The 142,707-nt window shown below is 46.6% G+C and overlaps 6 protein-coding genes across 9 annotated transcripts; 2 read left to right on the top strand and 4 right to left on the bottom strand.

The window, feature by feature from the left end:
• Positions 1-7,509: 7,509 nt before the first annotated feature.
• LOC105729200 (olfactory receptor 10H3) lies at positions 7,510-11,521 on the bottom strand. Its single transcript, XM_064380710.1, has 2 exons — positions 11,455-11,521; positions 7,510-8,471 (listed from the first exon to the last, which is right to left on the bottom strand). Exons 1-2 carry the CDS (start codon positions 11,489-11,491, stop codon positions 7,510-7,512), a joined length of 999 nt encoding a protein of 332 aa, XP_064236780.1. The 5' UTR covers positions 11,492-11,521.
• Positions 11,522-23,398: 11,877 nt separating this feature from the next.
• On the top strand, positions 23,399-45,756 carry LOC135276778 (cytochrome P450 4F11-like). 3 transcript variants are annotated; one of them, XM_064381704.1, is made up of 14 exons: positions 23,399-23,434; positions 23,802-24,000; positions 27,093-27,237; positions 29,204-29,257; positions 29,349-29,476; positions 36,509-36,630; positions 37,380-37,650; positions 38,705-38,771; positions 38,970-39,099; positions 42,825-42,958; positions 43,054-43,118; positions 43,305-43,387; positions 43,785-43,896; positions 43,992-45,756. In XM_064381704.1, exons 2-14 carry the CDS (start codon positions 23,803-23,805, stop codon positions 44,037-44,039), a joined length of 1,557 nt encoding a protein of 518 aa, XP_064237774.1. In that variant the 5' UTR covers positions 23,399-23,434; position 23,802; the 3' UTR covers positions 44,040-45,756. The 3 variants fall into 3 exon arrangements, with proteins under 3 accessions (XP_064237774.1, XP_064237773.1, XP_064237775.1); XM_064381703.1 differs by having other exon boundaries at positions 43,785-44,075; XM_064381705.1 differs by lacking the exons at positions 23,399-23,434; positions 23,802-24,000 and adding an exon at positions 25,818-25,878 and having other exon boundaries at positions 43,785-44,075.
• Positions 45,757-61,683: 15,927 nt separating this feature from the next.
• LOC105729199 (olfactory receptor 10H5) lies at positions 61,684-62,651 on the top strand. Its single transcript, XM_012469862.3, has one exon. The coding sequence runs from the start codon at positions 61,704-61,706 to the stop codon at positions 62,649-62,651; it is 948 nt and encodes a 315-aa protein (XP_012325285.3). The 5' UTR covers positions 61,684-61,703.
• A 6,825-nt stretch (positions 62,652-69,476) lies between these two features.
• Positions 69,477-70,424, bottom strand: LOC135276663 (olfactory receptor 10H1). The gene has a single exon (XM_064380709.1). It carries the CDS (start codon positions 70,422-70,424, stop codon positions 69,477-69,479), a length of 948 nt encoding a protein of 315 aa, XP_064236779.1.
• Positions 70,425-93,435: 23,011 nt separating this feature from the next.
• Positions 93,436-109,669, bottom strand: LOC105729221 (cytochrome P450 4F2). 2 transcript variants are annotated; one of them, XM_064381701.1, is made up of 13 exons: positions 109,621-109,669; positions 109,020-109,218; positions 107,098-107,242; positions 104,897-104,950; positions 104,677-104,804; positions 102,220-102,341; positions 101,332-101,602; positions 99,220-99,286; positions 98,903-99,032; positions 95,336-95,469; positions 95,176-95,240; positions 94,919-95,001; positions 93,436-94,518 (listed from the first exon to the last, which is right to left on the bottom strand). In XM_064381701.1, exons 2-13 carry the CDS (start codon positions 109,215-109,217, stop codon positions 94,353-94,355), a joined length of 1,563 nt encoding a protein of 520 aa, XP_064237771.1. In that variant the 5' UTR covers position 109,218; positions 109,621-109,669; the 3' UTR covers positions 93,436-94,352. The 2 variants fall into 2 exon arrangements, with proteins under 2 accessions (XP_064237771.1, XP_064237772.1); XM_064381702.1 differs by lacking the exons at positions 107,098-107,242; positions 109,020-109,218; positions 109,621-109,669 and adding an exon at positions 106,119-107,087.
• A 12,489-nt stretch (positions 109,670-122,158) lies between these two features.
• LOC105729203 (cytochrome P450 4F11) lies at positions 122,159-142,430 on the bottom strand. Its single transcript, XM_064381699.1, has 12 exons — positions 142,233-142,430; positions 139,186-139,330; positions 137,219-137,272; positions 137,000-137,127; positions 129,998-130,119; positions 128,981-129,251; positions 127,858-127,924; positions 127,530-127,659; positions 123,984-124,117; positions 123,824-123,888; positions 123,555-123,637; positions 122,159-123,157 (listed from the first exon to the last, which is right to left on the bottom strand). The coding sequence occupies exons 1-12, from the start codon at positions 142,428-142,430 to the stop codon at positions 122,980-122,982; spliced, it is 1,575 nt and encodes a 524-aa protein (XP_064237769.1). The 3' UTR covers positions 122,159-122,979.
• Positions 142,431-142,707: the final 277 nt, after the last annotated feature.

Below are 142,707 nucleotides of genomic sequence, written 5' to 3'. Positions count from 1 at the left end.
TAGCTTAAAAAAATAAAATAACAGATAAAGAATTAAATAAGCTAATTATTAAGTTACTCAAGGAAATAAAAGAGGTAGTAAAAACCAACATAAATTTAAAAGTTAATTCAGGATATACATAAAAATATTCTAAAGAGATAGACATTTTGAAGAAAAATCAATCAGAACTTCTAGAAATGAAAGATACATTTAGAGACTTACCAAATGCAGGGGAAAGTTTTGAAAGTAGGCTAGACCAAGTAGAAGAAAGAATTTCAGAGCTCAAAGACAAGGCTTTCAAGTTAACCCAATTGGACAAAAATAAAGAAAAAACTAAAAAAAAAAAAAAAAAAAAAAATGGCCAGGCGTGGTGGCTCACACCTGTAATCCAAGCACTTTGGAGGCCAAGGCGGGCGGATCACCTGAGGTCGGGAGTTCAAGACCAGCTTGATCAACATGGTGAAACCTCCGTCTTAAAAAAAAAAAAGAGGCGGCCGGGCGCAGTGATTCACGCCTGTAATCCCAGCACTTTGGGAGGCCGAGGCGGGTGGATCACAAGGTCAAGAGATCGAGACCATCCTGGTCAACATGGTGAAACCCCGTCTCTACTAAAAATACAAAAAAATTAGCTGGGCATGGTGGCGCATGCCTGTAATCCCAGCTACTTAAGAGGCTGAGGCAGGAGAATTGCCTGAACCCAGGAGGCGGAGGTTGCAGTGAGCTGAGATCGCGCCATTGCACTCCAGCCTGGGTAACAAGAGCGAAACTCTGTCTCAAAAAGAGAAAAAACTAACCTTTTTCTTTCTTTCTTTCTTTCTTTTTTAAAGATAGGAAATGGGAAGGGTACCCAAGAAATATAAGGTATGTATAATGTCCAAATATGAGAATCATTGACATTCTTGAGGGAGAAGAGAAAGCTAAAGCAGTCCTGAGCAAAAAGAACACATCTGAAGGCACCACATTACCTGATTTTATATTATATTACAAGGCGATAGTAACCAAAACAGCATAGTACCATGATAAAGGCAGATACATAGACCAAGGGAACAAAGTAGAGACTCCAGAAATAAAGCCAAATACTTACAACCAAATGATCTTCGACGAAGCATACAAAAACGGAGAAAGAATACCCTATTTAATAAATCATCGTGCTGGGAAAACTGGATAACCACAAATAGAAGAATGAAACTAGCCATTAATGTTTTCCGTGGCTGCACCCTGTGAGACTCAGTCTGATCCTGCACTGCACCTCCTGGAGTCACTGAACATCTTGGCAATCTTAGGCACCAGAGAACGTCCCTTAAAGAAGACACAAAAGAATGTGGGTACCCAGAGACTCAGGGCCAAGGTAAGTCCCAGGCCAGGCAGCATTCACCACAAGCTGAACAAGGAGCCACTGGACCTTAAGGGACCATCAGCAGAAGCTTAGCAGTATTCTCCATGGGCCTGTGGTGAAGGCCACGGGGTGAGGCTCCTCTGCCTGTGTGAAGGGGAGGGAAGAGTAGGAAGGACCACATCTCATGGGTTGAGTGCCAGCTCAGCCACAATAAATACAACACCAGGTAGATTTCCTGTTTTTGGTGCCAGTCCATGGCACTCAGTACTAGTATCAGTTGTTGGCAACTCTGGACCCATCCAGGGCTTGGGAAACTCTCTGCCCTGAAGGGAAGGGCAAAAGCCCAGCTGGCTTCACCACCTGCTGACTACTTGTGGAGCCCCAGGGCCTTGAGTGAACTTAGGCAGTAGCCAGGAAGTGGGCATAGGAGGCCTTGAGTGGGATCCAGTGCTCTGCTGGTTTTAGGTCTAAGCCAGTATAGTTCCATTGGTGGTGGCCACGAGGTGCTTGTGTCAGTCCATCCCCAGCTCCTGGAGGCTTATAACACAGAGAGAGCAACTATGTTTGTTTATGAGAAAGTAAGGGGGGAAAAATAAGTGTTTCTGCCTGGTTATCCAGAGAATTCTCTCAAATGTTATCTAAGACCATCAAGGCGGTACCTTTATGAGTCTACAAGAACCACAGTGTTATTGGGCTTGGAATGCCCCTTAATTCAAATACAGCATATATGACAACATCTAAGTCTTTTTGAATACCTGGAAGTTTTCCTTAAAAGATGGGTACGAACAAGCCCAGACTGAGAGGATTATAATAAATACCTAACGCTTCAATGATGAGACACAGATGAATATCCAGAAGCATCAAGACCATCCAGGAAAACATGACCTCACCAAAGGAACTAAGTAAGTCACCAGAGACCAATCCTGGAGATACAGAGATATATGACCTTTCAGCAGAGAAATCAAAATTGCTGTTTTGAGGAAACTCAAAAAAATTCAAGATAATACAGAAAAAAAATTTGGATTTCTATTAGATGAATTTAACAAAGAGATAATTTAAAAGAATCAAGTGGAAATTCTGGCATTGAAAAATGCAGTTGACACAGTGAAGAATGCATGAGTCTTTTAATAGAAGAATTGATCAAGGACAAGAAAGAATGAGTGAGCTTGAAGAAAGGCTATTTCAAAATGCACAGTGAGAGGAGACAAAAGAAAAAAAATTTTTTTTAATGGAGCATGCCTACAGGATCTAGAAAATAGTCTCAAAATGGTGAATCCAAGAGTTACTGGTCTTAAAAAGAAGGTAGAGAGAGCGAGAGATTGGGGTAGAATGTTTATTCAAAGGGATAATAACAGAGGACTTCCCAAACCTAAAGAAAGATATTGACAGTGGAGTTTTAAAGTCTCCCACTATTATTGTGCAGGAGTCTAAGTCTCTTTGCAGATCATTAAGAACTTGCTTTATGTATCTGGGTGCTCCTGTATTAGGTACATATATATTTAGGATCATTAGATCTTCTTGTTGCATTGATCCTTTTACCATTATGTAATGCCCTTCTTTGTCTCTTTTGATCTTTGTTGGTTTAAAGTCCATTTTATCAGAGACTACAATCGCAACCCCTGCTTTTTTATTTTTGCTCTCCATTTCCTTGGTAAATCTTCTTCCATCCCTTTATTTTGAGTCTATATGTGTCTTTGTACGTGAGATGGATCTCCTGAATACAGCACACCAATGGGTCTTGACTTTTTATCCAGTTTGCCAGTCTGTATCTTTTGATTGGGGTATTTAGGCCATTTACATTTAACGTTAATATTGTTATGTTTGAATTTGATCCTGCCATTTTGTTACTGGTTGGTTGTTTTGCCCATTGGTCTTTACCATTTGGTACATTTTTGTAGTGGCTGGCACTGGTTGCCCTTTCCATGTTTAGTGCTTCCTTCAGGAGCTCTTGTAAGGCAGATCTGGTGGTGATGAAATCTCTCAGCAATTGTTTGTCCATAAAGGATTTTATTTCTCCTTCACTTATGAAGCTTAGTTTGGCTGGATGTTTACATGTACCCAAGAGCTTAAAGTACAATTAAAAAAAAGAAAGATATCAATATCCAAGTACAAGAAGGTTACAGAACAGCCAGCAGATTGAACCCAAAGTAGACTATCACAAAACATTTAATAATCAAACTCCCAAGGTTTAAGGATAAAGAAACAATCCTAAAAGCAGCAAGAGAAAAGAAACAACATAAAGCAGAGCTCCAACACATCTGGCAGCAGACTTTTCAGTAGAAAGCTTACAGGCCAGGAGAAAGTGACATGACATATTTAAAGTGCTGAAGGAAAAATCTTTTACCCTAGAATAGTAAACTCGGTAAAAATATTCTTCAAAGATGAAGGAGAAATAAAGACTTTCCAAGTCAGTTCTTACTTATCAATCATAACATGGAATGCAAATAAATGAAACTCTTCAATCAAGAGACAGAGTGGCTGCATGGATTAAAAAAAAAAAAGACCCAATGATTTGTTACCTTTAAGAAGCACACTTCATCTGTAAAAAATGCATAGTCTGGCTGGGTGCAGTGGCTCATGCCTGTAATCCCAGCACTTTGGGAGGCTGAGGTGGACAGACCATGAGGTCAAAATATCAAGAGCACCCTGGCCAACATGGTGAAACCCTGTCTCTACTAAAAATACAAAAATTAGCTGGGTGTGGTGGCAGGTGCCTATAGTCCCAGCTACTCGGGAGGCTGAGGCAGGAGAATCACTTGAACCCAGGAGGTGGAGGTTGCAGTGATCTGAGATCGCACCACTGCACTCCAGCCTGGTGACAGAGTGGGACTCCATCTCAAAAACAAAAAACAGAAAACAAAAACCCATAGTCATAAAATGATAGGATAGAAAAAAACACTCCATGTCAATAGAAGTTTAAAAAGCACAGGAGTAGCTCTATTTATATCATACAATATAGATGTCAAGACAAAAACTATAGAAAGAGACAAGAAGGTTGTCATCTCCTGGACCTAATTGATATTTACAGAATATTTCCTCCAATGACTGCAGAATACAAGTCCTTTTCCTCAGCACATAGATCATTCTCAAGGATACACCAGATGTTTGAACCCAAAACAAGTCTGAAAACATTCAAAAACTGAAATAATATCAAGCAGCTTGTCTGATCACAGTGGCCTAAAACTAGAAAGCAATAATAAGATAAAATTTGGAAACTATACAAACACATGGACATTAAACAAAACGCTCCAGAACGACCAGCTTGTCCACAAAAATATTGAGAAGGAAATTGAAAATTTTCATTAAGCAAATGATAACGGAACCCCAATATACCAAAACCTATGGGATACAGTGAGAGCCATAAACTTTCCTCTTATTGCTGCACTCACTGTATCCCATAGGTTTCGGTAAGCCAGGCACAGAAAAACAAACATCGCATGTTCTCAAATATTTGTGGAATCTAAAAATCAAACACTTGAACTTATGAAGTTGCCATAGGCTGGGAAGGATAGTGATGGGTGGTTGGGGGGAGCAAGGGGAATGGTTAATGAGTACAAAAAATAGAATGTATAAAATTTAGTATTTGATAGCACAACAAGGTGACTATAGTCAATAATAATTTAACTGTACATTTAAAAATAGCTAAAAGAGTAAACAAGATTGTTTTTAACACAAAGGATACATACTGGAAGGGGTGGATACCCCATTTTGCATGGTATGATTATTTTTTATTGCATTCCTGTATCAAGACATCTCAAGTGTCTCATAAATACATACACCTACTATACATACACACAAAATACATTTTTTAAGTGGAAAAAGTTATGAATAGACATTACTCAGAAGAAGACATAGAAAAGGCAAAAGGTATATTAAAAGATTCTGAAGGGCCAGGTGTGGTGGCTCACGCCTGTAATCCCAGCATTTTTGGAGGCTGAAGGGGGCAGATCACCTGAGGTCAGGAGTTCAAGACCAGGCTGACCAAAATAGAGAAACCCTGTCTCAAAAAAAAAAAAAAAAAAAAATTAAAAAAAAAAACCCTGAAGGTAATTCATTTAGCAGAGAAATGGAAATCAAAACTATAATAAGAAATTATCTCACCCCAGTAAAAATTGTCTCTATCCAAAAGATAGGAAATAACAAATACTGGTGAGGATGTGGAGAAAAGGGAACCCTTGTATGCTGTTGTTGGGAATGTAAGTTAGTACCACCACTATGGAGAACAGTTGGGAGGTTCCTCAAAAAACTAAAAATACAGCCACCATACCATCCAGTAATCCCACTGCTGGTATATACCCCAAAGAAAGGAAATCAATATATCAAAGAGATACCTGCTGTCCTATGTTTATTCTAGCACTATTCAAAATAGCCAAGATTTGGAGGCAATCAGAGTGTCCATCAATAGTTGAATGGATAAAGAAAATGTGGTACATATACATGATGGAGTACTATTCAGTGATAAAAAGAATGAGATTCTGTCATTTGTAACCACATGGATGGAACTTGAGGACAATATGTTATGTAAAATAAGCTAGACAGAGAAAGTCAAACTTCAGTGTTCTCACTTATTTGTGGAAGCTAAAAAATAAAAAAATTGAACTTACAAGGATAGAAAGTAGAAGAATGGTTACCAGAGGCTTTTAAGGGTGGTTGGTGCTTCCGGCAGGGAGTGGGAATGGTTAATGTGTACTAAAAAAATAGTAGGAATGAATGTATAAGACTTAGTAGTTGCTGGCATAACAGAGTGACTGTAGTAAGAAATTATTTAGTTAATTATTAATTAAAATGCATCAATTAAAATACAGAGATTGTCAGAGCGGATAAAAAAATAAGACTCAGCTGTAAGCATTTTTTTTAAACAAGAAAACCACTGTAAATATAAAGGCATATATAAAGTAAAAAGTAAATGAATGGAGAAAGACATACGATACTAACACTAATCAAAAGAAAGTAGAAGGAAAAAGGTAATGAAGTAGTAATACAACACCTTGGCTATTGTGAAAATTTTCTATTTATTTGTATAGAAAGTTCTGCCTCTGCAACACTTTCATAGGACATATTTAATGCCATTTCCATCATCAAGTATGTCTATTCATTGTCTGTGACCATATTCCTAGGGGCTCTCTCACTGGTTGCTGTGGTGCTTCACTGATGATAAGCACACATGCAAGTCTTCCCCAGAGTATGCTGGATAATGCAAAGGATAGTTTGTTTTTGTTTGGAATTTTATAGCATAAACATAGGATAAAACTTCTTCCAACCATGTCACCTTTTGACCTTGTAAAGCCATGATCGCAAGGGAGAACATATCCTAGAATGACTCAATGAGATTGCAGAGCAACTGTGTCAAAAAAGCTTGGAGGAGAGACGTGGCTATCTTATTAGGACATATTACAGCCCTATTATTAAGACATATTAAAGCCCTATTACCAACCTCCTTTTTTTCCATCTTCCTCCCTTTGCCAGATTTTGCCCCAAATTCTTAGTTATTACGTTTCCTGTACAGACCAAAAATTCTACAGAACTCCCTTTTTACTTGATACCTGCTTTTTCTCTCTCTTTCTTCTGTCTCTGGCTCTGTATCTCTCTCTCTCCTTCTTGCTCTCTCTCCACTTTTGTATTCTGACTTCCTTCACTCAACTCAACATATTAACATCCACACACACACTTAGGCTATATCTCTCCCAAACACAGTGAGGAACTTTAAATAAGAAACCAGTTTCTCTGAGACAAGTAGTTTATTTTCCTTTTTACATTTCTTCTGATTAAAAGGATAATATTTATAAAACACTGGACACAGTACTGGATACATAGAAAAAATTCAATGCTTGGTGGCATTTATGACTATCATGTTATTCTTGCTTTTTCTTACACTAGAGGAAAATAAAACCTTTTTTGCCTGTTCATTCAAGAAGAACCATGTTCATAAGTGCCCCCACACATCCACGTGATGATCCCCACCTGCCCATAGACGGAAAACACATTTCTAGGCACAGATAACGGGATAAAGTTCATCACAATGGTTCATAAACAAGAGATTATAATCTCTTGAGTCTAAGCAAAAAGGGAGTGGAAATAATAGCTAGTATGTATCAAACATGTATTTTCACATACCTGAACCCTTACAACAGTCCTATGGAGACAGACATTATCCTCAGCGCTTCTATTATATTTTATCACCAACAAACTGGCACTCAGGAGCTTAGAGGACAGAATTTTCTGCAAAAGTTTTTATGTATGGCATTCTTCAGCTCCTTGTTCCTTAGGCTGAAAATGATTGGGCTAAGGAAGGGGGTGAAGACAGTATAGGTGGTGGCCATCAAGGTGTCACTGTACATAGAATGGAGGCCCTTGGGCTTGAGGTAGATAATGGAGGCAAAACTATAGTGCACGACCACCACAGTGAGGTGGGATGCACACGTGGAGAAAGTCTTGTGCCGGCCCTCAGCAGAGGAAATCCTCAAGATGGCAGCCACAATGAAGATATAGGAGAGGATGAGGAGGAACAAACAGCCTACCAGGGCTGTGACACACACCAGCATCACACCCATGATGACAGATGATGTGTTGTTCCCACAGGCCAACTTCAAGAGGGAAAGCACATGGCAGGCAAAATGTTGGATCACAGTAGACCCACAGAAAGTGAGGTGAAAAACTATCATTGTCACCATCATCCCCATGACTGAGCCACCAGCCCAGGTCCAGGCCACAAGACGGGCACAGCCACGGGGGCTCATGAACATGTTGTAATGCAGTGGGTGGCAGATGGCCACATAGCGATCATAGCCCATGACCATAAGAAGGAAGGAGTGAGTGAAGCCAAACGTGAAGGAGAAGAACATCTGGCTGGCACAAGCCAGAAAGGTGATGGAATGATGGGTGGAGAGCAGATCAGCGAGCATACGAGGGGTGATGGCAACAGTGAACAGAATCTCAGAGATGGAGAGGGCACACAAGAAGAGGTACATGGGTGTGTGGAGTCTGTATTCAATCCAGACTGTAGCCATGATGAGAAGGTTCCCCAGCAATGTGAACAGGTACATCAGGAGGTACAGCAGGAACAAGATGGGGAGGAGCTGCTGGGGGAAGGCTGAGAAGCCAAAGAGGATAAATTCAGACATGGTGCTGTAGTTCTGACCAAGTGTGGATACTGTATCTGGTGAGATCAGAAACAAAATTAAGTGACAGTGGTTAAAACATAGACTCTAGCACAGACCAAATGGCAACTCAACAGCTCTGTGCTATTCAACAATTGGCAGAACTCTTCTAGGCCTCACCTTCCTCATGTGTAAAATGGAGTAAATAATAATAGTTCTTAACATTCAGCAATGTGACAATCATCAAATGAGATCAATATTTTAGATGATCAAGTCAGATTTTGGCTACTAATTGGGTTTCTATTAACACTAACTAGTATGAAGAAAAGATTCAATACTTGGAGACATTAGAGACAGGCATTAGACAGGGTTAGATTCTCTTGAAAATATGCCAGTTCTAGAAAACATATTTTGATCTTGGGGCTTAAAATTTTTTTCCCTGAGAGTCTTTGTTTTTTAATTGCTTATTTAACCCATTTACATTTATTTTAATACTGTTTTATTGGCATCGTTGATGCCATCTTATTTCAAATTGTACATTTACTATTCTAAAAAAACTGAATAGAAAATTTGAAAATAAAAAGATGGGTAAATATATGTCAGACAAATATGCACCAAATGAAAGCTGAGGCTGCAATCTTGATAATAATAAAAAGTGGGATTTAAGGAAACAGTGGTCACAATGTCTCTAATACCATATGCCATTCCAGGGAGCTAGAGCTCCTTGAGACATGGCTAATCTGTGGTCTGGACATGGAAGAAAGCCTTGGATATCTTGTACCAGTGTGAAATGAAACTTTCACTAAGTAATGGGATAATATTAAAAGTCTGCAGGTACTAGATTGAAAAGATGCCCACTAGCCAAAATGGATAATCATTATACAGAAGATGGAGGAACAATCTAAATGACACCATGAGGAAGCTTTCAGAAAAATTCAGAAGGTGGATAATTCCACAGAAAAATTGGTCTGGTCTCATTGATAAAGGCTTATTCAAGGGATAAGAGAGATTTAAGGACATAACAACTGGATACAACATAGAGGACTAGTTGAACCTTGATTTACATAACCAGCTGTAAGTATTTTTAAGGCACTAGAGAACATTTTGACTATAGTATGAATGAGTGATTGGGTATGAGTAAAATTAACTGATCTAATTACTAATTTTTTAGAGTCCAGTCTCGCTCTGTCCCCCAGGTTAGAGTAGGATCATGACTCAGTGTGTCCTAACCCCTGGGCTCAAGTAATCCTCCACCTCAGCCTCCTAAATAGCTGGGACTACAGATGTGTGCCTCCTCACCTGTCTAATTAAAAAAATTTTTTTTCCATAGAGACAGGGCCTCACATTGTTGCCCAAACTAGTCTCGAACTCCTAGCCTCAAGTGATCTTTCTATCTGAGCCTCCTAAGGTGCTGGAATTATAGACATGAGCCATTATGCCCAGCTTATTATTTTTTTAAGTGTGATCTGATTATTTTGGCAATGAAGAAAAATGGTTAGTTTCTTGATGCATGCTGAAATTTTTGAATCACACACACATATGCACACACACTTAAGGACAGAGAATAATGTTTATATCATTTAAAAGAACATTATAGCAACTGGTATAAATATAATAAATCTACATTACTATATATCCTGGAATATTAAGTAATAAATAATAAAAACAACTTCAGTGAGATACATATAAATAACTAAATCAATGACAGATAGATATTATAGTTAGAAATTTTAACAGAGTTCAGAAATGTAATTTATTAATTATTAATTACAATGCAATTAATATTATATATTATATATTATTATTATGTATTAGACTCTTCACCAAACAGAGAATAACTATTTTTTCAAGCACACATATACTTTTACAAAAATTGACATTTCATTAAGATATAAAAAACTCTTTAATTCTAGATTATAAATGTTATATAGGTTATAATGCATTAACATTAAACATTAATAGAGAAGAAATAGCTTTTCAAATCTAACATGTTTGGAAGCTAACTATATAATTAAATCATCTTCAGGTTCAAGAGTAAATCATAAAAATTAAGAAATCTTTAAAAGTAAACGAGAATTCAAATATTGAGTGTCAACATTTCAACCTAAAATAGTACTTTGAGGGAAATATACAGCACTAAATAGATTTATCAAAGTTCATGCTTATTAAAACCAAGATCAAGTATTAGAAAAGCTTGAGAAGATAGAGGGAAACAAGGAGAAGGTGCCAACAACAAAGCACAAAATTAAAAATGGTAAATAATTACAGAGACAATGGATATTTGTGAATTAATAGAAAGTTTTAAAAAATAATAAATTTATATTGTAGATGAAATGACCAAACACTTAGAAAAATATAAAATTCTAAAACAAGTTCAAGAAAAAAGAGGATCCTGTATGCTCAAATAAGCTTTAAAGAAATAGAAATGGTAGTCAAAGATTGTCTCTCTCTAAGATGGTGAGTTTGCCCCAGAGGGCTTTATTAAAGTGTAATAATTATTATTAAACTGTTAAGAAACAGTTGGTTAATATCTTATATATGAGCTTCAAAAACATAGAAAGTGTTAGGAAATCTGACCAACACATCTCATCAGGTTAATGCAATCTAAAATCAGGTAAGAATATTTGCCAAAAAAAGAGACAATTATAGGCCTACTTCACCTATCCATGCAGATTTTAAATTCCAGAATAAAACCATAACCTAGTCAAAATTAATCGTGTATTAAAAATGGTTTACCATAATAAAGTGGCATTGGTTTATTTCATAAATGACAAGGATGGCTAACATATGAAAACTTAGATGATTTATCACAGCAATTGCTTAAAAAGAAAAATCGTGATTATTTCAATCAAGGCAAAAATACATTTTTCTTAAACTCTACTTCTATATATGATTTTTAAGGAACACTTCACAACACAAAATTCAAGGAGACTTTTTTAGCTAGATGTAGAATGTATAGCACAAAATTAGCAAATACTACACTAAATGAAGAAACTTTTCGATGCATTATTTTAGGATCAAGAACAAGCCGAGGATACTCACTAAATCTGCTGTTCTTTAACGTGGAACTGAAAGTCATGAGTGATGGTATCACGCAAGAAAAAGAAACAAGGTATCTAAGGACTGAAAGGGAAGAAACGTGATCATCTACCTGGAAAAGATAAAAGAATGATGATGTCATCTATTAGAACAATGACAGAGCCCAGTGATGCAGAAGGCAAGGTCATTGGGCAAATATCACGGTGTCCCTCCTAGTATTGCACCAGTAACAAGCATTCAAGAAATAGAAGTTGAATACAGAGAAAGATAACATTCCCAACAGCAACACAAACTATTAGGTTGGTGCAAAAGTAATTGTGGTCTCTGTCATTATCTTTAAATTTAATAGAAGAAAGTGTAGGGTAATAACTTGGTAATCTAGGCAGGAGGAAGGACTTCCTAAGCAAAATTTCAAATGTACAAAATATAAAGAAAAATATAAAGAAATACGTCTCAGGATTCCATTACACCCTCAAATTACCAAGCATTCTAAAGGGCTTTTGTTTATGTGGTTTAGAACTGTCCATTTTTACCATATTGGAATGAAAATTGAAAATTATTTAAGTATTAGTTATTAGTACATTTAAAAGAGCAATAGTAAACCTATTGCGTGCTAATATTGACAGAGCAGGAGCATTGCCAACTTGGACGAGTTCCTTATTCTAAAGTTCATCTTAATAAAAAACCACCTAAACCCAAAAAGCCTCAGGCTAATGGCTAAGGTCAGCACAACCATAAACCACAGATAACATCTCCAGCCAGAGATATTCCAAACTCCTCCTCAACCAGAGACATGCTAACCCTGAGATAAGCCTCTTCCAGCTGGGAAGATGCCAGCCTCAAGATAACACGTTGGCGGAAAGATGTCTGCCCCAAGATAAACTCCCCTCCTCCCAGAGACATTCCACTCCCACCATAAAACTTCTCTCTCACGCAGAAACATTCTAAGCTTGTAATAAGCCCCTGATCCTAAAACCAATATATACTCTTAGTCTGTAAGAGAAAGTGCTCCCGACTGAAATCAGCCAGAAGTTCCTCTTGGGTTTTATCTAAAGTAAATCTGTCTTTAACTGCCAAGCCGTGTTTCATGTTTCTTTCCTCTTTCTTTAACTCTTACAAATATAACCACAATAAGAAAAAGCATTTCATGAGAAGAGTGGCCTTGTTTGACGTTTTAGCAAATACATCATATGTTCTGGCTTGGTGGGAAACAGCTTCCTCACTCAGTCTGTGGCAATATGCTGTCTTAGTTGAAGCATATGATGAAAATATATTCTCACATATAATTGGAAAAATAAGGACTTCAGGGACCACCCTGCAGAGGTCCTTATATCACACTTTGAAAAATTCTGCTGTAAAATATCTAGGAATTAACCCAAAACATGCCACACCTCCAAAGAAAAAAATTTTAAATACATACTAATAAAAATGTAGAAGATAATCTAAACACGTGGAGTTTACAGTCTTGGGTGGGATGGCTTGTGTGCTGATGATGTCAATTCATACTTAAATTATAACCTCAATAAAATCGTGTTTATAGTTCCAGTGAATTGACCATACATTTGACAAATGTACAGTTTGACAAATTTGATAAAAAACTATTTGAAAATTGCTTCAGAAAAATAAATGTCAGGCCAGCACGGTGGCTTACGCTGTAATCCCAGCACTTTTGGGAGGCTGAGGTGGATGGATTGCTTGTGGCCAGGAGTTTGAGACCAGTCTGGCCAACGTGACGAAATCAAGACTAAATCAAATCATAATCAACATGACTAAATCAAAACAAATCAAGAGGAAAAGGTTTCTCTACTGAAAACACAGAAATTAGCCGGGTGTGGTGGCGGGGCCTGTAATCCCAGCTACTCAGGAGGCTGAGGCAGGAGAATCACTTGGAACTGAGAAGCAGAGGTTGCAGTCAGTGGAGATGGGGCCACTGCACTCCAGCCTGGGTGACAGAGTGAGACTCTGTCTCAACTAAAGAAATACATACATACATTCATAAATGTCGACACAAAACCATACTAACATTATAAAAATGGAGTTAAGAGCTGTTCCTTCTCAGGTACTGAGGTACACAATACAGTTGTAGTCATTTTGAAAATTATGAAACATGAAACAGACAGATCTGAGCAAGTTGACTGGAAATCTCAGAAAATATCCCTGCATTATTCAAAACCTAGCATAGTACATGATAAATGTGGTGGCACAAATCAAGAGGAAAAGGTAGATTGTTCTCCAGTTGTAGTGAGAAAACTGCTCATTTTATGAAGCAAAGTAAATCTGCATTTCTGCCTAACACCACACACAAAGGAGGAATCCAGATGGATTCAAGAAATAAATACCAAATATCAAAGTATAAATTTAATAGAAGAAAGCACAGGAGAATAACTTCGTGATCTAGGCTCGAGGTAACACTTCCTAAACAAAACTTCAAAAGCACAATCATTAAGATGAGTTTTAAAACATGAAAAATATTCAACATTGAGGATTTCTGTTCAAAAAGGGATTTACGGGATGAAGTTAACAGGCAGATGGGAAATGATAGTCGAATTGTCTAAAACCGACAGGAGCACGTGCATGGAGTGTGGGAAATTTCTTTAAAAACTGACAGGGGAATAGTATCTAGAACAAACAAGAAACCAGTTAAATCAAGAAGTAGGCACCTTAGTCCAAGAATGAGCAAAGGCTGTGAGAAGATGAGTTACTCAGGCAAATGAAAGAATGCTCAAAAAAAAGGAAGAAAAAAATGGAGGGAAGGGGAAAATGAAAGACAGCTGTGGAATTTCACTGTATACCTATGCAGTTCCCAAAATTATAAAATGTCCAGTGTTGGTTGGGCTCTGAGGAGAAAGGAACATTTACACACTATGGGCTGGGCATGGTGGCTCACGCCTGTAATCAAAGCACTTTGGGAGGTGGAGGCAGGAGGATCACAGGAGGCCAGGAGTTTGAGACCAGCCTGGCCAACATGGCAAAACCCTCTCTCTACTAAAAATACAAAAATTAGCCGGGTGTGGTGGTGCACGTCTGTAATCCCAGCTACTCTAGAGGCTGAGGCATGAGAATTGCTTGAACCTGGGAGGTGGAGGCTTCAGTGAGTCGAGAAAGCACCACAGCACTCCAGCCTGCTGGTGACAGAGGGAGACTCTGTCTCAAATAATAATAATAAAGGAAATATTTACACACTATTAGTGGGAATGTAGAATGGTGGAAATAAAAAGTTTTAATGGGATTCATGCTCTGTGTACCAGCAAACTTGCTGCTGTGTATCTATCCTGACTTCTGAAACCTGTTTACAGGGGGATGTGTAAGAGAATGTTCCCTGCAGCAGTTATTTTAGTGGGGAGGTTGGATAAGCCTGCTTGTCCCTAACTGGAGAGAAGGCAGGTGAAAGGATACAGAGGCAAACAACGGATATAGAGGCAAAAGGATGCAGAGCTTTTGGCAGGAGTTAGATGCACACATAGTAATGTAAGTGAATCTTTAAAATACTATTGAGTGAAAAAACAAAAACCAGAATGAACTCTCTAGCAGAATTCCATGTGGTCACATTAACAATATACGTACATGAAACTATTCTGAATGGTATAGTGATAATGAACCCATGTCATTTGTCAAAACCCATACACACAATGCAAAGAGTATAACCCAATGTAAACTATGGAATTTAGTTAATAATAATGCGTCAGTATTGGTTCATCAATTGGAACAATTGCACCACAGGAATGCAAGATGTCAACAACAGGAGAGACTACTGGAGAACTTGGTTAATAATGATGCGTCAATATTGGTTCATCGATTGTAACATAGGTGCTACAGGAATGCAAGATGTCACTAATAGGAGAGACGACCCCACATGCAGGAGTGAGGGGTATGTGAGAACTCTCTATACTTTCTGACCAATATTTCTACAAACTTAAAACTTCTCTAATAAAGTTAAGTCCATTAATTTACAATTTTAAAATAGTCACATAAAAATATGTGCAGACAGAAACATGAGTCTCTTAAAAAGAACATACACAAATTGAAAAGTGCGTATTAAGTATGTGAAATTGCCTGTCAGAAAAAGAATGGAAACAAAGTGAAAGAAAGGGGATAAACAAATAAAATAAGAGAAGGATCTTGCACAAACCAATGTTAATCAAAAGCCACAAACTGGAAATATCATGGACTCAAACCTCTGCACCTGAATTCTACCATAAAAGAAAACAAGAATATTTTCATGAATATTGTGAGCCACATTGCTACAAGAGTGTCTGAAATCCTTGGTTCTGGATGGTGCCCACCCATCATTACACCCCCTAGTAGTCTCACTAGGACACTGTCCCCAAGTATCCCCCAACCCACGCAGGAGGAGTCAGCCCAGCTCTTGGAGAACACAGAATCACCTGGACAGTGAGGAACTTGACTGGAGTGAGGATGACATATCCCACATGAAAAGACCACACTTATGACATGGAAGGAAAGTCTTCTGAGCACGCAGCTGCCCTGCCCAGAAACCATGCCCCAGCATCAGCCACCTTCCTTCCGCATCCCTCCCATTGCTGGGCGACCTCTCTCCTACTAAACACTTCTCCACCTGCTCTGCTCCTCTCCATCCCCTCTCCTGGACTGCTGCCCCATCCTCCTCCTCATCTCCTCTCCTCTGTACCCACTCCACTCTGGCTTCCAGAGGGAATTTTCTGAAATGTCCACAAGCTGTGGAGGCATCAGACCCACGGTGGAAACCCAAGATCTCACTGTGTGTCTTTGGAGAAAGCACTCTGCAACTCTGAGCCTCCTCTCCCCAAGTGAAAAACAGGAGTAACCAGAGAACTGTGAGAGTCCACCTTGTAAAAGTCATTGTGATTGACTGACAATGATTTTGGTCTTCTGAACTGGTTTGTTTTTAATGTTCTGTACCAGAGGTCACTCGCTGATCCCATTTTAGACTCATGCTCTCCAACCCTAGCAGGGACCTTAGTACTCTTGGCAGTGACACAACAGTGTCTGATCCAATCAAGAGTCTGATCCAACCTTCCTCCTGTCCTCAAGCCCCTGCCTCACACCTAGAGTCCACCATCTCGCCTCCTGCTTGCTGGAGCAGCCACAGCTCTTGAGGCCAGGCTCCCTCATCTCCTCTGACAGGTGGACAGAATTCTGCCTACTCTGGTATCACTGCAGATGGCTCACACACAAGTGCAGAGCAAACATCTCACAGCAATGGGATGCACCCAGCTCCATTCTACCTCTTGCAACCAGGGACACAAAATACAGGTTACCTGGGACACAAAATACACCTACAGAGACAAAAATACACCTACAACACGGTTTCTCAATCTCAGCACTTTGTGACATTTGGGACCAGATCATTCTTTGTGGTGGGAGCTGTCCTGTGTATTGTCTGACATTTAGCGGCATCCTTCACCTCAATCCCTTAGATGTTAGTAGGAAAATCCCTCCCCTCGATTCACCATCAGAAGTCGGACATGACCAAATGTCTCCTGGGGGCCAGAATCACATTCAGTTGAGGACCGCTGACCTATAAGCTGCAGTGGGCACCTGGGCTGGCTGAACAGCCAGGCACTTTGCATGGGAAAAAAAGATCCCATGCAGCCACCTAAGGCTGAGGTCACTTTTTCCCCATCTCCCCAGTTCTGCACCCCAACTCTAGGCTGGGCAGCTCCATCCACAACTCTCTGACTCTGCCCTTGCACCCACATCCTCTTGGTCCCCCTCCACCTGGGGCTGCTTCAATCAAGTGGCCATGAGGAAAAGGCAGAAAAAGCATCCTTTTAAGGTGTTTTCAGGGTGCACCTGCAGGCAAGTGTCGGAGCCAGATCAAGGGCATCCCTGAACTGGTGCTGTGAGCTTTACTCCTGCGGTGGCCTTCCCGCAGGTCACTCCCATGGGCTCTCCAGGAAACCACCCTGGAAGGGCTGTTCTCTGGGTCTGTAGAGGCCAGGAGGAGCCTCAGGGGGCGTTCAGGAACCTGCAGCCTCCACCTCTTCCTCCAGCACACAAGGGATCACTGCTAACCTCTCTGCCCAGGGAGGGGGCCAGTCACATTCAGTTGAGGACCGCTGACCTATAAGCTGCAGTGGGCATCTCTTCTTGTGTCAGTTTGCTGAGAATGATAGTTTCCAGTTTCATCATTATTTGTAAAATAAACACCATGCTCATTAACAGTGCCTCCCCATTGCCCGCTTCCCCCAGACTTAGACAACCACGAATCTGCTTTCTCTTTCTGTCTTCACGGATTTGCCTGTTCTAAACATTTTATATAAACAGAACTATACACTATATGGCCTTTTGTGACTGGCTTCTTTCACTCAGTATCATGTTTTCAAAGTTCATCTATGTTACGGTATCAGTGCTGCACGCCTTTTTACCGTCAAACAATATTCCATTGTATAAATACACCACATTTTGTTTATCCATCCATCCATTGATAGACATTTGGATTGTTTCCACCCTTTACTTATTATGAACAGTGCCGCTACGAGCATTGATGTATAATGTAAAAAGAAACTAAAATCCTGGGACCCCAATTCACTCCCCCAAGGAGTAAAAATTAAGCTGAAAGCTGAGTCATGCAAGAAGCTTTAGTAGAAATTGATAAGCTGAGGCCGGGTGTGGTGGCTCAGGCCTGTAATCCCAGGACTTTGGGAGGCTGAGGTGGGCAGATCACCTGAGGTCGGGAGTTGGAGACCAACCTGACTAACATGGAGAAACCCTGTCTGTACTAAAAATACAAAATTAGCAGGTGTGGTGGTGGGCGCCTGTAATCCCAGCTACTCAGGAGGCTGAGGCAGGAGAATCGCTTGAACCTGGGGGCGGAGGTTGCCGTGAGTGGAGATCACACCGTTGCACTCCAGCCTGGGCAACAAAAATGAAACTCCATCTCAAAAAAAAAAAAAAAAAAGCTGATTCTAACATTTATATGAAAATGTAAATGACCTAGAATAGAAAAAGTTAATTTGACAAAGGAGAACAAAGTTGGAATACTCATACTGTCTGGCTTCAAGACTTCTGTAAGAGTGAAATCACTTCTGTAAGGTGGGATACGAGGTCCCCCAACTGGATTCCCTTAAAACAACAATAATTTCACAGCCATTCATGGGAAAAAGTGCCTTTTTGAGTATCTTGGGATTCAGGCAGGCATTTGTGAAACCCAAAGGAACCCAGAAGCTAGAAAGGTTGTTTTGAGAAGGCAGACCCACACCCAGGTGACAGACCTGCTGATCTGGTCCCAGCTCCCTATTCTGGTAGAGGCCGTATTCCATAAAGGGCTTAGGACCAGAGACAGCAGCCATGCAGGGACTCCTTGGCTTCTGGAGCTGCAGGGAGCTCTGGCACAGGTGCATCCAAAACACTCCCAGAGTACAGAGTCCAGGAAGCGGGAGCTTTGCAGGGTCCTACAGAGTGGAGACCTGGGAGGATTGCACATTGTACACACAGAGGGAAAAACAAACCCCACAAGTGAAATATATAAGCATATAAATATTTATATTACATAAACATTTATATTCTAAGCTTAAAGATGATTCATGCTAGAGTTTATTTATACAACTATGACAAATAGAACTGTGTGCATTTATGCACTGTCCACCTTGTTTCTGTAAAAATGCTGCAGACACACCTGCTGTTCTGTACCTCACCCTCTTAGCCCCATATCTTGCCTCCCTTGACATGTGTGCACACAGAGGAAGACGCATTTTAAACGATCCCTTTGTCATTGATTCAGAACTGGTTGAACCTGAGGCTCATTTCCGTAATGAGCCTCAAATATTCTGTTTATATATAGCCTCTAACAGTCTGGGGTTTTTTGTTTTTTTCAGATGGAATCTTGCTCTTGTAGCCCAGGCCGCTGGAGTCTAATGGCACAATCTCAGCTCACTGCAACCTCCACCTCCCGGGTTCAAGTTTTTCTCCTGCCTCAGCCTCCTGAGTTGCTGGGACTACAGGCACCGGCCACCATGCCTGGCTAATTTTTGTATGGTTATTAGAGACGGGGTTTCGCCATATTGGCCAGGCTGGTCTCGAACTCCTGACCTCGTGATCTGCCCACCTCGGCCTCCCAAAGTGCTGGGATTACAGGCATGAGCCACCTCACCCGGCCCCCTCTAATATTCTGTAAAGCAGGGGCCCCCAACCTCCAGGCAGCAGACGGGTACTGGTCTGTGGCCTGCTAGGGACTGGACCACACAGCAGGAGGTGAGAGTGGGCGAGTGAGCAAAACTTCATCTGTATTTACAGCTGCTCATCATCACTCACATTACTGCCTGAGCTCCACCTCCTGTCAGATCAGAGGCAGCATTAGGTTCCCATAGGCGCATAAACCCTATTGTGAACTGCGCATGCGAGGGATCTAGGTTGCACATTCCTTAAGAGAATCTAATGCCTGATGATCTGTCACTGTCTCCCATCACCCCCAGATGGAACCCTCTAGTCTCAGAAAAACAAGCACAGGGCTCCCACTGATTCTACATTACGATGAGTTGTATAATTACCTCATTATATATTACAGTGTAATGATAATAGAAATGAAGTGCACAATAAATGAAAAGCACTTGAATCATCCTGAAACCTTGCCTCCCCTCCCCCTGACACAGTCTGTGAAAAAATTGTCTTCCATGAAGCTGGTTCCTAGTGCCAAAAAGGCTGGGGACCACTGCTGTAAAGGCATAGGCGTGTGTGTGTGAGCTGAGGTCTCCATGCTTGGGGGAGGGGGGCATTCAAGCAGAGACTATCAGGGACACAGTAGCTGGGCTGTGCAGAGCTCACCTCTTCATTGGATAGGAAGCTGGGCTCCATGGGTTTTCAATTCCCAGCCGCAGAACAGCTGACGTCTCCTCCCCAAGAGTCCACATATGAGTCCGTCTTAACACCCGACAGGTGTTCAAATTTTCTGTTGCTACCTGACCACGATAACTCTTCCACCCAAGCCTCCTGTGTCAAGGAGGTTGCTCCCTGAGCCATTATCCACCGCCAAAGAGATCAGGTGGTGTGGACAGGCTGGACCTTTAGGGCCCTTCTCCCAGACAGTGCAAGGCCATGCCTCTGCCCCCTGCGGGATCCAGGTCAGACTCCATATCCGGCTTTCACAGCAACCGCAGCAACAGCAGGAGCAGGGAGTTGCCCTTGCTGAGCTTTTGGTCTGTTTGCTGCATTTTGCATGCATTGTCTGTTTTAAGTATTATGACAACCACGTGAGACGGGTGCTGCTGAAATGCCCATTTACAGACGTGAAGGTGCACAGCCCGGTGGTGAGGGGCACAATGTGAGGCTGGCTGGGTGGTCTGGGTAACCAGCCTGGCTCCACCAGCTGTGCGACTGTGAATGGTCACTTAAATATTTTCCAGTCTTAATATTTCATTTGTAAAATGATAAACAAGGCGGTTAATATATTTAAAGGACTTAAAATAGGCTGTGTGAGTTATGTTGGTACATGGTGGTGGCCACCATTCCTGCTCTAGGCTGCCTGCCCATCCCAGGCACACAGGAGGTCTGCAGTGAGCCAAGCCCCTCTAGCCACTGGGGACACTTTCTTCCATGTCCCTAGGACCCTGCCTGTTCATCAAACTCCAGCTTTGCTCTCTGAGCCTAACAGAGGGAGCTTCCAGCAGGTGAGGTCTGTCCTTGCAGAGGGGTGGGGACTCTGGGGGATGCACCCACCCCGCTGAGGCTGTAGGACCAGCTGCCTGAATCTCCTAGATGATTGAATTGGCAATGGCGGTGAGTGGGAGAGGCTTGAAGTCTCCCCAACATCCAGCCAGTGTCAGGAGCATGGTCTTCCCCACCGTCCTGCTCAGCAGCTCTGCTAGGAGCCCCATCCTTCAAGACCCCTCCCTCCCAAGTCCATCCCACAGGGCAATTCTGGACAGGATCCAGGGAGGGCCAGGAGGGGAGCCCTGGATCTGTTGGGAGGAGCACCCTGGGTGTGGAAGGAGGAGCCAGGTGCTGATCCAATGACCTCCAGATATTTCCCCTCTGGGCCACCACGTTCCCTGAGATTCCTCCATTGTAAATGTCCCTGTGTCAATATGGCATTGACCCTAATGAATGGGTGCCGAACAGCATGGCAGAGGAAAAAGGTCTGGGCTTGAGGGTCTCACAAACCTGGCTTCCTGTGAGCTCTGCAACATGGGCTAGAGGCCTGCCCTCCCTGACTCAGTTTGCTCTTGTGTTCAATGGACGCCTTCCCTCCTCTGGACGCCGTCACTTGGGTCTCCCCAGCAATCCCACGGCTCTGGCCTAGAGAACTAAGGGGAGGCTGGTGGGAAGGCTTTGGGCATGGTGAGGCAGGTGAGCATCTGACATGAGCAGATGCACTTGACTTAGAGCAGGGGACACAGTGGGCATGCCTTTATCTAGAGCCCCCACCACACAGTAGGAGTGCTTTGTGGAGAGTGCCTTGCACACAGTAGGCATTCTTTATGTCAAGAACTTTGCACAGAGTAAGTTTATGTAGAGCACTCGACACACAGAAAGAACGCTTTATGTAGAGCATCTGGCACACAGTAGGTGCCTTATGTAGAGTACTGCACACACGGAGTCACAGTTTATGAAGAGTACCCAGCACCCACAGTAGGCACGCTTTGTGTGGAGCCCTTGGCACACAGTAGGTGCACTTTACATAGATCACCAGGCACACAGTAAACATGCTCTGTGTAGAGCATCTGACACACAGTAGGTGTGCTTGTAGAGCAGCAGGCGCAGAGTAGGTACACTTTACATAAGTTGCTCTGCACAAATTTCACTTTATGTAGAGGACGGAGAACACAGAAGCAAGACTTTCTGTAGAGTGTCCAGCACACAGTGGGCACACTTTACATGGAGCACCTGGCACACGGTACACAACATGTACACAGGGTACCTGGCACATGGTACGTGTGCTTTATGTGGAGCCCAGTACACAGTAAAAGTACTCTGCATATGGTCTTTTGCAAAGAGCAGAGACTGACACACAGCAGCTAAGGTGCTGGCTGCCAGCCCCTTCCCCTCACTCCGTTTTTCAGGCTCCCTCCTCAAATTCTTCATCTGTCCCCATCTAAGTCTCATTCTCCTGCGATCCCTCCTGTGTCCCCCTCTAAGGCCTCATCTGACATCCCATTTCCCAGATGGGAAGCCTGAGTCCAGGAGGGGCTCAATGCCCACAGTCAGAGCAAGGACAGGGCAGAACAAGGACTCCACACAGGGCCTCTGGCCCTGCCCTCCCCTCCCTGGCCCCATCGGTCATGGCCCCTCTCAGCCTTACCTCCCACCCCCGTCTCTGTTCTTGTATGCTGAGCCCAGCCTCCAGGATTTCCCCTCCAGTGGGGCTCTTTCTGTCCTGGTCTAAAATCTGTCCTGGTCTCTCCCAGCACAGTTAGATACTTCGTTTCTGCCCGTCATTCATGTCTTGATCCAGGCCCTGGGTTGCCTGCGGGCAGGACTTGAACTCCTGCTAGCCCATGAAGGCAGAGGCCAGAAGCTTCTGTCTCTGAATCTCCCAAGTCTGCAGTGAGAAACGGGGCATGGTGAACTCCTGGCCCACAAGTGAAGGGGAGCTCAGGAGACGATCTGGGACAAGGGTTGGCCTGGCCCAGCTCACCTGCCACCTGAACTCTCAAGTTCAGGTGCTGGCCTTGGAAGGGCAGGGTGGCTGTACCCTTTGGGGCTCAGAGTCACCTTTGACTGCACCTCAAGATCCCTCCTGCCCAGGTGTGAGGTGCTGAGACCTGAGGATCTGGAGCCCGGGCTGTGTCCCCCTGAACTGGTTCCTTTGCATCCAGCTGGCCCGATGCCATGTTTTGGCTGGCTGCCCAGGCACAAAAGATGCACCCGTGCCAGGTTTTGGCTGGTTACCCAGGCACGGAACACATACCCAGGATGTGGGGATTGGCTGGCCCAGCCCAGCTCAGCTCGGCCTACCACAGCCTTCCCTAAATCAGGGACCAGGGGCAAAGACCTCCCAGCAGTGGGGGAGAGGAGGTTGTGCAGGACAAGCTGCTCCTGACAGCAGGTGCCAGGCTGGGGGTGGCAGGGCTGGAGGGTCCTGGCCTGGGATGGGGAGGGGCACTGCCCAAGGCTGGGGAGCCTGGGAGACTGGTGATTTCCTGGTAAACTGACCCCTGGCAACCTCCCAGTGATTCAGGCTGGGCCTTTCTGGATTCTAATCAGCCTCTCTCCTTCTTTCCCTTTCTGTGTAACTGGAGGCCACTGGCTGCTGGTTTCTGGACTTCAGATCTCAGCTCTTGTTTACCCATCTCAGAGCCCTCCCTGCTCCACCACCAGCACTGCCCCTCCCTGCCCCTCTCCACTGTCCCCTGAGCTCCCCCGGCTCTTCCCTGGGCCTCAGGACCTCACCCTCCATCCTGTCCGCCCTGAAGGATGTCACTGCTGAGTCTGTCCTGGCTGGGCCTCGGGCCGGTGGCAGCGTCCCTGTGGCTGCTCCTGCTGCTGGTCGGGGTCTCCTGGTTGCTGGCCCGCGTCCTGGCCTGGACCTACACCTTCTATGACAACTGCCGCCGGCTCCAGTGTTTCCCGCAGCCTCCGAAACTGAACTGGTTTTGGGGACACCAGGGACTGGTGAGTGTGGCAGCGGGACGGTCTGGGATCTCAGGGTGAATGCGTTTCCTGAGGGGCAGGAATGGGGCTGAGGGAGGTGGGTTATGAGGGTGGCTGGGGTCTGGGAACAGAGAGAAGAGAGGGAGGCAGCTCACTCATTCCTCTCCTCACTCACTCATTCCTCTCCCCACTCACTCATTCCTCTCCCACTCACTCATTCCCCTCCCCACTCACTCATTCTCCTCCCCCTCCCCACTCACTCATTCTCCTCCCCACTCATTCTCCTCCCCACACACTCATTCTCCTCCCCACTCACTCATTCTCCTCCCCACTCATTCTCCTCCCCACTCACTCATTCCCCTCCTCACTCACTCATTCCTCTCCCACTCACTCATTCCCCTCCCCACTCACTCACTCATTCCTCTCCCACTCACTCATTCCTCTCCCCACTCACTCATTCCTCTCCTCACTCATTCATTCTCCTCCCCACTCACTCATTCTCCTCCCCACTCATTCTCCTCCCCACTCACTCATTCCCCTCTTCACTCACTCATTCCACTCCTCACTCACTCATTCCTCTCCCCACTCACTCATTCCTCTCCTCACTCACTCATTCCTCTCCCACTCACTCATTCCCCTCCCCACTCACTCATTCCCTTCCCCACTCACTCATTCCCCTCCCCACTCACTCATTCCCCTCTCCACTCACTCATTCCCCTCTCCACTCACTCATTCCCCTCCCCACTCACTCATTCCCCTCCCCACTCACTCATTCCCCTCTCCACTCACTCATTCCCCTCTTCACTCACTCATTCCCCTCCTCACTCACTCATTCCCCTCCTCACTCACTCGTTCCTCTCCCCACTCACTCACTCGTTCCTCTCCCACTCACTCATTCCCCTCCCCACTCACTCGTTCCCCTCCCCACTCACTCGTTCCCCTCCCCACTCACTCGTTCCCCTCCCCACTCACTCGTTCCCCTCCCCACTCACTCGTTCCCCTCCCCACTCACTCGTTCCTCTCCCCACTCACTCACTCGTTCCTCTCCCCACTCACTCACTCATTCCTCTCCCACTCACTCATTCTCCTCCCCACTCACTGATTCCCCTCCTCACTCACTCATTCCTCTCCTCACTCACTCATTCCTCTCCCCACTCACTCATTCCCCTTCTCACTCACTCATTCCTCTGTTGTGCCATCCCAAGTCTTTCTTACCTCCTTCACCTGGCACTCCAGCCTGTGTGAACGTTTTTCCTGCCTGTCTTCCCTGCATGTCGGCACCTCTGAGGGGCTCCCGTGGGAGGGGTTTTGGGTGCACAGAGCAAACATCGCTTGGCATTTGCACCTTCTCCACTGCTGGACTCGAGGCCTCCTGAACCTACTGTCCAGGGTCTGCTCCCATTTGCTTGTGTCTGCCCGTCTCTGGGCTGCTGCTTTCCCACAGGAGTTAGCTCTGAGCACCTTCCCCTATGCAGGGACACAGCTGGGCCAGAAGAGAAGTGTGGGCGTCTCCCGCTGCCTCCTCTTCCTGAGGCACCTTCCTCCTATCTTGCTCTTCCTCACTGACATGTCCCAGTCGGCCTTGTTGCCAGCCTGAATGAAAGCTGGCCACTCCCTTCTCTTTTCAGAAGCTGTCCTTGACTCCCCAGACCTGAACTCGGACTTAGACCTGCTCTCCCCTTTGGGGGACGTGGCCTTGGTCTGCTCATGTGTAAATGGCGTGATTGATGGGCGTGTCCACGGTGCAGTGGAGGGTGCACAGGTCATGATGGGACGGGCCTGGCGTGCAGGAGGTGCTCACTGAGGACAGTTAGAGTCACTTCTGTACCCCTCGGGGTTGCTGAGAATGGAAGGTCCCCAGTGTGGGAGGAACAGCAGCCCCTGAGGACCAGCCAGGAGGTGAGAGGATGTGGGAACCAGCCATAGGGACGCATCCTGAGGTCACACTGCTGCCCACAATCCTCCTCCCAGGGGGACTTTTTCGTGTGGCCATCCCCAGATTGAAACCATTTCCAAGATGAAAAAACACTCTTGAGCAGACAACTTGCCGTCTCCCTCTGTATTGGTATTTACCCTTCCTTTCTTCCTTCTTTCTTTCCTTCTTTCTTTTGACAGAGTCTCTCTCTGTTTCCCAGGCTGGAGTGCAGTGGCATGATCTCAGCTTACTGCAACTTCCACCTCCCAGGTTCAAGTGATTCTTGTGCCTCAGCCTTCTGAGTATCTACTGGGAAGCTGGGATTACAGGCATGCCCCACCACGCCCAGCTAGTTTTCGTATTTTCAGTAGAGACAGGGTTTCACCGTGTTGGCCAGGCTGGTCTCAAACCCCTGAGCTCAAGTGATCCACCCACCGTGGCCTCCCAAAGTGTTGGGATTACAGGCATGAGCCACCATGCCTGGCCATTATCTTTGGATCTTGGAGGGAGCCCCAAGAGAGGAGCAAGGGTGAGCCGAGATTCCCCACAGTTGTTCTGAATCCAGATGTGCTGCTCAGGGCAGGGGCCGCACCACATCTGGAGGCTGCGGGGGAACTTGCCGTGGCTCCTCTGGGACGGTGCATTAGGTGAGGTTCTCCCTGGAAACCGAATGACAGGATATCCTCTCTGTTACCTCTCAAGCATATATGAGAGAGAGACAGCGAGAGGGAGGGAGTTAGTTTATTATGGGAGTTGGAAAATGTGATGATAGAGGGTAAAAATTCCCATGATATACCATCTGCAAGCCAGAAACCAGGGACTCTGGTGGTGTAAATTCAGCCTGAGTCCAAAAAGGCCTAGAACCTGGAGTTCTCATGTCCAAGGATGGAGCGGATGGATGAGCCAGCTCTGGAAGAGAGCACAAATTCACCCTTTCCTCTGCCTCTTTGTTGTATCTGCACCATCGAAGGATTGGAGGACACCCACCCCCCTTGGGGAGGCAGAGCTTCCTTCCTCAGTTTACCTATTCGAATGCTAATCTCTTCTGGAAATACACTGACGGATGCATCCAGAAATAACATTTTGCCAGCATGTTTTATCTGGGCATCCCTTAGCTCAGTCATGTGGAATTCATGGTTAATTCAGGACACCTAGAATTAACCATCACAAGGGCTGACGGCCTCTGCCTTGCTTTCAGGCCACTCCCACAGAAGAGGGCGTGAAGAAGTTCATCCAGCTGGTGACCACCTATCCCCAGGGCTTTAAGTTGTGGCTGGGTCCTACCTTCCCCCTCCTCATTTTATGCCACCCTGACACCGTCCGGGCTATCACCAGTGCCTCAGGTACCCATGCAGAGCTTGTGGTGGGTGCTGGGAAACATCGGAGGCCTTCTAGCCTCTCCCACTCCAAGCTTCAGTGTGGCCCCTGTGGGACCCAGGCCCCTCTTCCTGCTTCTCTCTCAGCCATGTTCCTCTTTCTTTCATGTATTCACCAACCCCCATCTCAACATCTCCTCCCTCCACTGCCATCTATCCCTGCCTTTGTGTTCTGGGTACCACTGGAGGCCCAAGAAGCCTGAGTTTAGGGCTCTGTCCTCGATGAAACCCCATGCTTGAGGAAATGGATCTGGACAGAGACATCTCAAACTTCGTGGAGTCAGGAGTCGAGAGAAGGAGATGGGTGTGGCAACCCAGAGAGCAAGGTCTTTGCTGGGGCAGGCTGGAAGGCTTCCTGGAGGAGGAGTTGCTGAGAAAATGAGTAAAAGGTTTTAAAGCAAGGGGAACTGTGATGCAATGGACATCATTAGTATCCAGGCCCCCCTGTCAGGCCTGGCACCAACCTCGTCTGTCCCTAAGCCTACAGCACGAGGGGGATTTCAGGCTGGTGGAGAATCTGGGCTGCTATTTATGTGATGTCCACCTCTGGTGAGTTTATTCCTTCTACCTCATCCTGTCACTCATCCACCCTATTCATTGCTCTCCTGCTCCAGGCCCCAGGAACCTCCAAGGGGAGATCCCACCCCAGTCCAAGGCCTTTTCTTTCCCTCTGCTGCTCTTGTCCCTGGACAGGCCAAGCTAAGCAGGGGCAGGGGCAGCATCCCACAGAAACTATGGCTGTAACCTCAAAACGCTGAGTAACTCTGAGCAGATCCTCAGATCTCTCTGGCTGCTGAAGTCTCTTTCAGTTGTGAGTGATGGAAACTCAAACCCATGTGGTCTAAGCAAATGAAGCGAATCAGTGGGCTCTAAAGTCCAGGTAGAGTGGTCTTCAGGCATAGTTGCATCCAGGTGTCCATCAATCCACATCACTGGGAATCTGTCTGTTTCTCTCGGTTTTACCATTCTCTATGTCACTTTGCCTTTTCTTATGGTGTCAACGATGAGTCTCAGAAGCCCAGTTCCAAACAGAAAGCCCACCTTTCCCCCAAGGGTCCCAGAGCCTATGCTTTCTACATTATACTTGATTGTATCTGGTATATGCTTCCACCTGGGATCATATGGAGAAGTCAGCATGTGTGGGCCTCAGCTGTGGCTGAGGACATTTGGGGCCTGTCAGAGCCTTTTTGGTTCTTGTCTGAGATGTATTGTGACATTGTCTTTCTATCCTGCTTCCCATGTCTTGGTCACGTTTGGTGCTCGTCCAAGGTGTAGGACCCAGGGTCTGTTTGAGAACTGTCTGAGATATTATTTGTGTCTTAATAGAGTTAGGTCTTAGGGTAGATGTGAATTATGCCTGAACATTGGTCTTGGTTACACCTGGGCGATGTTTAGGATATTAATGTCATCATATTTAAATGTTATCTGGGACCCATCATAGGCGTACACAGAGGTCATATCAGATCATCTCGGGTCCATGGCAGAGCACGTTGTGTCTTCTAGGGTTTGTCTCGTGTGTTTTGGCCACATCAGGGAACGTTAACAAATGTCAGGGCGACATCCCAGGTCCCAGATCCATTTCAGAAGAGAGCAGAGCGTGCTGGGGGCAGACAGGGTGTCCTGGGTCCCAGTAAAGGCATTCAGTAGAGCGCTGAACTTCGCTCTGGTGTTGGAGAACACACTGGAGCATGAAGGAGAGTCCTGTTGTGGTGTGCTGGGGCATGCTGGGTTATTGCTCTACTTTGCCACTGCAGCCTGGTCCAGTCTCTCCTTCCCTCCGCCATCCTCCCTTCCTTCTGTGCCCTTGGCCTTCTTCCTGCTGTGCTGGATGGGGAGAGTGGAAGTTCACACCCATGGCTTGGAGCATTCCTCCATGCTCAAAGTCCTTCTCTCACCCCTCTCCATGGCCCCTGATGGTCCTCAATCATGTCAGCTGCTGTTGCACCGAAGGATATGCTTTTCTATGGCTTCCTGAAACCCTGGCTGGGTGAGTAATTGCAGGTGAATGGGACCGGGTATATCCTTTAGGGATAGGGGAGGGTGCTGCCCTTGACCACTGTCCTTGGCTGCCCTGCTAGGGGACGGGCTCCTGCTGAGTGCTGGTGACAAGTGGAGCCACCACCGCCGCATGCTGACACCTGCCTTCCACTTCAACATCCTCAAACCCTACGTGGCGATTTTCAACAAGAGCGTGAACATCATGCACGTGAGTCCCTTCAACTCTGGGTCCAGCTGGAGCCTCAGGGCAGAGGGACAACAGGCGTATCTGGTCTGGAATTTTTGTTGTGTTTTGGGGCCAATGCTTTTCCTCTCTGGGGCTTGGTTTCCCATCTGTAAAATGGGAATAATAATCTCTACTTAAAGGTGGTAAGATCATGTAATGGAGTCATGTCTCTGGCACATAGTAGGTCTCAAAAGGTGTGAGTTTCCATGTTTCTCTCACAGAAACCCTTCAAACTCAAGAGAGTAAAAATGAAGATTGCATAGTAGCAATTGCTGAGTACGAACCACCTCAAAATCCATTGGTTTAGAGCAATAAGCGTTTATGATACCTAGCATGTCTGTGAGACAGTTGGCTGGTTCTTCTGCATGGGGATGGGATCACTCTTGGTACATGAGCAGCTGTGGGTCAGGCGGGCAGCTTTGCTGATCCTGGCTCAGCTTACTCACTTGTTTGTTTGGGGCTTCAGCAGCTTCAGGTTGATCTAGGATGGCCTCAGCTGTGACACCTGGACTTTTCTCCATGTGTTTCTCTGCCTTCAGGAGGCACCCTGCTGTTCACACGGCATAGACTTGGTTCTGAGAGACTCAGAGGAGACTGCAATGGCTCTGGACATTCTCTCTGTAGTGTTTCAAAGTTCAACCAGGCTGACATCAGTGCAGACTCAAATGGGCGTAAAATAGGCCCCATCTCTTAATAGAAGTTGCTGGAAAATCACAGTGCAAAGTGTGTGAATACAGGGAGAAGTGAAGAATTGGGAGTTGGGATTTTGTGTAGTGCTTAGGATGTTTTTCTTACTTGCAAGCTGATGAGCTAGCTTTGTTAATACTTCATGGATTCTGCCAGGAGTTATGAGAGTCCCGGGTCAGAGACAAAGGGTGATTTATTACTCATGGCATAGCAAGCAGCATGTTCTTGGTTTGCCTCATTTCTCCATCTGAATCCACAGGGTGCCACAGAGAGGTTTCAATAGTTGACTGCTCATGCAGTACCTTGCATGGGAGGAAAAGAGCACTAGGCTCAGGGAACTGCTTTTATAGCAAGCAGAAGCAGGCCGGATATTGGTCCAGGGGAAGTCATTGTCTTATCTCTCAATGTTGTCTGCAAACACAACTGTGAGAAACAGCCCCAGTAAGAACAACAGGGGCTTGAATTCTTGGCATATCCAGCTAGATGCTCAGGTCTGATGGACGAGTAGCTCTCTCACAACAGGGATATATATATATAATCTACATGGATATAAAATATATATAAAGTATAAAATATATTTTATTTTAAATAAATATATTTTATAAAAGTGTATATATATAAGTTCTGGGATACATGTGTAGAACATGCACGTTTGTTACATATGTATACATGTGCCATGGTGCTTTGCCCCACCCACCAGCCTGTCATCCAGGTTTTAAGCCCCTCGTGCATTAGGTATTTGTCCTATTCCTCTCCCTCCCCTTGCCCCCCACCCCTGACAGACCCCAGTGTGTAATGTTCCCCTCCCACAACAGGGATATATTTGAAATGAATTTATAGCAAAGGAGATGAGTGAAACCAACATTTACTGAGCACTCATCATACGCCAGAAACAGTGCCATTTGCCAACTCCATGATACATGTTTTCTAATTTAATTTTAATAAATCTGTGAGGTTATGGTTGGTTTTGCCCTATTGCAGATGATGAAACTGAGGGCCAGAGAGATTAGAGACCTCACCAAATTTCAACCGATAGTAAGTGAGCAAGAAGTGGTGTAGCAGTGATTGTACCCTGGTTTATCTGTCCCCAGAGCAGGTTATCCTAACTGTTACTGAAGATTTGATAGATGGAACCTACGGGAGTGCAGGAGGTTGACAAAGCACAAAGACTACAGGAGTGTAACATTGGGGTTCAGGGTGCCCTCAGCCCCCCTAGAGGATGTTTCTCCAGGTTCTTGGCCTCCTGCCCTCTCAAGAATGAGAGAGGGGACCATGGCACAGTGCACAGTAAATGCCAGATTCAAAAGTGTTTGTAGAAAGTGATTTACTTAGAGAGAGAGAGGGAGAAACAGGAGGAGAGAGAAAGAAACAGCTAACTCTCACTCTGAGTGAGAGAATCCAGAAAGATGGAATCCAGAAGAGGAAAGCAGCTTCCACACTGAGTGGAAAGGAATAGAGAGAGATGGAGTTTAGGAGGAGAAGACAGGCTTCCACGGGAGAGTGTGGAAGGGGACCCCAGAGGGGAAATCCAGGAAAGAGAAAGATGGCTTCCAGGAGAATGTTCACAGAAGGGGACCAAAACATGGAGTCCAAAGGGGTGTGGAAGAAGGGGACTTTTAACCTGGGAGGAACCCCCACCTTCTCCAAGACCCCTGGCCAATGAAAGGAGTTCCTTAGAACTTCCATTGGAGTGACTGACTCTTAGTTTCTTCCTGCGCCCTCAAAATTCAAACATAAACCATTAAATCTCCCGGATGGAGAGAGATGAGAGGGGGGCATGGCGCTACGAAATTCTTGCTCTTAAAACTACGCCCCCTTGTGGACCCTGGAAAGAGAACACCTTCCCTCATTCTTTCCCTCTGAACAGGAAAGCCCAACTTCTGTTGGAACACAGGCATCGGTCCTCTTTAACTACTTTCTGCTGAAATGGGGCGTAGAAGGGACCCTACAGTTGAGATTTCCTCCAGAGGGGAGACTTTCAGGGGTGCAGGTTGATCTAGAGGTCCACAATAGAGCTCATGAGCCAAGGACATCCAGGGTTCCAGCGGCAAGATTATTTGTGACCTTATGGTTTGGTTTACAAAATAGCAGCATTTTTCCTAGAAACAGGCAAGTTTCCTTCCCACTATGAAAAGGATACTCGCAGTTCGAGAGATAGCAAAGTTGAGGGTTACAGTACTGTTAATGCCAGGATATAACTTAGACATGAGTGGTTACTTCCCTAAGGATCTGGAAAAGCAGATGTAGATTTTCTCATGGCTCGCAGGGATATGAAGGGTTGTCTCCTGGAACTTCAGGCTGTGGAGTGGAGGGTCTGTGACTTTCCTCAGGGGGTATCCAAGGTTTCAGCACAGTGTGATGAATCCATCAGTCTATTTCCACTAACTTAACTGCCATTGGAGTGGACAGAATGACCAAAAATGGCCTTCCCAGGATGGACCTAGAGAGGGATGGTCTGAGGGGAGAGAATTAACAAGCACCAAGTCTCCAGGGCAGGAGAGAAACACTGAGAAGGCCATGCAGTGTCCAGGAGAAGATTGACTTCCTGGACCTCTATGGTCAGCTTTACCTGGGGCTCTGTGACAGTGACGACTTATGCTGGTACTTGCTCCAGGAACCCTCAGTCCTGCCACGGGTCATCTGGTCAGATACCTCAGGCCCTGGGAACCTTCGTCCCCTGGGACAGTGTGCTTTCCAGTGATTCCCATGGCACAGCGGGCATGGATGAGATGGTGGTCCATTCCTCTGGGGACAATTTCTTACAAAATGTCCCTTCAGGCTGCACTGGTAACAAGTTCTGCCAGACTAGTGGCTAACCCAAGTCTTTCCCTCATTTGAGCCCCTAGGGTCTACTTGCCTGAAAGCCATGACTAAGGCTGATCTCTTGTATTTCTTTCAGTCTATTCCTCCTGGTCTCTATTATAAAACACCGAGGCTGCCTGGTTCAGTAATGATTCTAAGCTCTGCTCTGGTCCCAAAGCCAGCTACTGGAGCGTCCTCCTGATATTTGCTGCTGAACAAGTAATAAACTTGTCCTTTAGTATTTATTTTTATTTTTATTTTTTATTTTTAAGATGAGGTTTCACCATGATGGCCAGGCTGGTCTTGAACTCCTGGCCTCAGGTGATCCACCCATCTTGGCCTCCCAAAGTGCTAGGATGACAGGCCTGAGCCACCACACCCGGTCTGTCCTTCAGTATTAACTGAGCCTCTATGGAGTCCAGTGACAGAGGGGTGTACTTCCTTAAGCTTCCCACAATCACTCAAGGAAAACTGTTGGGTTTTCTTCCCTTCCCTTTGGGGGCTAGATTTTCCATTCAGCAGAGGGTAATTTGGCCTTGCTGTTTGGAAGAGAAAAATAAGCCACTTATTCTTTAAAGATTGTGTGCTACTGGACTGGTATTTGCTATAAAATAAAAAATAGTAGAGAAGAAAAAACTATAAAAATGTACAAGAGCATCTATCAGTAGCATTTGTTTACCCTTTGTCACCAGTGGCTTTGGTATTTCCATGTCTGACACTGCATAAACTTTTCTCTGGTATGAAAGGATAGATATGCCTTTCTAAAGTTGTGTATCTTAATTGCATCCATTTTTATTTTCTATGATTTCTAGAAACAAATGTAATAAATATTTTTAAAATCTCAAAGAAAAAAAAAAGTGTGCTAAATTGGTCCCAATTTTCCAGTATACATTTTAATGGAAATTTGAGCTTGGGAACAGAAGCACCCATCTGAAATTGGACGCAAGGGATGCCCGCATCCCCGGTTAAAGAAATTACAGCTGCTTTGACCTGAGGCGTCCCCCAGGTAAAATGGGTACTGAAATGAAATGTCTTTCAGTCAGTACCCCGAAATTTCGTGTGCCCAAGATGCATGATCCATCTTATCAGAGGGGCTCCCTTGTACTGGATTCCAATCACTACCTACCAGCGTCATGGGACCACTCACTGCCTGCATGACCTCCAGTGAATATCATAGAGTCATGGAACGAGAGGAGCTGTTGGGTTGGGTAGTCACGTACCAAGGAGCCCCAAGGAGGCCAGTGAGGCTCAGGATATAGGTACCAATATTTCCCAGGAAAAGTCCAATTTACACAAGCCAGATTATAAAACTGCCCCAGAAGGGTGAACTTCTAGGGAGGGGCCATTAGAGCACACAGCTCAAAGAAGGCAGGCGGGGCATGGCTGAGGCCGGAACAATACCCTCAGGACCGGGGCCTCCTCTCCCCTAACCCATTTTCCATTGTAGGAAAATGCTCTTAACATTGTGACACCTGCCATTGACTATTTGGCCCTGGAATTGGTTTACCTATGATCTTCCAGGTGGAAAAGTTCTGCCAGAGAGAGAGCCAATCCTAAGCAAGACAAATTATACACCAAACACGAAGTCCCATAGCCTTCAGCTTCCGCATTTCCCCAAAAGGTCTCACCAATTCAAGACTGACTCCACCGGCGATTGGAACCAGCAACCTTGCAGTTCCTACACCTTAACCAACTGTGCAAAGAGGCCAGTTGCATAAGGGAAGGCAGAAAGCTTTCTTAAGCCGAGTTTTGAATGCGAACGCTGCACCCTGAGGCGGTGTGGCCTGCCTAAACGCCGGGCCGGGCTGACGGCCAGCACCACTTCGGTCGCTTCCGTTCCCTCAGAACTGCATGCCGGCAGAGGAAAAAAGCCGCTTGCCTCATCAGTTTAAAAGCCATGTTCGTGGCTGCTGGGCCACCGTGAGTTCCCTCGCCCCCGCGGCGTTCAGTCGCCATGTTGACCCCGCCAGAACCACTTGCACGTCTGGGCCACTTTCCGAGCTACTGCCCACACAGGGACCCGTGGCCGGCAGGCAAACGCCCTGGGGAGCCTTTTTACCCCGCTGCCTGGGACTGGGGAATGCCGGAGAGGCCTGCCAGAGCCATGCGCCAGGCCGGGGCGCTCCCCGGTCCCCTGCAGGCTCCAGATGCACCTCGCCCCTCCCCGCTGTTTTCTCCAGCCCACGGCTGCGCACTCGCTTCCACCCCTGGGGCTCGGATGTTCCCGGCCAGCAAGGAGCGAAAGGCCCCGGGGCCGTGCTCACCCTCTCTGCACCACAGGCTCCTCCAGGCTTATCCCCCAGAGATATTATCCCCTAGAGATAATATCCGAAGGATAGAGAAGGAGTTGGAGAGCAGAGAGAGAGCCTGAAGGTAAAGAAACTGCGCTTTTAATTATTTTGGCCGGGCCGCGCCCCTCGGGGCTGGGTCGTGCCTCTGAGGCGCCGCTGCTCCAACCCGCTGCCCTGCCTGGCTGCGCCGCTTCAGGTGTTCATAAAGAGACAGGACAGAATGGGGTCGGTTTTACTCACGATTTTGACGTCTTCTTCTCCGGCTGTGCCCCTTTCCTGGCTGTACCCCTCTGTACCCCACTCCTGGCTGGCTCTCCAAAATGTAATATTGGGGTTCAGGGGTTCAGGGTGCCCTCAGCTCCCCTGAGAGGAAGTTTCTCCAGGTTCTTGGCCTCCTGCCCTCTCAAGAATGAGAGAGGAGAACATGGCACCGTGCGCAGTAAATGCTGGACTTAAAGTGTTTGTAGAAAGTGATTTATTTAGAGAAAGAGAGAGAAACAGGAGGAGAGAGAAAGAAACAGCTAAGTCTCATGCTGAGTGAGAGAATCCAGGAAGATGGGCTCCAGGAGAGGAAAGCAGCTTACATTGAGTGGAAGGGAAAAGAGAGAGATGGAGTTTAGGAGGGGAAGACAGGCTTCCACGAGAGAATGTGGAAGGGACCCCAGAGGGGAAATCCAGGAAAGAGAAAGATGGCTTCCACAAGAGCGTTCATGGAAGGGGAGCCGAACATGGAGTCCAAAGGGGTGTGGAAGAAGCGGACTTTTAACCTGGAAGGAACCTCTACCTTCTCCAAGACCCCTGGCCAATGAAAGGAGTTCCTTAGAACTTCTTCTGGAGTGACTGACACTTAGTCTCTTCCCGCGCCTGGGAAATTCAAACATAAACGGTTAAATCTCCTGGATGGAGAGAGATGGGAGCGGGGCATGGCGCTGGGAAACTCTTGCTCTTAAAACTACGCCCCTTTGTGGATCTTGGAAAGAGAACATTTTCCCTCAGGAGGCTGAGCTGGGACTTGATCCCAGGTCTCTCAACTCCCGGCCATGAGTCTTTACCTCCTAATAGTAACAGTCTCTGCTCCTATCCAAGGCTGGTCCTCCCTGGGGATGGGTGCCTGGGGCAGAGGAGCCGGAGGTTGATTGCGGGGCATCCATCTTGATGTCTGGGTCTGGGAAGGAGCTCTCAGGAGGCAGTTCTCAACTTCAGCTCTGTTTTCTTTTTTTTTTTTTCTGGCCAGGACAAGTGGCAGCGCCTGGCCTCAGAGGGCAGCACCAGACTGGACATGTTTGAGCACATCAGCCTCATGACCTTGGACAGTCTGCAGAAATGTGTCTTCAACTTTGATAGCAATTGTCAGGAGTGAGTCCTTCCCTCGGGCCTGAGAACTTGGGCCACGATCTCAAGGGAGTAGGTTGGAAAGGGATGACTGACCAGGGTAACCAGAAGTGCCTTCATGAAGGAATTGTGTCACAGCTGGGCTTTGAAGGGTGGGGAAGGGGAGAGAGGAAGCATGGTCCTTTCAAGTAGGTAGAAATATATGAATACAGGTAAGAAGGCTAGGATGAGGCAAGCATGCGTAACAGGCAGTAGAAATGAGGTGGTGGAAGTAGACGGGGGCTAGATTTCAGGACACTGAAAATCAGGAAAAGTGGCATGAACTTTATCAAGAGGTTCCCAGGAATCTTTTGAAGGGGTCTGAGCCGATGACAGGTGCAGTCACAGCTGAGCTCTGTGGAGGTCTGCCTGTCATGTAGACACTACATAGGGCTGACACTGGATGCAAGTCGGTTATGGTGGGGGCTGAGCCACAAAGAGTTGGAAGACGGTGAGGTCTGAGTTTTGTGAACAGTTTTTGGAAGGAAGAGTCCAGACCGGATACTGGGTGTGAGAGACAGGAGAGAAGCATGGTGTGCAAGCTGTGCTCTGGGTACCTGGGTGCATGGAGGCAGCTCTCAGAGATGGGGTGCCTGGAGAGAAGAGAGTTTGGAGAGTCAAGTCTCCTGGCTGTTTCTGGATGCTCAATTTCCTGATGGGCGGTAGCTTCTAGCTGCTGGTGAGAGGTGCTCCTGGGACTTTGCATATGTTAAGTTGTTACCTCCTTCATGCAGGAAGCCCAGTGAGTATATTTCCGCCATCTTGGAACTCAGTGCCTTTGTAGAAAAAAGAAACCAGCAGATTCTCTTGCACTCGGACTTCCTGTATTATCTGACTCCGGATGGGCGGCGCTTCCGCAGGGCCTGCCGCCTGGTGCACAAATTCACAGATGCCGTCATCCAGGAGCGGCGCTGCACCCTCCCCACTCAGGGTACTGATGACTTCCTCAAGGACAAGGCAAAGTCCAAGACTTTAGACTTCATTGATGTGCTTCTGCTGAGCAAGGTGGGCTTCTCTGGGATGTGAGTTCAAGTAACAGAGTGGACATTTATGCCAATGTCAAATGAAAGAGCCTGGAGTCGATCCAGAGGGCGCTGGGAGCCTTGGAACATGCTTGAAAAAGACAGGTCAGAGAGAGGTTTGAAAGATGTCTGTGGAATTCAGCAGCAGGGGACTGCTACATTTGAGACAGTGGGGAGCCTGAGATTTACTCTACTTACATGTTAGTAAGTTAGTGACACATTTTTATGCATATCTCTATGTCTAGGTCTTTGTCTATGTCTATGATGACAGATGCACCAAACCCCTGGATTACAGCAGCCCATTAATGATTCACAACAGTAGCAGCAACCAGAGTAGGATTGTAGAGCTGGCTCTCCATTCCCATATTCCTCCTGGGGGAACACAATGATTTACCTGTAAATACACCAGAATACAGAGCAGAGAGGGGCCCCGCATTATTACATCTTGGAGCTTATATAGGACAGCTAGCAATCTGCCCCTTCTTCCATCCAGGGCAAGAGCGAGAATGAGAGAGAGACAGAGAGAGAGAGAGGAAAGAGAGAGAGATGTTTGCTTTGTTGTGGAGTAAAAACTACTCCTCTCCAGGGAGATGGCCATGCCCCTAGGTTTATAGGTTTGTAACCCAGATGCCTTCTGGAAAGATAAGAAGGATTCTCTGAGTTTGCCACTCTAGAATGTGAGCAGCTATCTTCAGAGCCATGGTTGATTTCTAACCTCCAAGCCAAATTGCCATCGAAATATGCTGTAACCCAGGTTGCAGTAATGCTTTACTCCAAAAGTCCTCATTATCCAGAAACAAGGAAATATCCATCAGTTATTAACTCTTCCCAGCAGGGCCAAATAGGAGACAAATAAGCCAGGGGGTTGTCTGCGGGTGGTGAGCTCTGATGGTGGCGACCAAGAGACATCCAGGAGTGCATGATGGGCTTGGGTTTCTGGAAGGAGGATGGATCTTCAGAAATTGTTTTAGATTTGACTCAGAGCCCTCAGAGCTGGTGTGATGTGGGGCGTGGGTATTGTCTTGCCTTCTCTCCAGGATGAAGATGGGAGGGAGTTGTCTGATGAGGACATAAGAGCAGAAGCTGACACCTTCATGTTTGGGGGTGAGGGTCTCAGTGTGGGGCTGCAGTGGGGACAGGGGACTCTCCGTCCCAGGGACGTGGTGGGTGGACCCTAGATCACTCCATTCTGCCTGTCCTCCCCCTCCCTACCTTCTCCCCGAGGGCCTGAAAGTGTGGGTGCTGTCCACCCTCTGGTGCTGAAGCAGCTCAGAAACCCAGTTTTGCTTGGCTGCCCCTCAGGCCATGACACCACGGCCAGTGGTCTCTCCTGGGTCTTATACCACCTTTCAAGGCACCCAGAATACCAGGAACGCTGCCGGCAAGAAGTCCTAGAGCTTCTGAAGTACCATAAGCCTATAGAGATTGAATGGTGAGTGCGGGTGCTGGCCTCTTCCTGATCTTTTCTCATTGGTTCTGCTCCTCAGGTGGGAAGCGGTGGAAGAGGTTTCTCTCTCTCTTTTTCTTTCTTTCTTTCTTTTTTTCTTTCTTTCTTTCATTCTTTCTTTCTTTTTTATCATTTCTTCCATTATCCCTTAGTGGGAATAGGTGCAAATCCCAGAGGCAGGGCAGAATACCCAGCCTGGCCAGCAGAGGATGGACAGAAAGACCTGGGCTGCTGGGAGAATTGGTGACAGTATGCGAGGTCAGATGACGCCACTTCGCCTGTGTTCAGCAAATGAATTTCTCCTCCACCTCCTCTTTTCATTGGATTATCTTTTTTTTTTCTTTCTTTTTTTTTGAGACGGAGTTTCGCTCGTTACCCAGGCTGGTGTGCACTGGCGTGATCTCAGCTCACCGCAACCTCCGCCTCCTGGGTTCAAGCAATTCTCCTGCCTCAGCCTCCCAAGTAGCTGGGACTACAGGCGTGTGCCACCATGCCCAGCTAATTTTTTTGTATTTTTAGTAGAGACGGGGTTTCACTGTGTTGACCAGTATGGTCTCGATCTCTTGACCTCGTGATCGACCCGCCTCGGCCTCCCAAAGTGCTGGGATTATAGGCGTGAGCCACCGCGCCCGGCCTGAATTATCATTTTTTTCAAACATCTTTACTTCCTGAATGTTTGCTCTTCTGTACCCTAATTTCAATCCTGTTGTTCAGTCCAGGGATTTGTAAGGGAGACCTGAGGGCAAAAGTCATTCATTCCCATCCAGAACACCTGCACTGTTCATCCATCCAGGCTTCATTCAGCAAACGCTCCCACACTGCATTCCCACCCCCAGTTTTGTTTCCAGCACCTTTCAGTGCTCTGGAGACCCTGGAAGGATCCAGCCCTGCGATTTGTTTTCCAGGTGCTCCCAGCCTGGTCGGGGAACAGTCCCAGGAGAGGAAACTCCCAGCCCACATGGGCGGGAATGAGGTTGAGAGCAAGAGAAGCATGACTGCGGGTACAGAAAGTGGGACTCTATGATACTTGGTTTTCCATTCCTGAGTTACTTCACTTAGAATAATGGTCTCCAGCTCCATTCAAGTTGTTGCAAAAGACATTATTTCATTCCTTTTTATGGCTGAGTAGTATTCCACGGTGTATATATGTCACATTTTCTTCATCCACTCATTTGTCAGTGGGTACTTAGACTGGCGCCGTATCTTTGCAGTTGTGAATTGTGCTACTCTAAGCATGCGTGTGCATGTGTCTTTTTCATACGCTGACTTCTTTTCCTTTGGGTGGATACCTAGCAGTAAGATTGCTGGATGGAATGGGAGATCTATTTTTAGTTCTCTAAGGAATCTCCTTACTGCTTTCCACAGAGGTCGTACTAATTTGCATTCCTACCAGCAGTGTAAGAGCGTCCTCTTTTCACCATATCCAACATCTATTGTTTTTTGACTTTTTAATTATGGTTATTCTTGCAGAAGTAGGGCGGTATCTCATGTGGTTTTAATTTGTATTTCCCTGATGATTAGTGATGAGTGTTTCAAAATGTGTTTGTTTGCTGTTTGTACGTCTTCTTTTGAGAAATGTCTGTTCATGTCCTTTGCCTACTTTTTGATGGGTTATTTATTTATTTATTTATTTGAGATGGAGTTTTGCTCTTGTTACCAGCCTGGAGTGCAATGGCGCTATCTCAGCTCACTGCAAACTCTGCCTCCCGGGCTCAAGCAATTCTCCTGCCTCAGTCTCCTGAGTAGCTGGAATTACAGGCCTGTGCCAGCATACTCAGCTAATTTTGTGTTTTAGTAGAGATGGGGTTTCTCCATGTTGGTCAGGCTGGTTTCGAACTCCTGACCTCAGCTGATCCACCCACTTTGCCCTCACAAAGTGTTAGGATTACAGGCGGGAGCCACCACGCCCAGCCATGGTTTTTTTTTTTTTTACTCGCTGATTTGTTTGAGGTCCTTGTAGATTCTTAATACTAGTCCTCTCTAAGATACATAATTTGCAAATATTTTCTTCCACCGTGTGGGTTGTGTGTTTACTTTGCTGATTATTTCTTTTGTTATACAAAAGCTTTTTAGTTTAATTAGCACCTATTTATTTATTTATTTTTGGATTTGTTTTTGAGATCTTAGTCATGCGTTCTTTGCCTAAGCCGACTTCCTCTTCTCTAATATTTTATTTTCAGACTGACCTAGTTCTTCATAGTTTTTTTCCCAAAAACGTTTAGAGCAAGTTCAAGTTCCTAAAAATAGATAATCATTTGCACTGAATATATTCTCGTTTGACTTGAATATATGATCGATATGTGAAAAACAGGTAACATCATAATATTGACACAGTTTGTCATAGTGAAATGGTTATTAATCCATTCAAATAATGTTTAAGCTTTTAATAAAACTTAAAATATTTGCTTAGTCAACATATGCATGTTTTGTTAAATCAATCTTTTCATATCTTGTTGCTATGGTGAAGTGTATCTTTTATTCAGACTGAGGGAAATGTATAAATTCATTTGAAATACAGAGACTTTATGTCTCTTGTTAAATTTAATTCAGATATTTCATATTATTATTAATATCTTATTTTTCATTATCTTTTCCAGCTGCTTGTTATTTCTACATGGGAAAACTAATAATTTATACATGTAAATGGAATGCCCAATGAACATAGTACGTGATAAGATGATGTTTTGTATCAAGAGAAAAAATACAGATTATTAGGTAAAAGCTTTTGAGGCAACTGGGAAATTTTCTGGAATAAAAATCAACTCAACCTGGTTGTCATGTCTTATAATAAGACAATGTTCAGATTACTCAAGCTTATAGTTTTTTTTAAAGGGTGTCAAAAGCTCTAGAGGAAACCATAGGAAAATTATTTTATAGATCCAGAGCATGGATAACCCTATTTTGATACAAGTCCCAGGAGCTGTACAAGAAAAGACGGACATACTGTTAAATGAGAAATGATATGGAATATGTGTATAGTAATTGATATATTCATATTTTTATGATGCTAAAAATTAGCTCTAGGAAGATACATAGAAATAATAATAACTTACGCAACCTGTGAGGAGAAGAAGCAGGTGACATTGGGCCATAGGGGTGGATGATGTTTTATAGTTTTCAAATTTTGAACCACTTAAGCGTACAATGCACCACAGAAAACAAAGAAAGGTTACACAGAGAATTCAGCTCCCTTACTGGATCTTAAATGTTTATAAATGCTTTCCAGTGAAGTGTCCTGTTTTTCTAAGTATAAAATCACCATCTGCCAGAATGATACATTTATGTCCACATTTCAAATTCCTCTTTTTTTTCCCCTTGTCTAGTTGCATTTGCTAGTATCTCTAGTACAATGACGAATACGAGCAAAACACTAGATCTGGGTATTTCGTTTCTTATTCACTTGCATTTTGTGTTTGCTTTCTTGCCATAAAGAACATTTACTTTTATGCAGATATGTTAACTTTTTTTTTATAGCTGCTTCAGAGTGTTATGTTTTCCTCAGAATAATCTTTAAAAAATTGGCTACATTTTTTTCAGGTACTTTTCTAATTCTCTGCTTTCTAATTTTTTCTACTTTTTAAATTCTTCAGTATTTCATCCATGTGGAATTTATTTTGTGATAGGGAGAAAAAGTCTCCCTTGGAAACAGAGAAGCTGGAGAATCCTGTGTTTGTTCCCTGGATAATGATTGGGGCTGGGTGTTTCCTTAGGGACGACTTGGCGAAGTTGCCCTTCCTGACCATGTGCATTAAGGAGAGCCTGCGGTTGCATCCCCCAGTCCCAGCCATCACCCGACGCTGCACCCAGGACATGGTGCTCCCAGACGGCCGGGTCATCCCCAAAGGTGGTCACAGCCTCAGTGAGAGGAGCCTCCTGGGTAGGGAGAGGGGTCCCTCAGGCAGGGGGGCGTTGTCCTGACTGCCTCCATCTCTCCCACAGGCGTTGCCTGCCTCATCAGTATTATCGGGATCCATTACAACCCAACTGTGTGGCCAGACCCCGAGGTACTGCCTCCCTCACCCCACCCTTTTTGGGGTCCATTCCAAGGTTCCTAGAGGAGCTGACAGGGTTTTGATCAGGGAAATCCAACATCACCTCCCCTCAATGGACACACATCTGCCAAAATGTCTCTCCAAGGCTGGCGGTCCTGGGAGACCCCACCCAGCAAGACTTCTTGGTCTCACCTCCAGGTCTACGACCCCTTCCGCTTCAACCCAGAGAAGAGCAAGGAGAGGTCACCTCTGGCTTTTATTCCCTTCTCGGCAGGGCCCAGGTAAGGGCCACCTGTGTCTGAGGCAGGGATGAGGTGACGGGTGTGGGGGTCAAAAAAGGGGGAAGTTGCAGATGGTCCCAGATCCAGCTCTCCTTCCCTCCCTTCCTCAAGAGTTTATGGGTAACGGTCCACAGAGTGGGGTTGGGCAGGTCCCAGAGGGGTCTGCGGTGTGCTCAGAGTCCCCTCCTCTGTCTGCTGATCTGAACTGGGGGTAGGAGTCTGGGCCAGATTTGGGGGGTATGCAAGCACACATGGGTGTCCTCGGGACACGCAGCCCCTCTCTCTGCCCCTTGAGCTGATCAGGGTGCAAGTCGGGGTCCCAGGCCAGGCTCTAAGCATGATGGGGCCAGGATGGGGGCTCATGGGCACAGTCAGATTCCGTCACTTTCGTTCCCAGAAACTGCATTGGACAGGCGTTCGCCATGGCTGAGATGAAGGTGGTCCTGGCACTCACACTGCTGCGCTTCCGTGTGCTGCCGGACCGCACTGAGCCCCGCAGGAAGCCGGAGGTGATCATGCGCGCAGAGGGTGGACTCTGGCTGTGGTTGGAGTCCCTGGGTGTGAACCCACAGTGACTGTTGGATCCACCCATCCACCTTTGTAGATTCCCAGGAATAAATCTATGCTGACACCTCTGCTTGAGCCTCATTGACAGCCAGCATGGTGCTCCTGGGGACTGGTGGGATCCAAGAAAGCGGGGTGAGTGGGTGGAGGCAGGGTGTTGTCTCTGAACCCAAAACCCTGACTGCCTTTCTGGCTGAGCACAGGGCACCTAGGCCCTTAATGAATTCTCACAGAGCCCAAGTAAAAACTTTCTCCTGTGGGCAGTAGGGAGCTGGGAGGTGTTTGAGCAGGAGAGGGAACAGGATTAAGAATGGATTTAAGGAGCAAGACTGAGACTCTTATTTAGCGAGAAGCAACCACAGGGGCAAATGCCTTCAACTGTCCTATGAATGTCCCCTCAAGACTGGAGTCCCCAGCTCAGAACAAAGGGAAAGGGTGCAGTTTCCACCCTGGCAGGCTCTCAGAAGTTTTTAGTTCTTTTTTCCACCAACTTCCCACCCTGTTTCTCCCCATCCCAGTTGGTTCCCTCTGTGACTGTCTTCCCGTACCTTCAGAGGCATAGGATTTCAAGCCAGGCTGCTTGGGCTCAAGTCCTGGCCCTGCTGCATGATTTGAGCAGGTTAATTCCTCTCTGTGACTCCGTTCCCTCAACCATATCATGGGGACAACAGTATGACCTACATCAGAGTTTCCTGAGGTCTCAATATAAGGGACTCAGAACTGTGCCTGGCACACGATGAATGCTAAATATATGGGGCCATTATTACTTCCTCTCTCAGAAAGTCTGGCTGTTAAAGAATGTCATCTTTCAAGATTGTCATTTCTACCATGACTTAAAGGCTGTGTTTTGGAACTCAAAGGCAAAAATTCTAATATTGTGCTCTATGAACAATCTCTTCTCCCTAAAGGGCTGTGTATATAAGAGGTAATTTTTTTTTTTCTGAGGGTGGTGAAGGCACCTGACTATGTGGGTGGTAGGAGAATGAGAGAAACCTCAGTTAGTGTCTCAGAATAATATCCTGCTGCAAACATTGATCTCTTGTCATAGCCTAAGGGATGTTACATCATGAACCCTGTTGACTTCTCTAATCTCTTCTCTAGCTAATCTCCTTCCCTTGCTACACTCAGTTACTCTGGCCTTGATTCGGATCTCCAAATATATTATATTTTCTCATTTGGGGCTGCTGTATTGCCTTTGCGTCTTTATCATAGATAAGTTGGCTATATTTACGTGGATCTATTTTGGGGGCTTTTAATTCTGTCCCGTTGACCTATTTGTCTTTTCTTTCACCAACACAACAACACCTTGGTTACTGTAGCTTCACAGGAGGCTTGAAGTTGGATATTATCAGTCCTCCAACTGTGTTCTGCTCCTTCAAACGTTGTGTTGGTTATTCTGAGTCACTTGTCTCTCTATATAAGTTTTCGAATTAGATTGCTGATATCCATAAAAAACTTGCTGATATTGTCATTGTGATTTCATTGAATCTATAGATTTAGTTGGGGAGAACTGACATCCTGACAATATTGAGTTTTTTGTCTTACAAGACATGCTGAAGGGAGTCCTGCATCTGGAAGTGAAAAGAGGATGATTACCATCATGAAAACATGCAAAAGTATAAAATTCACTGGCAAAGCAGATACACTTATGAGAAGAGAAAAGAATCAAATCTTATTACTAAAGAAAACCACCAAACCACAATCATAAACAATAAGAGAGGAAGAAAGGAATAAAAGATACACAAAACAACCAGAAAACATTAACAAAATGACAGAAGCATGTTCTTTTGCATAATAACTTTGAATGTAAATAGATTAAATCCCTCACTTAGAATATATAGATTGGCTGAATGGGTTTTTTAAGTGACCCAACTATGTGCTTCCTACAAGAAACTCACTTTACCTGTCAAGAAACATACAGACTTAAAGTGAAGAGATGGAAGAAGGCATTTCTACCCAAGTGGAAACCAGAAGCAAATAGGAGTAGGTACGTTTATATCAGATAAAAATAACACAGACACGGGATAACTTCAGCAAGAGCATATCACAATAGGAAATATATATGCAGTTAGATATAGAAAACAAATATTATTAGATCTAAAAGGAGAGATAGACTCCCATACAATAGTAGTTGTGGACTTCAGTAACCCACTCTCAACACTGGACAGGTCAACTAGACAGAAAGTCAGCAAAGATGTATTGTATTTCAATTTCACTTTAGACCGAAGAGACTTAACAGACATTGACAGAATAGTTCATGCAACAGCTGCAGACTACACATTTTTTTCATTAGCACATGGGAAAATCTCCTGGATAGACCACACATTGGGCTACAAACCGAGTCTCAACAAATTTGAAAGTACTGAAATCACATCAAGTATATATATTCCTTTCTGATGGCAAGGAAATAAAGATTGAAGTCAATAACAGAAATAATGTTCAAAACGGTACAAATACATGAAACTTAACAACATGCTCCTGAACAACTAATGGATTAATAAAAAATTAGGAAGGGCATTTAAAATTTCTTGAATCAAATGAAAGTTTAAATGCAATATATTAAAAGCTATGGAATACAGCAGAAGCAGTATTAAGAAGGGAGTTTATAGCAATAAACACCTACATCAAAAAAAGCAGAAAGATTTCAGATAAATAATCTAATGATGCACCTCAAGGGACTAGAAAAGCAAAAGCAACCGAAGCTCAAATTAATAGAAAAAATGAAATAATAAAGGTTAGAGAAAAAACAAATTGAAAGTAAAAATAAAATACAAAAGACCAATAAAACAAAGAGTTGGGCTTGTAATAAACTTAAACAAGATCAACAAACGTTCAGCTAGACCAAGTCAGAAAAAAAAAGACTCAAATAAATGAAATCAGAATTGAAAAAGGAGACATGACAAGTGATACCACAGAAATACAAAGAATCACAATTACCACAGTTACATCTAGAAGGAGGATGTGAGATTTTTTTTTTATTCTGAGTTAACTGGAAACCTGGCACGAGGCAGATGGCTGGGAGCCGTCCAGGGAGTGTCCAAGACCTTATACAGAAAATCAAGGTCAGAGAGGAAGCTTGTTGCGCATTCCCTTTTGTGCCCAGCTGCCCGGGTTCCCTTCTCCACTGTTTTATTTCATAATAAACTGTCTAGAGAACTCGCTCCCTGTGCTGAGCCAGGAAGAGAAATGTGTGAGCTTTGAAGGGTGCAGTTTCCTTTTGAGGAATGGAGAATATCCGTGTGAAGCTGGGGCAGCTCAGAGCAGAGTGAGCTGCAGACGGCTGCAGGTATGGGGCTGGAAGGCTTCGCACAACCTCAAAGTCCTGGGACCCAAACTTTTACTCAGACCGCGGGAGCAGGTGAGACAAGAGTTGGGCAAGGTAGACCTTTAATCCACCTCACAGACTGGAGTGTGTGCTTATGGCGTTTCTCCTTTCACCCAGTTAGCCTCCACTCCCATTGAGCTCTGTGCAGAAGGCTCAGCTAGGCCAGGCATTGTAAATCCTCCACATCCATTATAGTTTAACTGGAATACAGAGTCCAGGCAGGAGGAGAGGAAAGGTAGAGATATTTATCTCTTCTCCCCTATCAGAAGGAAACCTGGCATAAGAAAGTTCATGCTTAGTGGGCCAAAGAGTAAATCAGAAAACTGCAGGGGTGATGGTATGCCCATGGTGGTGGTGGTGGTGGTGGTGGTGGTGGGGAATTCTCTGCCCTGGGACCTCCCTTGAATTAATTTCTCCCCAGGACAATGAGAAATAACATTTAATCCTTGGAGGTTGCTTTGTGCTGAGTAAGTCACTGGCCTTGTAGCATCTGGAGTGATTGAAGTGACCCAAGAACCCCAGTTCCCATATCACAAATGAGGATCCCACATATCTGGGGCAGAGATGAAAAAGGAGGCATGGCCAGAGGGTTGGGGTAGCCTGATTGCTGTGGGGAAGGGATATGATGCAGAAGGAATCGTTTCCCCCTCTTTATCCCCAGCCTTGGAGGAACCTCGTGTGCTTCATCAGCTGAAGTTGGAGCAAGATTCAATGATGAGTGCCCCTTAACAAACAGCTCATTGTGAACATGCTGAGAATACCAGGGGCTGCTGGGGGCAGGGTGGCCTGGTGGTAAGAACTCAGGCTCTGGGGTCAGGCAGAGCTGGTTCAAGCCTTGGCTCTGCATCTTCCAAGATGCACACCTCTGGGTGAGAGCCTTAATCTCACCAAACCTCAGTTGTACCATGTTCACAATATCCCACCTCTGAGGCTACTGTAGTCAGCTAATGAGATGACATGGATAGTCCCAAGAGGTGGCACATGGTCACCTCTAGGAGAAAGGACATCAGGTGTCTGTAGAACGTAGTGTGGGCTTGGGGTGGGAAGTGAGGGAATGGTGAAAGAAGATGAAGGGAGGTGAGGAGAACTTCCAGAATGAAGGAAGTGACTCGTTACAAGAACAGCTAACAGGTTATATTAGCCAGGGTTCTCTAGAGGGACAGAACTAACGGGATATGTGTACATATAAAGGGGAGTTTATTAAGGGGTATTAACTCACACAAGCATAAGGTCCCACAATAGGCTGTCTGCAAGCCAAGGAGCAATGAAGCCAGTCCACGTCCCAAAGCTGAAGAATATGAAGTCCGATGTTCGAGGGCAGGAAGCATCCAGCATGGGAGAAAGATGTATGCTGGGAGGCTAACCCAGTCTAACCTCTACACATTCTTCTGCCTGCATTTTATTCTGGCCACTCTGACAGCTGATTAGTTGGTGCCCTCCTGGATTAAGGGTGGCCCCATTCTCTCCCTGTCCACTGACTCAAATGTTAATCTCCTTTGGCAACACCCTCACAGACGCAACCAGGATCAATACTTTGCATCCTTCAATCCAATCAGGTTGACACTCAGTATTAACCATCACACAGGCCCACAGAGCTGGACCCCATCCCAGACACTGGCTGCATGGCCCTCTCCTATCTCTGAGAGGGTCTTGGCCACCCCACGCTCAAAACCCCCAGAGTTAGCCACCACAGTGCAGCTGAGCTCACTGCGGGTGCTTCTGGCATTCTGAGTTGGGAGATAGTGGGCCTGATGTCGGAGCTCTGGCGACAAGGCTCAGTGAAGAAATAAGGGGACAATGTAGTACCTAGCTGAGTGAGGGATAAGTGATAATTAAGAATATTATTAAAGGGTATTGATAAAAGGGTGAGGAGTTTGGCTCTACCCGGTATAAATGGTTAGGTGAATCAACTAACGTCCACTGACATATACGGAGTCCTGCTGAGTGTCTACTCAAGTTCCAGGCACTATGGACTCAAAGGTGAGTCAGATGAAGCCCCTGCCCCTTGAAGATTGCTCGTGTGTGAGGTGATGCACCCATGGTCTGACAGCACAGTCCAGAGTTGCATACTGGAATGAAAGCAGGTGCTATTAATATTAGCCTCCCAATTGGCAGATGGAGGCACAGAGAGATCAATTCACTTTACCAAGGTCACACAGCCAGGAAGTGGATGAGCCAGGATTTGAACCTGAGTCTGTCTGATATGAGTCAGTGCTGTGAAGCAAGGAGCTATCCAGTCTACACTACAAGCCTCCCCATGATCATTAATCTGTGTTTAAGAAACTGAAGAGAAACAAACAATTCGCAGTGGTGATCAGCTGGTCTCTAAAGAAGAAAACAAGCCCCTGGAGCATTCAATTGAAGTGATGTCATGGGATCTCCAAACCAGGCAATTAGTAAAATTTATCTGAACCTGCCACCTCCAGCCCTGCTCTAAAGCTCTCAGTGCCCATCGCTCAAAGCCCCCTAGTATCTTTTCTGGACGACAGATCAGAGAAGAACAGTTTAGAGCCTTGATTGGTATTAAAGACTCCAATGGGACACCTGTCTGCACAACTCACCAAGCTCCACTGCATAACAATCCCCAAGAAGCCAATTCTAAGTTTTGTTAGTGAACAAGCCATGGGATTTTCACTAACACCTGGGGACTCATTAAAAGTTGACATACAATTTTCATCTCCACTTAATTTTTGCAAATTAAAGGGTCTCTAAGGATCAGCTACAGAGCTGCAGGCAGATGAGGTTTGAAGGCATAGCTCAGGGATTAGGTGAAGACAGAAACACAGGCTAATCTCACTCTGGGAGAATGGTCCCAGAGAGTTTTCCACTTTGCCTCAGGCAGGTGTCTGATTAGCATCAGAGACATAGGCAGGCATTGGAAGTGGCTCTTTCTTTCCCAAAACACCATAGTCCCAGAGCTCCACATAGCCAATGTTACAGAAAGCACCACAGCATCTTGGCCATCAGAACCAAAGTATGGAAAGCACTTGGTGCCAAGCGTGGCTCCTGTGAACACTTTATGCTGCCAGAGGAGATGGAGGGAAGGTCTCCAGAGATCTAAGGTTGGTTAGGCTTCTGCTTCCTCCATCCTAATACTTACTACACTCTCCTTATTATATAAATTACTTGTTCAATACTCACTCTCTTTCTCTACTCAATGTCCCCCACAAGAGGAAAAGACCACACTGGATTTGCTCAACCTTGTGTTCTCACTGCCTGGCACCTAATAGATGCTCAATAAATACAGAGAAAACAAACAAATGACTCTCTCATTGCAACCCCATTCCATGTCTGTGAGTTGCAAAACTCTTCTAAAATGTGGGTGGCTATTCTCTAGCTGATCTGAAATTCATTTTGTAGATGTAGTTGACATCATTTGAACCCACCTGCCCTTATGCATGCATCCCCTGTGTAGATAAGTGTCATCTGATGTCTGATGGATTATGGGGGAAGGTCATTTGGATGCAAACCTCTGCCTGTCTTTTAGGGTCCTTGAGCCATTCCTCACCCCTTGCTACCCAACACCCCTGTCATATTGGCCTTCTTCTGTTCCTTGGATGAATAATCATCTTCCCATCCCAGGTCCTTTGCATATGTCCTTCCCTTTGCTTGGTGCACAACCTTTCCTCTCCCTCTGCAGAACGACTCAGCTGAAGTGCTACCTTCTCCATGAAGTCCTCCCCCATCAGCCTGCCCTGCTTTCTGAGGATTCGTTTGTCTATTCCTGTAGCCACTGCCATTCCCTCCTTATGCTCTTCCTGCTCTTGTCTGAAATTCAGTGATTCATCATTCACCTTCTCTCCTTCACTGTAAAGTCCAGAAGAGCAGGATTAGGTCTGTACTGGCCATTGCAGTCTCCCCCTGGCTCAGTGATGAGCTCCAGCGCTCTGGATACATCTGTTAAATGCGTGGCTGCTGAGGTTGAACTTCCTTCGAGCTGGAGATAAGTTATCTCATGCACTCTTTGGGGGTTGAGGCTGGTCACTTTCATCATCTTAAGCAGCCAGTGTGGCTCTTCTTATTTCTTCCTGTTACCACACAGCAGATCAAGCATGAGGTTTCCTGTTTCTATGAATATTTATTGTCAGGCAGTTCTTATCTCAGATGGAGGAGAACTCTTGAGGAAGAAGTTGACCAAGGCATTGAAGAGCCCTTCAAAACAACTCAGCCTTCCAATCTTTCACGGAAATGTTATCCTATGAATATTTATGACACATCTAACATGTGCTAGAAATGTGACCGCGACCTGGATTCCACCTCTAAGAGGTTCTCGACGAGGAAGGGAGACAAACCAGTGCATTAGTCATTCAGATCCCACAAGATAAGTGCAATGAAAATGCTGCAGACTCCTTGTTACAGCCCCTTTCTCTTCTCTGAAACTCATTGAGGTAAGAAGGTCCCAAAAGGGAAACCATCTAGAATAAATTACCATTAATACGAACGAGAACCTGCCTGGCTTGTTTCACTTAACACAATGTCTTCCAGGTTTATCCATGTTGTGACGAATGACAGGATTTCCTTCTTTTTCAAGGCTGAATATGTTCCATTGTGTATTTATATCACATTCCCTCATCCATTTATCTGTTGATGGACACTTAGGTTGATTCCATCTCTTGGTTTTTGTGAATAGTTTTGCAATGAACATGGGAGTGAAGATATCTCTTCAACATACTGATTTCATTACCTTTGGGTATATGCTACACTCAGAAGTGGGATTGCTGGATTACATGATAATTCTATTTTAAATTTACTGAGGAAAACTCTTTTCTATAATGACTGTACTCATCTGCATCCCCACCCACAGTTCACAAGAGTTCCCTTTTCTTCACATTCTTGCCAACATTTTTTTATCTTTCATCTTTTTGATGTTGGTCAAAGAACACAAAATTTCAGTGAGACAGAAAGACCATGTGATCTATTGTGCATGACGGTGACTATGATCGATAACAATTTATTGTATATTTGAAAATTATTGAGAGTGGATTTTGAGTGTTCCCATCACAGAAAAGAATGATACGTGTGTGGGATCACGCACATGTTAACTGGCTTGGATGAACCATTCCACAGTATATGCAGATAGCCAAACATCATGTGGCACAGCTTAAATATATACAAATTTTGCCAATTAAAAAGTGAGTGTCTGCCAGATTTGATGTATTTGGGATCAGATGGAAGAAACAGAGGAATTTGTCTCACAGTCCCCAATTCAAGGGTAGAATGCAGTGAAGGGAAGTAGATGGAGAAGATGTTTCTTTTTATCTTCCTCTTTTCCTTCCTTCCTTCCTCCTTCCTTCCTCTTTCTTTCTTTCTCTTTCTTCCTGTCTTTCTTTCTCTTTCTGAGATGGAGTCTCACTCTGCCACCCAGGATGAGGTGCAGTGACTCGATCCCAGTTCACTGCAACCTCTACCTCCTGGATTCAACGCAGCCTCCTGAGTAGCTGGGATTACACGTGCCCACCACCACTCCCAGCTAATTTTGGTATTTTCTGTAGAGATGTTTCTTGAGGGAGGGATGGATCTGAGCCATGCCTCCTTGCAGTTGTGAGCACAGGATGTGGTGTACAGGAAGGGCTGATGCACATTTGGGAAATGCATCTTCTGGAACTCGTGTTTTTTTGGTCATTTCTGGGTGAAGCTCAGTGGAGAGACCCAGAAATGCAAGGGTCCTGCCTGGGAGAAAAGCTGAGCGGAGTCACAAGGCTGAGGCTCAAAGCAACTTCTGCTTATTTGCCACAAGCTGCTGGGCAAATAGTAGGTGCTCAACAACTATCTGTGGGACGAATGAAGGAAGAGCCTCTACGGTTCAAGAAAAAATTGAAATGGGGGAAGAGGGAGCGGCATTCACCCCGACCAGACACCTACCCTGGGCCAGAATCCTCACACATAATGTTTTTCTTCCTGGAATAATCCAGCCCCATTTTACAAAGTGGAAAATGAGGTCCAGAGAGGCCAAGCCGCTGGTCCAGAGTCACAGCGCCCCCACCAGGCAGGGCCGCATGATGCAGCTGAACTGCAACGTTGGTCCTCCCACCCCATCCCCTGGCTCACAACTCACCTTGTTGTTTCCTGTGAACCAGCCCCACGTCCTCATTTCTCTGGGCACAGAAGCAGCAACAAAACACCTTTCTCCTAGTCCTGGCTCCATCTCTCAGCTGAACATCTGTTCCTCTGATGTCCCTTCCTGGTTTGAACTGTGCCAAATAAATGTCTCTGGAGAAAATATCTGCAGGTCCAGCCCAATTTCTCCAGATTCTGGATCTTCAGCTGTCCCAGGAGGCTGAGCTTGGAGGAAAGCATTGGCCGGACCCTCAGTCCAGGCTGGCATCTGCCCCTGCCAAGCTCGAGGCCCCAGCTCCCTCCTGGCCTCTACTTCTAGCCCACCCTCCTCTTGGGCCCAGAGCAATGGTTCTAAGATACCTCCAACCCTCTTCACAGTCTGGGCCCAGCATGACTTCTCCAGCTCCTCCACCCTATTGTGGGCATTCAAGCTGGCTCCTCTGCCTGGGATACCCTCCCTGCCACTGTGTCCGGGGACCCTTCCTCACTCTTCAAACTCAGTGCAAATGTCACCTTCCCCATTTTCTCACCTGCCTTATAGAGTATCACGGTATCATACACACCCTTCATTCCTTATTTTCTTCAGTGTATACTTTTTGAATATTTACTAGATGTAAGAACCCTTTTAGGTGTTGGGAACACAGCACAGACTCAATGAGATGCTGTCCTTGCCCTCAGGATGTTACAGTTTAGCAGGAGACACAGAACAGTAACCAGGCAATGACCACAATGTGTGGCAGAGGAAGCTCAGACCCAGAGAGGCACCTGACTCAGCCTAGGGTGTGGAGACATGGGAGGCTTCCTGGAAGAAATGATGTGAGACTTGAGACCATTTGATCAAGGCAGATGGGGGTGAAAAGAAGTGAGGGATGTACAGGAAAATGAGGTGAGAGGCCGGGCACGGTGGCTTGCGCCTATAATCTCAGCACTTTGGGAGGTCGAGGTGGGTGGATCATCTGAGGTCAGGAGTTCGAGACCAGCCTGGGCAACATGGTGAAAACCCTAACTCTACTAAAATAAAATAAAATAAAATAGGCCTGGCATGTGCCCGTAGTCTCAGCTACTCGGGAGGCTGAGGCAAGAGAATCACTTAAACCCAGGAGGTGGAGGTTGCAGTGAGCTGAGATCACGCCACTGCATTCCAGCCTGGGCAACAGAGAGAGACTCCATCTCAAAAAAAAAAAAAAAAAAAATAGAGAAAGTTATAGGCTGGACGTGGTGGCTCATGCCTGTGATCCCAGCATTGGGAGGCTGAGGTGGGCAGATCACCTGAGGTCAGGAGTTTGAAACCAGCCTACCCAACATGATGAATCCCTGTCTCTACTAAAAATACAAAAATTAGCTGGGTGTGGTGGTGCACGCCTGTAGTCCCAGTTACTCGGGAGGCTGAAGCAGGAAAATCGCTTGAACTCAGGAGGCAGAGATTGCAGGGAGCTGAGATCATGCCACTGCACTCCAGCCTGGGTGACAGAGAGATACTTGGTCTCAAAAAAATTTTTTTAATTAAAAAAATGTTTTAAAAGAAAATGGGGCGAGAGAGAGAGGCTGGCATACTGAAAATGCTCCTGTCTCATTTTAGCCCAGAGACTGAAAGGGGAGAGAGGGTGTTAATAGTGGGGGAGGGAGTTGAGAGAGGATAGCAGAGAAGCCAACAAGGACCAGAAGCTGCAAAGAACCTTGTAGGTTTCAGTGAGGCATTTGGGCACTAGGGAACCATGGTGGGTTCTAAGCAGCGGTATGTGGGATGTAATCTGGTTTGTTCAACAGGATCCTTCTGTTGTTGAATAAGGTTTGGACTGTAGGGATGGGAACTAAAGCAGGGTGGGTTGTATGAAGTCCCTCCAGAAATTCATGTCCTTTTAGAACCTCAGAATGTGAAATCATTTGGACATACAGTCTTTGCAGATACAATTAATTATAATCTTGACATGAAACCATCCTGGGTTAGGGACCACTCTAAACTCAATGATAGGTGCCCAGATCACGGGGTCAGGAGGTTGAGATCAGCCTGGCCAACATGGTGAAACCCCGTCTCTACTAAAAATACAATAATTAGCTGGGTGTGGTGGTGAGCACCTGTAATCCCAGCTACTTGGGAGGCTGAGGCAGGAGAATTGCTTGAATCTGGGAGTCAGAGGTTGCAGCAAGCAGAGATCATGCCATTGCACTCCAGCCTGGCGAGAGAGCAAGACTCCATCTCAAACAAATTAAAAGAAAAAGAGAAAGAAAGAAAGAGAAGGAAGGAAGGAAGGAAGGAAGGAAGGACGGAAGGAAGGAAGGAAGAAAGAAAGAAAGAAAGAAAGGGATAAGACACACAGAGACATAGAAAAGAAGGCCATATGGAGGAAAAGGCAGTTTTGGAGTAATAACATCTATAAAGCGAGCAACTGCCAAAGATTGCCAGTAGCCACTGGGAGGCAGGAGAGAGGTAGGAAGCAGATTCTCCCTCAAAGTCTCCAGAGAGAAGAAACCCAGTCAACACCTTGATTTTGAGCTTCTGGCCTTTAGAACACAACAAATACATTAATTTTTTTTATTTTTGTAACAGGGTCTCCTTATGTTGCCCAGGTTGGCCTCCAACTCTTGGGCTCAAGGAATCTTCCTGCCTCAGGAGTAGCTGGGATTACAGGAGTGCACCACCGCCTCTGACTAACATAGTTTTATTTAAGTCACCTAGTTTGTGGTACTTGGTTTTTTTCATTTTTTTTTTTTAAAGAGGGAGTCCCAATCTGCCACCCAGGCTGGAGTGCAGTGGCATAATCTTGGCTCACTGCAACCTCTGCCTCCTGGGTTCAAGCGATTCTCCTGCCTTAGCCTCCTAAGTAGCTGGGATTACAGGCAAGTGTCACCATGCCCAACTAATTTTTTCTTGTATTTTTAGTAGAGACGGGGTTTCACCGTGTTAGCCAGGATGGTCTTGATCTCCTGACCTCCTGATCTGCCCGCCTTGGCCTCTCAAAGTGCTCTGGGATTACAGGCATGAGCTACCATGCCTGGCCTAAAATTTTTTGTTAATTTTTGTGGGTACATAGTCGGCATGTATATTTATGGGGTATATCAGATATTTGATACAGGCCTGCAATGTGTAATAATCACATCGTGTAAAATGGAGTATCCATCCCCTCAAGCATTTATCCTTTGTGTTATGAACAATCCAATTATACTGGCTTAGTTATTTTTAAATGTACAATTAAATTATTATTCACTATAGTCACCGTGTTGTGCTATCAAACACTAGCTCTTATTCATTCGATTTTTTTGTACCCATTAAACAACCTCACTTACCCCTCACCCTCTCACTGCCCTTCCCAGCCTCTGCTAACCATCTTTCTACTCTCTATCTCCATAAGTTCAATTTTTTATTATTATTATTATTATTAAAAAGCTGGGTTCCGACCTGGGCACACAGGGCAGCCAGGGAAGATTTGAGGGGCAGCATCTGTAATGCAGATTGATTTGGAGGAAGCCTGATGGACCCAAAGACTCCCCGAGGCCCCTGCCCGTTTCCTGGGCCCCTCATCCAGCACCAGGCTCCCCTGAGATTCATTTGAAACTCACCCCTGGAGAAGACAGGGATGATGTAACGGCTCAGCCTTCCACCCCGCCCGCCCTCTTCTGAGCTCACTGCTTGGGTGAGGAAGCCAGGGGCTTTTCAGATAACCGCAGCAGGGCAGCCCTCGCGGGCGCAAAGAAAAGCAAATGTACACCCCAGGCTGCCTTCCTAGAGGAGGTGACGCAAGCACGGGATCAGGATAAAGGCTGTGGATAATCAGAATGTTAGGGGTGGATCTTGGACTCAGAAAGGGGCCGTATGATGTCCGAGGCGAGTAGAGACTCAGGCATGGGTCCTCATTACAGAATCCTGCACCCAGGATCGCTGTGCGCGTGTCGCCACAGGTCGTAGAGTGAAAGTTGCGTGTGGGGGACACCGCTGTGTACCATCCTCTGTGCGCCTCCGTGTGTGGTGCTGCGAGTGCGCATGTCTGCGCGCATCTCCAGGTGTGCATGGGGCCGGGACGCTCTGCAGGTGCGTGTCCACCTCCGCGGGCGGGGTCTCTGCCTCTGTGAGGGCTTGGGTCTGAACACTCGTGCTCGTGCGCGCGCGTGCCGGTTGTGTGCACGCTTGGTGCTGGTGACAGAGCCTGCAGCACGTGGGGAGAGGTGGCAGGTAGAGGCAGGTGTGTGGACAGGTGTGTGAGGGTCACAGTGGGCACTCGCGTCTCAGTCTGTGGAGGCACAAGCCACCCATCTCTAAGCTTTCCTGAGGAGGCTCCCCCTCTGCTTCCAGACACACCTGGGTTGAGGGTCAGCGCTGCCCTGGGCGGGAGCAGGAAGGCTGAGCCAGGACAACGCTGTGGGTTCTGCCTCAATTACCTCCAGATTGACCCTGTGCACCCCAGGACTCTCCCCCTCCCTTCCTGAGCACAGGCTGAGCTATGAACACAGTGCAGAGGCAGGGAGAGATAGAACAAGGCTGAGGGTGAACCATGGTGCTTTTTTGCGGGGAGGGGGATAGAGGTTTGCTCTGTCACCCAGGCTAGAGTGCAATGGCACAATCTTGGCTTACTGCAACCTCCTCCTCCAGGTTCAAGCAATTCTCCTGCCTCAGCCTCCCTAGTAGCTGGGATTACAGGCATGCACCACCACGCCTGGCTAATTTTTGTATTTTTAGTAGAGATTGGGTTTCACCATGTTGGCCAGTCTGGTCCCAAACTCCTAACCTCAGGTTATCCACTTGCCTCAGCCTCCCAAAGTGCTGGGATTACAGGAATGAGCCACTGCACCCAACCCCGTGGATGCATTTTTTAAAAATTGAAATAAAATTAACATAATCTTGAATTAAATATTATAAAGTGTACAACTTAGTGTTTAGGACACTCACAAAGTTGCACAACCACCACCTCTATCTAGTTTCAAAATATATCCTCCTCGCTTAAAAACCCATACCCATGATTAGTCGCTCCCCATTCCCCTCTCCCAGCCCCTGGCAACCAACACCTGCTTTCTATCTCTATGGACTGGCCTGTTCTGGACATTTCATATCAATGGGATCAGAACATATGTAACTCTTTTGTCTGGCTTCTTCCAATTGACATCATGCTTTCAAGGCTCCTCACGTTGTAGCATGAGGTCAGTGCTGTATTCCTTTTTATTTTTACTTTGTATAGGTACACAGTAGGTGTGTATACTTATGGGGTACATGAGCTATTTTGACACAGGCATACAATGAGTAATAATTACATCAGGGTAAATACAGGATCCGTCACCTCAAGCATTTGTGTTACAAACATTCCAATTATACATTTTTTGTTTGTTTGTTTATTTTTGAGATGGCGTCTCACTCTGTCACCAGGCTCACTGCAACCTCCACCTCCCACATTCAAGTGATTCTCCTGCCTCAGCCTCTTGAGTAGCTGGGATTACAGGCATGCGCCATCACACCCAGCTAATTTTTGTATTTTTAGTAGACACAGGGGTTTCACCATGTTGCACAGCCTGGTTTTGATTTCTTGACCTCATGATCTGCCTATGAAATTATCCATTAAATATTTTAAAGGGGACAATCAGTGGCATTTAGTACATTCACAATGCTGTGCAGCTACCACCTCTAGTTACAAGACATTGTCACCATTCAAAAAAAACTTCATATCCATCGGTCAGTCACTCCCCATTCCACACTACCCCCATTACCCAACAGTAACTCACTGCTTTCTTTCTCTGTGGATTGACCTATTCTGGACATTTCCTGTAAATGGAATCATATACCATGTGGTCTTTTGTGTCTGGCTTCCTTCACTCAGCCTCATGTTCTCAAAGTGCATCCACGTGGTAGCATGTCTCACTGCTTCATTCCTTTGCATGGTTGCATAATATTTCATTGTATGGTTGGACCACATTTTGTTTATCCATTCATTGATCCAGTTTGCATTTTTTTTTTTTTTGAGATGGAATCTCGTTCTGTTGCCCAGGCTGGAATGCAGTGGCATGATCTCAGCTCACTGCAATTAATCTCTACCTCCCAGGTTCAAGCAATTCTCTGCCTCAGCCTCTCAAGTAGCTGGGATTACAGGCATCCACCACCACTCCCAGCTAATTTTTTTGCATTTTTAGTAGAGACGGGGTTTCCATCTTGGCCAAGCTGCTCTTGAACTGACCTTGTGATCCTCCCACCTCCACCTCCCAAAGTGCTGGGATTACAGGCATGAGCCACCACGCCTGGCCCCAGTTTGCATTTTAACATAAGCTTTTTTATTTTGCATCCAGCCTGTTTGCAGACTGGCAAAAAAAGAGGGAGGGAAAGGAGTCATAGCCTCCTATTTTAGTTTTTTGGGGAACTTCCATAAACTAAATAAAGGAGAAGGGCTCCTGTTGGTGCAGGGAGGAGAGCTGCCCTGGGGGAGAAACTGGGCAGATCTGACTCTGTGGCCACTCAGGGAAAGTGATGAGAGAAGCCAGGGCTGACAGCCTAGGATTTTGCACCAGCGGAGGCTTGGGGTTGGAGGATTAGGGTAGGGGTCAAAGAGGGGAGGAGACCAGCAGAGTCACGTAGTGGAAGCATGCTGGGCCCATAACCCAGAGGTCGATGGATCATAACCATCCTCCGCTAAGAAGTTTTTGGTCTGGCATGGTGGCTCACATCCATAAATCCCAGCACTTTGGGAGGCCAAGGCAGATGGATCACTTGAACTCAGAAGTTTGAGACCAGCCTGGGCAAAATAGTGAAACCCCATCTCTGCTAAAAATACAAAAATTAGCCAGGTGTGATGGTGCAGGCCTGGCTAATACCTGGTAATCCCAGCTACTCGGGAGGCTGAGGCAGGAGAATCACTTGAACCCAGGAGACAGAGGTTGCGGTGAGCCAAGACTGTGCCACTGCACTCCAGACTGGGAGACAGATCAAGAATCTATCAAAAAAAAGGGGGGGCGGGTGGGGGCAGGAGATTCAGAGAAGAGCATTGGCAAGTGACTAGAGACACAGGCTCAGCTGGGGTCAGAGGGCATGACTCTATGGTGAAGCCAGTTAGCTCCTTATCCTTGGGAGGGTCTTATATGAGTTAGACCAAACAACCACATCAACAGGAGCTAAAAGCTTAACTAATTTATGCCTCACAATAGCCCCATAACATAAGGATTCTTACTCCCATTTCTAACTGCCCAATGGGTTCACCTTGCCCCCTGCCTAGACAGAGCCAATTTATCAAGACAGGGGAACTGCAATAGAGAAAGTGTAATTCATGAAGAGCTGGCTCTATGGGAGACTGGAGTTTTATTACTACTTGAATCAGTCTCCCTGAGCATTCAGGGAGCAGAGTCTTTTAGGACAACTTGGTGGGTAAGGGAAGTCAGTGAGCCAGGAGTGCTGGCTGGTCAGAGATGAAATCATAGGGAGTCAGAGCTGTCTTCTTGTGCTGAGTCAGTTCCTCGGTGGGGGTCACAAGATCAGATGAGCCAGTTTATCGACCTGGGTGGTTCCAGCTGATCCATCAAGTGCAAGGTCTGCAAAAGACCTAAGCACTGATCTTGGGAGCAGTTTAGGGAGGGTCAGGATCTTGTAGCCTCCAGCTACATGACTCCTAAACCAGAATTTCTCATCTCCGTGTCTAATGTTAGTCCTAAAAAGCCAATCTAGTCCCCAGGCAAGGAGGAGGTCTGCTTTGGTGAAGGGCAGTTATCGTCCTTGTTCCAAACTATGAACTATAAGTTTCTCCCAAAGTTAGTTCACCCTATGCCCAGGAATGAACAAGGACAGCTCAGAGGTTACAAGCAAGATGGAGTTGGTTAAGTTAGATCTCTTCTGCTGTCTCAGTCATAATTTTGCAAAGGCAGTTTCAATTTTCCAGGGGAGCAATGAGGTTCAGAGAAGGGAAGCAACCTGCCTTGCATCTCACAGCTAGAAAGCAGCGGTGATGAGAAATAAATGGACATTTCCATGCCACAAGAAAGAGATGACTTCCAGCTGAAGGCGGCAATCAGGGAGCAGCTTGGCCATAAAATTCAGGCAGGATTTGGACCCATAAAGATAGGGAGAAGCATGAAGAGACCAGAATGAACAAAGGCAGAAAAGCAAGGTGTAGGCAGTGGTGCATGGGTCAAATAATCGTGATGGCAATAACAATAGCAGAATAATTATAATTATCAGTATTTATAATTTATTAAATTCCTAGTTCGTGTCAGGACCTGTGCAAAGAACTTAAGATGAATGATGTTATTTAAACCTCGATAATATGACGTTCTGCAGATGGAGTAACCATGGCTGGGATGGATGAAGGAGGCGCTTTCAGATGTCCTCCCAGGTAAAAGTCACTAGACACCCCGTGCTCCTAACCACTGGCTCTTCTTTCCTCTCTCCCCCGACTAGGGGTGGCCACCATGCTGGGGCAAAACCACACCTGCACGTCTGAATTCATCCTTGTCGGTTTCTCCGCCTTCCCCCACCTGCAGCTGATGCTCTTCCTGCTGTTCCTGCTGATGTACCTGTTCACGCTGCTGGGCAACCTGCTCATCATGGCCACCGTCTGGAGCGAGCGTGGCCTCCACACGCCCATGTACCTCCTCCTGTGTGCCCTCTCTGTTTCCGAGATCCTCTACACCGTGGCCATAATCCCGCGCATGCTGGCTGACCTGCTGTCCACCAGGCGCTCCATCGCCTTTCTGGCCTGTGCCAGCCAGATGTTCTTCTCCTTCACCTTCGGCTTCACCCACTCCTTCCTGCTCACCGTCATGGGCTACGACCGCTATGTGGCCATCTGCCACCCGCTGCGCTACAACGTGCTCATGAGCCCTCGGGGCTGCGCCTGCCTGCTGGGCTGCTCCTGGGCTGGTGGCTCTGTCATGGGGATGGTGGTAACCACGGCCATTTTCCACCTCTCCTTCTGTGGACCCAATGAGATCCACCATTTCTTCTGCCACGTGCCACCTATGTTGAAGTTGGCCTGTGGCGATGATGTGCTGGTGGTGTCCCTGGGCGTGGGCTTGGTGTGTATCACGGCCCTGCTGGGCTGTTTGCTCCTCATTTTCCTCTCCTATGCCTTCATCGTGGCCACCATCTTGAAGATCTCTTCTGCTGAAGGTCGGAAGAAGGCCTTCTCCACCTGTGCCTCTCACCTCACGGTGGTGGTCGTGCACTATGGCTTTGCCTCTGTCATTTACCTGAAGCCCAAAGGTCCCCAGTCTCCAGAAGGAGATACTTTGATGGGCATCACCTACACGGTCCTCACGCCCTTCCTCAGCCCCATCATCTTCAGCCTCAGGAACAAGGAGCTGAAGGTTGCCATAAAGAAGACCTTCTTCACCAAACTCTTTCCACAGAACTGCTGAAATGGCTGGCTTTCTCTCAAGAGATGTAGTGAATGGGAACACTTCAGTCTTCTTCCTCTTTCTCCTCCCTCCTTCCTTCCTTCTCTTTCCTTTCTCTTTCCTCCTTCCTTCCTTCATCTCTCTCTCTTTTCTTGTTTTGGAGATGAAATCTCACTTTGTCGCCCAGGTTGGAGTGCAGTGGTGCAATCTTGGCTCACTGCAACCTCCACCTCCCAGGTTCAAGCAATTCTCCTGCCTCAGCCTCCCAAGTAGCTGGGACTGCAGGTGCACACCACCACACCAGGCTCATTTTTGTATTTTTAGTAGACATGGCATTTCACCATGTTGACCAAGCTGGTCTCAAACTCCTGACCTCAGGAGATCCTCCCACTTTGGCCTCCCAAAGTGCTGGGATTACAGGTGTGAGCCATAGTACCAGGTCCCCATAATATATATGTATTCATGTACCTACTTACCTATCTATCTATCCATTATCTATGTATCATCTATCTATCTATAGCTTATTGATTCTGTTTCTATGAAGAGCCCTGACTAATACAATCCATATCCCAGTCACAGCCCTGATATTTCTCTGTGTATCACTGCACCAGGCAACATGGGAATACCTCAATGGCTGGGAACAGAAACAAACACCTTTCTGAACCCCCAAAACTAGCACAGGAAACCAAGAAGGCCGTAAATAATTATTATACTAATCTCAGGAAGACACGGTGGCTCACACCTGTAATCCCAGCACTTTGAGAGGCCAAGGCGGGCGGATCACTTGAGGACAGGAGTTCAAGACCAGCCTGGCTAACATGGTGAAACCCCACCTCTACTAAAAATACAAAAATTACCTGGGTGTGGTGGCACACGCCTGTAATCTCAACTACTCTGGAGTCCGAGGCAGGAGAATCGCTTGAACACCAGGAGGCAAAGGTTGCAGCGAGCTGAGATCATGCCACTGCACTCCAGCCTGGGCAACAGAGCAACTCCATTCCAAAACAAATAAATAAATATAATGATCTTAAAAATCTGACATTTATCACCTGCTTTCTGCATGCTAGACACTGTCAACCGCCCTACAACAGATGATGCTATTGAATTTTCAGCATACATACTCCTCAGAGGTGGATACATTATTAGCAAACCCATTTCAATGATGGTAAACTGAGCCTAAGAGATGGAATATGATCTACCCAAAGCCAGTTGGCTTTATTGCTGAACCAGTGAATGGCCCTACTGACAGGTCAGAACTTGTCTTCATCTCTTGAGAGAGCAAAAGGTTGCCTATCCTACTTCCTGTGAACTGTTACCATGATGATGGGTCATCGGACCATTCATGGGTTCTGGGAGCCATAGAGAGGAGGCAGTTCCTGGAGAAGGGAATTCTGGGAGGAGAGGGGCAGGTCATGGAGCTTAATTGGAATAGCACTTCTTCCCATGGCACTCCTGCTAAACTGCAGCTTCCTGCTGAGTTTCCACACCTGACTCATTGACTATCAGGATAGATACCTCAAAGATTGGCGGCTTTCAACTGATCGTTTCCCCAACTCACACCTCTCCCTCTGGAGTAAAGCTCATTCAGCAACCCTTGAAATTATGACATGATCCTAACTAGTGTTTATTGAGAGTATGTGTGTGTCAGGCACTGTACTGAGCCATTCACAAACACCGTCTCACTTTAGTCTCATCTCTGCCTTAGAAGGTAGGTGCTTTTGGCTTTGGCCTTCTTACAAGGTGGGATCAGAGAAGGAATGTAACCTGCCTAAGGACACACAGCAGTTGTGTGTCCTGTAACAAACTTGAAAACTCTTTCTAATTGGGTGCACAAAATTTGTACGTCATGATTGCCTTCCTCTTCCCTCATTCTTTAAATGTTTGAGAGCCTACCATATGCCATCTGGGCATACCGCAGTGGACAAAATAGAACAAGTCGCTTATCTCTCCAAAGCAACATTCTAGTGATTAGAGGCAGTGATATGCAAAAAGCAGGAGATGCCAGGTGGTACTAGGTATGAGGACAAAAATAAATCATGTCAAGAAAGACATGACGTGACCAGGGGTTCTGCTGTTTTGTGCAGTGTGGTTGGGGAAGGACTCTCTGATATTCAAGCAGAAAGCTTTAGGCAGTGAGAGAGAAGCCATGCGGACATCTGGCAGGGGGTGTGGGGAGAAGGGAATTCCTTTTAGTGGGCACAGCACATGCAAAGGTCCTGAGGTAGGAGTGTGTTTGGCGTGTTTGAGGGACAGCGGGGAGGTTAGAGCAGAGCGACTGAGGGAAAGAGAAGAGGAAGGTGAGGCCAGAGAAGCAGCAAGGCCCAGGTGCATAGGGTTTTGTGGGCACCACAGAAACTTCAGATTTCCCTGTGACTGAGACAGAAAGCCAATGGAAGGTTCTGAGTAGAGGAGATATAATACAACGTACATCTAAAAGGCTCAATCTCCTTCCTTTTTTTTTTTTTTTTGAGACAGAGTCTTGCTCTGTTGCCCAGGCTGGGGTGCAGTGGTACTATCTTGGCTCACTGCAACCTCCACTTCCCAGGTTCAAGGGATTCTCCTGCCTCAGCCTCCCAAGTAGCTGGGATTACAGGCGTGCGCTACCATGTCCGGCTAATTTTCTTTGTATTTTTAGTAGAGACGGGGTTTCACCATGTTGGCCAGGCTCATCTCAAACTCCTGACCTCAGGTGATCTGCCCACCTCGGCCTCCCAAAATGCTGGGATTACAGACTTGAGCCACCACACCCAGCCTCAATCTCCCTCTTTATTGAAACTAGGGGTGGTGGAACAGAGACCAGCTTGACAGTTATGGAAACCATCCAGCTGAGATAGAATGGTGGCCTCAACCAGGGCAGTAGCAATAGAAGAGGTGAGAAGGAGCCAGGTTCTGGATATGTTTTGAAGGGAGAGCCACCTCTGATACGCTAGTGAACAGGACATGGAGTGTGAGGAGTTGAGAATGTCTCCAAGGAATTAATACTGAGTTACCATTTACTGAGATAGGAAACAAGGTGGGAGGAAGTATGCATGGGGGAGGGGGGTGAGACAGAGAGAGAGAGAGACAGAGATGGAGAGTGATAATGGTAACTATCATGAGAATATCCAAGAGTTACAGATTTGGACACGTTACGTTTGGGATGCCTGCCATGTAGCCATGTGGAAATGTCAAGTAGGCAGTTAGAAAGAGATGAAGATAAGAATCTGGGAAGCATCTGTGTGCAGATGGGACAGAAAGCCAGGGTGCTGGATGGGACCCCCAGGGAGAAACAGACTTGGATGAGGCACAAGGTTTTAATAGTTGCTTTCCATTACACTAGTATGAATGAACCAACATTTGCTTAACAGTCCTTTATTGGCTGGGCATGGTGGCTCATGCCTGTAATTCCAGCACTTTGGGAGGCCAAGACAGGCAGACTGCTTGAGCTCAGGATTTCAAGACCAGCCTTGGCAACATGGTGAAACTGTCTCTATGAAAGAAAAAAAAAAATCCCAAAATTAGCCAGCTGTAATGGCACATGCCTGTGGTCCTAGATATGAGGCTGAGGTGGGAGAATTGCTTGAGCTCAGGAGGTTGAGGTTGCAGTGAGCCAAGACTGCACCACTGCACACCAGCCTGGGCACCAGAGCAAGACCTTGTCTCAAAAAAACAAAACAGAAACAAACAACAAAACCCCACCAAGCCTGTCCTTTATTCATGGGTATATCTAATGCTTTTCAATCATAAATGTCACTGCTCTAAACAGCCTTTTGTTGACACCAATGTAGAGTATGTCTGTAAGATGTCAGTCTAATTGGTGGAAATGAGGAGGCAGGATTTCAACCCAGGTCCTTCTCACTCAAACATGAGTCCCCCCACACATTTTCCCACTGCCCTAGGGGGCAATGAGGTTTCTTTCTCACAGCAAATACGTAAGTCAACATTCTGGATTGTTCAGTGTTGTGGGATTAAATTAGTCCACTTTAGGAATATTTGTTAAGAATTGATATATCTTCCAAGTATCATGCTGGTACTGGATGTGATAACGTACGAGATAATCAAAACTCATGACCTCATGCAGCCCGCAGCTTAAGGGATCACAATAAGTTAGCATAAGATATCCAGTGCCCAACTCATAGAGGGTATCATTCAACACTTCATGCATTGCCTTTTTTTTTTTTTTTTTTTTTTGAGACAGTCTCACTCTATCACCAGGCTGGATAGTGGTGATAGAGTTGCAGCTCACTGCAACTTCCATTTTCTGGTTTCAAGCAATTCTCCTACCTCAGCCTCCCAAGTAGCTGGGACTACAAGTACGCACCACTACACCCGGCTAGTTTTTTTTTTTTTTTTTGTATTTTTAGTAGAGACAGGCTTTCACCATATTGGCCAGGATGGTCTCGATCACTTGACCTCGGGATCTGCCTGCCTTGGCCTCCCAAAATGCTGGGATTACAAGCGTGAGCCACCGCACCTGGCCACACATTGCCTTTGGGATCCTAATTTCCAGAGGGCTGGTCCAGAAGGGCTTGGCCTCCCAAAGTGCTGGAATTACAGGCATGAGCCACCATACCCAGCCAATAAAAAACCGTTAAACAGATGTTGGTTCATTCATACAAGTGTAATGGAAGCCAATTTTCGGGGTCTCTATCCATTTGGATACCAGCAGGATCAGAGGCCAGTGGGGTCTTTTATTAAACAAAGGAAAGAAAAAGCTTGGCTTATGTTTCTTCCCAGGTGGCTCTGTTTTCAGGAGAGGGGAGCATCTTAGCTCAATGTATAGAAGTTACTCAAGAATTTCTACAAGACTAAAACTTATTTAAAAATCATGGAGGACTCTTGAGTTTGTAGAAATATTCCATCTGTGTTCCAAGGATGTGCACTTCAGGGCGTGGTGGGTTGCAGCTGTCTCCCTGTGCCATAAAAGACTCTAAGGATGCTGAGATGTTTCATTTGAAGAAGGACCAGTCGTCTGGAAAAGACTGACATTGAAGCTTGGCTCTTCCAGGTTGGGTGGTGGTTTCTGATGAGCCATGCTTCTTCTTCTTCTTGTTTTGTTTTGTTTTTTTCTGAGATGGAGTCTCCCTCTGTCACCAGGCTGGAGTGCAGTGGTACAATTCTGGCTCACTGCAACCTCCGTCTCCCGGGTTCAAGGGGTTTTCCTGCCTCAGCCTCCTGAGTGGCTGGGACTACGGTGATATGCCACCACACCCAGCTAATTTTTGTATGTTTTTAGTAGAGATAGGGTTTCACCATGTTGGCCAGGCTGGTTTCAATCTCTTGGCCTCGTGATCCGCCCACCTCAGCCTCCCAAAATGCTGGGATTACACGCATGAGCCACCGCGCCCGGCCTGAGCCATGGGTCTTTTGAGGCTCAGCTTCTCCCTCTATCAAACAGAGGGACTGTGATTATGTATCTGCTCTTACTCCCACCTTGTGAGGCCCTAATGACGCAACGTGCCTGGCGGGTTAACAAGAAACGGGAACTGTGGCACATACTCTGCAAAGGAAGCTTCTCTCAGTTTTCAAGTTTTGATTGAAACAGATTCCCACATCCTCACTCTTCATGCTAATGTGGGATGTTTTCACTGCTTAAGTCGAAATTAAGAGAATTCACACTTTAGGAAAAAAATGATGCATAGCTCAAACACAGAAAGACCTATTGTCAATAAATATATAAATACCATACAGGTGGGTCAATCTTAAATCTCCGACCATCGGGAAGTGGGTGAGCCTGAGTGACCATGAGATCAGCTTTCATCCTGGGCTCTGCACTCAGTGTCCTGATTCAACAGAGAGTTCCCGGCTGGCCCATGCTCCATGTCACATTCTAACATAGCATTTGGTATCTCACAGTGTCAACTTTTTCCTCGATCCATCTATGAAGACATCTCAGTCTCTCCACAATTATTCAAGATTCACCCTTGAAATGCCAAGGTTCCCTTGATGTCTTTCAGAGAGTCTGTTTATTGCCATTTCTAACTTCTATTGCATAGGTATGTGCAGTGGTGAAATTCAGGGCACTTTCTCTCCTGTGCTATAATCTGGAGTAGCCTTACAAAATCTGAGTTGTAGCTAACTGGTGCTGCACTCATAAGAGAGTGGGCCATGAAATCTCCAATCTCTCTTTGCATTGCTGGTTTGTATTACTGGGTGTATTAGATGACTGTGGCTTTTGGCAAGAGGAATCTAGATTACAGGTTTGGTGCTGACACCTATCTTGCAGCAGACAGAAATAATCAAACCTGGTTTTCACTGTATTAGTATCTCATACATACTTCCACTCCAAATACTTCCCTGATGCTGATTCACCCTTCTGTTTATAACTGTATGCTGTCTACAAGGTCCCTTGTAAATCTTAAAGCATAACAAAATTTCACTTTGTTGCCCAGGCTGGTCTTTAACTCCTGGCCTCAAGCGATTCTCCTGCCTTGGCATCCCAAGGCAATGGAATTACAAGTGTGAGCCACGGTGCTTGGCTGGAATGTAATCTTCTTATCTTTTTCTTTTTTTTTTTTTGTTTTGAGACAGAGTTTCACGGTGTCACCCAGACTGGAGTGCAATGGCACAATCTTGGCTCACTGCAACTTCCACCTCCAGGGTTCAAGTGATTCTCATGCCTCAGCCTCCAAAGTAGCTAGGGTTACAGGCATGTGCCACCATGCCTGGCTAATTTTTGTATTTTTAGTAGAGATGGGATTTTGCCATGTTGGCCAGGCTGGTCTTGAACCCCTGACCTCAGGTGATCCACCTCCCTCGGAGTCTCAAAGTGCTGGGATTACAGGCGTTAGCCACCACAAAATGTAATTTTTAGCAATAGCCTTTGGTAATCCAATTTAGTTGTACTAATGAATTTCTCCCAGTTCATTACATTTTTTCCGGGTGGAGTTTACTAAAGAAGGTCTTCTTTATGGCAACCTTCAGCTCCTTGTTCCTGAGGCTGAAGATGATGGGGCTGAGGAAGGGCGTGAGGACCGTGTAGGTGATGCCCATCAAAGTATCTCCTTCTGGAGACTGGGGACCTTTGGGCTTCAGGTAAATGACAGAGGCAAAGCCATAGTGCACGACCACCACCGTGAGGTGAGAGGCACAGGTGGAAAAGGCCTTCTTCCGACCTTCAGCAGAAGAGATCTTCAAGATGGTGGCCACGATGAAGGCATAGGAGAGGAAAATGAGGAGCAAACAGCCCAGTAGGGCCGTGATACACACCAAGCCCACGCCCAGGGACACCACCAGCACATCATCGCCACAGGCCAACTTCAAGAGAGGTGGCACGTGGCAAGCAAAATGGTGGATCTCATTGGGTCCACAGAAGGAGAGGTGGAAAATGGCCGTGGTCACCACCATCCCCATGACAGAGCCACCAGCCCAGGAGCAGCCCAGCAGGCAGGCGCAGCCCCGAGGGCTCATGAGCACGTTGTAGCGCAGCGGGTGGCAGATGGCCACATAGCGGTCGTAGCCCATGACGGTGAGCAGGAAGGAGTGGGTGAAGCCGAAGGTGAAGGAGAAGAACATCTGGCTGGCACAGGCCAGAAAGGCGATGGAGCGCCTGGTGGACAGCAGGTCAGCCAGCATGCGCGGGATTATGGCCACGGTGTAGAGGATCTCGGAAACAGAGAGGGCACACAGGAGGAGGTACATGGGCGTGTGGAGGCCACGCTCGCTCCAGACGGTGGCCATGATGAGCAGGTTGCCCAGCAGCGTGAACAGGTACATCAGCAGGAGCAGCAGGAAGAGCATCAGCTGCAGGTGGGGGAAAGCAGAGAAGCCGATGAGGATGAACTGGGTCACTGTGGAGTGATTCGCTCCTGGCATGGAGTCTGTGCCTGGGGTGAGATGTGACAGGGAGACGTCAGTTACTCGATGAAGAAAGGTTCTCAGCCTTCACCATACCTGGATTCGCCCAAGGGGCTACTCTTGGTAAATGGTAAAGCTGGCTTTGGTTCCATTCCCACTCTGTGCCTCCTATAATTTAATACTCTCATCAACCTAGTGAGAATGGTACTATATTTTCAACCCCCTTTTGAAGTACCCTGAGGATACTCATTGAGAATATTGAAGTGCAGAGCTTGCAGGCGAAGCTGTTGGAACAGTAGATCTGAGACTTGAACCCATAGGTGGGTTGGCTCTAAAAACTATGATAGACTGGACAAAGAAGATGTGGCACATATACAACATGGAATACTATGCAGCCATTAAAAAAACGATGAGTTTGTGTCCTCTGTAGGGACATGGATGAATCTGGAAACCATCATTCTCAGCAAACTGACACAAGAACAGAAAATCAAATACCACATGTTCTCACTCATAGGCAGGTATTGAACAATGAGAACACATGGACACAGGGAGGGGAGCATCACACACTGGGGTCTGTTGGGGGGTGGGGTTAGGGGAGGGACAGCAGGGGGTGGGGAGGTTGGGGAGGGATAACATGGGGAGAAATGCCAGATATAGGTGACGGGGGGATGGAGGCAGCAAACCACCTTCCCACGTATGTACCTATGCAACAATCCTGCATGATCTGCACATGTACCCCAGAACCTAAAGTACAATTAAAAAAAAAATACCCTCCACTATTCCTCTATGCTGCCCCCCAAATGAAAATGCTCCAGGCTGGCGTGGTGGTTCACACCTTTAATCCCAGAACTTTGGAGGCTGAGGCGGGAGGATGGCTTGCACTTTGGAGACTGAGGCAGGAGGGTGGCTTGAGCCCAGGAATTCGAGGCTGCAGCAAGCTATGATGGCACCACTGCCCTCCAGCCTGGATGACAGAGCCAGATCCTGTCTCTCAAAAAAGAAGAAAAAAATACTCCCTTACTGGAACTTCCATTCATTCCTTCTCTGTCCTCTTACTCCCTTCTGATAAATCGTGTTCTTCCCTCTTCCAGATATCACAAGATGTTTCCACCCATGGCTACAACACCTTGGAGCAGAGCGTGCCTCTAAATTTCAACCAATGACTTCTCTGGGGTTATCCATGTAGGAAAGCAGAGGCAGGAGACGGTGTGGCACTAAGAAAAGAGCCAGAAATCATGCTCTGATTGTTCTGCAGTTCCCGCAAAGTATGCCTCTATGTTCTGAGGCGAAGAAATGTAGCCATCAGACAGAAAGAGGTGTGTGGGAATCAGCAGATCTCAGTTCAAATCCCTCCTCTGACTGTTGTGTAATTATTTTATTTATTTAGAAACAGAGTTTCACTCTTGTTGCCCAGGCTGGAGTGCAATGGGGTGATGTCGGCTCACCACAACCTCCGCCTCCCGGGTTCAAGTGACTCTCCTGCCTCAGCCTCCCCAAGTACCTGGGATTACAGGCATGGGCCACCATGCCCGGCTAATTTTGTATTTTTAGTAGAAATGGGGTTTCTCCATGTTGGTCTGGCCAGTCTCGAACACCTGATCTCAGGTGATCTACCCACCTTGGCCTCCCAAAGTGCTGGGATTACAGGCGTGAGCCATCATGCCTGACCTATTTGTTTTTGTAGAGACAGAGTCTCACTCTGTTGCCCAGGCTATAGTCCAATGGTGCAATCATAGCTCACTGCAAACTCCAACTCCTGGATTCAAGCAATTCTAATGCCCCAGGCTCCCAAGTAGCTATGACTACAGGCACACACCACCTTACCCAGCAGATATTTTCTTTTTTATTATAGAGATGGCATCTTGCTATGTTGCCCAGGCTGGTCTGGAACTCCTCACCTCAAGTCATCCTCCTGCCTGAGCGTTCCAAAGTGCTGGGATTACAGAAGTGAGCTACTGCACCTGGCCAGTATTCTGTAAACTTGGGCAGAATTCTTTATCTCTCTGTACCACCATTTCCCCCTCCCTGTCTCAAAGGGTTGCTGTGGGAAGTCAATGAGCTTTTCTCAGGTGACCTAGCCTGCAATGGATGCTACATATAATTAATACAGTAAATGACTATACATGGTCTTTGCTCAGTAAGTAACTTTAATTTCATGAGATTTCCATGTGTCTTTATGAACCACTTAAATATATTTAACTTTTATTTTTTCAAGAGACAGGTCTGGCTCTGTCACTCAGGCTGGAGGACAGTGGCACAATTATCATAGTTCACTGCAGCCTTCAACTCCTGGGCTCAAGCGATCCTCTCTCCTCAGCCCACCAAACAGCTGGAACTACAGGCATGCATCAGCATGCTTGGCTAATCTCTTTCTTAAAAATTTAGGCAATGGCCGGGTGCGGTGGCTCACACCTGTAATCCCAGCACTTTGGGAGGCCAAGCACAGTGGATCATGAGGTCAGGAGTTCGAGACCAGCCTAGCCAAGAGACCAGCCTGGCCAATATGGTGAAACCCCATCTCTACTAAAAATACAAAAATTAGCCGGGCGTGGTGGTGGGTGCCTGAAATCCCAGCTACTCGGGAGGTTGAGGCAGGAGAACCGCTTGAACCCAGGAGGCGGAGGTTGCAGTGAGCTGAAATTGCACCACTGCACTCCAGTCTGGGTGATAGAGTGAGACTCTGACTCCAAAAAAAAAAAAAAAAAAGACAATGTAAAGTTTATTTTAAAAATAAATCAACTACCACTCTGCTTTCTGTTTCTACTTCTATGGACTTGCCCGTTATGAACATTTCACCTAAATGGAATCATACGAGATGGGTCCTTTTGTGTCTCATTTCTTTCACTGAACGTAATGTTTTAAGGTTCATTTGCACTGTAGCATGCAATTGTAACAGTGCTGAAACACCACAGCATGTATCCAAGCTTTATTCCTGCTTATGGGGGAACAATTTTCCATTCTATGAATATGCGTCATTGTTCATGGACATGAGAGCTGTGCCCCACCTGCTGGCATTCGCAAACGATGCTGCAGTGAAAACGCTTGTAGCATTTGGAATTCATCAGTGGTTCCCAGGGGCTGGGGAGAGCAGAGAATGGGGAGTGACTGCTAACAGATACAGTGTTTCCATTTGGGGTAATAAAAAATTATTACTTTGACTGGAACTAGGCAAAGGTGGTGTTAGCACAACATTGTAAATGTACTTAATGCCACTGAGTTACATGGAAATCCAGTAATAAAAGGCAAATACAGTGGGCTTTCTAGAAAGAAAAAGAGAAAGGCAGAGAGAGAGAGAGAGAGAAAGAGAGAAAGAAAGGAAAGGAAAGGAAAGAAAGGAAGGAGGAAGGGAAGGAGGGAGGGAAGGAAAGAAGGGAGGGAGTGAAAGGAAAGGGAGGGAAGGGAGGGAAGGAAGGGAAGGAAGAAGGGAAAGAAAAAGGGAAGGAAGAAAGGTAGGAAGAAAGCAAACCAGGCTTGGTGGCTCACTCCTGTAATCCCAGATTTTGGGAGGCCAAGGTGGGTGGATCACGAGGTCAGGAGTTCAAGACCAGCCTGGCCAACCTGATGAAACTCCGTCTCTACTAAAAATACAAAAATTAGCTGGGCATGGTGGCGTATGCTTGTAATCTCAGCTACTCCGAGGGCTGAGGCAGGAGAACTACCTGAACCGGGATCCTGGAGGCAGAGGTTGCAGTGAGCCAAGATCACACCACTGCACTCCAGCCTGCATGACAAGTGCAATGGTAAATTTCAGGTTGCATGTATGTTATCGCAATTTTAAAAAACATTTTAGAAAGGGAAGTTCAAAAGAAATAATAACAAAAGATAAGTAAATAAATAAATAAAACAAAGGTACGTTCACATCCTCTTAAGTGGGCTTGGGCCTGCGATGCAGCCCCGGCAGGTTTTTAATGAGAGATGAAGGGAGAACCAGCTGCTTTGGTGAGTGGAGGCTGCCTCCTTCAAACTTTGTCGGTCTCCAGAGTTTCTTGGTCTCTCTCCCTAGAATCACTCGCATCTTTTCCCTGTTTCTGGGTCATTACTTGCCTGAAGCTCCCCAGAATAGCGGCCCCCACCGCACCACCATGTCCCGCCACTGAGATCTTAGAGGAGTAAATGATTTAGAAAGAAGAACCTCCAAGAAGAGGCCAAATGGGCAAGACCTGTGCCCTGGGGTGGCACTCACAAACCCTCTGTGGCTCCCCAGTGTCAAAGGCAGGGTTTCTCAACCTTGGGACTGCTGACACTCAGGGACAGCTCATTCTTTCTGTGGGGAGCTGTTCTGTCTCATAAAATGTTTGGTAGCATCCCTGGTCTCTGTCAACTGAATGCCAGCAGCTCCTGCTCAGTCATGACAGCCAAAAATGTCTCCATAAAACACCCATGTCCCCATGGGGCTCAAAGTCACCCCCAGCGAGAACCCGTGATCCACAGAGTGCAGCCACAACTCCTTGGCACCCTCCCCCTGCACTTCTTCACCTAGCAAACCCCTGTCTACCGCTAAGACTCAGCTTAGATGTCACCTCCTCCATGCAGCCCTCCTGGACATTTCTTCCCAAGGCATATTTAGTTGCCCATTCCTGGGTGCTTTCAAATAATGATTCCCAGTCAGTGGTAACAGCAGGCGTTTGTTCAATTCCCACTCTGCGCCTCCTACAAGTAACTTTAAAACCCTTTGCTCATGACTTTGTCCTGATGTTTGTCGTGACTTGTCACGTTGGAGCTGTGTCTATCCCCAGAACCTGATTGTGAGTCCTTGAAGCCAGGGACTGTGGTGTCTACAGCACCAATGCCGTGAAGTCAACAACAACGCTGAGAACAGCTACCCTTTACTGGATGTGTCCTCCGGACCAGGCACTGCGCTCAGCATCACTCATGCTATTCTGATTGAATCTTTACCCCCACATTAGAAGTCATCTGCTCTGACCCCTATTTTGCAGACAAGGAAACAAACCCAAGACACATCACTTGCGTTAGGTGCCTTGAATCTGAAGTGGGGGCCCAGGATCTGAGCTTAGGTCTGAATGACCTCAAAGCCTGTCTCGTCCTAAGCTCTTGTTATACTCATCAGTTGCTGGTGACTGTTAATGAGTTTCAAAGGCCACTCCTGGGTTAAGGAGATGCTGCTTCACCATGACTGACCATCTACACATTCTTGTTCCTATCAATTCAGATCACAAAAATCCACAGGGAGGGAGGGGAGGATGGGAGGGGAGGATGGGAGGGGAGGGGGAGGGGAGGATGGGAGGGGGGAGGGGAGGATGGGAGGGGGGAGGGGAGGGAGGGAGCGAGGGGAGGAGGGGAGGAGGGGAGGGAGGAGGGGAGGGGAGGGAGGAGGGGAGGGAGGCAGGGGAGGAGGGGAGGGAGGAGGGGAGGAGGGAGGAGGGAGGGGAGGAGGGGAGGGAGGGGAGGAGGGGAGGGAGGGGAGGAAAAGAAAGGGAGAGGAGGAAGGGAGGAAAGAAAAATGTAAGGAAGAGAGGAGAAAAAGAAAGAAATGGAAAGATAAAGCAGGTGCACAGACCCCACGAGCGTGGCGGTGAGGACGACAGCGTCGGGGCTGGCGAGAACACAGCATGGCGGCGAGCAGGCCCGACAGAGCTACAACACCGCTGCCCCTCCCCCCGCCGCCGCTCCCCTCTCAGCCTCCCTCGCACAGAAGCTCCCGCACACTCACACGCCTTTGCTCGGGAGTCCAGGAAGAGCAGGAGCTCCTGCGGAGTCGGGCAATGCGAAGGCCCGTGCATGGCGGAAGGAAGGGGAAAGCGTGCGTCACAGAGAACCGAACGAGCGAAGCGAGGGGCACAAACAAGATGGCGGCCACGCCGTCGGCACGCTCTCCCCTTTTCCCCTCCCCCCAGACTCTCAGTAGCGTGCTGCGCGCAGAAGCTGAGCTGCTTGAAGTCTCGCGAGAGTTGGGAAGGGGCGACGACTGAGTGAGGCGGAATGAGTTGTGAGAGTTTTGACCCCATCCCCTTTCGGGGCATCCGGAGGGGTTGCCCGGTGACCTCCAAAGGGCTTTCTATCCTTGTGGCTCTTTGGTGCGAGCTTGAATTTTAGGAAATAAGTAGGGGCGTGTGTGTGTATTTGTGTTTTCAATTTGGGGAGAAAGAACTGGGAGATGAAGGTCGCCTTGGCGTGCCAGAGGGAGCATGCTGTTCCAGTAGACACCTGCTGGCGCCTTAAATTCATAAAAGAGGGCATTTAACACCAGACTGTGACGCTATACCCTCCAGAATAAAGAACAGTACTTAACAAAAAAAAAAGAAAAAGAGGGAGGGAGGGAGGAAAGAAGGAAGGAGGAAGAGAGGGAGGGAGGAAGGGAAGGAAGGAAGTAGGGAAGGAAGGAAGTAAGGAAGAAAGGAAAAGAAAGAAAGGGAGGAAGGAAAGAAGGAAGGAAGGAAGCTTAAGAGGACAGGAGCCGATCACGCCTGCAGGAGCTGGCTCAGGGCTGCATATAACACCCTCTGGAATGACGGGGTGCAGAATGCAGCTAAAAGGGTCGTCCAGTCATTCTAGAAAAATCAAAACTCTGGAGACAGCAAAAGATCAGTGGCTTCCAGGGACCAGTGGGTGAGAGGGCGGGATGAATGGGTGGACCACAGAGGGTCTACTATGTTGTGTGATACTGTCATGGTGGACACAGGACATTGTGCATTTGTACATCCCCAAGAGTGAACTCCAGTGTAACTGTGGATTTCAGTCAACGACAGTGTGTCAACACTGGTTCATCAGTTGTAACAGATTTATGGTAAAACCCCCAGTTGCTGTTGATAGGGGAAATTGTGTGCAGCGGGGAGAGGGCATATGGGGATTCTCCGCAGTCTGCGTCTGCTCAATGTTCTGTAAATCTAAAACTGCTCTTAAAATAAAGTCTATTAATTTTACTTTTAAAAAGTAAAACCAAACCCGTGGTGGGTGTGGGACTAGGATAGCAGAGAGGAGGATTTAGAGCTTCCGGGCACTGATTCACCAGCGGAACACCCAGTGGGTTCCTCTCTAGGTAAAACAGACAGAGAGAGAGAGAGAAAGGTGGGAAGAGAAAGAGAGAGATGGGGGGAGAGAAATACACAGAGAGAGGTTGGGGGAAGAGACAAAGAGAGGTGGGGAGAGAGAGAGAGACACAGAGAGGTGGGGAGAGAGAGAGAGACAGATAAAGTGAGGAGAGAGACAGCGTGCAGAGAGAGAGGTGGGGAGAGAGAGGAAAGAGAGGTAGGGAGAAAGAGGACAGAGAGGGGAAAGAAGAAAGAGGTGAGGAGAAAGAGAGAGCGAGAGAGAGGGCAAGCCCACTGTCTACTATGACAGGAGCACACACGGGGCCAGTTCTCCACCCAGAGACCCCGGGGCTAAGCGCGGCTGTGGACAAGCCCTGCCCACGACAACCGTAGCGCAGGATTTCCCGCCTTCAGCACTGGGGACGTTGGGGGCGGGTCATTCTGTCTGGGAGGACGGGGGAGGGCGTCCTGTGTTCTGCAGGAGACTGAGCGGCTTTCCCGGTCTCCACCCACCAGACACCAGCGGCATTCCCCAGTCATGACAGTCAGCGATGCCCTTATACACGGTCAAATGTCTCCTGCGTGACAGAGTCACTCCGCGGTCAGGCCTGTCTTGCCTCTGAGACCCCGTCTGGCCTCACCTCTCACCCATCCTGGCTCTCTCTTCTTAGCGAAGCTGTCTGGCCTCCCCTCTCTTCCACCTAAGCCTCTGCTTGCCTCTCTTCTTTCTCCGTCTTCTCATCCCCAGCTCCTATCACCTCACCACCTGTTCTCATGATGCCTCCCTGATCCTCCTTTTTTTTCAGACAGGGTCACCAAGGCTGGAGTGCAAGGCACAAGCACAGCTCATTGCAGCCTTGACTTCCTGGGCTCAAGCAATCCTCCCACCTCAGTCTCCTAAGTAGCTAAGACTACAGGCGCCTGCCACCATGCCTGGCTAATTTTTGTATTTTTTTGTAAAGACAGGGTCTCACTATGTTGCCCAGGCAGGCCTCAAACTCCTGGACTCCAGTGATCCTCCCACCTTGGCCTCCCAAAGTGCTGGGATTACAGGCGTGAGCCACCACACCCGGCCCTCCCTGATTCTTCACATCCTGGGGTGGTGGCTGCAGCCTCTGAACCCTGAATCCTCTTTCTCTCTTTTCTCTGCCTCTTCCCAACCCTTTTCCCATAGACGTCTTGCCTGGACAGACCGAGAAGAGAGGTTAAAATCAGACGGTCGGCCGGGTGCGGTGGCTCACGCCTGTAATCCTAGCACTTTGGGAGGCCGAGGCGGGTGGATTGCCTGAGCTCAGGAGTTTGAGACCAGCCTGGGCAACACGGTTAAACCCTGTCTCTACTAAAATACAAACATTTAGCTGGGCATGGTGGCATGCACCTGTAATTCCAGTTACTTGGTAGGCTGAGGCAGGAGAATTGCTTGAACCTGGGAGGCAGAGGTTGAGGTGAACTGAGATGAAGCCACTGCGCTCCAGCCTGGGCTACAGAGTGAGACTCTGTCAAAAGAAAGAGAGAAAGAAAGAAAGAGAGAGAGAGAGAGGAAGGAAGGAGAGAAAGAAGGAAAGAAAGAAAGGAAAGAAGGAAAAGAAAGAGAAGGAAAGAGAAAAAGAAGGAAGGAAGGAAAGAAAAAAGGAAAGAGAAAGAAGGAAAGAGGAGAGAAAGGAAGGAAGGAAAAGAAAGAGAAGGAAAGAGAGAAAGAAGGAAAGATGTAGGAAGGAAGGAAAAGGAAAGAAAAAGAAAAAGGAAGGAAAAAAGAAGGGAAGAAAGGAAGAGAGAAAGAATCAGACAGTCACCCTGGGTCACACTGAGCATTGGTTCTCTTCTCTCTGCACCTGTTACCTCACCTGTCCAAGAGACCAATGAGGCAGCAGGAGCTCTAAAGAAGGTAAGCCCTGCTAAGCAAACAGCACACTGACAGAGGTGGAGAGTGGCCTCTGCCTGTCACCCGCTGCCCCGTAGACTCACATTGCTAAAGGAGTCATATCAACAGGTGGTTTCTCTGCATCCCTGGCAGGTGCTGGTTCCCAGGTCTCACCGGGTCAGGTGGATGAGAGGGGAGGTGACTCACCTGGGGCTCCAGGCGTCTGCTTCTGCTTCACCCCAGCAGGAGGCTCTAGTTAGGAGTTTCCCCACAGGTGGGAGCTGGCCAGGTGTGGGCTGCAGCAAGGAGCCACACCAGCTGAGCCGGGAGCTTGATGGAGCCTGTATGCGACTATTTATCCCTCCCCAACTCCCTGCCCACTGCCTTCCCTCGCTGTGGTCCTATTGTCTCTGTCTCTGCTACAGGGATGCTGGGACCCCAGGGAACCTTCCAGAGAGGAGGCCCCCTCAGGGAATCTTTGTCCTCACTTGCCCTCCCTCCCTGCCTGCCAGGGGTGAGTCAATTCCCTGAGCTTCTCAAGGGCTTGAGCAGAGACTGATGTTCCTCACATTTGGGGTTTGGACCCCTAGCTGTTGAAAGTGACAAGAGAGCAGTCCTGCCATTGCTCACAGGGGATGAAGAGACTGTGTCTTGATATGCCCCATCACCCTCATTCTTCCCCAACTGGGTCATTTGCCCAATTAAATGTCCTTGAAAAAAAAAATATTTTTTGAGGCTGAGTTTTCTCTTTTTGCCCAGGCTAGAGTGCAGTGGCACAATCTCAGCTCACCGCAACCTCCGCCTCCTGGGTTCAAGTGATCCTCTTGCCTCAGCCTCCTGAGTAGCTGGGACTACAGACATGTGCCACCACATCCAGCTAATTTTGTATTTTTAGTAGAGACGAGGTTTCTCCATGTCGGTCAGGCTGGTCATGAACTCCCGACCTCAGGTGATCCATCCACCTCGGCCTCCCAGAGTGTTGGGATTACAGATATGAGCCATCACACCCAGCCCAAAACAATTTTTTAAAACCAAAACACACACCTATATTTATTTTTATTTATTTATTTATTTTTGAGACAAGGTCTAGCTCTGTTGCCCAGGCTGGAGTGCAGTGGTGTGATTATGGCTCACTGCAGCCTCCACCTCCCAGGCTCAAATAATCCTTCTGCCTCAGCCTCCTGAGTAGCTGGGACTAAAGGTGTGTGCTTCCACACCTGGGCTAATTTTTAATTTTTCTGTAGAGACAGGGTCTCACTTTGTTGCTCAGGCTGGTCTTGAGCTCCTGGGCTCAAGCAATCCTCACACCTTGACCTCCTAAAGTGCTAGGATTACACAGGTGTGAGCCATCGTGCCTGGCCTGTTTCTTCTTATTATGTAATCGAAATGCTACATACAAAGCTGAAAGCTATGCAATGGCCAACCATGCAAGAGATACCCTTCTCGTGTCTCTCCCAGTCCCAGGATGACCACCTAGAAGTCTCTCTGTTCTCATGACAATAAAGACTCCCTTTGTTGAGTATCTGCCATGCATCTTGTACTGTGCCTAGAGCTTTGTAATCAGAGCTCACTGAAGGCCCTCACAAGGGAAGTAGAGTTTTAATTTGTTTAAGGTTTTAAGTTTTTTTTTAGAGACAGAATCTCATTCTGTAACCCAGGCAGAAATCCAATGGCACAATCGCAGCTCACTGCAGTCTCGACCTCTTGATCTCAAGGGATCCTCCCAATTCCAAGCTTGTACTATAGGTGTGAGCCACCACACCCAGATAATTTTTTTAATTTTGTAGAGGCGAGGTCTTGCTATATTGCCCAGGCTGGTCTCAAACTCTTGGCCTCAAGTGATCCTCCTGCCTCCACCTCCCAAAGCACTGGGATTATAGGTGTGAGCCAATGTGCCCAACCATGGGGTAGGGTTTTATAATCCTGATATCACAAATGAGGGAACTAAGGCACAGAGAGGCTGAGACACTTACCCAAGACCCATATCCAGCCCCCAATTGGGCAAGAAGCCCAAAATGAAGTCCCTAAAATGACAGATCCATACAAGACTTTCTCCTCCAAAAGACCAGGGAATGAGGTCTTTTGGGCATAGCCAGTCCTACAAATGATGGCACATTTTCTGGATTCTTGACTTCTCCATTCATATGAGGAACTGAGGCTGTGCCTAGATGCTCTGGACTAGCCATGCTTCCCCTGTCATATCCTGCCTTTGGACGCTGCTGTGTGAAGAAGGACTGGGATATGACGGAACTGACCTTCCTGATGAGCTGTGTTATATGTAAATTTTCTGTGCCGCAAAAGAAGCAGCACTCGAATATAAATTTCCTCAGCAAGGCAATTTGCTTCTCTAGAGGGGTGCATCTCATAGATGGAACAATGGTGAGTGCACACCCGGACAAAGGACGGGAAGGGGTTCTTATTCTTGATGCAGATAGCCCCTACTGCTGTGCCATTCCCCTATTGGCTAGGGTTGACCTCACAGTCTAAGCTAATTCTGATTGGCTATTTTAAAGAGAGCAGGGGTATGAGCCAGAGTGGCAGGGTGGGTAGTTTGGCAGGAAGAATGGTTACAGTACAGGTCAGAGCAGGTGACCAGGGTAACTCAGGTCAAAGCAGGTGACCAGGGGAACAGATGTGAACTACTGATTAGAACTGGTGGGAAAGTTGTTTACCGAAACTAGAGGCAAGGGGGAGAAGAGAACCAGGAAGTTAAACTTTAACATGGAGAATTAAAGAATAAGAGAGCTGGACATACTGACATGCTGATTTTTTGAAAAGAAGCTTGGAGTTCACTTTATCTAACAGCTTGGAGGAGGTGGCAGGAACTACAAATTGTGCATCTCACTCTGTACCTCCTAGAGAGTGCGCCTCTCCTTCAGATCCCCATTGCCTTTCCCCTGGCTTGGTGCAATGGCCTCCTCCCTGATGTTCTGCTTCTGCCCTTACCCTGTAAGTCTGCTTCCCATACAGCAGCCAGAGGAGTCTTGTAACAAGTCACATCTCATCCCATCTCTGCTCAAAACCCTCTTGTGGCTCTTGTCTCATTCATAGTAAAAACCAAGTCATCATAATGATCCATGAGGCTCTAGACAATCCAGGCCCCCATTACCTCCCTCTTCTTACCTCCTACTCCTCTCCCCAACCACCCCCCCAAAAAAAATAGTTCTAGGTGGTGCCTTGGCCATTGTGTGCTCATCCCTGGCCTTGCCTTCTCTTTTGTGAAGCTTCAGGCTCTTGACTGTTAGTAAAATTTCAATGCCGCAAAAGAAATTGCACTCAAAGATAAATCTTCTCAGCAAGGCAGTTTACTTCTACAGAAGGGTGTGGCTCACAGATGAAACAATGGTGAGTGCACACTTAGACAAGGGAGGAAAAGGGGTACTTATTCCTGACGGAGGTCACCCCTACTGCTGTCATTCCCTTACTGGCTAGGGTTAGACCACGCAGTCTAGACTAACCCCAATTGGCTATTTTAAAGAGAGCAGGGGTCTGAGCTGGAGTGGCAGGGTGGGTAGTTCGATGGGAAGGATGGTTATGGGAGGGTCAGAGCAGGTAGCCAGTGGTCACCTAGGTCAAGGCGGGTGATTGAAGCAGGTGACTGGAACAGGTGACTGAAGCAAGTGACTGAGGATGAGTCAGGACGGAGCCTGGGGCCGGGGGAACAGATGTGAACTACTGATTAGAACCAGCAGAGAAGGTTGTTTACTGGAACTACAAGGAAGTTAAACTTTAAAATGGAGGATAAATAACTGAACATACTGACATACTGATTCTTTGAAGAGAAATTTAGAACTCATTGTACCCAATACAAATGCCTCCACACTTTTCCCATCAGTGGACCTTCTGTACCCACAAGTGCCTGTCAACTTGTCCTCTCCCCTGCTCATAAGACTGGGTCTGTCTTGGTCATCATCATGTCCCAGCCTGTAGCATGGTGCCTGCACATAGTAAGTGCTCAGTAAATGCATGCCACTATCTGTGGCAGAGGCTGCTCTCAGGGGGAGACCTCAGCAAAACTGTTCAGAAACAAATGTTCCACTCATTTCTGTCACCTCTTTCTTATACCTTTAAATCTGTCTGGTGTATTCTGGTACCATTCCTCTAGCACAGAAGTGAGTTGGGAATCCAGACCACCCCTTCCAAAAAATAGTTCTAGGTGATGCCTTGGCCCTTTTGTGCTCATCCCTGGCCTTGTCTTCTCCTTTGTGAAGCTTCAGGCTCTTGACCCTCACCTGTCGAAAGCCCAATAGGCCCAGACAGCCCTGAGCACCTGTCTATACAGCTGGGGAAGTCTGAGCAGATCAGTGCTGCCTCCACCCAGAAGCAGCTAGTGCTTACACTTCAGGAGACACGAGAAGACACGTGGCTGCCTGGAGCATAAATGGCCGGTGCCTGGCCACAGGACCTGTGTCTTCCTCGTGTAAGGACCTCTGGAGATTGGGTGGGGGGGGCGACATTTACAACTAAATAAAACTTGCTTTTTTTGCCAAGTGGACACTGGCATCCTTCAGTACTCACTGGGCCCTTCTTCTTCCTTCCTCTTGGACTAGGGGAAATTCCACACAGTGCTGTCAATCAAGAAAAATGCCCAGACAAGGCTCAATCATTTTAGAAGGTTTATTTGCCAAAGTTAAGGGCATGTGCCCCTGACACACCCTCAGGAAGTTCTGACGTGTGCCCAAGGTGGTCGGGGAACAGCTTGGTTTTATACATTTTAGGGAGACATGAGACATTGAGACATTGATCAATATGTGTAAGAAGTACTTGGTTCTGTCCAGAAAGGTGAGGACAATTCAAAGCAGGGAGGAGGCTTCTCACAGGTAGGTGAGAGACAAGTGGTTGCATTCTTTTGAGTTTCCAATAAGCCTTTCCAAAGGAGGCAGTCAGAATATGCGTTTATCTCAGTGAGCTGGAGGGATGACTTTGAATAGGATGGAAGGCAGATTAGCCCTGAGCAGTTCCCAGTTGAATTTTCCCTTTAGCTCAGCGATTTTGGGGGCCCAAGGTATTTTCCCTTCACAATGTCCAACAGAGCTAAGGATCCCCTGGCCTCAGAGCAGGAAGGGAGGCCAGGCCAGGCAAGACTGGAATAGGAGGGAGGACAACAACGGTAAGGCTTTCTCATATCTTATCATTCAATCGATTCCTTTTCATACAAGAAAATAAAGACACAGCAACAATAACAATTATTAAATGCATGAAAAAAGCAGTTATATGACAGCAATATTCTGTGAAGGAATCAAAACACATAAAGGCAAAAAATGAGCTTGTTCAGATAAGCAAGCTGCCACAGGAAATCTAAGGATTTAAATCCACCAGCTTACCATGTTCTTGTTATAAGTAAATTTTCAGTGCCGCAAAAGAAGTAGCACTTGAATACAAATTTTCTCAGCAAGGCAATTTACTTCCATAGAAGAGTGTGTCTCACAGATGGAGCAATGGTGAGTGCACACCTGATCAGGGAAGGGGAAGGGGTTTTTACTCTTGACACAGGTAGCCACTACTGCTGTGTCATTCTTCTATTGGCTAGGGTTGGACTGCCAACCTAATTCTGATGGGCTATTTTAAAAGGAGCAGGAGTATGAGCCAGAGTGGCAGAGTGGGCAGTTTGGCCAGAAAGACGATTACAGAACAGGTAACTAAAAGTGTGACTCAGGTTGCAGGTGATCAGGGTGAGTCAGGACCGAGGAGATGACCAGGGGAACAGGCGTGAACTACTGATTAGAACTGGTGGAAAAAGTTGTTTACTAAAACTACGAGGAAGTTAAACTTTAAGTGGAGGACAAAGAACTGAATATACTGACATACTGATTCTTTGAACTCATTGTAATGAGAAATTTAGAGGAATTTAGAACTCATTGTATCCAACCCAGTTATATAACAGCAATATTCTATATGGGAATCAAAAGGCAAAAAAATGAGCTTGTTCAGATAAGCAGGCTGCCACACCCACAGTTCAAAAGGAAAAACTCCTTCAGGACATTAAACATATTCTCAAGCTTGCAAGCCAGGTTCTGCTGAAGTGGAGACCCCGGGTGGACCTGGACTAGGGGAGACAAGGCAGGAAAACCTAGGGATTAACTCCATCAGCCTAACATGTCCTCCTGCCCCATTCTTACAGTGCGGGAAATGCTTCCTTCCCTCAATGCCTTGGTTTTCACCAACAGAAAACTCTCACATGGGGTTGTTACAGGAAAGGGGTCTCTCTTTCTTTCTTTCCTTCTTTCTTTTTTAGGGTCTCACTCTGCCACCCAGGCTGCAGTGTAGTGGTGAGATCTTGGCTCTCTGCAGCCTTGACCTCCCAAGCTCAAATGATCCTCCCACCTCAGCCCTCCAAGTAGCTGGGACTGTAGGTGTGTACCACCACAGCTGGCTAATTTTTGTGTTGTTTTTGTAAAATGGGGTTTCGCCATGTTGCCCAGGCTGGTCTTGAACTCTTAAGCTCAAGCGATCTTCCCGCCCCTCCTCCCAAAGTGCTAGGATTACATGCATGAACCACTGCACCTAGCCAGATTTTCTTCATATGTATGTCTACGTAAAAGAAGAAGCTGGGGCAAAATTAACATAGAAAGTCTATCTGGGCTAGAGTTAAGGAATGCTGCCTGATATACACCTTCAAGTTGCCTTGGGAAGTGTCCCAGAGAGCAAAGGAGAAGGTCGTTTTTAAGATAAAGGGAAGAATCAGAGGAGGCGATTACAAAAGTTGTTTGTCAAGAATTCTCATCGGTTCTCAGAAAGAACATTGATTAGTGATTGGCTATACATTACTGAGCAACAGGGTAACATTTTGGTGTCCAGTATATGGCAACATCTATTAATGTAGAGCCCATACAGCAAGTGACTTCAAGAGGTAACTACATAGCTCAATGAGGGAGTGAGATGTGATTACTGTTCCATTTTAAATGCTTCTCTGAGGCCAGGTGCGGTGACTCATGCCTGTAATCCTAACACTTTGGGAGGCCAAGATCAGCCTGGCCAACATGGCGAAACCCCATCTCTACTAAAAATGCAAAACAGCCAGGCGTGGTGGTGCATGCCTCCCAGCTACTTGGGAGACTGAGGCACAAGAATTGCTTGAACCTGGGAGGCTGATGTTGCAGCGAACCAAGATGGCACCACTGCACTCCAGCCTGGGTGACAGAGCGAGACTCTATCTCTAAATGAATGAATGAGTGAATGAATGAATGAATGAATGAATGAATAAAACAACCATGTGGCTAGCCAGTTATCCCAATGCCGTTTATCAAATATGTCAACTTAAAAAAGTATATGCCAGATTTAATCTGTTTGGGATCAGATACATGAAATAAATGTATTTTATTGAGAAATAAAAAATACATAGTTATTTATTTGTATCTATTTATGCTGTACAACACAACATTTGGATATATGTATACACAGTGGAACGGTCCCAACAAGCCAGTTAACATAAGCATTATCTCACACGCTTGCCATTTCTTTTTGTGGTGAGAATGCTTAAAATCTACTCTCAATAATTTTCAAATATACAATAGATTGTTATAACTATGGTCACCATGATGTATGGTACATCTCTTGGTCCTCCTGCCTAACTGAAATTGTGTGTGCTTTGATCAACATCAAAGAGATGAAAGATAACAAGTGTTGGCAAGAAAGTGAAGACATTTATGTAAAAACCCTCAACAAGTAAGGCATTAAAGGAACACACCTGAAAATAATAAGAGCCATCTATGGTCAGCCCACAGCCAACATCATGTTGAATCAGCAAAAGCTGGAAGGATTCCCTTTGAGAAGCAAAATAAAACGAGGATACCCACTCTTACCACTCCTATTTGACATAGCGACATGGTACTAAAAGTCCTAGCCAGAGCAATCGGGCAAGAGAAAGAAATAAAAGACATCCAAATAGGAAGAGAGGAAGTCAAACTATCTCTGTTTGCAGATGATGTGATTTTATACTTAGAAAACTCCATCATCTCTGCCCAAAAGCTCCTCAAGGTGATAAACAACTTCAGTAAAGTTTCAGAATAAAAACCAATGTGCAAAAAATCAGTAGGATTTCTATAAACCAAAACCAACAGTGTCCAAGCTGAGTGCCAAATCAAGAACACCATCTCATTCACAATAGCTACACAGAAACTAAAACACCTAGGAATACAGCTAACCAGGAAGGTGAAATATCTGCCTGTGGTCCCAGCTACTTGGGAGGCTGAGGCAGGAGGATCACTTGAGCCTGGAAAGTGAAGGCTGTGGTGAGTGAGCTGTGATTGTGCCACCGCAGTCCAGGCTGGGAACGGACTGAGAGCTTGTTTCTAAATTATTTTTATTTTTATTTATTTTTTTGAAACGGAGTTTAGCTCTTGTCGCCCAGGCTGCAATGGCATGATCTCAGCTCACTGCAACCTTTGCCTCCTGAGTTCAAACAATTCTCCTGCCTCAGCCTCCCAAGTAGCTGGGATTACAGGCACGCACCACCATGCCCAGCTAATTTCTCTGTATTTTTAGTAGAGATGGGGTTTCGTGATGTTGGCCAGGCTGGTCTCAAATTCCTGACCTTAGGTGATCCGCCCACCTTGGCCTCCCGAAGTGCTGGGATTACAGGCATGAGACACCACGCCTGGCCTCTAATTTTTTTTTTTTCGTTATTAAAAAGTCCAGGCACAGTGGTTCACACTCGTAATCCTAGCACTTTGGGAGGCCAAGATGGGAGGATTGCTTAAGTCCAGAGACCAGCCTAGGCAACATGGTGAGACCCCATCTTTACAAAAATATATATATTCTTTTCAATTAAAAAGTAAAATCATCTTGCTCAGGAAGTCTCCTCTTTCTGAGATAAACAGCTGCTTGACAGTAAACAGAGGTAGGAAACCTCACGTTTGATCTGCTGCTTGATAAGAAGATATCAAAACCACCATTCTAGCTGCTTAAGACAATAAAAATGACCAGCCTCAGTACAGGAAGACTGTGCATGAGTAACTGATCTCCAGCTCAGAGGAAGTTCAGCCCCAGCTACCACACATTTAACAGATCCGTCCAGAACATCTGAGCCCATCACTGAGCCAGGAGCTGCAGTGACCGCAGTGGCCAGGGCGGACATGATGCCTGCTCTTGTGGATTTCACAGTGGAGGAAGAAGGCAGAGGATGATTTATTGGCTGAGTTTTAGAAAAGAGCATGAGGAGTATGAGGAAGACACGCCAATGACTATGGGGGCTGAACAATCTCATCCTCATAAAACAGCCAGGCTGTTGGGGCTTCATGGAGGAGGTGGCATTTCAGCCAAGACATTCTGCTCCAGGAGCAGTGGGAGAGGAAAGGGTGCACCAGGCACAGAGAAGAGCATGCGCAAAGAACCTGAGGTGGGAAGATGATTGCACATCCAAGGAAAAAAAGAAAGCCAATATGGGCCGGGCACGGTGGCTCACACCTGTAATTCCAGTACTTTGGGAGGCTGAGGTGGGTGGATTACTTGAGCTCAGGAGTTCAAGACCAGCCTGGCCAACATGGTGAAACCCTGTCTCTACCAAAAATATAAAAAATTAGCTGGGAGTGGTGGCGCATGCTTACAGTCCCAGCTACATGGGAGGGTGAGGCAGGAGAATTGCTTGAACCCAGGAGGTGGAGGTTGCAGTGGGCTGAGATCATGCCACTGAACTCCAGCCTGGGCGACAGAGCAAGACTCTGTCAGAAGAAGGAGAAGGAGAAAGAGAAGAAGGAGAAGGAGGAGGAAGAAGAGGAGGAGGAGGAAGAGGAGAGATGGAGGAGGAGGAGTAAAAGGAAGGAGAAGGAGAAAGAGAAAGAGAAGAAGGAGAAGAAGGAGGAGGAAGAAGAGGAGGAGGAAGAGGAAGGAGAAGGAGAAAGAGAAGGAGAAGGAGGAGGAGAGGAGGAGGAATTTGGCAGCAAGGAGTGGAGGAGTGACTCACGGAGCCTAAAAAGACACTCAGGGGTCTGATTTCAAAAGCTCTTCCCCCATAATCCCAACAGTCCCAAGATTACACTCATCCACATGGGTGATATAGTCTATGATATACACAGGAAGAACAGTGAGTTCAAATGAGATCACTCACACCTGGAAAATGAATTTCAAATAAACTCGGGAATAGCCATTCACATTTCAGAAGGATTTTGCAACTCACAGACTCTCCATGGCGCTGGAATGAGAGAGTCGTTTGCTTGTTTTCTCATAAGTATTTGCTGAGCACCTATTAGAGACTCGGTGGTGTGGGACACAATGATGAGTGAGTCCAGAGTGGTCCTACCTTCTCAGGGCTTCCAGTCTAGTGGAAGGACCAAGGGATACGTCCATTAAATAACGTACGCGCCATAGTGCAATTCGCATTACAGTGGAAGTAGAAGCCTTGGCCCCTCTCAGAGCTCTGGAGAACTTCCCTTCCATCTACTCTGGCAGCATGGAAAGTTCACAGGGGCCACGCTTGGCACCAAGTGTTTTCCATGCTTTGCTTCTGATGGCCAAGATGCCATGGTGCTTTCTGTAACATTTAGCTGTATGGAGCTCTGGGACTCTTGTGTCTTGGGGGAAGAAAGGGCCACTTTTTTTTTTAAAGACAGAGTGCTGCTCTTTCTTGCCCCAGCTGGCATGTAGTGGCGCAGTCTTGGCTCACTGCAGCCACCACCTCCCGGGTTCAAGTGATTATCCTGTCTCAGCCTCCTGAGTAGCCGGGATTACAGGCACCTGCCACCACAGCAGGCTAATTTCTGTATTTTTAGTAGAGATGGAGTTTCACTATGTTGGCCAGGCTGATCTCGAATTCCTGACCTCAGGTGATCCACCCACCATGGCCTCCCAAAGTGTTGGGATTACAAGTGTGAGCCACCGAGCCTGGCTGAAATGGCCACTTCTAATTCCTACCTATGTCTCTTGCTGCTAATTAAACATCTAAGTTTGGACTTGAGGCTATGGGGGATGCTATCTGGGGACCATTCCTCCGGAGTGGAGTGAGCCTGCATTTCTGTCCTCACCTTAGCGCCGAGCTATGGATCAAACCTCGTCTGCCTGCAGCTCTGTGGCTGATCCTGAGGGACTCCTTCATTTGCACAAATGAAATGTATATAGGAATTGTGTGTCAATTTTAATGAGTCCCCAGGTGTCACTGAGAAATCCCATGGCTTGTTCACTAATGACAATTAGAATTGGCTTCCCAGGCATTGTTATGACAGTAGTTTGGTAGATTGTGCTGGTAGGTGTTCCATTGGGCTGTTTGATGCCAGTTAAGGCCCTAACCAGGTTCGTCTCCGATGAGTCCTCCAGGAAAAGTGTCCAGGGGCTTTGACCCATGAGCGTGGGGATTTTTGGAGCAGGGCTGGAGGTGATGGGTTCAGATGAATTCTATTAATTGCTTGGTATGTGGGCCCCATGACATCACTCCAATTGAATTCTCTGGTAGAAGGGAAAGAAAGGGAAGGGGAGGGGAGGGGAAATGTTTGCTGAATTATGGCTAGGCTCTCTTCAAGCAGGTGTCTGAGATGGGCCACCAGAAGCAGATTGAGATAACCGAGTGCTGGGACTATTTTAAGTGTGAACCTTAATCCAAGGTGGGGCAGTGCACTGAGGACCTCTAGAGGACAGTGTAGGAAATGCACTGTTATTCTAGGAAAAGGGCTGGTGGGGGATGAAGGATTCATCTGTCAGCTCCCATCAGTCCTTGGTTCAGAACCGATCCATAAGGGGTTAACTTCCCAACACTTCTAAGCTTGTCTGAAAGGCAGAGTGAGATCCAGCTACAGGAAGCACTGCAGCAAAGAGACCTTGGCAGCTGGAAGACAGAGGAGCAAATATTTCAACAGCAATATGCAAAGAGATGCAGGCGGAACTCTAACAGAACCTACTACAATTGGATGAAAGAACAAGAACAGACAGGACAAGACTGATCTCTGCCTTATGGAGCTTGCAGCTCGTTGAAGAAGACAAACAAACTATTGCATACCTCATCTGCTTTCAATACACCAGGAAACAAACACGCTCCCGGAGCAATAAAATGCTATGACAAAAAGATCATGGGATAAAAATTATCTGGGTTGGGGGTGGTGTTTAGATAGAGGAGGAACAGCCTGGATGAGAAGGTGACATTTCAGCCAATCCTGGTATCAGAGGAGACTCAATCACAAAAGAGCTGGGAGAAAAGCATTCCAAGCACAGGGAACCACAAATCCAAAGGCCCTGGGACAAGAACAGACTGAGTCTATCAGGAAATCAGAATTGAGCCCAGAGTGGCGGAGTGCAGCCGGGGAGGAAGAGCAGCCGGGAAGGGGGTTTGAGGGGTCTGCACGGATCAGTGGTGCCAAGTCCCTTATGCTATGAAAAGAGATCAATGTTTGCAGCAGGATCTTATTGGGAGATATTAACCGAGGTTTCCTTCATCCTCCCACCTCCTTCACCTCCTTGCACCTCCAGGCACCCCCACCGCTCTCAGAAAAAAAAGTGCCTCCTATATGCACAGCAGAGAGGGCAGGCAGAGCTCATTCAATAAGCACACATTAGAATTCTTGACAGACAGGTGCAGTGGTTCACGCCTGTAATCCCAGGACTTTGGGAGGCTGAGGCAGCCAGATCACTTGAGGCCAGGAGTTTGAGACCAGCCTGGCCAACATGGTGAAACCCCATCTCTACTGAAAATACAAAAATTAGCCATATGTGGTGGTATGCACCTGTAATCTCAGCTATTCAGGAAGTTGAGGCAGGAGAATCGTTTGAACCTGGAGGGGGAGGTCACAGTGAGCCAAGATCGTGCCACTGCACTCCAGCCTGGGTGACAGAGTGAGACTGTCTCAAAAAAAAAAAAAAAAAAAACACACAAAAACTTGCCACTGAATTCTGAGATACACAACAGTTTCAAAAGACCTGCTTTTGATCTGCAAGAGCCAGGTTTTCTGAGACAGGAAGTAATAATGGCCACATTTATGGTGCATTTTCTTTTTCTTTTCTTTTCTTCTTCTTCTTCTTTTTTTTTTTTTGAGACAGAGTTTCACTCTTGTTGCCCAGGCTGGAGTGCAATGGCTAGATCTCGGCTCACTGCAACCTCCACTTCCCGGGTTCAAGCGATTCTCCTGCCTCACCCTCCAGAGTAGCTGGGATTACAGGCATGTGTCACCCCGCCTGGCTAATTTTTGTATTTTTTTTTAGTAGAGATGGGATTTCACCATGTTGGTCAGGCTGGTCTCGAACTCCTGACCTCATGATCCACCTGCCTCTGCCTCCTAAAGTTCTGGGATTACAGGCATGAGCCACCGTACCCGGCCAGCATTTTATTTTTTACATGAGTGAATGTATTTCTGGTCAACAATATTACATTTAAAAATTGGGGGCTGGGCTCAGTGACTCATGCCTATAATCCCAGCACTTTGGGAGGCCGAGGAGGGTGGATCACCTGAGTAAGGAGTTCGAGACCAGCCTGGCCAACATGGTGAAACCTTGTCTCTACTAAAAATCCAAAAATTAGCCCGGTGTGGTGGTGGGTGCCTGTAGTGGGAGACCGAGGCAGGAAAATCACTGGAACCCAGGAGGCAGACGTTTCAGTGAGCTGAGGTGGTGCCTCTGCACTCCAACCTGGGTGACACAGTAAGACTCTCTGTCTTAAAAAGAAAAAAAAAAAGTGGGACTGAGAGGAGTGGCTCACACCTTTAATCCCAACACTTTGGTCAGGAGTTTGAGGTTGCAGTAAGCTATGATTGTGCCACTGCACTCCAGCCTGAGAGACAGAGGGAGACTCTGTCTCAAAAAGCCAAAAAAAAAAAAAAAAAACCCAAGAAACAAACAAAAAAGCAAATGTAGGCTCCACTTGTGAAAAGTCTCACCTACTGTCTAGTCTGTAGGGGTGCCCAGTGCTCTGATGTGCCTAGAGCTGAAACCTGCTTTGAAAATCATATTCTTGATAAGACATGACCTCTGATGCCAAATAGCTCAGATTCACTCCCAACTCCCCACTTCAAGTGACCTTGAGCAAGTGAGTTCATCTCCAATCTTTAAGATCAGTGTAAGGATGAAATCAGCATTTACCTGGGGGGAGCTGAAATGTCACCTTCTCCCTTCTCAGTGATCTACTTCTGTTAATACAACCAAAACATTCATGTCTGTGGAGTTTCCATACCACACCTGTTCTATGAAAGGTGTCTATCAACACCTGTATCTTACATGAATATTTGAGCATCTATTTGCTATGAAAATGAGATCTCTACCCCAAAAGTTACTTGATGAAGAATAACTCAATTTATTACTAATAGTCATGGTGTATGAAGATAATTCTTATGAAGTGAGACAAAGCACTTTTATTTTCTAACATAATGTCTTTTTTTAAATTAAGACTGATTTGAACATTTGGACTGATAGATACATAGATAATACACATGTTGAAGACCACAAAATAATGTTTCCTAAGATGATTTAATGTCATGGAAAGATGTTCACCATATATTATGTGACCAACCCAGATAGAAAAAAAAAAAAGTGAGATAAAATAGCATTTTTTCTGACTGAGGTAAAATTCACATAACACAAAATTCACCATTTCAAAGTGTCCAGTTCAATAGCATTTAGTGTACTCACAATGTCATGCTCCCTTCATCACTATCTGCGTCTGGAACATTTTCACCGTCCCAGGAGGAAACTCCACCCTGATTAGCACTGGCTCCTCAGTCCCACCTCCCCACAGCTCCTGAAAGCCACCAATCTGCTTTACATCTCTTCAGATTGGTCTGTTCTAGAAATTTCATATAAAAGAATCATACACTGTGTGACCTTTTGCATCTGATGTCTTTCATTCAGTATCACGTATTCAAGGTTCATCCACAGTATATGGATCAGTACTTCATTCCTTTTTATGGCTGCGTAATATTCCATTGTATGGATGGATCGCACTTCGTTTATGCTTTCATCTGGTAATATATACATTGGGGTTGTTTTCATCGCTTGGCTACTGTGAATAGGGCTGCCGTGAACATTCACGCACAGGCGTCTTTTTGTTTGAACACCTTTCTCAATTATTTTGAGTATATATCTAGGACGGAAAGCTTTACAGTGGAATAGAGTCATATGGTAATTCTATGCCTCACTTTTGATGAATCGGGGTCATTTTAGGAAGGGTAGAGTAGGTCTCTGCAGACCTCAGCTCCGGGGCTCCACACGCAGCCAAAGTCCGCCCTCCGCACGCATGACCAGCTCCGGCTTCCTGCGGGGCTCCGTGTGGTCCAGCAGGACGCGGAAGCGCAGCAGTGTGAGCGCCAGGACCACCTTCATCTCCGCCATCGCGAATGCCTGCCCGATGCAGTTCCTAGGGGAGGGAGGTGGGAACTCTGACTGCAACCTGGCAGAACCCCATCCTGGCCCCATCAAGCCGGGAACCTGGGCTGGGTCAGTCAGTTCCACCTAGATCAGCTTGAGGAAGAGAAGTTGGGGGAGGTCTATGTGCCTGGAGTCCCATGTGGGCTTGCATATCCTGCAGGCGTAGCCCAGAGCCAGCCCCCAGCCCAGACCAAGGTGGGGTGAGAGGGGGCTCTGAGCAACCCACAGGGCTTCCTAGCACCAACCCAACCCTATTCTATGGACCTTTTCCCGTAAACTCCAGAGGAGGGGAGGGAAGGAGAGCTGGAACTCAGACCATCTACAATGTCCTCCTTTCAGAGCCCCGTACCCATCACCCCGTCCCCACCTCAGACACAGGCCACCCTTACCTGGGCCCTGCTGAGAAGGGAATAAAAGCCAGAGGTGACCTCTCCTTGACGTTCTCTGGGTCAAAGCGAAAGGGATCATAGACCTGGAGGTGAGACCAAGGAGGCTTGCTGGGTGGGGTCTCCCATGTCCACCAGCCTTGGGGAGACAGACAGTTGTGTGTGTCTGGGAGGGAGGTGATGTTGGATTCTCCTGATCAAAACCCTGCCCCCTCCTCTAGGAGCCTTGAAATGGACAAAAACAGAGGGGTGGGGCGCACCTCAGGGTCCGGCCACACAGCTGGGTTGTGATGGGTTCCGAAAACACTGATGAGGCAGATCATGCCTGTGGAAGAGAATAGGGCAGTCAGGACAAGGCCCCCCTGCCTGAGGGGCCCGTCTTCCTACCCAGGAGACTCCTCCCCACGAGGCTGTGGGCACCTTTGGGGATGACCCGGCCGTCTGGGACCACAATGTCCTGTGTGACACGGCGGGAGATGACCGGGACCGGGGGATGCAACCGCAGGCTCTCCTTTATGCACATGGTCAGGAAGGGCAGCTGTGCCAGGTCATCCCTAAGGAAACACCCCAGTTCCAGTCATTATTGAGGGAGCAAAGACACAATTCTACAGCTTCTCTGTGCGCAAGTGAGACCTTTTCTCCCTGTCACAAAATAAACCTTTAGAAAGAATTGTTACAAAGTCGCAGGAATAAAACTAGTGTGGCACTGTTGCAAAAACAAGAAAATAGACCCATGGAACAGAACAGAGAGCTCAGAAAGAGACAGGAGAGTAAGTGAAAACTTTACATTTGATCGAGAGCCCCTGCCCAAAACAAAATCCTGGGAAACTGATGGATTTCACGGTTGTGAAAGAAAAGCGTGGACCAATTGAACTTCACAGAAGTTGAATGCGCTCAAGGTAGTAGTTTTTGGAGATAAAGGATAGTAATCAAAAGTACCCTCCGAAAGCTAAAAGGCAGTACTTTGCAACACAAGACAGAAAAAAAAAATCTAACTCATTTTATGAGACCAACATCATCCTGATACCAAAACCTGGCAGAGACACAACTAAAAAAGAAAATTTCAGGCCAATATCCATGATAAACATCGATGAGAAAATCTTTAGTAAATTGAATCCAACAGCACATCAAAAAGTTTATCCATCACGATGAAGTCGGCTTCATCCCAGGGATGCAAGGCTGGTTCAACATACGCAAATCTTGAGGAATCGCCACACTGTTTTCCACAGTGGTTGAACTAATTTACACTCCCACCAACAGTGTAAAAGTGTTCCTATTTCTCCACATCCTCTCCAGCATCGATTTTCTCCAGATTTTTTAATGATCGCCATTCTAACTGGCGTGAGATGGTATCTCAATGTAGTTTTGATTTGCATTTCTCTAATGACCAGTGATGATGAGCATTTTTTCATATGTTTGTGGGTGAGGGGGAGGGAGGCAGCAAATCACACTGCCATGAATGCACCTATGCAACAACTTTGCATGTTTTTCACATGTTCCCCAAAACCTAAAATGCAATTAAAAAAAAAAAAAAAGAAAGAAAGAATAATTTCACACACACACAAAAAAAAACATATGCAAATCTATAAACGTAATCCATCACAATTCTAACACACCATTCTTAAAAGTAAATATATTTAGGGCCGGGCACGGTGGCTCACGCCTGTAATCCCAGCACTTTGGGAGGCCGACTTGGGTGGATCACTTGAGATCAGGAGTTCAAGACTAGCCTGGCCAACATGGTAAAAACCCCATCTCTAAAAAAAAAAAAATAAATAAATAAATGTGGGCATCAAAATAGCCATTTTCTGGAAGAATACACAGAAAACTATTGACTGGAGTCACTGCTAAGGTGACTTCTTAATAAGAAAGCTCATTTTTATGATAAAAATTTTTGAACCCTTTCTTTTAACCAGATGCATCATTCTGCTTGAAATCTAGGTTTTACACTCCAGGACATGGCTCTGGGCAGAGATTTTCTATGTAAGACCTCAAAAGCACAAGCAATAGAGAAATCAGATCACATCAGGGTAAAAAGCTTCTACGCAGCAAAGGGAACAATCAACAAAGTGGAGAATCAACCCACAGAATGGCAGAAAATATTCGCAGATTAGCCATCTGACAAGCGAATAATAACCAGAATATATAAGCAGCTCTAACAACTAAATAGGAAAAAAAAATCCGATTTAAAAACGGTCAAAAGATCTGAATAGACATTTCTTAAAAGAAAACATACAAATGGCCAACAGGTAGATGGAAAAATGCTCAATGTCACTCATTGTCAGAGAAATGCAACTCAAAACCACAATGAGATGTCATCTCATCCCAGTTAAAATGACTTTTATCAAAACAACAGGCAGTGATACATGCTGGTGAGGATGCGGAGACAGGGGGCTCTCACACACTGTTGGTGGGAATATAAGTTAGTACAGCCACTGTAGAGAACAGCTCAGAGGTTCCTCAAGGAACTAAAACTAGAACTACCATAAAACCGAGAAATTCCACCACTGGGAAAGAACGAAAATAAATTTCTTTTTTTCTTTTTTTCTTTTTTTTTTGACACGGAGTCTTGCTCTGTCACCAGGCCAGAGTACAGTGGTGCGATCTCAACTCACTGCAACCTCTGCCTCCTGGGTTCAAGTGATTCTCCTGCCTCAGCCTCCCAAGTAGCTGGGACTATAGGCGTGTGCCGCCACGCCCAGCTAATTTCTGTATTTTTAGTAGAGAGAGAGAGTTTCACCATGTTGGCCAGGATGGTCTTGATTTCTTGACCCTGTGATCTGCCTGCCTCTCCAGTACCAGCTGTAGAATGTATTGTAGTTTTGTTTACAAAGAAAAATAAAGAAACAACTCTTCCTTCCCTCCCCACTTGGGTAGCAGAGCCAATGAGAGGAGCTCAGGAACAGCCACCAGCACCTTCACTCACCCTCCACACTAGCCCTAGAAAGAGCTTCCTGGTACCCAGATCTGACCTGTTCCTCTCCTGCTCAAACACTTCCTCTGGATCCCTATTGCCCTTGGGTTAAAACTAAAACCATTAACATTTTCCCCAAGGCTTCCGCAGTCAGCCCCTGCTACCATCTCCAGTTTCATCATCTCACTATGACTCAGTCTCTCCCTCTCTCTCCCCTTCTCCTTCTCCTTTCTGCTCCTACCCTTCTCTCTCTCTCTGTCTCTCTCTCTCTCTTTCTTCCTCTCTCTCTCTCTCTGCCTCTCTCTCTCTTCCTCCCCTGAAGACCCGAGGCAGTCTTGTTGACTTAGAGCACTGTTCCCCAACTGTACCCAATTAGCTACTGATCATTATTCAGGCTCTCAACTGAGACACTTTCTATACCCCCAGTCATGCTTCTCTTACTGTAAGCCCATCCCTGCCCATGTGGGCTGCGAGTGTCCTGACCAGGGACAGTTCCCCCACCAGGCTGGGAGCACCTGGAAAACAGAACCCTGGGTTGGGTCCTTCCCAGGTCTCCAGAGCACAGAAAGATGCTGTGTGCAGACGTGGGGGTGCAATGCAGTGTGGGAGCGTTTGCTGAACGAGGACTGGATGGATGAATGGTGCAGGTGTTCTGAACAAGAATGGATGACGTTTACCCCAGGTCTCCCTTATAAATCCCGAGACTGGACAGGAGGGTAGGAATTAGGCAACAGAAGAGCAAACACTCAGAAAGTGAAGATGTTTGAAAAAATTATATTATTTCTGGGAGAAAAGGAAGAGAGTGGAGGGGAAGTTCGTTTGCTGAACATGTGCTAAGTGGCGTTATCTGTCCTCACATATCATCACCAATTCTTTCAGCAGCCCGGGTCTTTCACTCCTAAGGGCTTGCAACCTTTCCCCTGACAGTCGGGCGGGTATTAAGCCCTGCCTGTGGTCCTCTGCTCCTATTCCCACTAAGCAATAGTGGCTGAATCAACTCTTCCTCCCCTCCCCACCTGGAGAGCAGAGCCAATGAGAGGGGCTCAGGAACAGCCACCAGCACCCTCACTCACCATTCAATCTCTTTAGGCTCACGGTCCTTCAGAAGCTCTTGCACCTCCTGCCTGCAGCGCTCCTGGTATTCTGGGTGCTTTGCAAGGTGGTAGAGGACCCAGGAGAGACCACTGGCCGTGGTGTCATGGCCTGAGGGGCAGCAAGACAGGATTGGGTCTCTGGACTGCTTCAGCACCCGAAGGTGGACAGCACCCATACACTGAGGACCTCAGGAGGGATGGGGGAAGGGGCATGGGAAGGCTGAGGGGGTCCACCCACCACATTCCTGGAATGGAGAGATCCCGGTCCCCCTATAGCCCCACACTGGGACCCTCACCCTCAAACATGAAGGTGTCAGCTTCTGCTCTTATGTCTTCATCAGACAACGCCTTCCCATCTTCATCCTGGAGAGAAGGCAATAATCCCCCCCCCAAGACCCCCGCCATAAAAAGTCACACCAGCTCTGAAGGCTCTTGAGTCTTATTGAGACAATCTCTGAAGATTCATCCTCTTTCCAGAAACCCAAGTCCATCTTGCCCTCCTAGACCCCTCTTGGTCGCCATGGCCAGAGCCCCCACCCCATGAGCTTCCTCCCTGGCTTCCTTGCCTCCTCTTGGGTCCCTATTGGGAAGACTTAATGACCCATGAATGCTTTCCTGTTTCTGCATGATGAAAACTTTCTGAGACAAGGTTACTGGCAACCTGGGTTGCAGGATAATTAAATGCCAATTTGCCTTGGAAATTAGAGATTAAGTATTGCTCCAAAAATATTTGCTCGCATTCTAGAGTGGTAAATCCAGAGAATCTTATCTCCCTGGAGACATTTGGGTTGTAAGTCTATGGACTACTTGGGGACGGAGAGTCAGTGCCACAATTCTACTCTGGCTGATAGTATTGCTGTGAGCAAGACATGGGCTGCTCTGATCCAGAGGTTTAAGGCATCTGTCACAATAGACATACATATAGACACAGACACAGGCACACGTAGACAAAGTCATAGACTTAGAAACCGACACAGACACGCACATACACATAGACATAGACACACACACACACACACACACATAAAGTCATAGACTTAGAAACTGACACAGACACACACACACACATAAACATAAACATAGACAAAGACATAGACATAGAAACACACAGACACAAATACTCATAAACATAGACAAAAACAGACACAGGCACAAACAGAGATATAGATGTGGCACTGACACAGACACAGCCATAGATGAAGACATAGTGATAGACACAGAGAAAAAGCATGGACACAGTCATACACTGAGACAAAGACACAAACGCATTGACACAGACACGGACACAGATGTGCATATAGACATAGACATGGATGAAAATATAGACAAAGACATCAACATAGACACAGAAAGACAGGACAAGCCGGGCGCAGTGGCTCACACCTGTAATCCTAGCACTTTAGGAGGCCAAGGTGGGCGGGTCACCTGAGGTCATGAATTCAAGACCAGCCTGACCAACATGGAGAAACCGGGTCTCTACTGAAAATACAAAATTAGCTGGGTGTGGTGGCGCATGCCTGTAATCTCAGCTACTCAGGAGGCTGAGGCAGGAGAATCGCTTGAACCCAGGAGGCGGAGGTTGTGGTGAGCCGAGATGGCACCACTGTACTCCAGCCTGGGTAACAAGAGCAAAAGGAAAAAAAAGAAAGCAAAGTTGGCCGGGCGCAGTGGCTCACGCCTGTAATCCCAGCACTTTGGGAGGCCAAGGCGGGTGGATCACGAGGTCAAGAGATCGAGACCATCCTGGTCAACGTGGTGAAACCCCGTCTCTACTAAAAATACAAAAAATTAGCCGGGCATGGTGGCGCGTGCCTGTAATCCCAGCTACTCAAGAGGCTGAGGCAGGAGAATTGCCTGAACCCAGGAGGCAGAGGTTGCGGTGAGCCGAGATCGCGCCATTGCACTCCAGCCTGGGTAACAAGAGCGAAACTCCATCTCAAAAAAAAAAAAAGAAAGCAAAGTCAGGACAAAGGCACAGAACAGATAAAGACAAGGACGCAGATACAGACAAAGACATATGATATGGTCAATGACAAAGGCAAACATAAGCATAGCATAGTCATAGAGACACAAACTGAAACAGACAAAGATATAGAAAGACACAGACACAACATACACATAGACCCAGCCATAGATATAGATGTAGATGTATAAATTAAAACGTGGCCAATTAGCTCATTAACTTGTAATAGAGCAAACTCTCAGACTTGTCAGTTTCAAACGTAGCAGTTTCCTGCTAGGTGCACTCCTCAGCGTCATCTCTAAAACCTGTCTCTGACGTGTCCCTTGCTTCCTCAATCACCTTCCATGGCTCCCCAGTGCCCTTTGGATCAAGTTCAATTCTTTCATGTGACATTTCGCATAAAGCTCCCTTCTGCTTCTTGAATTCAGATCCCAGAGCAGCCCACCTTGCTCAGCAGGAGCACGTCAATGAAGTCCAAAGTCTTGGACTTGGCCTTGGCTTGGAGGAAGTCCTCAACATCCTGGCTAGGGAGGGTGCGGCGCCGCTCCTGGATGACAGCGTCTGTGAAGTCGTGCACCAGGTGGCAGGCCCTGCGGAAGCGCCGCCCATCGGGGGTGAGATAATACAAGAAGTCCAAGTTCAGGAGGGTCTCATGATGTCTTTTTGACACAAGGGCACTGAGCTCCAAGATGGCGGCGATATATTCACTGGGCTTCCTGCAGGATAAGGGCGGGAAGGGAGACAACAATTTAACGCACCTGAAACCCCAGGAGCACCTCCCACCAGCAGCCAGGAGCTACCTCCTATTGGCAAACACAGTATCCAGGAACAGATGACCCCTCCATACAGAGTGGGGATCAGCATGAGATTGACTCTCCAAGCTCTCTTCTCTCCCTGCATCCCATCTCTGTGAGATGCCTCCATGCCGCTAGGCACCCAGAACAGCTTGCACATTATACTCCTCTCTCTCCCTCCCAGTACACAGTCCTGCCCCTTCTCCTTGAAACTGTCCACAAACCTTAGAATTTATTCCCCTCCACCTGGTCCATGGTCCAGCCTCCACGCTAGCCTCTTTGCATCCATTTTAAGTCCATTTAGCACTGCATTACAGTCAGTCCCTGACAGAGACCCGCTCTGACTATACCCACTGGTTCAAACCCTTTCGATGTCTCCCTGGAAAACTCAAAATAAAGTTTATGCCAGTCCTTCAATGATCAGCTATAACAAAACTCCTCTAGGAAGGTTTTTCTGATTTCCATGCTCAGTCCTCCCTCCCCGACCTCCCCACCTTGGGTCCATGTCCCAAGATCCCAGACCCTGGGCAAGAACTCACTCCTGACAATGGCTGTCAAAGCTGAAGACGCATTTCTGCAGGCTGTCCAAGGTCATGAGGCTGATGTGCTCAAACATGTCCAGACGGGCGTTACCCTCTGAGGCCAGGCGCTGCCACTTGGCCTACTCAGAAGAGGACAGACCTGGGTCCCTTGCTCCCTTGAGCATCTCTCAAACCCCAACCACCAAGATGGACCCCCCAGAATAAGCCTCTTTATCTTCTCTCCAGGGAGGAGTTTATGGTGGGGGCAAAAGCTGTTACTATTAAGAGATGAAGACCCAAGATTGGGAGTCAAGAGACCTAGGTTCAAGTTCCAGCTCTGCCTCCTGTGCTCCGTGTGCCAATAGTCAACTCCTTACCCTCCCTTACATCCCACCTGTCAAAGTCTCAGGAACAGTTAAGAGGAATTGCTTTGGAGCCATATAATTCACGTTACAAACTCTGTTCCACCATGCCAAGCTCACTCATTAGCTGGGTGAGCTTGAGTTAGCTCCCAAATCTCTCAGACCTGCAGTTTTATCTTCTACCATGGGGCAGAAATACGTAATCTCTCCTTCACAGAGTTTTTAAATCAAATTACAAAATATATGCTCATATCTTGGAATGGGCACATGGCATTGTTTCTGGCATATGGTGAGTACTTAATAAATGTTGGATTTCCTCATCTACTTTGTTATAAATTGTTGGAAACAGATGCTTGGTGCCACAAAGAAAACTCAGCACTGAGACAATGGATCTTTCAGCAAGCAAATTTTACTTCCTGTAGGAAGGGTAGCCTTGCTAGCCATCTTGCCATGAGAGTGCAATGAATGAAGAAAAAGCAGACATATCTATCCCTTACACATTTGGGGTTGTCCTTACTGCCATGTCTGATCTCTGTTTGTTGGAGCTAGAACTTACAATCTAAACTCAAACTCAATTGAGTTTAATACTTTAAACTCAATTAATAACTTAAAACTTTTTTAAACAGGTAACAGACATAGGCTGCAAGTTGGGACATGGCTGTGAGCCCATCCAGCACAGATATCTTGGTTAAAGTACAAGGACAGAAAATATACTATGTGCCTGTAAGCATGGCATGTTTAACAGATACATGGGATAGGGCTTAACAAAGAGTTAATAGCAAATTCGTTCTTTAACAAGAAAGGAAACTTTGAAGAGGAACTTTTACTTCCCACATAAAGTGATTTCGAAAATATCCCTGTTTTGGAAGAGGTAGTCTTCCATGACTCCTGGGCATCCTTTCTGGACATGTCATGAATGCAAGACACTGATGTCCTTAACATGGAAAATTTCTTACAGTTGTGTTTGCAGAGAATAACTCAGGGATAAGGTAATGACTCCCCCTGGACATATCGCTTTTGCTTGCTATAAAGCAGATTCCCTAAGCTTAATGCTCCTTTTCTGTAATGCAATATACTATGTCAGCAGGCATTTATAGAAGCACACCTGTGTCAACCCATAGGATTTGGGAAGCTTGGAGAAAAAACTGCAATCTAATAAGAAACACACGCTGCTCTCTGTGTCATGAGTAGTAAACTATCCTTTGTCTCTGAACCAGGAGTCTCTTGTCTTTCTGGAAGAATTTATGAAACAGTAACAAGCTAACTTATCAATTTGCCAGTTTTTTAAAAAACCCTAGACACTTCGCAAAACCTTCGCCCCAATTCTTCCCTTCCCCCCATATCCACATCCTTTGCAATGTGATTTTTCAGCAACTCCCATGAATAGACAGAGCCTATTTTACCCCCTGCCTTTGATTCTGTGTTGGACTTTAGGTTTTCGATGTCAAAATGCAATGTGGTGAAAATGATGAGGAAATAACTAATGAAGCCGTGCCTTGTCTCACTCCCTGGAAACCTGCCTGCATTGTGAACCATCGGGTGCCTACTGGAAGGAGACAATCACAGAGAGGAATATCCAGGGGTCCCAGCTGAGGCCAAACCCAGATATGTGAGAGAACCCAATCATGTCCCAGTTAAACCCAAACATGTGACAGAATTCAGCCAACACCTGCAAGTCTGCCTACCTGACCAGTACCATGAGTGATCCCTTCCACATCCAGAAGAACCCACCAACTGTCCTACAGACTTATTAGCAATCATAAATCCTTATTGTTTTAAACCACTGCATTTTCAAGCAGTTTCTTACTCAGTACCAGCTGCTATGCAATTGTCATCATTACCCTCTTCAGTTTACAGGGCTTGGAAGATGGAAACATAGAAATAGACATCTTCTGGTAGCCTGCTGTGCACCAGGGACGTGACTCCATTACATCACCTCGACCATCTTTTAAGTAGGGATTATTTTCCCCATTTTACAGATGAGGAAACCGAGGCTCAGAGGGGAAGAGCAACGGCCCAATGCCACCCAGCAGAGCCAAAATTCCAGACCACATCTGTCTGTGGTCCCCGCACCCCAAGGCTGCAGCTGGGACCCTGGCCTCAAAGAACTCACATGCATGATGTTCACGCTCTCATTGAAAATCTTCATGTAGGGCTTCAGGATGTTGAAGTGGAAGGCGGGCGTCAGCATCCGGCGGTGGCGGCTCCACTTGTCACCGGCACTCAGCAGGAGCCCGTCCCCTGTCAGGGCAGCCAAGGGTCTTGGGTCAAGGGCAGCACCCTCCCCTGGCCCCCCAGGTTGTTCCCAACCCTGTTCACCTGCAGACACTCACCCAGCCAGGGCTTCAGGAAGCTGTAGAAGAACTTGTCCTTTGGTGCAATGGCGGCTGACATAAATGAGGACATTCAGGGGCCATGGAGTCAGGAAAAGGAGGGACATTGGGGGTGGGGGGAGGCTCCTGGCCAGAGGTTTGCACTTCTCCACCTCCAAGCCCCACATAGCAGGAAGGGAGCCGAGGACAGAGGAAGAAGGGAGGATGGGGGAGGGGAGGGAGAGCAGGCCAGGCTAAGGCAGCACAGCACAGCACAGCAATGACGCTGCCTAACATGGCACAGAGGAGCTACGTCAGGGCTCCAGCACGCCCCGATATGCCTCCTACATGATCCAACGTGTTCTGCAACCCCTGAGCATAGCTCAGCACTCTGCAAAATGCCTTCACAAGGACCTAGGACGCCCTGTCTGCCCCAGCACTCTCTGACATCTTCTGACAAGTCATCTTCTGACACGGACCTGGGACATGGAGCATGACCCTGACATGTGCTCACATGTCCTGACGTGGTCACAAAACACATCACAATTCCCAACAAGAGACAGCATGCTCTGACATGCACATGAAATGCTCTAAGACGACCGTAAATGCGTGCTCCACACACAGGCTCCAGGTAGAAGATAAATACGGTACCTTTAATGTCCCAGACATAGCCCACATGTGACCCAGATGGTTCCTCAGGCATGACCCAAACATACTATAACACACGCCTTGGAAAAGATTCAATTAATGTCTCAGACAGTTCAGGTAGGGACCGTGAGTCCCAGACCTCACACAAGCTCCAAACATGGCCCAGATGTGACCAGCAGGAGAAAATGACAATGTCAAACAGCATCTCAGACGACAGCCAGACGGGCCTCACATGCCCCAAATGTCCTTGGTTACAGATGAGCCCCGCACGTGCTGGCTCTACATGACCCCGGTTGTAATGCTATACCAGGTGTAACCAGACATAACATCTTTCAGACGTGACCAGGACCCAGGTGTAAGTACACACGTAATAAGACATGGCCATATGGCAGACCTGACCATACAACAGCCATCAAAGAGACACGCCCCAGACATGAGCAAACAGGAACGGAGGTCAGACAGGTGGAAGTCCAGGGGAGATGGAGGCAGTGGCATCTCCACCACGGCCCCTCCTGTCTGCACGTGGGCACGGGACCAGCTGGAGGCAGCACAGAGACGCCAGCTGTGGGCAAAGCATGGCCGGCACGGTGTCTACCTGGAGCAAAGAGCACAGGCTTGATGCAGGTGGGGTGGAAGATGTGGACAATGACGTGCCAGGGCCCCACCCACCAGCAGCACGCGTCCCCAAAGCCACACCAGGTTGGGTTTCCACCACTCACAACTGAAAGAGACCTCAATAACCAGAGACAGCTGGGAACAAGCCCAGAGTGATTCAGCATTTTGAGGTCAGACCCACGGTCTCTGTAGAATGCTGCCCGTTCCCCTGCTTGGCCTGGCCTGTCCAAAGATGGGAAGCACAGGGGTCAAGGAAAGGGTCCCAAGCTGGGGGAGAGTCTCTTTTTGGAGATTCCTAGGGCCTAGAGCAGAGAGCAATGAACTTAGAGCAGACAAGCTATAGGATGCAGTAGAAGGAATTGACCCACCAGGGGTGGACATGAAGGAAATAGCAGCCCATACCCTCCACCAGCCACAAGTCTTCCTCATTGTTCAGGGCTTTGGGACAGGCAAGGTGATGCTAGGCCTGGCATGGGACCTTGAATACTAACGATGCCCAATTGCATCACCCCACACTCTCCTTTCAAACATTCCTACTCATTGCTCCAGACACAGCTCCAGCAACTCCTCCTCCAGGAAGCCTTCCAGCCTTCCCCAGTGAAGACCTTGTTCTTCCCTGGGCTGTCATCCATCTCCCTCTGGCCCTTTCCTGACCCCATGAAGTTGGGGATGTCTCTGTCAAAATCCATCTCCTTAAGCTTGGGGGTTCCTCCAGGGCAGGGCCTTGGGTTGAGGTCTCTTGGGACCCCAGAGCACCAGGACAGGGGATCAGAGGGCAATGGAGAGAGGAGACGCTGAGATGGGAATTGGTGAATACAAGAAAGAAAGAGGAAGATGGCTGAGAGAGAAGGAAAGGAGAGGCCAGAGTACCTCAGGGGCCACATAGGAGCTTGGGGATAGAGGGACTTGCAGGCTTCAAACGCACCACAGCACCCACCACCAGGTGTTCCACATGGTACCTGAGGCATTGATGACAGACCGGATGATGTCAGGGTGGCACAAACTGAGGAGGGGGGTGATGGGGCCCATCCAGACCTTAAAGCCCTGGGGGTGGGTGGCCACCAGCTGAGTCAGGACCCTCATCCCCTGCTCCGTGGGAGGGACCTGCAAGCAAGGCAGGGGCTGTCACCTCCTGTGATGGTTAATTCTAGGTGTCCTCTTGACTGGGTGAGGGGATGCCCAGATAGCCAGTCTAACATGATTTCTGGGTGGGTGTGTCTGTCTAATCTATTCATTCTATCTATCTAATTTCTCCATCTGTTTATCTATCTGCCTACCCATCCATCCATCAATCCATCTTATCTCTACATTCCTCCATCCATCTATTTATCCTATTATCTATCATCTATTAATAGCTATCTAGCCATCACATATATCTACTCTATCTACCTAATCTATCATCTTATCTACTCTATCAATCTATCTATCCATGCATCCATCCTATCTGTGCATCCATGTGTCCAAGCATCCGTCTAGCCTATCATCTATCCATCCATCCATCCACCCTATCTGTGCATCCATCCATCTACCTATCCTATCATCTATCTATCTATCTATCTATCTATCTATCTATCTATCTATCTATACCTAATCTATCCATCCAATCTATTCTATCTATCCAACCATCCATCCTATCTGTGCATCCATGTATCCATGCATTCATCTATCCTGTTGTCAATCTTTCTACCTACCTATTCATCATCTATTCATCCATCCATCTATCCATCCTATCTGTGTATCTATCCTACCCTATCTATCTACCTATCTGTCTACATTCTTTCTGCTCTATCTCTCTTGGGCCATCTGCAAGTCCCAAAGGTGCATCCCAGGGCAGAGGGAGAAGACACACTCTCTGCTCACAGAGACCCACTTAACTTGAGAGGAAAGATTTTCTTGTTCTGGGAGTCATGTCAGCCTAGAGGCAGCCATATGAGGAGGTCCCCACAGGGGAGATTTGTGGGGAGCAGTTTGGCCTCAGGACATGTCCCTAAGGCTGGTCCCCACATCCCTTCATGTCCTGGCTGGTCCACGCAGGTTCCGGTTCCTCCCATGGAGAAGGTTCGGCACACAGGGTACCTTCCCTTCTCAGCAGCCACTAGGGGGCAGGGTGACTCTAACTGTCCATCAGGACAGTGGCTCCCCCGGGAGCAGCTTCTGCACCAGGCTCTGTGCTAGTGCGTCCCGTGCACCCTTCCACTTCACCTGATGAATTCACACGTCCGTCAATCCTGCCATTGGCAGTGAGTAGACTGAGACCACATCCCCCAAAGGGGAGAGCAGGTCTAAGCCAGAGGGCAAGGTCCGGGGGAGGAGAAAGGTCAGGGGAGGCTTCTGAAAGGGGAAGTGAGTGGCCAACTTTTATCTGGGTTTGGCCAACTTTTATCAGGGAGATAAGAGGAAAAGGAAGGTAAGAGGAAGGTGCCTCCGGATGTGGTGGAGGTGGGAGACAGCCCACACCTCTCCTCTGGCCCAGCTGTACCCTCATCCCAGGAAATAGGCCAGGCAGGGAGAGGACCCTGGGCAGTGGGCACAGGAGGCCTCGAGTCCAGCAGTGGAGAATGTGGGAACGCCAGGGGCTCGCCTCTCTGTGCACCCAAGCCCCTGCCCAGGAGTCCCGCAGAGGGGAACTAATGTGGAAAGACAGGCAGGAAAAGGATTCAATGCAGGCTGGGAGTCGGGGGACAAGGCGGTGAGGAGGGCTTGGGTTGGCATAGCACAGAAATGAGCGAACAAGCAGAGAAATGAGCAGGACGCCTCCCCTGCTCCTCTGCGACCTCAGATCCCCACCCACTCCCTCACCCCGACTCCCTGAGCCCCATTCTTACCCCTCAGGAAGTCCATCCACCCTGAGACCCCAGACCCGGCCTGCTGCCACACTCACCAGGCCCATGTGTCCCCAAAACCAGTTCCGTTTTGGGGGTTGCGGGAAACACTGGAGCCGGCGGCGGTTGTCGTAGAAGGTGTAGGTCCAGGCCAGGACATGGGCCAGCAGCCAGGAGGCCCCGACCAGCAGCAGGAGCAGCCACGGGGATGCTGCCACTGGCCCGAGGCCCAGCGAGGACAGGCTCAGCTGCGACATCCTGCAGGGGAGACGGGACGGAGGGTGAGGTCCTGAGACCCAGGGAAGAGCCGGGGGAGCTCAGGGGACAGCAGAGAGGGGCAGGGATGGGCAGTGCTGGAGGTAGAGCAGGGAGGCTCAGGGATGGGTAAACAGGGGCTGAGAAATAAAGTTCAGAAAGGCCCAGCAGCCCAGTGGCCTCCAGTGACCTGGTAAGCACTGAGAATGGGAGAGAGACAGAGAGACTGATTAAAGTTCAGAAAGGCCCAGGCTGAATCACTGGGAGGTTGCCAGAGGTTTGGTTTCAGTTACCAGGAAACCACCCCTCCTCCAGGCCAGCACCCGGGAGCTGCCTGGGCCTTGGGCAGTGCCCCTCTCCATCCCAGGCTAGGCCCCCCGAGGCCCGCCACCCCCAGCCTGGCACCTTCTGTCAGGAGCAGCCTGTCCCACACAACCTCCTCTCTCCCTCTGCTGGGAGGTCTTTGACCCTGGCCCTTGATGTAGGGAAGGCTGCGGGAGGCTGGGCTGGGCTGGGCTGAGCCAACCAATCCCCACAGCCTGGGTGCCTCTCCCATGCCCGGGCAGCCAGCCAAACCTGGCATCGGGCCAGCTGGGTGCAGAGGAACACGCTCACGGTCTGGATGAATGGGTACATAGAGAGAGTATATATATATGATGAATAGATTATACAGATGGATAGATAGCGATAGATAGATAGATAGATAGATAGATAGATAGATAGATAGATAGACAGGATAAATAGATGGATGAACGTATAGATAAGATGGACTGATGGATGGATTGGTAGGCAGATAGACATATAGATAGAGAAATTAGATAGATAGGATGAATAGATTAGACAGACACACCCAGAAATAATGTTCCACTTCTTCCCCAGATATGTGGGATCCTCATTTGTGACATAGGAACTGGGGATCTTGGGTCACTCCAATCATTCCAGATGCTACAAGGCCAGTGACTTACTCAGTACAGTGCTGAGGAGCACGATCATGAGAAACAGGGTCAGAGTCACTCTCGGGCAAAAAACAAACAAACAAACAAACAAACAAAACCCTCCAAGGATTAAATGTTTTTTTCCATTGTCCTGGGGAGAAATTAATTCAAGGGAGGTCCCAGGGCAGAGAATTCCCCACCACCACCACCACCACCACCATGGGCATACCATCACCCCTGCAGTTTTCTGATTTACTCTTTGGCCCACTAAGCATGAACTTTCTTATGCCAGGTTTCCTTCTGATAAGGGAGAAGAGATAAATATCTCTACCTTTCCTCTCCTCCTGCCTGGACTCTGTATTCCAGTTAAACTATAATGGATGTGGAGGATTTACAATGCCTGACCTAGCTAAGCCTTCTGCACAGAGCTCAATGGGAGTGGAGGCTAACTGGGTGAAAGGAGAAACGCCATAAGCACACACTCCAGTCTATGAGGTGGATTAAAGGTCTACCTTGCCCAACTCTTGCCTCACCTGCTCCCGCGGTCTGAGTAAAAGTTTGGGTCCCAGGACTTTGAGGTTGTGCGAAGACTTCCAGCCCCATACCTGCAGCAGTCTGCAGCTCACTCTGCTCTGAGCTGCCCCAGCTTCGCATGGATATTCTCCATTCCTCAAAAGGAAACTGCACCCTTCAAAGCTCACACATTTCTCTTCCTGGCTCAGCACAGGGAGCGAGTTCTCTAGACAGTTTATTATGAAATAAAACAGTGGAGAAGGGAACCCGGGCAGCTGGGCACAAAAGGGAATGCGCAACAAGCTTCCTCTCTGACCATGATTTTCTGTATAAGGTCTTGGACACTCCCTGGATGGCTCCCAGCCATCTGCCTTGTGCCAGGTTTCCAGTTAACTCAGAATAAAAAAAAATCTCACATTTTCCTCCTAGATGTAACTGTGGTAATTTGAACTTAGGCAGTTGTGCTTGAGGAGCTTCTTAATAACCCACGGCAAGCTCATTCCCCAATGCTTTTATTTTACTTCGCTTGAATTTTTATTTACTTATTTTGTTTTTTAGAGACAGAGTTTCGCTCTTGTTGCCCAGGCTGGAGTGCAATAGTGCAATCTCGGCTCACCGCAACCTCCGCCCCCCGGGGTTCAAGTGATTCTCCCACCTCAGCCTCCCGAGTAGCTGGGATTACAGGCATGCATCACCATGCCCAGCTAATCTTGTATTTTTAGTAAAGATGGGGTTTCTCCATGTTGGTCTGGTTGGTCTCGAACTCCCAACCTCAGATGATCCACCCACCTTGGCCTCCCTAAGTGCTGGTATTACAGGCATGAGCCACCACACCTGGCCTTGAATTTTTATATTAAACATTAGATTGAATAAGAACAGAGAGGAGAATCACAATTATTGAGTAGATGCTACTTCCAAACGTTGTAGTTACATTTTCTCTTGTAATTATTACGGCGCTGGGACTGTTCAAGCTTTACAATCCTTTCTCAAGATCCCGAAGCTATCAGTGGTTCTGCTGGCATTAGGGGCTGACGTGATTTGGGTCTGCGGCCTGCCCAAATCTCACATTGAATTGTAATCCCCAATGCTGGATGTGGCGCCTGGTGAGAGGTGTTTGGATCATGAGGGCGGATCCCTCATGGCTTGCTGCAGTCTTCATGTTAGCAAGTTCTTGCAAGATCTGGTTATTTTAAAGTGTGAAGCACCTGCCCCCTTCTCCCTTGCTCCTGCTTTTGCCATGTGATGTGTGTGCCTGCTCCCGCTTTGCCTTCTAACACGAGTGAAAGCTCCCTGAGGCCTCCCCAGAGCCAGATGCCACTATGCTTCCTGTACAGCTTGCAGAACCGCGATCCAGTTAAACTTCTTTTTTCCTTTGTAAATTACCCAGTCTCAGGTATGCGGGTTTTTTTGTTTTTTTTGTACAGACATGGTCTTGCTTTGTTGCCCATGCTGGTCTTAAACTCCAGGCATCAAGCAATTCTCCCACCTTGGCCTCCCGAAATGCTGGGATTACAGGCATGAGCCACCATACCCAGCCAGGTATTTCTTTACAGCAACACAAGACCGGCTGAATATAGCAGGATATTGCCACTGATTTAAAACTAGTTTTCTAGGCCGGGCATGGTGGCTGACACCTGTAATCCCAGCACTTCGGGAGGTCGAGGCAGGCAGATCACCTGAGGTCAGGGGTTGGAGACCAGCCTGACCAACATAGAGAAACCTCATCTCTACTAAAAATACAAAAAAAGTAGCCGCACATAGTGGTGCATGCCTGTAATCCCAGCTACTTGGGAGCCTGAGGCAGGAGGATCGCTTGAACCCCGGAGGCAGAGATTGCAGTGAGCTGAGATCGTGCCATTGCACTCCAGCCTGGAGGAATAAGACCAAAACTCCACCTCAAAAAAAAAAACTAGTTTTCTTTCCTGAATGTCACTCTGCTTGATGAACCTTAAACAGTCTTTTAAAATAACTTGTAAGATTCACCTAACTACACTCTTCACATTGTCCTTCAATCCTTGTACTTACTGCATAAACATGTTTTATGCTTATTATATAGGTATTTAAATAATGCATATAGGCCCTATATTTCTCCATCAATGTTAGAATTTTTATCAGCTGCATAATTTTAAATCACGCTAATATACGCTCCTTCACCTTCCATCTATCCAAAAGATATGAGAAGGGGAAAGACACGAATAAAAGGAAAGTGCTCATAGATCATCTGGATAGGCCTATACCTATTAAAGTGATTGAAACAATAATTAATAACCTTCCAAAACAGAAAGCCAAGACCCCAGTTGGTTCACTGATGAATTCTACCAAACATTTAAGGAAGAAATTATACCAATTTTCTTCTGTGTCTTTTGAAAGACAGAAGCAGAGGGAATATTCTCTAACTCATTTTATGAAGCCAGCATTACCCTAATGTCAAATACAGACAGACATTACCAGAAATAAAAGAAAAGAGAAAGAAGAAAAGAAATAAAGAAATAAAGAAACAAAAAACTGTACAGATTAATAGTGCTCACAAACCTAGATGCAAAGGAGTTGCAATGCTAGTCTCTGATAAAATGGACTTTAAACCAACAAAGATCAAAAGAGACAAAGAAGGGCATTACATAATGGCAAAAGGATCAATGCATCAAGAAGAACTAATGATCCTAAATATATACACACCCAATACAGGAGCACCCAGATACATAAAGCAAGTTCTTAACGACCTACAAAGAGAATTAGACTCCCACACAATAATAGTGGGAGACTTTAACACTCCACTGTCAACATTAGACAGATCAATGAGACAGAAAATTAACAAGGATATCCAGGGCTTGAACTCAGACCTGGAACAAGCAAACCTAATAGACATCTACAGAACTCTCCACCCCAAATCCACAGAATATACATTCTTCTCACCACTACATGGCACCTACTTTAAAATTGACCACATAATTGGAAGTAAATCACTCCTCAGCAAATGCAAAAGAATGGAAATCATAACAAACTGTCTCTAAGACCACAGTACAATCAAATTAGAGCTCAGATTTAAGACACTAACTCAGAACCACACAACTTCATGGAAATTGAACAACTGGCTCCTGAATGTCGACTGGATAAACAATGAAATGAAGGCAGAAATAGAGATGTTCTTCAAAACCAACAAGAACAAAGACACAATGTACCAGAATCTCTGGGACACATTTGAAGCAGTGTCTAGAGGGAAATTTATAGCAATAAATGCCCACTAGAGAAGCAAGGAAAGATTTAAAATCGACACCCTATCATCAAAATTGAAAGAGCTAGAGGAGCAAGATCAAAAAAACTCAAAAAACTCGCAGAAGACAAGAAATAACTAAGATCATAGCAGAAATGAAGGAGATAGAGACACAAAAAATCCTTCAAAAAATCAATAAATCTAGGAGCTGGTTTTTTGAAAAGATCAACAAAATAGACAGACCACTAGCCAGATTAATAAAAAAGAAAAGAGAGAACAATCAAATAGATACAATAAAAAATGATAAAGGGGATATCACCACTGACTCCACAGAAATACAAACTACAATCAGAGATTACTACAAACAACTCTATTTACAAAAAACTAGTAAACCTGGAAGAAATGGATAAATTCCAGGACACTTGCACCCTCCCAAGCCTAAACCAGGAAGAAGTTGAAATCTTGAACAGACCAATAACAAGGGCTGAAGTTGAGGCAGCAATTCATAGCCTACCAACCAAAAAAAGTCCAGATCCCCCTAGACGGGTTCACAGCTGAATTCTAACAGACATACAAAGAGGAGCTGGTACCATTCCTTCTGAAACTATTTCGAACAATACAAAAAGGGGGAATCCTTCCCAAATCATTTTATGAGACCAACACCATCCTGACACCAAAACCCAGCAGAGACTTAACAAAAAAAGAAAACTTCCAGTCAATATCCATGATGAACATAGATGCAAAACTCTTCAATAAAATACTTGCAAACCGATTGCAACAGCACATTGAAAAGCTTATCCATCACAATCAAGTAGGCTTCTTTCTGAACATGCAAGGCTGGTTCAACATACACAAGTCTATAAATGTAATCCACCACATAAACAGAGCCAAAGACAAAAACCACATGATTATCTCAATAGATGCAGAGAAGGCCTTCGACAAAATTCTACAGCCCTTTATGCTAAAAACTCTCAATAAACTAGGTATCGAAGGAACATATCTCAAAATAATAAAAACTATTGACAACAAACCTACAGCCAATATCATACTGAATGGGCAAAAAGTAGAAGCATTCTCTTTGAAATCCGGCACTAGACAAGGATGCCCTCTGTCACCACTCCTATTCAATATAGTACTGGAAGTTCCAGCCAGAGCAATTAGGCAAGGAAAAAAAAAAGGGTATTCAATTAGGAAAAGAGGAAGTCAAATTGTCTCTGTTTGCAGACGATATGATTGTGTATTTAGAAGACCCTATCATCTCAGCCCCAAATCTCCTTAAACTGATAAGCAACTTCAGCAAAGTCTCAAGATACAAAATAAATGTGCAGAAATCACAAGCATATCTATACACCAACAAAAGACGAACAGAGAGCCAAATCATGAGTGAACTCCCACTCACAATTGCTACAAAGAAAATGAATACCTAGGAATAAAACTAACAAAGGATGTAAAGGACCTCTTCAAGGAGAACTACAAACCACTGCTCAAGGAAATAAGAGAGGACACAAACAGATGGAGAAACATTCCATGCTCATGGTTAGGAAGAATCAATATCATGAAAATGGCCATACTGCCCAAAGTAATTTATAGAATCAACGCTATCCCCATCAAGCTACCAATGACCTTCTTCACAGAACTGGAAAAAAACCACCTTAAACTTCATATGGAACCAAAAGAGAGCCCACATAGCCAAGACAATCCTAAGCAAAAAGAACAAAGCTGGAGGCATCACGCTACCTGATTTCAAACTATACTACAAAGCTACAGTAATCAAAACAGCATGGTACTCATACCAAAACAGAGATATAGACAAATGGAACAGAACAGAGGCCTTGGAGGCAATGCCACACATCTACAACCATCTAATCTTTGACAAACCTGACAAAAACAAGCAATGGGGAAAGGATTCCCTGTTTAATAAATGGTGTTGGGAAAACTGGCTTGCAGTGTGCAGAAAGCAGAAACTGGACCCCTTCCTGATACCTTACACTAAAATTAACTCCAGATGGATTAAAGATTTAAACATAAGACCTAAAACCATAAAAGCCTAGAGGAAAACCTAGGCAATACCATTCAGGACATAGGCATAGGCAAGGACTTCATGACTAAAACACCAAAAGCATTGGCAACAAAAGCCAAAATAGACAAATGGGATCTAAATAAACTCCAGCACTTCTGTACAGCAAAAGAAACAATCATTGGAGTGAACTGGCAACCAAAAGAATGGGAAAAACTTTTTTGCAATCTACCCATCTGACAAAGGGCTAACATCCAGAATCTACAAAGTACTAAAACAGATTTACAAGGAAAAAAATAAATCCATCCAAAAGTGGACGAAGGATATGAACAGACACTTTTCAAAAGAAGACATATATGAGGCCAATAAACACATGAAAAATGCTCATCATCACTGATTATTAGAGAAATGCAAATCAAAACCACATTGAAATACCACCTCATGCCAGTTAGGATGGTGATCATTAAAAAATCTGGAGACAACAGATGCTGGAGAGGATCTGGAGAAATAGGAACACTTTTACACTGTTGGTGGGAGTGTAAACTAGTTCAACCATTGTGGAAGACAGTGTGGCCCTTCCTCAAGGACCTAGAAATAGAAATTCCATTTGACCCAGCAATCCCATTACTGGGTGTATACCCAAAGGATTATAAATCATTCTATTATAAAGACACATGCACACGTATGTTCATAGTGGCACTGTTTACAGTAGCAAAGACCTGGAACCAATCCAAATGCCCATCGATGATAGACTGGACAAGGAAAATGTGGCACATATACACCATGGAATACTATGCAGCCATAAAAAATGATGTGTTTGTGTCCTTTGTAGGGACATGGATGAATCTGGAAACCATAATTCTCAGCAAACTGACACAAGAACAGAAAATCAAACACCACTTGTTCTCACTTATAGGCGGGTGTTGAACAATGGAAACACATGGACACAGGGAGGGGAGCATCACACACTGGGGCCTGTTGGAGGGGCCAAGGGAGGGACAGCAGGGGGGTGGAGAGGTTGGGGAGGGATAACATGGGGAGAAATGCCAGATGTAGGTGACAGGGGGATGGAGGCAGAAAACCACATTACTATGTGTGTACCTATGCAACAATCCTGCATGATCTGCACATGTACCCCAGAACCTAGAGTACAATAAAAACATAATATAAAAAATATATATATATCAAATAAAATCCAACAAGATATAAAAATAATTACACATGTTAACGGGGTGACATGATATCTTACAATGGTTTTGACTTGCATTTCCCAGATGACTATCTGGGAAGTGTCTGTTTGCCATTTGTAGCTCCTCTTTTGAGAAATGTCTATTCAGATAGTTTGCCTATTTTTTAATGGAATCATTTTGGGTCTTTTGTTTGGTTTTGTTTTGTTTTGTTTTTGCTATTGAGTTGTGTAAGTTCCTTATATATTCTCATGACTAATCCCTTGTAAGATGGATAATTTGCAAATATTTTTTCTCACTCTGTAGGTTGTCTCTTCACTCTGTTGATTTATTTGCTGTGCAGAAGCTTTTCAGTTTCATATGATCCCATTTGTCTATTTGCCTTTGTTGCCTGTGCTTTTGAGGTCTTATCCAAAAAATCCTTGCCCAGACCAATGTCCTGAATTGTTTCCCAAATATTTTCTTCTACTAATTCAAAGTGTCATGTCTTGCATTTAAGTGTTTATCGTGATGGTTAATACTGTCAACTTGATTGGATTGAAGGATGCAAAGTATTGTTCCTGAGTGTGTTTGTGAGGGTGTTGTCCAAGGACATTTGAGTCAGTGGACTGAAAAAGGCAGAGCTACCCTCAATCTGGGTGGGCACAATCTAATCAGCTGCCAGCACAGCCAGAATAAAAGCAGTCAGAAAAAGGTGAAGAGACTAGACTGGTTGAGTCTCCCAGCCTACATCTTTCTCCTTGCTGGATGCTTCCTGCCCTTGAACATCAAACTCCAAGTTCTTCAGCTTTGGGACTTGGACTGGTTTCATAGTTCCTCAGCTTGCAGGCAGCCTACTGTAGTACCTCACCTTGAGATCGTGTGACTCAATACTCTGTAATAATCCCCCCTTTTTATATATATATCTATCCTACTAGTTCTGTCCCTCTGAAGAGCACTAATACAGATTTTGGTACTAGGAGTGGGGTTCATACATCTATCTTATTAGTTCTGTCCCTCTAGAGAACCCTGACTAATACTGATTTTGGTACCAGGAGTGGGGTTCATACCTCTATCTTATTAGTTCCACTCCTCTACAGAACCCTAACACATCTATCTTGATTTGATTTTTGAATAGGGTGAGAGATAGGGGTCTAGTTTCATTCTTCTAAATACAAAGATCCAGTTTTTTCAGCACTATTTATTAAAGAGACTTTCTTTCTAACTGAATGGTCTTTATAACTTTGTCAAAAATTAGTTGACTCTAAATTCATGGATTTATATCCAGGTTCTCTGTTCTGTTCCATTGGTCTATGTATCTCTTTTTATACCAGTAGCATATGGTTTTGGTTACTACAGCATTGTAATATAATTTGAAATTGGTAGTGTAATATCTTCATCTAAGTTATTTTTTCTCAGGACAGCTTTGGCTATTTGGGGGATGTTCTGTGATCCCACATGAATCTTGGAATTTTTTGTATTTTTGTGAAGAATCTCATTGATAGGAATTGAATTCTATCACTACATTGCTTTTAGTAGTAAAGTCATTTTCACAATATTATTTCTTCCAATCCATGAACATGGGATGATGTTCCATTTTTTAGTGACCTTTTTCATGTCTTTCATCAGTGTTTTATAGTATTTCTTGCAGAGATCTTTCAACTACTTGGTTAAATTTATTCCTGAATACTATATACACACATATGCACCTATTGTAAATGGCATTGCTTTCTTTTTCTGCTAGCTCGTCATTTGTGTAGGGAAACACTAGTGATTTTTGTATGTTGATTTTGAATGCTGCTGCTTTACTGAATTTATCAGTTCTTAGAGAGTTTTGGTGGAGCTCTTGGGGTTTTCTATGCACATATTATGTCATCTTTAAACAGGGAACATTTGACATCCTTGCCCTTTATTACTTTCTCTTGCCTGATTTCTCCAGCTAAGACTTCCAGCACTATCTTGAATATAAGTGTTGAAAGTGGGCATACTTTTCTTGTTCCAGTTCTTAAGGGAAAAGCTTTCAGTGTTTCCCCATTTCGTATGATGGTGGCAGTGATTTGTCACGCCTATCCTTTATGTTATGTGTGCTTGTTCCATACCAACTTTGTTGAGTGTTTTTTTATCATGAAGAAACGTTGAATTTTATCAAATGCTTTTCCTGCATTTATTGAGATGATCATATGGTTTTTGCTATTCACTCTGTTGCTCGTCATAAATATAATGTGATGTCATTTTTTATTTGAATATATCAAAATATTTTTGCATCTCTGGGATAAATCTCACTTGATTATAGTAAATTATCTTTGTAGTCTGCTGCTGGATTTAATTGCTAGTATGTTATTGAGAATTTTCGCACCTCTATTTATCAGAGATAGCAGTCTGTTTTTTCTTTTCTTCTTGTGTCCCATTCTGGTTTTGGTATAAGGATAATGCTGGCTTCATAGAATGAGTTAAGAAGAATTCCCTCTTCTTTGATTTTCAAAATCGTTTGAGAAGAATTGATATTAAGTCTTTTTTTTTTTTTTTTGACGGGGTTTTGCTCTTGTTACCCAGGCTGGAGTGCAATGGCGCGATCTCAGCTCACTGCAACCTCCGCCTCCTGGGTTCAGGCAATTCTCCTGCCTCAGCCTCCTGAGTAGCTGGGATTACAGGCACGTGCCACCGTGCCCAGCTAATTATTTGTATTTTTAGTAGAGACAGCGTTTCACCATGTTGACCAGAGTGGTCTCGATCTCTTGACCTCGTGATCCACCCGCCTCGGCCTCCCAAAGTGCTGGGATTACAGGCGTGAGCCACCGCGCCCGGCCTAAGTCTTTTTTTTTAATGTTTGGTAGAATTTAGCACTGAACCCATCAGGTCCTGGGCTTTTCTTTGATGAGAGATTTTTTACGTATTTTATTACTGTAATTAGTCTGTTTAAATTTCTTATTTCTTTTTGTTTCATCTTGATAGGTTGCATGTGCCCAAGAATTTATATATTTTTGCTAGGTTTTCCAATGTGCTGGCTAATGGTCAATTGTAATAGACTCTAATGATTCTTTGTATTTCTGTGGTATCACTTGTCATGTCTCCTTTTTCAATTCTGATTTCATTTATTTGAGTCTTTTTTTTCTGACTTGGTCTAGCTGAACGTTTGTTGATCTTGTTTAAGTTTATTACAAGCCCAACTCTTTGTTTTATTGGTCTTTTGTATTTTATTTTTACTTTCAATTTGTTTTTTCTCTAACCTTTATTATTTCATTTTTTCTATTAATTTGAGCTTCGGTTGCTTTTGCTTTTCTAGTCCCTTGAGGTGCATCATTAGATTATTTATCTGAAATCTTTCTACTTTTTTTGATGTAGGTGTTTATTGCTATAAACTCCCTTCTTAATACTGCTTCTGCTGTATTCCATAGCTTTTAATATATTGCATTTAAACTTTCATTTGATTCAAGAAATTTTAAATGCCCTTCCTAATTTTTTATTAATCCATTAGTTGTTCAGGAGCATGTTGTTAAGTTTCATGTATTTGTACCGTTTTGAACATTATTTTTGCTATTGATTTCAATCTTTATTTCCTTGCCATCAGAAAGTATACTTGATGTGATTTCAGTACTTTCAAATTTGTTGACACTCGGTTTGTAGCCCAATGTGTGGTCTATCCAGGAGATTTTTCCATGTGCTAATGAAAAAAATGTGTAGTCTGCAGCTGTTGCATGAACTATTCTGTCAATGTCTGTTAAGTCTCTTTGGTCTAAAGTGAAATTGAAATACAATACATCTTTGCTGACTTTCTGTCTAGTTGACCTGTCCAGTGTTGAGAGTGGGTTACTGAAGTCCACAACTACTATTGTATGGGAGTCTATCTCTCCTTTTAGATCTAATAATATTTGTTTTCTATATCTAACTGCATATATATTTCCTATTGTGATATGCTCTTGCTGAAGTTATCCCGTGTCTGTGTTATTTTTATCCGATATAAACGTAGCTACTCCTATTTGCTTCTGGTTTCCACTTGGGTAGAAATGCCTTCTTCCATCTCTTCACTTTAAGTCTGTATGTTTCTTGACAGGTAAAGTGAGTTTCTTGTAGGAAGCACATAGTTGGGTCACTTAAAAAACTCATTCAGCCAGTCTATATATTCTAAGTGAGGGATTTAATCTATTTACATTCAAAGTTATTATGCAAAAGAACATATTTTATCATTTTGTTAATGTTTTCTGGTTGTTTTGTATTATCTTTTATTCCTTTCTTCCTCTCTTATTGTTTATGATTGTGGTTTGGTGGTTTTCTTTAGTAATAAGATTTGATTCTTTTCTCTTCTCATAAGTGTATCTGCTTTGCCAGTGAATTTTATACTTTTGCATGTTTTCATGATGGTAATCATCCTCTTTTCACTTCCAGATGCAGGACTCCCTTCAGCATGTCTTGTAAGACAAAAAACTCAATATTGTCAGGATGTCAGTTCTTCCCAACTAAATCTATAGATTCAATGAAATCACAATGACAATATCAGCAAGTTTTTTATGGATATATAGAGAGACAAGTGACTCAGAATAACCAACACAACGTTTGAAGGAGCAGAACACAGTTGGAGGACTGACAATATCCAACTTCAAGCCTTCCTGTGAAGCTACAGTAACCAAGGTGTTGTTGTATTGGTGAAAGAAAAGACAAATAGGTCAACGGGACAGAATTAAAAGCCCCCAAAATAGATCCACGTAAATATAGCCAACTTATCTATGATAAAGACGCAAAGGCAATACAGTGGTCCCAAATGAGAAAATATAATATATTTGGAGATCCGAATCAAGGCCAGAGTAACTGAGTGTAGCAAGGGAAGGAGATTAGCTAGAGAAGAGATTAGAGAAGTCAACAGGGTTCATGATGTAACATCCCTTAGGCTATGACAAGAGATCAATGTTTGCAGCAGGATATTATTCTGAGACACTAACTGAGGTTTCTCTCATTCTCCTACCACCCACATAGTCAGGTGCCTTCACCACCCTCAGAAAAAAAAAAATTACCTCTTATATACACAGTCCTTTAGGAAGAAGAGATTGTTCATAGAGCACAATATTAGAATTTTTGCCTTTGAGTTCTAAAACACAGCCTTTAAGTCATGGTAGAAATGACAATCTTGAAAGATGACATTCTTTAACAGCCAGACTTTCTGAGAGAGGAAGTAATAATGGCCCCATATATTTAGCATTCATCGTGTGCCAGGCACAGTTCTGAGTCCCTTATATTGAGACCTCAGGAAACTCTGATGTAGGTCATACTGTTGTCCCCATGATATGGTTGAGGGAACGGAGTCACAGAGAGGAATTAACCTGCTCAAATCACGCAGCAGGGCCAGGACTTGAGCCCAAGCAGCCTGGCTTGAAATCCTATGCCTCTGAAGGTACGGGAAGACAGTCACAGAGGGAACCAACTGGGACGGGGAGAAACGGAGTGGGAAGTTGGTGGAAAAAAGAACTAAAAACTTCTGAGAGCCTGCCAGGGTGGAAACTGCACCCTTTCCCTTTGTTCTGAGCTGGGGACTCCAGTCTTGAGGGGACATTCATAGGACAGTTGAAGGCATTTGCCCCTGTGGTTGCTTCTCGCTAAATAAGAGTCTCAGTCTTGCTCCTTAAATCCATTCTTAATCCTGTTCCCTCTCCTGCTCAAACACCTCCCAGGGCTGCCTACTGCCCACAGGAGAAAGTTTTTACTTGGGCTCTGGGAGAATTCATTAAGGGCCTAGGTGCCCTGTGCTCAGCCAGAAAGGCAGTCAGGGTTTTGGGTTCAGAGACATCACCCTGCCTCCACCCACTCACCCCGCTTTCTTGGATCCCACCAGTCCCCAGGAGCACCATGCTGGCTGTCAGTGAGGCTCAAGCAGAGGTGTCAGCATAGATTTATTCCTGGGAATCTACAAAGGTGGATGGGTGGATCCAACAGTCACTGTGGGTTCACACCCAGGGACTCTAACCTCAGCCAGAGTCCACCCTCTGCGCGCATGATCACCTCCGGCTTCCTGCGGGGCTCAGTGCGGTCTGGCAGCACACGGAAGCGCAGCAGTGTGAGTGCCAGGACCACCTTCATCTCAGCCATGGCGAATGCCTGCCCAATGCAGTTTCTGGGAACGAAAGTGACGGAATCTGACTGTGCCCATGAGCCCCCATCCTGGCCCCATCATGCTTAGAGCCTGGCCTGGGACCCCGACTTGCACCCTGATCAGCTCAAGGGGCAGAGAGAGAGGCTGCATGTCCCAAGGACACCCATGTGTGCTTGCATACCCCCCAAATCTGGCCCAGACTCCTACCCCCAGTTCAGATCAGCAGACAGAGGAGGGGAATCTGAGCACACCGCAGGCCCCTGTAGGACCTGCCCAACCGCACTGTGTGGACCGTTACCCATAAACTCTTGAGGAAGGGAGGGAAGGAGAGCTGGATCTGGGACCATCTGCAACTTCCCCCTTTTTTGACCCCCACACCCGTCACCTCATCCCTGCCTCAGACACAGGTGGCCCTTACCTGGGCCCTGCCGAGAAGGGAATAAAAGCCAGAGGTGACCTCTCCTTGCTCTTCTCTGGGTCGAAGCGGAAGGGGTCGTAGACCTGGAGGTGAGACCAAGAAGTCTTGCTGGGTGGGGTCTCCCAGCACCACCAGCCTTGGAGAGACATTTTGGCAGATGTGTGTCCATTGAGGGGAGGTGATGTTGGATTTCCCTGGTCAAAACCCTGTCAGCTCCTCTAGGAACCTTGGAATGGACCCCAAAAAGGGTGGGGTGAGGGAGGCAGTACCTCGGGGTCTGGCCACACAGTTGGGTTGTAATGGATCCCGATAATACTGATGAGGCAGGCAACGCCTGTGGGAGAGACGGAGGCAGTCAGGACAAGGCCCCCCTGCCTGAGGGACCCCTCTCCCTACCCAGGAGGCTCCTCTCACTGAGGCTGTGACCACCTTTGGGGATGACCCGGCCGTCTGGGAGCACCATGTCCTGGGTGCAGCGTCGGGTGATGGCTGGGACTGGGGGATGCAACCGCAGGCTCTCCTTAATGCACATGGTCAGGAAGGGCAACTTCGCCAAGTCGTCCCTAAGGAAACACCCAGCCCCAATCATTATCCAGGGAACAAACACAGGATTCTCCAGCTTCTCTGTTTCCAAGGGAGACTTTTTCTCCCTATCACAAAATAAATTCCACATGAATGAAATACTGAAGAATTTAAAAAGTAGAAAAAATTAGAAAGCAGAGAATTAGAAAAGTACCTGAAAAAAATGTAGCCAATATTTTAAAGATTATTCTGAGGAAAACATAACACTCTGAAGCAGCTATAAAAAAAAGTTAACATATTTGCATAAAAGTAAATGTTCTTTATGGCAAGAAAGCAAACACAAAATGCAAGTGAATAAGAAACAAAATACCCAGATCCAGTGTTTTGCTCGTATTCATCATTGTACTAGAGATGCTAGCAAACACAACTAGACAAGGGGAAAAAAAAGAGGAATCTGAAATGTGGACATAAATGTATCATTTTGGCAGATGGTGATTTTATACTTAGAAAAACAGGACACTTCACTGGAAAGCATTTATAAACATTTAAGATCCAGTAAGGGAGCTGAATTCTCTGTGTAACCTTTCTTTGTTTTCTGTGGTGCATTGTACGCTTAAGTGGTTCAAAATTTGAAAACTATAAAACATCATCCACCCCTATGGCCCAATGTCACCTGCTTCTTCTCCTCACAGGTTGCCTAAGGTATTATTATTTCTATGTATCTTTCTAGAGCTAATTTTTAGCATCATAAAAATATGAGTACATCAATTACTATACACATATTCCATATCATTTCTCATTTAACAGTATGTCCGTCTTTTCTTGTACAGCTCCTGGGACTTGTATCAAAATAGGGTTATCCATACTCTGGATCTATAAAATAATTTTCCTATGGTTTCCTCTAGAGCTTTTGACACCCTTTAAAAAAAACTATAAGCTTGAGTAATCTGAACATTGTCTTATTATAAGACATGACAAGCAGGTTGAGTTGATTTTTATTCCAGAAAATTTCCCAGTTGTCTCAAAAGCTTTTACCTAATGATCTATATTTTTTCTCTTGATACAAAACATCATCTTATCACGTACTATCTTCATTGGGCATTAAATTTACACGCAGAAAATATTAGATTTTCCCATGTAAAAATAACAAGCTCTGTAAAAGATAATAAAAGATATTAATAATAATATAAAATATCTGAATTAAATTTAACAAGAGACATAAAGTCTCTGTATTTCAAATGAATTTATATATTTCCCTCAGTCTGAATAAAAGATACAATTCACCATAGCAACAAGACATGAAAAGACTGATTTAACAAAACATGTGTATGTTGACTAAGCAAATATTTTAAGCTTTATTAAAAGCTTAAACATTATTTGAATGGATTAATAACCATTTCACTATGACAAACTATGTGTCAATATTATGATGTTACCTGTTTTTCACATATCGATCATATATTCAAGTCAAACGAGAATATATTCAGTGCAAATGATTATCTATTTTTAGGAACTTGATGAACTTGCTCTAAATGTTTTTGGGAAAAAAAATTATAAAGAGCTAGGTCAATCTGAAAATAAAATATTAGAGAAGAGAAAGTCAGCTTAGGCAAACAATGCATGACTAAGATCTCAAAAGCAAATGCAAAAATAAATAAAAAAAATAGGTGCTAATTAAAGTCAAAACCTTCTGTATAACAAAAGAAATAATCAGCAGAGTAAATAGACAACCCACACAGTGGAAGAAAATATTTGCAAATTATGCGTCTGACAAAGGACTAGTATCAAGAATCTACAAGGACATCAAACAAATCAGCAAGTAAAATAAATAAATAAATAAATAAATAACCTGGCTGGGTGTGGAGGCTCATGCCTGTAATCCCAGCACTTTGGGAGGCCAAAGCAGGCGGATCACCAGCAGTTGGGAGTTCGAGACCAGCCTGACCAACATGGATAAACCCTGTCTCTACTAAAGATACAAAATTAGCTGGGTGTGCTGGCGCAGGCCTGTAATCAGCTACTCAGGAGGCTCAGGCAGGAGAATCGCTTGAGCCCAGGAGGCAGAGTTTGCCATGAGCCGAGATACCGCCATTGCACTCCAGCCTGGGTAACAGGAGCAAAACTCCATCTCAAAAAATAAATAAATAAATAACCCATCAAAATGTAAGCAACAGACATGAATAGATGTTTCTCAAAAGAAGATGTACAAACAGCAAACAAACACATTTTGAAACACTCATCACTAATCATCAGGGAAATACAAATTAAAACCACATGAGATACCACCCTACTTCTGCAAGAATAACCATAATTAAAAAGTCAAAAAACAATAGATGTTGGATATGGTGAAAAGAGGACGCTCTTACACTGCTGGTAGGAATGCAAATTAGTACGACCTCTGTGGAAAGCAGTAAGGAGACTCCTTAGAGAACTAAAAATAGATCTCCCATTCCATCCAGCAATCTTACTGCTAGGTATCCACCCAAAGGAAAAGAAGTCAGCGTATGAAAAAGACACATGCACACGCATGCTTAGAGTAGCACAATTCACAACTGCAAAGATACAGCGCCAGTCTAAGTACCCACTGACAAATGAGTGGATGAAGAAAATGTGGCATATATACACCGTGGAATACTACTCAGCCATAAAAAGGAATGAAATAATGTCTTTTGCAACAACTTGGATGGAGCTGGAGACCATTATTCTAAGTGAAGTAACTCAGGAATGGAAAACCAGGTATCATAGAGTCCCACTTTCTGTACCCACAGTCATGCTTCTCTTGCTCTCAACCTCATTCCCGCCCATGTGGGCTGGGAGTTTCCTCTCCTGGGATTGTTCCCCGACCAGGCTGGGAGCACCTGGAAAACAGATCACAGGGCTGGATCCTTCCAGGGTCTCCAGAGCACTGAAAGGTGCTGGAAACAAAACTGGGGGTGGGAATGCAGTGTGGGAGCGTTTGCTGAATGAAGCCTGGGAGCTTTTGCTGAATGAAGCCTGGATGGATGAACGGTGCAGGTGTTCTGGATGGGAATGAATGACTTTTGCCCTCAGGTCTCCCTTACAAATCCCTGGACTGAACAACAGGATTGAAATTAGGGTACAGAAGAGCAAACATTCAGGAAGTAAAGATGTTTGAAAAAAATGATAATTCAATGAAAAGAGGAGGTGGAGGAGAAATTCATTTGCTGAACACAGGCTAAGTGGCATCATCTGACCTCACATACTGTCCCCAATTCTCCCAGCAGCCCAGGTCTTTCTGTCCCAAAAGCCTGCAAACCATCCTCTGCTGGCCAGGCTGGGTATTCAGCCCTGCCTCTGGGATTTGCACCTATTCCCACTAAGTGATAATAGAAGAAATGACCAAAAAAAACAAAACAAAAAAAACACCTCTTCCACTGCTCTTCAGCAGAACCAATGAGAAAAGATCAGGAACAGGCCAGCACCTGCACTCACCATTCAATCTCTATAGGCTCACAGTCCTTCAGAAGCTCTCGGACTTCTTGCCGGCAGCGTTCCTGGTTTTCTGGGTGCCTTGAAAGGTGGTATAAGATCCAGGAGAGACCACTGGCCGTGGTGTCATGGCCTGAGGGGCAGCCAAACAAAACTGGGTTTCTGAGCTGCTTCAGCATCAGAGGGTGGACAGCACCCACACTTTCAGGCCCTCGGGGAGAACGTAGGGAGGGGGAGGACAGGCAGAATGGAGTGATCTAGGGTCCACCCACCAAGTCCCTGGGACGGAGAGTCCCCTGTCCCCACTGCAGTCCCACACTGAGACCCTCACCCCCAAACATGAAGGTGTCAGCTTCTGCTCTTATGTCCTCATCAGACAACTCCTTCCCATCTTCATTCTGGAGAGAAGGCAAGAAAATACCCATGCCCCACATCACACCAGCTCTGAGGGCTCTGAGTCAAACCTAAAACAATTTCTGAAGATCTATCCTCCTTCCAGAAACCCAAACCCATCATGCACTCCTGGATGTCTCTTGGTCGCCAGCATCAGATCCCACCACCCCCAGACAACCCCCTGGCTTCTTTGCCTCCTATGTGGCCCTGCTGGGAAGAGTCAATGACCTATGAATATTTCCTTGTTTCTGGATAATAAGGACTTTTAGAGTTAAGCATTACTGCAACCTGGGTTACAGCATATTTCGATGGCAATTTGGCTTGGAGGTTAGAAATCAAGTATTGCTCTGAAGATAGCTGGTCACATTCTAGAGTGGTAAACTCAGAGAATCCTTCTTATCTTTCCAGAAGGTATCTGGGTTACAAACCTATAAACCTAGGGGCATGACCATCTCCCTGGAGAGGAGTAGTTTTTACTCCAAAACAAAGCAAACATCTCTCTCTCTTTCCTTTCTCTCCCTCTCTGTCTCTCTCTCATTCTCACTCTCTCCCTGGATGGAAGAAGGGGCAGATTGCTGGCTGTCCTATATAAGCTCCAAGATGTAATAATGCGGGGCCCCTCTCTGCTCTGCATTCTGGTGTATTTACAGGTGAATCATTGTGTTCCCCCAGGAGGAATATGGGAATGGAGAGCCAGCTCTACAATCCTACTCTGGTTGCTGCTACTGTTGTGAATGATTAATGGGCTGCTGTAATCCAGGGGTTTGGTGCATCTGTCATCATAGACGTAGACAAAGACCTAGACATAGAGATATGAATAACAGTGTGTCACTAACTTACTAACATGTAAGTAGAGTAAATCTCAGGCTCCCCACTGTCTCAAATGTAGCAGTCCCCTGCTGCTGAATTCCACAGACATCTCTCAAACCTCTCTCTGACCTGTCTTTTTCAAGCGTGTTCCATGGCTCCCAGTGCCCTCTGGATCGACTCCAGGCTCTTTCATTTGACATTGGCATAAATGTCCACTCTGTTACTTGAACTCACATCCCAGAGAAGCCCACCTTGCTCAGCAGAAGCACATCAATGAAGTCTAAAGTCTTGGACTTTGCCTTGTCCTTGAGGAAGTCATCAGTACCCTGAGTGGGGAGGGTGCGGCGCCGCTCCTGGATGACGGCATCTGTGAAGTCGTGCACCAGGCGGCAGGCCCTGCGGAAGCGCCGCCCATCCGGAGTCAGATAATACAGGAAGTCCGAGTGCAGGAGAATCTGCTGGTTTCTTTTTTCTACAAAGGCACTGAATTCCAAGATGGCAGAAATATACCCACTGGGCTTCCTGCATGAAGGAGGTAACAACTTAACATATGCAAAGTCCCAGGAGCACCTCTCACCAGCAGCTAGAAGCTACTGTCCATCAGGAAATTGAGAATCCAGAAACAGCCAGGAGACTTGACTCTCCAAACTCTCTTCTCTCCAGGCACCCCATCTCTGAGAGCTGCCTCCATGCACCCAGATACCCAGAGCACAGCTTGCACACCATCCTTCTCTCCTGTCTCACACCCAGTATCTAGTCTGGACTCTTCCTTCCAAAAACTGTTCACAAAACTCAGACCTCGCCGTCTTCCAACTCTTTGTGGCTCCGCCCCCACCATAACCGACTTGCATCAGTGTCAGCCCCATGTAGTGTCTACATGACAGGCAGACCTCCACAGAGCTCAGCTGTGACTGCACCTGTCATTGGCTCAGACCCCTTCAAAAGATTCCTGGGAACCTCTTGATAAAGTTCATGCCACTTTTCCTGATTTTCAGTGTCCTGAAATCTAGCCCCATCTACTTCCACCACCTCATTTCTACTGCCTGTTACGCATGCTTGCCTCGTCCTAGCCTTCTTGCCTATTATTCAGATATTTCTACCTACTTGAAAGGATCATGCTTCCTCTCTCCCCTTCCCCACCCTTCAAAGCCCAGCTGTGACACAATTCCTTCATGAAGGCACTTCTGGTTACCCTGGTCAGTCATCCCTTTCCAACCTACTCCCTTGAGATCGTGGCCCAAGTTCTCAGGCCCGAGGGAAGGACTCACTTCTGACAATTGCTATCAAAGCTGAAGACACATTTCTGCAGACTGTCCAAGGTCATGAGGCTGATGTGCTCAAACATGTCCAGTCTGGCGCTGCCCTCTGAGGCCAGGCGCTGCCACTTGTCCTGGCCAGAGAAAAAAAAAAACAGAGCTGAAGTTGGGAACTGCCTCATGAGAGCTCCTTCCCAGACCCAGACATCACAATGGATGCCCCGCAATCATCCTCCGGGTCCTCTGCCCCAGGCACCCATCCCCAGGGAGGACCAGCCTTGGGTAGGAGGGGAGACTGTTACTGTTAGGAGGTAAAGACTCATGGCTGGGAGTCCAGAGACCTGGGATCAAGTCCCAGCTCAGCCTCCTGAGGGAAGGTGTTCTCTTTCCAGGATCCACAAGGGCGGTGTTTTAAGAGCAAGAGTTTCCCAGCGCCATGCCCCGCTCCCATCTCTCTCCATCCGGGAGATTTAATATGTTTGAATTTCCCAGGCGCGGGAAGAGACTAAGAGTCAGTCACTCCAGCAGAAGTTCTAAGGAACTCCTTTCATTGGCCAGGGGTCTTGGAGAAGGTAGAGGTTCCTTCCAGGTTAAAAGTCCCCTTCTTCCACACCCCTTCGGACTCCATGTTCGGGTCCCCTTCCACAAACACTCTTGTGGAAGCCATCTTTCTCTTTCCTGGATTTCCCCTCTGGGGTCCCTTCCACAGTCTCTCGTGGAAGCCTGTCTTCCCCTCCTAAACTCCATCTCTCTCTATTCCCTTCCATTCAGTGTAAGCTGCTTTCCTCTCCTGGATCCCATCTTCCTGGATTCTCTGACTCAGCATGAGACTTAGCTGTTTCTTTCTCTCTCCTCCTGTTTCTCTCTCTCTTTCTCTAAATAAATCACTTTCTACAAACACTTTAAGTCCAGCATTTACTGCGCACTGTGCCATGTTCTCCTCTCTCATTCTTGAGAGGGCAGGAGGCCAAGAACCTGGAGAAACGTCCTCTCAGGGGAGCTGAGGGCACCCTGAACCCCTGAACCCCAATATTACATTTTGGAGAGCCAGCCAGGAGTGGGGTACAGAGGGGTACAGCCAGGAAAGGGGCACAGCCGGAGAAGAAGACGTCAAAATCGTGAGTAAAACCGACGCCATTCTGTCCTGTCTCTTTATGAACACCTGAAGCGGCGCAGTCAGGCAGGGCAGCGGGACGGAGCAGCGGCGCCTCAGAGGCACGACCCAGCCCCGAGGGGCGCGGCCCGGCCAGAATTAAAAGCTCAGTTTCTTTACCTGCAGGCTCTCTCTCTGCTTTCCGACTCCTTCTCTATCCTTCGGATATTATCTCTAGGGGATAATATCTCTGGGGGATAAGCCTGGAGGAGCCTGTGGGGCAGAGAGGGTGAGCACGGCCCCGGGGCCTTTCGCTCCTTGCTGGCCGGGAACGGCCGAGCCCCAGGGGCGGAAGCGAGTGCGCAGCCGTGGGCTGGAGAAAACAGCGGGGAGGGGCGAGGTGCATCCGGAGCCTGCAGGGGACCGGGGAGCGCGGCGGCCTGGCGCATGGCTCTGGCAGGCCTCTCCGGCATTCCCCAGTCCCAGGCAGCAGGGTAAAAAGGCTCCCCAGGGCGTTTGCCTGCCGGCCACGGGTCCCTGTGTGGGCAGTAGCTCGGGAAGTGGCCCAGACGTGCAAGTGGTTCTGGCGGGGTCAACATGGCGACTGAACGCCGCGGGGGCGAGGGAACTCACGGTGGCCCAGCAGCCACGAACATGGCTTTTAAACTGACGCGGCAAGCGGCTTTTTTCCTCTGCCGGAGTGCAGCTCTGAGGGAACGGAAGCGACCGAAGTGGTGCTGGCCGTCAGCCCGGCCCGGCGTTTAGGCAGGCCACACCACCTCAGGGTGCAGCGTTCGCATTCAAAACTCGGCTTAAGAAAGCTTTCTGCCTTCCCTTATGCAACTGGCCTCTTTGCACAGTTGGTTAAGGTGTAGGAACTGCAAGGTTGCTGGTTCCAATCGCCGGTGGAATCAGTCTTGAATTGGTGAGACCTTTTGGGGAAATGCGGAAGCTGAAGGCTATGGGACTTCGTGTTTGGTGTATAATTTGTCTTGCTTAAGATTGGCTCTCTCTCTGGCAGAACTTTTCCACCTGGAAGATCATAGGTAAACCGGTTCCAGGGCCAAATAGTCAATGGCTGGTGTCACAATCTTAAGAGCATCTTCCTACAATGGAAAATGGGTTAGGGGAGAGGAGGCCCCGGGCCGGCCTCAGCCACGCCCCGCCTGCCTTCTTTGAGCTGTGTGCTCTAATGGCCCCTCCCTAGAAGTTCACCCTTCTGGGGCAGTTTTATAATCTGGCTTGTGTAAGTTGGACTTTTCCTGGGAAATATTGGTACCTATATCCTGAGCCTCACTGGCCTCCTTGGGGCTCCTTGGTACGTGACTACCCAACCCAACAGCTCCTCTTGTTCCATGACTCTATGATATTCACTGGAGGTCATGCAGGCAGTGAGTGGTCCCATGACGCTGGTAGGTCGTGATTGGAATCCAGTACGTGGGAGCCCCTCTGATAAGATGGATCATGCATCTTGGGCACACGAAATTTCGGGGTACTGACTGAAAGACGTTTCATTTCAGTACCCATTTTACCTGGGGGATGCCTCAGGTCAAAGCGGCTGTAATTTCTTTAACCGGGGATGCGGGCATCCCTTGCGTTCAATTTCAGATGGGTGCTTCTGTTCCCAAGCTCAAATTTCCATTAAAATGTATACTGGAAAATTGGGACCAATTTAGCACACAATCTTTTTTTTTTTTTTTTTTTTTGAGATTTAAAAAATATTTATTACATTTGTTTCTAGAAATCATAGAAAATAAAAATTGATAAAATTAAGATACACAACTTTAGAAAGGTGTATCTATCCTTTCATACCAGAGAAAAGTTTATGCAGTGTCAGACATGGAAATACCAAAGCCACTGGTGACAAAGGGTAAACAAACGCTACTGATAGATGCTCTTGTACATTTTTATAGTTTTTTCTTCTCTACCATTTTTTATTTTATAGCAAATACCGGTCCAGTAGCACACAATCTTTAAAGAATAAGTGGCTTATTTTTCTCTTCCAAACAGCAAGGCCAAATTACCCTCTGCCAAATGGAAAATCTAACCCCCAAAGGGAAGGGAAGAAAACCCAACAGTTTTCCTTGAGTGATTGCAGGAGGCTTAAGGAAGTACATCCCCTGTCACCAGACTCCATAGAGGGTCAGTTAATACTAAAGGACAAGTTTATTACTTATTCAGCAGCAAATATCAGGAGGACGCTCCAGTAGCTGACTTTGGGACCAGAGCGGAGCTTAGAATCATTACTGAACCAGGTAGCCTCGGTGTTTTATAATAGAGACCAGGAGGAACAGGCTGAAAGAAATACAAGAGATCAGCCTTAGTCATGGCTTTCAGGCAAGCAGACCCTAGGGGCTCAAATGAGGGAAAGACTTGGATTAGCCGCTAGTCTGGCAGAACTTGTTACCAGTGCAGCCTGAAGGGACATTTTGTAAGAAATTGTCCCCAGAGGAATGGACCACCATCTCATCCATGCCCACTGTGCCAAGGGAATCACTGGAAAGCACAGTGTCCCAGGGGACGAAGGTTCCTAGGGCCTGAGGTGTCTGACCAGATGACCCAGTGGCAGGACTGAGGGTTCCTGGAGCAAGTACCAGCATAAGTCGTAGCCCTCATAGAGCCCCAGGTAAAGCTGACCATAGAGGTCCAGGAAGTCAATCTTCTCCTGGACACTGCATGGCCTTCTCAGTGTTTCTCTCCTGCCCTGGAGACTTGGTGCTTGTTAATTCTCTCCCCTCAGACCATCCCTCTCTAGGCCCATCCTGGGAAGGCCATTTTTGGCCATTCTGTCCACTCCAATGGCAGTTAAGTTAGTGGAAATAGACTGATGGATTCATCACACTGTGCTGAAACCTTGGATACCCCCTGAGGAAAGTCACAGACCCTCCACTCCACAGCCTGAAGTTCCAGGAGACAACCCTTCATATCCCTGCGAGCCATGAGAAAATCTACGTCTGCTTTTCCAGATCCTTAGGGAAGTAACCACTCATGTCTAAGTTATATCCTGGCATTGACAGTACTGTAACCCTCAACTTTGCTATCTCTCGAACTGCGAGTATCCTTTTCATAGTGGGAAGGAAACTTGCCTGTTTCTAGGAAAAATGCTGCTATTTTGTAAACCAAACCATAAGGTCACAAATAATCCTGCCGCTGGAACCCTGGATGTCCTTGGCTCATGAGCTCTATTGTGGACCTCTAGATCAACCTGCACCCCTGAAAGTCTCCCCTCTGGAGGAAACCTCAACTGCGGGGTCCCTTCTACGCCCCATTTCAGCAGGAAGTAGTTAAAGAGGACCGATGCCTGTGTTCCAACAGAAGTTGGGCTTTCCTGTTCAGAGGGAAGGAATGAGGGAAGGTGTTCTCTTTCCAGGGTCCACAAGGGGGAGTAGTTTTAAGAGCAAGAATTTCGCAGCGCCATGCCCCCCTCTCATCTCTCTCCATCCGGGAGATTTAACGGTTTATGTTTGAATTTCACAGGTGCAGGAAGAAACTAAGAGTCAGTCACTGCAGCAGAAGTTCTAAGGAACTCCTTTCATTGGCCAGGGGTCTTGGAGAAGGTAGAGGTTCCTTCCAGGTTAAAAGTTCCCTTCTTCCACACCCCTTCAGACTCCATGTTCAGGTCCCCTTCCACCAACACTCTCCTGGAAGCCATCTTTCTCTCTCCTGGATTTCCCCTCTGGGGTCCCTTCCACACTCTCTCGTGGAAGCCTGTCTTCCCCTCCTAAACTCCATCTCTCTCTATTCCCTTCCACTCAGTGTGGAAGCTGCTTTCATCTCCTGGATTCCATCTTTCTGGATTCTCTCACCCAGCATGAGAGTTAGCTGTTTCTCTCTCTCTCTAAATAAATCACTTTCTATAAACACTTTTGAATCCAGCATTTACTGCACACTGTGATGTGGCCCCCTCTCTCATTCTTGAGAGGCCAGGAGGCCAAGAACCTGGAGAAACATCCTCTAGGGGGGCTGAGGGCACCCTGAACCCCAATGTTACACTCCTGTGGTCTTTGTGCTTTGTCAGCCTCCTGCACTCCCGTAGGTTCCATCTATCAATCTTCAGTAACAGTTAGGACAACCTGCTCTGGGGACAGATAAACCAGGGTACAAACACTGCTACACCACTTCTAGCTCTCTTACTATCGGTTGAAATTTGCTGAGGTCTCTAATCTCTCTGGCCCTCAGTTTCATCATCTGCAATAGGGCAAAACCAACCATAACCTCACAGATTTATTAAAATTAAATTAGAAAACATGTATCATGGAGTTGGCAAATGGCACTGTTTCTGGAAAATGGTGAGTGCTCAGTAAATGTTGGTTTCACTCATCTCCTTTGCTATAAATTCATTTCAAATGTATCCCTGTTGTGGGAGGGGAACATTACACACTGGGGCCTGTCAGGGGTGGGGGGCAAGGGGAGGGAGAGGAATAGGACAAATACCTAATGCACGAGGGGCTTAAAACCTGGATGACGAGTTGGTGGGTGAAGCAAAGCACCATGGCACATGTATACATATGTAACAAACGTGCATGTTCTACACATGTATCCCAGAATTTATATATATACACTTTTATAAAATATATATTTTTAAAATAAAACATTTTAAAATATATTTTATACTTTATATATACTTTATACTTTATATACATGAAGATATATGTATGTGTGTGTGTGTGTGTATATATATATATATATATATATCCCTGTTGTGAGAGGTACTTCTCCATCAGACCTAGGCATCTAGCTGGATATGCCAAGAATTCAAGCCCCTGTTCTCACTTGGGCTGTTTCTCACAGTTGTGTTTGCAGACAACAGCTTTAGAGATAAGACAATGACTTCCCCTGGACCAATATCCGGCCTGCTTCTGCTTGCTATAAAAGCAGTTCCCTAAGCCTAGTGCTCTTTTCCTCCCATGCAAGGTACTGCATGAGCAGTCAACTATTGAAACCTCTCTGTGGCACCCTGTGGATTTGGATGGAGAAATGATGCAAACCAAGAACATGCTGCTTGCTATGCCATGAGTAATAAATCGCCCTTTGTCTCTGACCCAGGACTCTCATATCTCCTGGCAGAATCTATGAAGTTTTAACAAAGCTAGCTCATCAGCTTGCAAGTAAGAAAAACATCCTAAGCACTACACAAAATCCCAACTCCCAATTCTTCACTTCTCCCTGTATTCACACACTTTGCACTGTGATTTTCCAGCAACTTCTATTAAGAGATGGGGCCTATTTTACGCCCATTTGAGTCTGCACTGACGTCAGCCTGGTTGAACTTGGAAACACTACAGAGAGAATGTCCAGAGCCATTGCAGTCTCCTCTGAGTCTCTCAGAACCAAGTCTATGCCGTGTGAACAGCAGGGTGCCTCCTGAAGGCAGAGAAACACATGGAGAAAAGTCCAGGTGTCACAGCTGAGGCCATCCTAGATCAACCTGAAGCTGCTGAAGCCCCAAACAAACAAGTGAGTAAGCTGAGCCAGGATCAGCAAAGCTGCCCGCCTGACCCACAGCTGCTCATGTACCAAGAGTGATCCCATCCCCATGCAGAAGAACCAGCCAGCTGTCTCACAGACTTGCTAGGTATCATAAACGCTTATTGCTCTAAACCAATGGATTTTGAGGTGGTTCGTACTCAGCAATTGCTACTATGCAATCTTCATTTTTACTCTCTTGAGTTTGAAGGGTTTCTGTGAGAGAAACATGGAAACTCACACCTTCTGAGACCTACTATGTGCCAGGGACATGACTCCATTACATCGTCTTACCACATTTAAGTAGAGATTATTATTCCCATTTTACAGATAGAGAAACCAAGCCCCAGAGAGGAAGAGCATTGGCCCCAAAACACAACAAAAATTCCAGACCAGATACGCCTGTGGTCCCTCTGCCCAAGGCTCCAGCTGGACCCAGAGTTGAAGGGACTCACATGCATGATGTTCACGCTCTTGTTGAAAATTGCCACGTAGGGCTTGAGGATGTTGAAGTGGAAGGCGGGTGTCAGCATGCGGCGGTGGTGGCTCCACTTGTCACCAGCACTCAGCAGGAGCCCGTCCCCTAGCAGGGCAGCCAAGGACAGTGGTCAAGGGCAGCACCCTCCCCTATCCCTAAAGGATATACCCGGCCCCATTCACCTGCAATTACTCACCCAGCCAGGGTTTCAGGAAGCCATAGAAAAGCATATCCTTGGGTGCGACAGCAGCTGACGTGATTGAGGACCATCAGGGGCCATGGAGAGGGGTGAGAGAAGGACTTTGAGCATGGAGGAATGCTCCAAGCCATGGGTGTGAACTTCCGCTCTCCCCACCCAGCACAGCAGAAAGATGGCGGAGGGAAGGAGAGACTGGACCAGGCTGCAGTGGCAAAATAGAGCAATAACCCAGCATGCCCCAGCACACCACGACAGGACTCCTGCATGCTCCAGCGTGTTCTCCAACACCTGAGCAAAGCTCAGCGATCTACTGAATGCCTTTACTGGGACCCAGGACACCCTGTCTGCCTCCAGCATGCTCTGCTCTCTTCTGACATGGATCTGGGACCTGGGATGTTTGTTGCCCTGACATTTATTAACGTTCCCTGACATGGCCAGAACACACAAGACAAACCCTAGAAGACACGATGCGCTCTGCCGTGGACCCGAGATGATCTGATATGACCTCTGTGTACCCCTATGACGGGTCCCAGATAACAGTTAAATATGATGACATTAATACCCTAAACATCGCCCAGGTGTAACCAAGACCAATCTTCAGGCATAATTCACATCTGCCCTAAGACCTACCTCTGTTAGACACAAATAATATCTCAGACAGTTCTCAAACAGACCCTGGGTCCTACACCCTGGACAAGCACCAAACGTGGCCAAGACATGGGAAGCAGGATAGAAAGACGATGTCACAATACATCTCAGACAAGAACCAAAAAGGCTCTGACAGGCCCCAAATGTCCTCAGCCACAGCTGAGGCCCACACATGCTGACTTCTCCATATGATCCCAGGTGGAAGCATATACCAGATACAATCAAGTATAATGTAGAAAGCATAGGCTCTGGGACCCTTGGGGGAAAGGTGGGCTTTCTTTGGAACTGGGCTTCTGAGACTCATCGTTGACACCATAAGAAAAGGCAAAGTGAATAGAGAATGGTAAAACTGAGAGAAAGAGACAGATTCCCAGTGATGTGGATTGATGGACACCTGAATGCAACTATGCCTGAAGACCACTCTACCCGGACTTTAGAGCCCACTGATTCGCTTCATTTGCTTAGACCACATGGGTTTGAGTTTCCATCACTCACAACTGAAAGAGACTTCAGCAGCCAGAGAGATCTGAGGATCTGCTCAGAGTTACTCAGCGTTTTGAGGTTACAGCCATAGTTTCTGTGGGATGCTGCCCCTGCCCCTGCTTAGCTTGGCCTGTCCAGGGACAAGAGCAGCAGAGGGAAAGAAAGGGCCCTGGACTGGGGTGGGATCTTCCCTTGGAGGTTCCTGGGGCCTGGAGCAGGAGAGCAATGAATAGGGTGGATGAGTGACAGGATGAGGTAGAAGGAATAAACTCACCAGAGAATCTAGCAGCCCAGATTCTCCACCAGCCTGAAATCCCCCTCATGCTGCAGGCTTAGGGACAGATGAGGTTGGTGCCAGGCCTGACAGGGGGGCCTGGATACTAATCATCACACTTCCCCTTGCTTTAAAACCTTTTACTCATTTTTCCAGCAACTCCTCCTCCAGGAAGCCTTCCAGCCTGCCCCAGCAAAGACCTTGCTCTCCGGGTTGCCACACCCATCTCCTTCTCTCGACCCCTGACTCCACGAAGTTTGAGATGTCTCTGTCCAGATCCATTTCCTCAAGCATGGGGTTTCATCGAGGACAGGGCCCTAAACTCAGGCTTCTTGGGCCTCCAGTGGTACCCAGAACACAAAGGCAGGGACAGATGGCAGTGGTGGGAGGAGATGCTGAGATGGGGGTTGGTGAATACATGAAGGAAAGAGGAACATGGCTGAGAGAGAAGCAGGAAGAGGGGCCTGGGTCCCACAGGGGCCACACCAAAGCTTGGAGTGGGAGAGGCTAGAAGGCCTCCGATGTTTCCCAGCACCCACCACAAGCTCTGCATGGGTACCTGAGGCACTGGTGATAGCCCGGACGGTGTCAGGGTGGCATAAAATGAGGAGGGGGAAGGTAGGACCCAGCCACAACTTAAAGCCCCGGGGATAGGTGGTCACCAGCTGGATGAACTTCTTCACGCCCTCTTCTGTGGGAGTGGCCTGAAAGCAAGGCAGAGGCCGTCAGCCCTTGTGATGGTTGATTCTAGGTGTCCTGAATTAACCATGAATTCCACATGACTGAGCTAAGGGATGCCCAGATAAAACATGCTGGCAAAACGTTATTTCTGGATGTGTCCATCAGTGTATTTCCAGAAGAATTTAGCATTCGAATAGGTAAACTGAGGAAGGAAGCTCCGCCTCCCCAAGGGGGGTGGGTGTCCTCCAATCCTTCGATGGTGCAGATACAACAAAGAGGCAGAGGAAAGGGTGAATTTGTGCTCTCTTCCAGAGCTGGCTCATCCATCCGCTCCATCCTTGGACATGAGAACTCCAGGTTCTAGGCCTTTTTGGACTCAGGCTGAATTTACACCACCAGAGTCCCTGGTTTCTGGCTTGCAGATGGTATATCATGGGAATTTTTACCCTCTATCATCACATTTTCCAACTCCCATAATAAACTAACTCCCTCCCTCTCGCTGTCTCTCTCTCATATATGCTTGAGAGGTAACAGAGAGGATATCCTGTCATTTGGTTTCCAGGGAGAACCTCACCTAATGCACCGTCCCAGAGGAGCCACGGCAAGTTCCCCCGCAGCCTCCAGATGTGGTGCGGCCCCTGCCCTGAGCAGCACATCTGGATTCAGAACAACTGTGGGGAATCTCGGCTCACCCTTGCTCCTCTCTTGGGGCTCCCTCCAAGATCCAAAGATAATGGCCAGGCATGGTGGCTCATGCCTGTAATCCCAACACTTTGGGAGGCCACGGTGGGTGGATCACTTGAGCTCAGGGGTTTGAGACCAGCCTGGCCAACACGGTGAAACCCTGTCTCTACTAAAAATACGAAAACTAGCCAGGCGTGGTGGGGCATGCCTGTAATCCCAGCTTCCCAGTAGATACTCAGAAGGCTGAGGCACAAGAATCACTCGAACCTTGGAGGTGGAAGTTGCAGTAAGCTGAGATCATGCCACTGCACTCCAGCCTGGGCAACAGAGACTCTGTCTAAAGAAAATAGGAAAGAAAAGAAAGGAAGGAAGGAAAGAAGGAAGGGTAAATACCAAAGCAGAGGGAGAAGGCAAGCTGCCTGCTCAAGAGGATGGAAATGGATTGGAAATGGTTGGAAATGGTTTCAACCTGGGGGTGGCCATATGGAAAAGCCCCCCTGGGAGGAGGATTGTGGGCAGCAGTGTGACCTCAGGACGCATCCCTGTGGCTGTTTCCCATGTCCTCTCATGTCCTGGCTGGTCCTCAGGGGCTACTGTTCCTCCTACACTGGGGACCTTCCATTCTCAGCAGCCCCGAGGGGTACAGAAGTGACTCTAACTGTCCTCAGTGAGCACCTCCTGCACGCCAGGCCCGTCCCATCATGACCTGTGCACCCTCCACTGCACCGTGGACACGCCCATCAATCACGCCATTTACACATGAGCAGACCAAGGCCATGTCCCCCAAAGGGGAGAGCAGGTCTAAGTCCGAGTCGAGGTCTGGGGAGTCAAGGACAGCTTCTGAAAAGAGAAGGGAGTGGCCAGCTTTCATTCAGGCCGGCAACAAGGCCGACTGGGACATGTCAGTGACGAACAGCAGGATAGGAGGAAGGTGCCTCAGGAAGAGGAGGCAGCGGGAGACGTCCACACTTCTCTTCTGGCCCAGCTGTGTCCCTGCATAGGGGAAGGTGCTCAGAGCTAACTCCTGTGGGAAAGCAGCAGCCCAGAGACAGGCAGACACAGCAAATGGGAGCAGACCCTGGACAGTGGGTTTAGGAGGCCTCAAGTCCAGCAGTGGAGAAGGTGCAAATGCCAAGCGATGTTTGCTCTGTGCACCCAAAACCCCTCCCACAGGAGCCCCTCAGAGGTGCCGTCATGAAGGGAAGACAGGCAGGAAAAACGTTCACACAGGCTGGAGTGCGAGGTGAGGGAGGTAAGAAAGACTTGGGATGGCACAACAGAGGAATGAGTGAGTAAGGAGGGGAATGAGTGAGTGGGGAGAGGAATGAGTCAGTGGGGAGGGGAATGAGTGAGTGGGGAGGGGAATGAGTGAGTGGGGAGAGGAATGAGTGAGTGGGGAGAGGAGTGAGTGAGTGGGGAGGGGAACGAGTGAGTGAGGAGGGGAACGAGTGAGTGAGGAGGGGAACGAGTGAGTGGGGAGGGGAACGAGTCAGTGGGGAGGGGAACGAGTGAGTGGGGAGGGGAACGAGTGAGTGGGGAGGGGAACGAGTGAGTGGGGAGGGGAACGAGTGAGTGGGGAGGGGAATGAGTGAGTGGGGAGGGGAATGAGTGAGTGGGGAGGGGAATGAGTGAGTGGGGAGGGGAATGAGTGAGTAAGGAGGGAAACGAGTGAATGGGGAGGGGAATGAGTGAATGGGGAGAGGAATGAGTGAGTGGGGAGGGGAATGAGTGAATCGGGAGGGGAACGAGTGAGTGAGGAGGGGAATGAGTGAATGGGGAGGGGAATGAGTGAATGGGGAGGGGAACGAGTGAGTGAGGAGGGGAATGAGTGAATGGGGAGGGGAATGAGTGAATGGGGAGGGGAATGAGTGAATGGGGAGGGGAATGAGTGAGTGAGGAAGGGAATGAGTGAATGGGGAGGGGAACGTGTATGTGAGGAGAGGAATGAGTGAATGGGGAGAGGAATGAGTGAGTGGGAAGGGGAACGAGTGAGTGGGGAGGGGAACGAGTGAGTGGGCAGGGGAATGAGTTAGTCGGGAGGGGAATGAGTGAGTGGGAGGGGAATGACTGAGTGAGGAGGGGAATGAGTGAGTGGGGAGAGGAATGAGTGAGATGCCTCCCTCTCTTCTCTCTGTTCTCTGACCCCAGCCACCCTCATAACCCAGCTCCCTCAGCCCCATTCCTGCCCCTCAGGAAACGCATTCACCCTGAGATCCCAGACCGTCCCGCTGCCACACTCACCAGTCCCTGGTGTCCCCAAAACCAGTTCAGTTTCGGAGGCTGCGGGAAACACTGGAGCCGGCGGTAGTTGTCATAGAAGGTGTAGGTCCAGGCCAGGACGCGGGCCAGCAGCCAGGAGACCCCGACCAGCAGCAGGAGCAGCCACGGGGATGCTGCCACCGGCCCGAGGCCCAGCCAGGACAGGCTCAGCAGCGACATCCTTCAGGGCGGACAGGATGGAGGGTGAGGTCCTGAGGCCCAGGGAAGAGCCGGGGGAGCTCAGGGGACAGTGGAGAGGGGCAGGGAGGGGCAGTGCTGGAGGTAGAGCAGGGAGGGCTCTGAGATGGGTAAACAAGAGCTGAGATCTGAAGTCCAGAAACCAGCAGCCAGTGGCCTCCAGTTACACAGAAAGGGAAAGAGGGAGAGAGGCTGATTAGAATCCAGAAAGGCCCAGCCTGAATCACTGGGAGGTTGCCAGGGGTCGGTTTGCCAGGAA

This window comes from Aotus nancymaae, unplaced genomic scaffold (genome assembly GCF_030222135.1).
Source record: "Aotus nancymaae isolate 86718 unplaced genomic scaffold, 86718_ANA_hifiasm-v0.15.2.pri h1tg000028l, whole genome shotgun sequence".
NCBI lineage: Eukaryota > Metazoa > Chordata > Mammalia > Primates > Aotidae > Aotus > Aotus nancymaae.
The sequence above is the reverse complement of the archived record's forward strand: the minus strand, read 5'-3'. Positions and strand labels throughout refer to the sequence as shown.

Excerpts from the sequence above, each read along its gene's own strand:
- LOC105729200 (XM_064380710.1), bottom strand. The coding sequence starts at position 11,491 with ATGACTTTCAGTTCCACGTTAAAGAACAGCAGATTTA. Across the intron at positions 8,472-11,454 it reads GTTAAAGAACAGCAGATTTA|ATACAGTATCCACACTTGGT; the intron begins GTGAGTATCCTC and ends TGATCTCACCAG.
- LOC135276778 (XM_064381703.1), top strand. The coding sequence starts at position 23,803 with ATGTCACTGCTGAGTCTGTCCTGGCTGGGCCTCGGGCCGGTGGCAGCG. Across the intron at positions 37,651-38,704 it reads ATGTGCTTCTGCTGAGCAAG|GATGAAGATGGGAGGGAGTT; the intron begins GTGGGCTTCTCT and ends CCTTCTCTCCAG. Across the intron at positions 39,100-42,824 it reads AAGCCTATAGAGATTGAATG|GGACGACTTGGCGAAGTTGC; the intron begins GTGAGTGCGGGT and ends GTGTTTCCTTAG.
- LOC105729199 (XM_012469862.3), top strand. The coding sequence starts at position 61,704 with ATGCTGGGGCAAAACCACACCTGCACGTCTGAATTCATCCTTGTCGGT.
- LOC135276663 (XM_064380709.1), bottom strand. The coding sequence starts at position 70,424 with ATGCCAGGAGCGAATCACTCCACAGTGACCCAGTTCATCCTCATCGGC.
- LOC105729221 (XM_064381701.1), bottom strand. The coding sequence starts at position 109,217 with ATGTCGCAGCTGAGCCTGTCCTCGCTGGGCCTCGGGCCAGTGGCAGCA. Across the intron at positions 104,805-104,896 it reads CTTCCTGAAGCCCTGGCTGG|GGGACGGGCTCCTGCTGAGT; the intron begins GTGAGTGTCTGC and ends CTGCCCTGACAG. Across the intron at positions 99,033-99,219 it reads TGACACCTTCATGTTTGAGG|GCCATGACACCACGGCCAGT; the intron begins GTGAGGGTCCCA and ends GCTGCCCCTCAG.
- LOC105729203 (XM_064381699.1), bottom strand. The coding sequence starts at position 142,430 with ATGTCGCTGCTGAGCCTGTCCTGGCTGGGCCTCGGGCCGGTGGCAGCA. Across the intron at positions 129,252-129,997 it reads TTTGATAGCAATTGTCAGAA|GAAGCCCAGTGGGTATATTT; the intron begins GTGAGTCCTTCC and ends TCCTTCATGCAG. Across the intron at positions 123,889-123,983 it reads CGGCCGGGTCATCCCCAAAG|GCGTTGCCTGCCTCATCAGT; the intron begins GTGGTCACAGCC and ends TCTCTCCCACAG.